The sequence below is a fragment of the Arachis ipaensis genome, chromosome B5 (assembly GCF_059453495.1).
Source record: "Arachis ipaensis isolate K30076 ecotype BB chromosome B5, ASM5945349v1, whole genome shotgun sequence".
Taxonomy (NCBI): Eukaryota; Viridiplantae; Streptophyta; class Magnoliopsida; order Fabales; family Fabaceae; genus Arachis; species Arachis ipaensis.
The window spans coordinates 16,219,843-16,364,021 of record NC_142440.1 but is presented as its reverse complement, the minus strand read 5'-3'; the positions used below and the strand labels follow the sequence as shown (position 1 = coordinate 16,364,021).

At 33.1% G+C, this 144,179-nt stretch overlaps 10 protein-coding genes, 2 non-coding genes and 1 pseudogene across 17 annotated transcripts; 7 read left to right on the top strand and 6 right to left on the bottom strand.

Moving 5' to 3' along the window:
• Nucleotides 1-21,434: 21,434 nt before the first annotated feature.
• LOC107643087 (homeobox protein BEL1 homolog) lies at nucleotides 21,435-25,392 on the bottom strand. The gene is made up of 6 exons (XM_016346646.3): nucleotides 24,842-25,392; nucleotides 24,413-24,661; nucleotides 23,419-24,314; nucleotides 22,710-23,092; nucleotides 22,325-22,385; nucleotides 21,435-22,227 (listed from the first exon to the last, which is right to left on the bottom strand). Exons 3-6 carry the CDS (start codon nucleotides 24,187-24,189, stop codon nucleotides 21,619-21,621), a joined length of 1,824 nt encoding a protein of 607 aa, XP_016202132.1. The 5' UTR covers nucleotides 24,190-24,314; nucleotides 24,413-24,661; nucleotides 24,842-25,392; the 3' UTR covers nucleotides 21,435-21,618.
• Nucleotides 25,393-49,826: 24,434 nt separating this feature from the next.
• Nucleotides 49,827-51,314, top strand: LOC107643085 (phosphoglycerate mutase-like protein AT74H). 2 transcript variants are annotated; one of them, XM_016346645.3, is made up of 3 exons: nucleotides 49,827-50,756; nucleotides 50,827-50,907; nucleotides 50,981-51,314. In XM_016346645.3, the coding sequence occupies exons 1-3, from the start codon at nucleotides 49,975-49,977 to the stop codon at nucleotides 51,093-51,095; spliced, it is 978 nt and encodes a 325-aa protein (XP_016202131.1). In that variant the 5' UTR covers nucleotides 49,827-49,974; the 3' UTR covers nucleotides 51,096-51,314. The 2 variants fall into 2 exon arrangements, with proteins under 2 accessions (XP_016202131.1, XP_088345283.1); XM_088489157.1 differs by having other exon boundaries at nucleotides 49,859-50,756; nucleotides 50,833-50,907.
• On the bottom strand, nucleotides 51,112-51,184 carry TRNAA-AGC (transfer RNA alanine (anticodon AGC)). The gene has a single exon. It is a non-coding gene; the product is annotated as a tRNA-Ala (tRNA).
• A 15,006-nt stretch (nucleotides 51,315-66,320) lies between the features above and the next one.
• LOC107643084 (brassinosteroid-responsive RING protein 1-like) lies at nucleotides 66,321-67,233 on the top strand. The gene has a single exon (XM_016346644.3). The coding sequence runs from the start codon at nucleotides 66,467-66,469 to the stop codon at nucleotides 66,929-66,931; it is 465 nt and encodes a 154-aa protein (XP_016202130.1). The 5' UTR covers nucleotides 66,321-66,466; the 3' UTR covers nucleotides 66,932-67,233.
• A 1,235-nt stretch (nucleotides 67,234-68,468) lies between these two features.
• On the bottom strand, nucleotides 68,469-71,842 carry LOC107643083 (uncharacterized). The gene is made up of 8 exons (XM_016346643.3): nucleotides 71,390-71,842; nucleotides 71,282-71,303; nucleotides 70,287-70,343; nucleotides 70,119-70,200; nucleotides 69,434-69,529; nucleotides 69,216-69,340; nucleotides 69,093-69,111; nucleotides 68,469-69,007 (listed from the first exon to the last, which is right to left on the bottom strand). The coding sequence occupies exons 1-8, from the start codon at nucleotides 71,487-71,489 to the stop codon at nucleotides 68,765-68,767; spliced, it is 744 nt and encodes a 247-aa protein (XP_016202129.1). The 5' UTR covers nucleotides 71,490-71,842; the 3' UTR covers nucleotides 68,469-68,764.
• A 4,795-nt stretch (nucleotides 71,843-76,637) lies between these two features.
• LOC148563461 (uncharacterized) lies at nucleotides 76,638-77,160 on the bottom strand. Its single transcript, XM_088487577.1, has 3 exons — nucleotides 77,112-77,160; nucleotides 76,876-77,010; nucleotides 76,638-76,792 (listed from the first exon to the last, which is right to left on the bottom strand). Exons 1-3 carry the CDS (start codon nucleotides 77,158-77,160, stop codon nucleotides 76,638-76,640), a joined length of 339 nt encoding a protein of 112 aa, XP_088343703.1.
• Nucleotides 77,161-79,113: 1,953 nt separating this feature from the next.
• LOC107640236 (glutathione transferase GST 23-like) lies at nucleotides 79,114-79,824 on the top strand (annotated as a pseudogene).
• A 17,711-nt stretch (nucleotides 79,825-97,535) lies between these two features.
• LOC107641716 (uncharacterized) lies at nucleotides 97,536-99,046 on the top strand. The gene is made up of 4 exons (XM_016345187.3): nucleotides 97,536-97,925; nucleotides 98,196-98,333; nucleotides 98,687-98,821; nucleotides 98,942-99,046. The coding sequence occupies exons 1-4, from the start codon at nucleotides 97,536-97,538 to the stop codon at nucleotides 98,969-98,971; spliced, it is 693 nt and encodes a 230-aa protein (XP_016200673.1). The 3' UTR covers nucleotides 98,972-99,046.
• Nucleotides 99,047-101,300: 2,254 nt separating this feature from the next.
• LOC148563460 (uncharacterized) lies at nucleotides 101,301-102,981 on the top strand. The gene is made up of 4 exons (XM_088486818.1): nucleotides 101,301-101,889; nucleotides 102,281-102,672; nucleotides 102,787-102,858; nucleotides 102,931-102,981. The coding sequence occupies exons 1-4, from the start codon at nucleotides 101,301-101,303 to the stop codon at nucleotides 102,979-102,981; spliced, it is 1,104 nt and encodes a 367-aa protein (XP_088342944.1).
• A 7,395-nt stretch (nucleotides 102,982-110,376) lies between these two features.
• On the top strand, nucleotides 110,377-112,584 carry LOC107643082 (putative E3 ubiquitin-protein ligase RHB1A). Of its 4 annotated transcripts, none has more exons than XM_088488490.1 (5): nucleotides 110,377-110,513; nucleotides 110,886-111,004; nucleotides 111,492-111,561; nucleotides 111,649-111,858; nucleotides 111,954-112,584. In XM_088488490.1, the coding sequence occupies exons 2-5, from the start codon at nucleotides 110,942-110,944 to the stop codon at nucleotides 112,367-112,369; spliced, it is 759 nt and encodes a 252-aa protein (XP_088344616.1). In that variant the 5' UTR covers nucleotides 110,377-110,513; nucleotides 110,886-110,941; the 3' UTR covers nucleotides 112,370-112,584. The 4 variants fall into 4 exon arrangements, with proteins under 4 accessions (XP_088344616.1, XP_016202125.1, XP_016202126.1 ...); XM_016346639.3 differs by having other exon boundaries at nucleotides 111,492-111,858; nucleotides 111,954-112,063; nucleotides 112,134-112,584; XM_016346640.3 differs by having other exon boundaries at nucleotides 111,492-111,858; nucleotides 111,954-112,051; nucleotides 112,134-112,293.
• Nucleotides 112,585-113,160: 576 nt separating this feature from the next.
• On the top strand, nucleotides 113,161-113,232 carry TRNAT-UGU (transfer RNA threonine (anticodon UGU)). Its single transcript has one exon. It is a non-coding gene; the product is annotated as a tRNA-Thr (tRNA).
• Nucleotides 113,233-113,937: 705 nt separating this feature from the next.
• Nucleotides 113,938-118,222, bottom strand: LOC107643081 (uncharacterized). 2 transcript variants are annotated; one of them, XM_016346638.3, is made up of 3 exons: nucleotides 117,658-118,222; nucleotides 117,422-117,575; nucleotides 113,938-117,064 (listed from the first exon to the last, which is right to left on the bottom strand). In XM_016346638.3, the coding sequence occupies exon 3, from the start codon at nucleotides 116,999-117,001 to the stop codon at nucleotides 114,038-114,040; it is 2,964 nt and encodes a 987-aa protein (XP_016202124.1). In that variant the 5' UTR covers nucleotides 117,002-117,064; nucleotides 117,422-117,575; nucleotides 117,658-118,222; the 3' UTR covers nucleotides 113,938-114,037. The 2 variants fall into 2 exon arrangements, with proteins under 2 accessions (XP_016202124.1, XP_016202122.1); XM_016346636.3 differs by having other exon boundaries at nucleotides 117,883-118,222.
• Nucleotides 118,223-128,546: 10,324 nt separating this feature from the next.
• On the bottom strand, nucleotides 128,547-131,594 carry LOC107640234 (uncharacterized). Its single transcript, XM_016343777.1, has 4 exons — nucleotides 131,198-131,594; nucleotides 129,872-131,074; nucleotides 129,486-129,720; nucleotides 128,547-129,333 (listed from the first exon to the last, which is right to left on the bottom strand). The coding sequence occupies exons 1-4, from the start codon at nucleotides 131,592-131,594 to the stop codon at nucleotides 128,547-128,549; spliced, it is 2,622 nt and encodes an 873-aa protein (XP_016199263.1).
• Nucleotides 131,595-144,179: the final 12,585 nt, after the last annotated feature.

Below are 144,179 nucleotides of genomic sequence, written 5' to 3'. Positions count from 1 at the left end.
TATGAACCTATATTGTAATAAGACAGCCACACAATGTTTCAGATTGATAGAAAGGTAACTAAAGCAAATTCATTCCCTTCTTTCCACATGCTTCTCATAAATAAAACAGTTAATTAATAATATCCCTTACCTTGAACTCGAGCAGATCCATGATTTGACTCTGACATTTTGAACTCATCTCTAACCTTTGCAAGTTCAATTTTCAACTTTTTTCTGAGGACATATTATCTGGATGGAAGTACTGAAATTAGCAAAAAGTGGACAATCAACACACATCAGCAACAACATCTTCAATTATAAAAGAAAAACACTCGAAATTGCTGATAAATAGAGAATTGGCAAACCTTGTTGCGAACAGCATAGAGTAGGAGGAGAGTGAGACGATGCAGAGAGAGATGAGCTTGGAGCACAAGGGAAAAAGCTTGGTATCGTCGCAGAGAGCCAAATGATTTTCAACAAGGTTATTAGCAAGTCTAAAACAATGTTAAGTGCCTAAACCAAAGTAATAATAAAGGAAGGAAAAAATCAGAAAAAGAGTCAATGACATATATAGAATTTTAGTGGTTTAATTGAATGTCTACATTGAAAAGATCAAGAGATACAAGTTATAACCCAACAGTTCAATAACTTAAAAAGTGATTGAACATTTTAATCAAAGAAGAAAAAAAAGTGAAAGAAATGTGACTTACTTTTAAGTAGAGTGTAATCACATAGGAGTTACTATCAACAACTGCTTCCCATACATATTGCTTATCAGATCAATGGTAGAAACAACAATCTAATTACCATTCACATGCATACGAAACCCATTAAAAATCAGAAAAATAACAAATCAAGAGCATGCAACTAAGAAGTCACACACGCTACCTTCTCGGAATAAGAAAAGCAAAGTAGAATTCACCATCAAATTAACCAATCAAACCATTATCTACCCCTAAATCAAAACAAGAAACAGCTAAAGAATAGAAACATTGCAAGCAAAATAAAGAGAACAGTAAGCAACCTATTTTGACTACTATGCTAAGATTTAAACCAATTTAATTAAATTTTTCATCCAATAAAGGCAAGCCTAAGACAATCGATTAGAATGAAATATTTTCAAGAGAACAAAGGAAAAAAGGGAGAAGAACCTACCTTGCGAGTCTGCCATCGGAGGAGAAACTCGCAACACGGTAGCTCAATGGACGAGATTGCCGCATAGGAAAACTTTTGAGGAGGAAATTGATGCTAGAGGAGACATCGCCGGAGGAGACCGTTACTGGAGGAGACGTCCCGTGAGGAGACTGTTGCTGGAGGAGATGTCGCAGGAGGAGAAGTCGTGTGAAGAGACGTCGCCGGAGGAGATTGTGAACAGATGAGATCGCGAGTGGCAGAGATTCAACCGTTCTCTCACAGTGGCCATCGTCTCGCGTGGAACGTGTAATGAAGGTTAAGTCAGGGTTGGGATTTTTTATACAATGTGGTAATGGCATTTTAAAACCGCCTGAATCCACAAAAATCGCCATCAGGTGTAAATTAATTATGGCACCACAAAAATTAGTGCCATTTGTAGAGCTGCCGTAATATTAGTGCCATTTTATGTCTTTTTTTTTTGTGCTGATGCAAGAACTTTTATTAATGGACCAATGAACTAACTTTTCTAGCTAATACAGCAACAACCAAGGGAGAGAATTTGAGAAAGGTGAAAAAAAATTAGCCAAAAGACATTCATATAAAACAATAATTCTAAAAATGAAGCAGATTTAGATTAAAAAATAAAAAAAAGCACCAGACACAATCAAGAAAAATCACAAACATAATATAAATTTAGTCAACATGCCATTGCCATCACATTCGTTAGAGATATAAGTCATATAACAACTCTTACCAAGATATTATAACCACCCCCGGAAAGGATCTTTGAAAATTTCTTGAGGACTGAACAAGTTAAAAAAATAAAATCAACCTTTAAGCCTTTAACGATGTAATAGTACATAGCATAAGTAACAAAAATATTAGTTTGAGAATTCTTACTATAAGAATATTTCACTATCTGTACCTATTGTCTGTCCAGTGCTAGATCCATCATAGTTCCAGTTTGGAATCTCAGAAGGATGTTCAATAGGCCTAGGTATTGTCTGAAAAGTTTAAAAGTTGGATTGCTCATGAACAACACTGCTGCATAAATCAAGTTTCAAATAATGATTGTGAATCATATACCTTTGATTAATCCTTACATCGGTTCCTGTCTCTCCAATCCTATTTTATATAACATAGAGGTTTGGAGTTTGGATTACTAAGTATACAATCCTGTTTCATACTCATACCAAATATACTCAGCAATTTTTTATAGGTGTATGGAGTGATGTCCAAATTAAGTAGATTTTCAAGCCTGTTGATGGTACTATTTTCCTTATACAACATATATAATTATTAGATCAGATTCCATAATCCATAGGTAATGCAACATATATAATAAGAAAACTATATAGCTTTATCATTTAGTGATTCAATTATTCCATACCAGAACACTAACCTAAGTTTCTCCTCAAACCTATGTTAATGTTGTAGTTAGGTGCATAAAGAAATAATTTTCATCATCCTATATTGTATGTATGCCGTTTATAGCATCTAAATAGTAACCAAGATGTGACAATTTAAAGCATTTCAAGTACTTGATTCAAGAAGTAATAGAAAATGTCTTTAAAGATTTAAAATCTGTTGAGTTAAGAATACAATTAATTTAATGATGATGACAAACATTGATTTATTGGGTTATATACCCAATTAGGTTTAATTGTTTCATTTAGTGTTGCAGGCCCAAATTTGTTTAAGATGCAGCCCAAACCAATGAGGCATAATGCACTCAAGTGTGCTGAATCGATATTGATCCACAAACCAAGCCTAATGTCAACCAAGCTTTAGTGAATCAAACCTAAGCTAAGCTTCTCTTGTGCATTGCGGGTAAACATAAGAGAGAGAGAGCTTCATCTTCGAGCTCACACTCCAGAGAAGAAAGAAAGAGAAAGTGAATTAAGAAAGCAATGTCCAATCACACTAATCAAAAGCATGTTAAGCTAAGTCAGAGGTTAAGGGTAAATAATTTTTATTTGCATGCAAGTTGATTTCTTCACATCTTCTCCTACTCTCTGTAATGCCATTTTGGGAAAGATGAAGAAAATGGTCGTTGATTATCTCTACTATTAATCAATGGCTTAAATTGTTACTTGGAGCCAAAGCACAATTTCAAGGGTTTGAATTTGGGATTATCACTGAGCAAGCCTATCTCTGATGCCCTTCCCTCCTCGGTCAAGCCAACATCCAGATTTAAAATTCCTAATTTTTGGGTTTGATTGATGAAAAAGAAGAGAAGAGCTCAACATGCCCAAGGACCAAGAAGTTGACTTTGAAGAAACCCTAATCGTGGCTCTTACTAAGGTACAAAAAGGGAAAATGAACTTCATTGGAGTGCAAGGAGAGAGAACCCAAGAGAGAGAAAGCAAAGAGTGAATCCTCACTATTGAGTTTGAAGTATTGGAAGCATTGCACTTACACTAAAGGGAGCACTCCGCCAAGATGAAGAACAAGGTTATGAGTTCAGATGCTGGGTTCAATACATAGAGTCAAGGTTGTGAATCATTATCTCCTTTTTATTATTTTGTATTTCAGTTTCAATGTATATCTTTCTTTGTATTCTGTCTAAGGTAAAAGGCAAGAAAGAGAGGCATTGAGAAAAAGTCATAGAGTAAAAAAGGCCAAGAGAAACACTTGAGAGAAAAACCAAGAGTGATTTCAGATTTCTTTTGGTTGTATTTTTTGTTTTGTGTCATGTACCTGAGAGGTATCCCTTGCAAAGTTAGGTAAGCACTTAGTGTGGTGAGTCTAGGTATTTGCATAGCCAAATCAAGTCTATGTTGAAGCTTGTGAGCCCATATAGGATTACGTTGAGTCCTAGGAAATTGGTGTATGTAATACTTGGATTGATAGTGAAAATTCTACCAACGTTGTAGTGGAGACTGGATGTAGGTTGTATTGCACAAGGCAACTGAACTAGGATATATGGATATGTCACATTCTTCCTTTCTGCTTTAGTTATATTTTTCTAGTTTTTATGAGACAAAATAAAATTGTCTCCTATATAATCTGCTGTGCAGACCAAACAGTAGCCAAGTTTAATTTATGGTTTTAAGACTCACTTTATCAAAGTTAAAGAAGGTCATAGGTTCAACCCCCCTTCTTTAAGCCTTCTGGAACCTTCAATTGGTATCAAAAACCAAGGTCTCAAGAATCAAGTTTAATAGCTTGGAGCAAAGGTCCAATGGTGAACAACTTGGGCACAACCATAGTGGCCTACACGCTAACAAAGGGTTAGTCAAATAACAGGCATCCCTTCTTCAATGGGAAGAATTACGCTTACTGGAAAAAAGGATGCAAATCTTTATTAAATTAATTGATTATAACATATGGAGGATAGTTGTGAGTGGTCCCAAAATTCTAACAAAGACTAGTGCTGATAGAGTGGTGACTCCAAAAGAGGAAGCTGAATGGAATGATGATGACAAAAAGAAGGTGGAGCTGAATGCTAAAGCTATCAAATTGCTACACTGTGCTATCAGCTTCGAGGAGTACCGAAAGGTGTCTAGATGCAAGACGGTAAAAGAAATCTGGGAGAAACTCCAGATCACACACGAAGGCACCAAATAAGTCAAAAAAATAAGGATTGATATGCTGCGAAAAGAGTATGAGATGTTTACCATGAAGGATGGAGAAAGCATTGATAACATGTTTGAGAGATTCTTAATCATCATCAACTGCCTTGATGCTATGGGTTTAACACACACTGAACAAACTCTAGTGAGAAAGGTCCTTAGAAGCCTTACAAAAGAGTAAGAAACAAAAGCCACTGTCCTAGCTGAGAGTAACAACCTGAGCCCACTAACCTATGATGAGCTAAGAGGGAAACTTCTAGCTTATAAAACCACACACACAAGCCAAGACACAAAGAAAAAAGGAATAGCCTTAAAATCAACAGTAGAACCTGATGAGAGTGAGTCTTGTGACAGTTTTTCAGATGACGAACTTGTGTTTTTTCTAGGAAACTAAGAAAGCTAATGAGGAACAAAAGCAGGCACAAAGGATCAAGCTCAAAGGAGTACAAGAAGGATTTGAGCAAGGTAATATGTCACAACTGCAAGGAGGCTGGACATTTCAAATTCATCTGCCCTAAGATAAAAAAAAAAGGAGGACAAGGCAAAGAAAGAAAAGAAGAAAGTGCTCATGGCCTCTTGGGAGGATTTAGAAAATGATTTAGATGAGGAAGAGGACACCAAATATGAAGCTCAAGTCTGTTTTCTAGCCGGTGAAGATCAATTAGATGAGGTAAACTACTATGACTTGTCTATGGATGATTTACATGTAATTGTTGATGATCTCACTCACCATTCTGAGAAATTGCTGAATAAATATAACAAATGCAAATCTGAAAATGAAGTATTGAAAGATGAGAATGATTTCTTGAAAAAAAAAGTGAAGGAGACCGAATGTGCTATTGATCTTATTGAAGAAAATAAGTTTTTAAAATCTAAAATTGAAAAACTTAAAAGAAAGCACATAGTTGATCCTTCTCAAGAACTTGTTGCTGAAAATGAAAGATTAAATAAAATTATTAAAAAGTTGAATTGTGATTTAGCAAAGTTTGCTCATAGTTCAAGCAACTTGGACAAACTACTTGCAAGTCAAAGACCATTGTTTGAAAAATCAGGTTTGGGCTATGTGACAAAAGAGGATGCAGTTTTGGAAAAACCAATTGCAAAATTCATGGCGTCTTCCACAAAAACAGAAACCAATTTTGATAAATCTGGTCTTGGACATTTTACCAACAATAATGCTACTTTTGAACAGCCATATTTTGATAAAATAGCATCATCCTCAAGAACTGAACCTCTTCCAAACAGGTCAGGTATGGGCTACTTGTCAAATAATTAGGTTACTTTCAAAAGACCACATTTTTTCAAAAGAACCTCTTATTCAAGAAGTCCGTTTGCCTCTAAAAATTCTGATTTGAAACCTTTTGAAAAAGTTGCTAATACAAAAAATGAATTTGTCAAAAGAAATGCACCCTTCTCAAGAAACAGAAAATTTCACTCTTTTAATCATTATCAATGTAACAACCCACAATTTTGAAAATATAAATATAAATATAAATAAGTTATAATTCATTTCATAAATTGGAGTTCCTTATTTTTAGAAATTATTTTATTATAAGTAATTGAATTAATTTTATAACTATTTGAATTCAATCAAATTCATATTCTTTTATATATTTTTGTTATGTACCTTTGTGGTTAAGTGGTTTAAAATAAAGAATCTTCATTTTCTTAATTAAAACTTTCGGTTTGTATTCGCAAAGGTTCAATATTAAATAAATATAGTATAAAATTAAAGGAGTAGAGGTAGGTGACGCCGGACTTTTAGTGCGATCATGAGGTGCTAAAAGTTAGGGTGTTATAATCAACATCAAAGCCTCAATTAATTTCAGCAACAAGCACACAGAAATCATTGTTTTAATGACAAGAAACCTGGTCACTCTTACTCCCAATGCTTTATTGACAAAAGAAGAGTAGGAAACCAAACATATAAGGTTATTTGTGATTTTAATGCACTTGGACAACCTAGATAGATTAACTTCAAAGGATCTAAATTAGTTTGGATACCTAAGGTTACTTAAGAGTGTTTGCAGATTTGTCTGGCATCCAAGAAGAAGAAAGACATGTGGTACTTGGATAGCAGATGCTCAAGGTATATGACGGGAAGGTCAACTTTCTTCATCAAACTCAACAAGTATGATGGAGGATTTGTGATCTTTGGAGATGGTGGCGAAGGTAAAATCATTGCATTTAGAAAAGTAGGTAAAGATCATTCTACCTTTATTGATGATGTCTTTTTGGTTGATAGTTTAAAGCATAATCTTTTGAGTATTAGCCAATTGTGTGATTTGGGTTACTTGGTGATATTCAAAAGACTAGAATGCCGTGTTGTGAGTGAAAAGACAAATGAAGTATTGTTTGTTGCTAATCATTGTGATAATGTGTATGGCCTCACTCTTGATGAACTAAAGAATCAAAATGTAACTTGTTTACATTTTAAAGAATCTGAAAAATGACTATGGCACAAGAGATTGGGTCATGCTAGCATGTTTCAAATTAACAAGCTAATTAAAAAGGGTTTGGTGAAAGGTCTTCCTTTGATCAAATTTGACAAAGACATCACTTGTGATGCATGTCAAATTGGAAAACAAATAAAGAGTTCTTTTAAATCAAAGGAAGACATTTCCACTAAAAGACCACTTTAGTTGCTACATATTGATCTCTTTGGTCCAACAAGAACTCAAAGTTTGGGTGGTAAACATTATGGCTTGGTGATTGTGAATGATTATACTAGATTCGGTTGGATTTTGTTTCTTGCTCATAAAAATGATGCTTTTTCAGCATTTGAGGTTTTTATCAAAAGAATTTAAAATAAAAAGGATTTAAAGATTGCTTCTATTAGAAGTGATCATGGTAAAGAATTTGAAAATCAATCTTTTGAATCCTTTTGTGATGAATTTGGAATATCACAAAATTTTTCTTGTCCAAGAACACCACAACAAAATGGTGTTATTGAAAGAAGAAATAGAAGCATTCAAAAAATGGCTAGGGCCATGCTATGTGAAAGTGATGTTCCAAAATTCCTTTGGGCTGAAGCTGTTAATACGGCTTGCTACATTTTAAACAGAATAATCATTAGAAAGTTTTTAAAGAAAACCCCTTATGAGCTTTGGAAAGAACACCTACCAAATTTGAATTATCTTCATGACTTTTGATGCAAATGTTTTGTCTTAAACAACAAAGAAAATTTAGGAAAATTTGATCCAAAAGCATATGAGTGTTTATTTGTAGGTTATTCCACAATTAGCAAAGCTTATAGAGTTTACCATCAAGATGCTAGAGTTACAGAGGAGTCCATACATGTTACTTTTTATGATACTAACATGGTTCAAAGTATTTTGGAAGACTGTGATCTAAGAAATCAAGTGGAGAGTAATGCCAATGAAGCCCAAAATCAAGAAAAAAAAATTCTGGGCAACCTAATTCTGAACCTGCTGCTGCAGAAGATTCTAAGGAGATACTTTTGTTTTATCTCCTAAAACTGGCAAAATCCATGGGAATACCAGTTCCATTGATCCCACCTTAACCGAATATATTCCTAAGTCCTCAAGACCCCATGAATGGAGATTTTTGAAGAACTATCCACAAGAATTTGTCATTGGGGATGTCTCTCAAGGTGTCAAAACTCGATTCTCCACTAAAAAGGCATCTGAAGATTCAAACGTGGCCTTTCTATCTCAAATTAAGCCTCAAAACATCTAAGAAGTACTTAATAACCCTTCTTGGGTAAAGGCTATGGAGGAAGAACTTCTACAGTTTGAAAAGAATCAAGTTTGGATATTTGTTCCTAAACCAAATGGAAAGAAAGTGACCAGCATCAAGTGAATTTTTAGGAACAAATTGGGTGAAAATGGAGGCATTGCTAGAAATAAAGCTAGACTGGTAGCACAAAGATACGATCAAGAAGAATGGATAGATTTTGATGAATCCTTTGCTCCAGTGGCCCGAATGGAAGCTATTAGGCTTCTTCTAGAATATGTTGTCCATTGTGGCTTTAAATTGTTTCAAATGGATGTGAAATATGTATTTTTAAATGGAGTCATTGATAGAGAAGTGTATGTGCCTCAACCACCTGGTTTTGAAAATAAAGAGCATCCAAATCATGTTTTCAAACTTTCAAAAGCTCTTTATGTATTAAGACAAGCTCCAAGAGCATGGTATGAAAGACTTAGTTCTTTTCTTTTGAAAAATAATTTTCAAAGAGGCACCACGGATACTACTCTATTTATTAAGAACTTTAATGATTCTTTTATTCTAGTCTAAATTTATGTTGATGATATAATATTTGGATCAGCAAATGAATCATTCTGTTCTAAATTTGAAAAACCCATGACAAGTGAGTTTGACATGAGTATGATGGGTGAACTTAATTTCTTCCTTGGACTTTAAATTAAACAAACTGAAAATGGAACATTTATTCACCAAAAGAAGTGTGCCAAGGAATTAGTTAAGAAGTTTGGTATGGAGAATACCAAACCCATGAAAACTCCCATGCACTATAACTCTAAGTTAGACAAGGGTGAAACTGAAAAAGATGTTAATGAGACTAGGTATAAAGGAATGATTGGTTCTCTTATGTACTTAACATCCTCTCGACCTGATATTGTGCAAAGTATTAGAATTTGTTCAAGGTTCGAATCACAATCGAAAAAATCACTTCTTTCTGCAGTTAAAATGATCATTAGATATGTTCATGGCACATCCAACTTTGGTTTGTGGTATCCTAGGACTGATGAGTTTTCTGCAGTGGGTTATTGTGATACAGATTTTGCCAGAGACAAAGTAGATAGAGAAAGTACATCTGGCATATGTTGTTTTCTGGGAAGATCTTTGAATGTCTGGTCAAGCAAGAAGCAGTCCATAATGGCTCTTTCCACTGCTAAAGCTGAATATATTGCTGCTTCCTCTTGTTGTTCTCAGTTGCTTTGGTTGAAAACTCAACTTGCTGATTATAAGTTGAATGCTGATAACATTCCCTTGTTGTGTGACAACATGAGTGCCACAAATATTTCTAAAAATCCAGTTTTGCACTCAAGAACTAAACATATTGAAGTGAGGTTTCACTCAATAAGGGAACATGTCCAAAAGGGCAATATTAGTATTCAATTTGTTAAATCAGAGGACCAATTAGCTAATATATTCACCAAACCTCTGGCTAGAGACAGATTTTGTAAATTAAAAACTAATTTAGACATTCTAAATCATGATTTCTTATTTTAGCATCGCTGACGTGCAAATTGATATTTTTGTCTCTTAGGTCGGGAGGAGACAATTCTAGGCAAATGATGAGCCATTTTCCTGGATCTTAGTTTCTGGGGTTAGTCTCGAGTTCTGAATCATGTGGGCCAACCTTCAGTTCATATTTCTTGTGGCTCATTGTGTTTCCTTAAACACTACCACCTTTGGGCCAAATGAGTGTTACATTTATTTTGTGGGCTTTTCTAGTTTGTCTTTTGTTAAAATATTTTTCTTTTAAATTTGTTATATTTTCTTTATTTATATTATCTTAAATGAAACCTTTTCAACATGATGTCAAGTATTTTCAAAGGGTTTTCATAGGTTCTGCACATGCATGTTTTCAAGAAACATTTTACTTGTAGTAGTTACCAAACTTCTCTCTTCATAACTTCTTGCATAACCTCTTCGGTTTCTCCTACTACCATCATTTTTTTTATAAGTGCAAAATCCTTGTTTCACATTAAGATGAGAAAGAAAACTGTCACTCGAAGAATTGCCCTTTCCCAACTTCCTAACTTCCCATAATCCCAGAGAAACCTAGAGCCTCCTCATGTACCAAAGATCCTACCTTTACTCCTTCCCCCACTCTATCGCTCTCTCCGCCTCGCACTGATCCAATGGCAAAAACAAAAACAACTCTAAGATACCCTTCATCTTCTAAGCCATCTGCTCCACAAAGTGCTCCCTCTCGTCCAAGCACTTCAAAGGGGAAGCGTCCTGCCGTAGAGGAACCTACTCTTGAACCTTCAAGACAAAAGCCGAGGTCAGTTCCTCAGCTTCCTCAAAGAGGTAATCCTCACATCCCTCTTCAATTAGTTAAGGAACCTCACAATATTGATCATTTGCTCACAAATCTTCCTTTATGACCTTTCACTCCAACTACAACCCTCACCGTTTTTGCTCTGCCATGAACCATGACTTTTATCAAGGTGTTGTTGTTCACCGTCCCATATGCCCCACATTCTTGGCTGACTTACCCAATCTGAAAAAGAAAGGTTTTGCATTTGTTAAAAATCTTGAATTTATGGACTGGAATCAATTTTTCAAAATCAAAAAGCCTATTTATCCAGATTTAGCTCGGGAGTTTTATGCAAATCTGACATACCATAAGGGAACCATTCATTCTTATGTGAAAGGTCGGGAACTTGTTTTGAATAGTGAATCTATAAGTGGCTCCCTTGAATATACTGATGTTGGTGTGTGTGCTTACACTTCAGAAAAATAGGATGAGGGGTTGGGTGTGTCATATAAAGATATTCTGGCTCATGTGTTTGAGAATATCTCTCTGATTGATGGTTTTACTCCTACTCATAGAGCCGTTGGCCCTTCTCATACTCAATTGCATCGTATAGTGAACCACATAATTCTACCTCAAAGTGGCTCATATCAGAGGGTGTCTTTTTGTGAAACATTGATTTTGTATGCTATCATCACTAAAACTAAAATTTCTTTTGCATATTTAATGGTGAGACATATGTTTGATTGCATAAGGAGTGACAAAAATGTGGATCTCCCTTATGGCATATTTTTAACCTGCATTTTTGAACAATTTGTGTTGACGTTTCAAATGAATCATATGAAAATAGACACTCAATCACTCATATCTAAAAGGAGGTGGTTCAGTGAAATAGCAAAAGAAAAGGGCAACAAGAACTAAAAAGGTTGTCATTGATGATGATGATGAGCTAGATGACATCCCTCCTCCTTCAACTTCAACTGGTCACAAATCACTCCTTTACTGAGTTGTCAAAGATGTTCTACAGAAATTTGTGAACCTGTCCAACCATCTAATCTCTACAAGCCAACAAGAGAGGAAGCTTGCGGTGAGAAATGAGAATGCCCTCAGAAAATTAAGAGACTGAGTGGTTGTCCTTCTGAAGTATATAGACAACATTAATGAGGATGACACTATGGCCCCTGATCAAGAGGAACCACTTGATTCTGAGGAGGATGGCTCGGATGCTTGAGGATGTCCCTAGTTGCTGGTTTTTGTTATTTGACTCTGTGTTTCTTGGAACAATTTAGTTTGTTTTTCAATACTATTTATGTTTTGGATGACTGTAATCTCTAACAACAATTCGGTTTGCAACTATTTTCTTAATTCGGTTAATATATTGCTTTTGTGCTAACATTTTTTGCAGGGTCGAATTGCTTCTGGTATCTCCCTTGATGACAAAAGAGGGAGTAGTAGAATAAGTTTTTGGGTTTGATAGTTTTTTTTTTATTTTGATGCAAGTGATATGTTTCGTTTGAAAATGATCTGAGCATACTCTGTTTTTGAATTGGTTAATTTTATCATGCCCTGTTTCAGTTTTATGCTCTATTTTGGAATGATTAATTTTCTTGTGCTATGTTTTAGAATTCTTGACGATTGATTTATTTCTTGATAACTTTTGCATGATTTTTTAACAAGTGTTGATGATACACTTGGACCATGATCAGGTGTTTGGTTTCAATGGTTAGATGAAGTTTTAACTAAGTTTGTGTTAAGAAAATACATGATGGATTTTTGATAAATCTGTTGAAAATGTTGCATCACATTTTTTTTTGTACAAGCTTGTGTATGTTGTGTATAGTTGTGTTCTCTATATGTATATACATTAACAGGAAGCAAATGAAGAGCACACTTTCAGGGGGAGCTCATCAAAACAAATTGATAACATCAAAGGAAAGTGTCTTAATTTCATCTAATTCAAATCCTTTTTATTATTTTTTAAAATTATGTTGTCATCAAGGAGGAGATTGTTGAGTTAAGAATACAATTAATTTAATGATGATGACAAACATTGATTTATTGGGTTATATAACCAATTGGGTTTGATTGTTTCATTTAGTATTGCAGGCTCAAATTTGTTTAAGATGCAGCCCAAACCAATGAGGCATAATGCACTCAAGTGTGCTGAATGGATATTGATCCACAAACCAAGCCTAATGTCAACCAAGCTTTAGTAAATCAAACCTAAGCTAAGCTTTTCTTGTGCATTGCGAGTAAACAAAAGAAAAAGAGAGAGAGCTTCATCTTCGAGCTCACACACCAGAGAAGAAAGAAAGAGAAAGTGAATCAAGAAAGCAATGTCCAATCACACTAATAAGAAGCATGTTAAGCTAAGTCAGAGGTTAAAGGTAAATAATTTCCATTTGCATGCAAGCTGATTTCTTCACATCTTCTCCTACTCTCTGTACCGCCATTTTGGGAAAGATGAAGAAAATGGTGGTTGATTATCTCTGCTGTTAATCAATGGCTCAAATTGTTACTTGGAGCCAAAGCAAAATTTCAAGGGTTTGAATTTGGGATTATCACTGAGCAAGTCTGTCTCTGCTGCCCTTCCCTCCTTGTTCAAGCCAACATCCAGATTTGAAATCCCTAATTTTTGGGTTTGATTGATGAAAAAGAAGGGAAGAGCTCAGCATGCCCAAAGACCAAGAAGTTGACTTTAAAAAAACCCTAACCATGGCTCTGACTAAGGTTCAAAAAGGGAAAATGAACTTCATTGGAAAGCAAGGAGAGAAAACCCAAGACAAAGAAAGCAAAAAGTGAATCCTCACTACTGAGTTTAAAGTCTTGGAAGCATTGCACTTACACTAAAGGGAGCACCCTGCCAAGATGAAGAACAAGGTTATGAGTTCAGATGCTGGGTTCAATACATAGAGTCAAGGCTGTGAATTATTATCTCCTTCATTATTAACTATTTTGTATTTCAGTTTCAATGTATATCTTTCTTTGTATTCTGTTTGAGGTAAAAGGCAAGAAAAAGAGGCATTGAGAAAAAGCCATAGAGTGAAAAAGGCTGAAAGAAACACTTGAGAGAAAAGCCAAGAGTGATTTTAGATTTCTTTTGGTTGTATTTTCAGTTTTGTGTCATGTACCTGAGAGGTATCCCTTGCTAAGTTGGGTAAGTACTTAGTGTGGTGAGTCTAGGTATTTGCATAGCCAAGTCAAGTTTATGTTGAAGCTTGTGAGCCCAGATAGGATTACATTGAGTCCTAGGAAATTGGTGTATATAATACTTAGATTGATAGTGAAAATTCCACCAACGTTGTGGTGGAGACTGGATGTCGGTTGCATTGCACAAGGCAACTGAACCAGGATATATGGATGTGTCACATTCTTCTTTTCTACTTTAGTTCTATTTTCTGGTTTTTATGAGACAAAACAAAATTATGTCCTGCATAATCCGCTGCGCAAACCAAATAGTAGCCAAGTTTAATTTCTGGTTTTAAGACTCACTTTATCAAAGTTAAAGAAGGTCATAGATTCAACCCCTCCTTCTCTAAGCCTTTTAGAATCTTCAAAATCAAATAACAATTGTTAGGAAAAATAAAAAGAAGGGGAATATAATGATGATAAAAAATTGAGTTATGTTTTGCAATAAGTAGAAAGATAGAATAAGGTTACATGAGAGTTGAAATTCTTGTAAATAATTATTAGAAAAAAAAAATGGTGGGTTGACATGCAATTTAGGCCCAACATAACCGACGCTTATGTTGGATTCCTCACATTGTAGTCGAAATGCATCTGAAGCCGAAAAATAAAATAGAATTAAAATCACAATTTTAAAATATGGTACATTTGAACAAAAAATTGAAAAACCTCGAACGAAAAATTTCAAAATTGGTTTCTATGAGGTCGTAGAAAAAGCAGTTAGCAGTAGAGGGAAAGAAGAACGACCTCTTCCTCGGTATCCACCACCACGCGCAATGGCGATGACCACCGCCATAGCATCCTTAACCACCATAGTCATCGTCGCCTAGTCCACCACAGTAACCCCTACCACCATTATCTCACATGCACAAAAACACACTGATTTATTTGTTTAAAAAGTGCAGGATTTTGGTCTGTAATGGTGAGGGATGAGAGAGAATGAGTGGGAGACTGGAGAAAACGGGTAGAATTTCAATGAACAAATTAATTGGGGGTCATGGTTTACCCTAATTTGGGTTTGTAAGCTAACGATGCATTCTCCGGTAGAACCATGTCGACTTCTCCTCTGAACGTATCCTCGGCAAAGCTGCGGATCCCTTTGAATTGAATAGAAGAAGTGAATCTCACGATGTTCATTGCAATACCACCGCCACCGCCACCATGATGACGGGTTAAAAGAAAAAATGGGAGAAGCAACTATACAAATCCACTGGAGAATGAATGTTGGGATTATAAATATATCCTTTATTTTGCCATTCAAATTTTAAATTTTAAATTTCAGGTTTTTGGTACTGGTTAGGTGAAGAGGAAATAAATATTGAAGTAGAGAATAAATGAAAAATAATTGGTGATGAAGGGAAATTAATCGAAGGAGGAAGTTGTTAGAAGTCATGAAATAAATGAATGGATTGAATGAGAGAATGAGATGAATGAATGGATTGAATGAAGGAACATGTATGAGGTATGCAAAAGGGAAAACACCTTAAAGAACCCAACTCTCATGTCCTCTCCTTCAAAACAGGTCAGTATTTTGTAATGGAGAGGGATGAGAGAGCAAGAGTGGAAGACTGAAGAAAACGGGTGGAATTTTAATGAATGAATTAAGGTGTTCCTTCATTCAATCCATTCATTGTCGGCTAACACAGTATAATTCAAAGTTTTATAATTTTTTATAATAATTTGTCTATATTTTTTAGTTGAAAATTCTCAAACAAATTTAAATATCAAAGCTTATTATTAAAAAAAGAATTTAATTAAGCAGAGAAATCAAATTTAAAATGCACTAAACCCTCAATTATAAAAATTAAACAAAATGGTATAAAACTATATTCAACAACTTGTCATGAATCTACAAAAAGAAAGAAGGATATCAATTATTATGAAAAACAATACTAATTGATCAGACTCTACTATCAAATTGGGCAAATAGACAACGGCAAAAAGGTTGCTTACAATTATTCAACATGAGAAATATTACCTTGTCACCATAGGATGGAGTGTGGTCCAGACTTAAAATGGACCACATTCAATCCGAAGTGATGACGCGGTAAGACTAAATGAGTATACAAAAAATTAATCATCAAATCTCTTCCTTTTAACCATTTCTACTGTTCAATACTCATATAGAAAATTTTGAAGCAAGAGAAAGATCTAAGTAATTGTTTGAATCATGTTGCAAGGATGAGTAGGAAAATTAAGGATTCCAAAATTATTAGCATATTAAAGAAATAACTGTGTATTATCAATGGTGTATGACTTACCCAGAGCACACATATGAGTACTATAACCACATATCCAATGTATATGGTTGTTGTGAAAACACGAGTAGTATCAAACATCATTCTAAGTTGTTGTGCAGGTCTAAGAAAAAAGGCTGTGCTGCCAGATATACAAAACAAAAGTTGGAAAGTGCATTGAATTGAATCCAATCTAAGGGAAAAAAAATTAACTCTAAAACAACCAGAAGTGTGAGGAGAAATCGAATCTACCTTCCCACTGCTAATACGTTTTCAAAGGTGAATAATAATACAAATTTGATGGGTCTGGCAAAAACAATCATTCATTGCAAAATAGAAAGAAAAATGAAAGATAAATAAAAAATGAAATATCATGTGTTCAGTTCTGAACATTTGACTTGAGGTTTATATTGTACAGAAATTGAAGAAAAGAAAGCTAAAAATAATTGACCACAGAAATAGAAAAATTTATCATTTAAAAGATATCACTATTTTTATATATTAAATCATGCACAAGCTTTAATGAAAAGTAAATATACTATTGATGCTTGGCTCTGGTTCGTGATGTTTCTAAGATCAATTAATGGGTCTTCATTGCTATAAAGTCCTAGGTTAGAGTAACACAAAAACAAGAAGAAAAATATTTCTTGAGGGTGGTTAAGAGTTCCTTATTCTTAGATACAGGTGCTTTTTGATAAACGAAAAATACCACAAAAATAACTAGAATAACAACAAAATAAAAAAATATAATATCAAAAGCTGTTGTGCTTCTAATAGTTTGAAAAAGCTTTGCACGTTAACTATTTTGTTTCTAATATCCTAAATTGGACAAACGTTATTTATATACTTTCTTTCACAGTAAATTTATACTTGGTAAAATAGAAATATGCAAACAAGGCAAGTTAAAAACAGATAAAAACTGCAGAACAAATATAAAAGTAGCACACAATTTCTCTGGTGGTCTTACCAATAACATGCAAGCAATATCAGCAATCAAACAAGCTACAAATTCGTAAATTCTCTGCTTCATCAAGACATAAAAATAAAAAAAATGTTAGAGCCAAAAGATCAAAATAAGTTTAGCCAACAATTGAAGTAGCCGCGGGCAGAAAAATCAGAGGGAGAAGGAGGACTGAATGTTGGTTCAAAAAAGGGGATTAAGGCAAAAAAAGGTTAGAAGTTTTTTATTAAAAAAAATGAAAACAAGATGGAATAGGGAGAGGGATCAGGGCAGCCTACCTGGACGACAGAGGAGAGACACAACTCCGATAACAGAGGGAGAGGCAGCGGCATCTCTTCCAACGGTGGCAAAGACAGAAAGAGCAACCCTATATGACGCAACGAAACATGATACAGGCGACTTGACGCAAACTTTGGAAGAGAATGGAGGTGGATAGCGCTAGTGAAGGGTGGTCAGAGGGGCTGTCAGAGGTAGTTGCAGGGGAGAGAGAAGAAAGAGGAGAATGGAGGAGAGAAGAGTGTTCTTGAAAGTGAGGGGAGAGAGCCGCGCATTTTGAATTTAGATCAAGTTTACCGGCGGATAAATCCGACGGTAATGGATTACATATGACCAAAACACAGCGTTTTATTAATTGAGATTTACCGGCGGATTTGTAATTCCGACGGTAATGCTTGCGCCAATTTTTCTTTTTTTCCTCTAAATATTTACCGGCGAGTTTACCGTCAGAAAATCTAATCCGATGGTAATTTTTTTATCCGACGAATTTATTGCCATATCTGCCGATAAATCTGCCGGTAAATCCGCCGCTAATGTTCAACGATAATTCTGACGGTATTCAGTACTTGTTTTTTGTAGTGATGATGCGTTCGCTGGTGGAACCACTACAACAACTCCTCTAAATATACCCTCAATAAAACTGCGAATCTCTTCGAATTGAATAGAAGAAGTAAATCTCACCATATTCATTGTAATATCACTGCCATCATTGCCACAACGACGAATTGAAAAAAAAAATAAGAGAAGAAGTAATTATACAAATCCACTTAAGAATGAATGTTGGAATTATAAATATATCTTTTATTTTATCATTTAAATTTAAAATTTAATTTTTTTTTTTGTTTTTGGTACTTATTACGTGAATAAAAAATAAATATTGAAACAGAGAATAAATAAAAAATAATTGGTAGAACATGAAATAAAATACAATAGTGAAGCACTGAAGCGGATGATTTTTTGTTGGATACAATGCATGTAAATTTACTAATATAATGTCAATCAATAGAATTTCTATAGTGATGACAAATGAGATGAACAGTTATCTACTATAAAAGCTGTACAGCTAGTTATATTCTGTCAATTAAAATTGAGTTAAATAAAATGGCCATTAGTAATTTTTTTTATTTTAAAAAATTACAAAACACCACCCACAATTTCACTTCTCCCGTAAGACTCCCATATTAATGAAATTTAATTAAAAAAATGGTATTCGCCCATATTTTCTTTTTCTCTTCTCTTTTTTTTTTTTTTTTTGTCTGGTATGACCCATATATTTTTGCAAAAGCACTTGTTTTTGGTCATATACAAAATACATGTTTTGTCAAGTTTTCATTGCTTGGGTCTGAGTTGCTTGAAAAAAGAAAACCACGCAGAAGGCCCAAGGAAAAGAAAATTACCACACATTAGCACATTATTGGAAACACATACATTCCTGAGAAATTTAAATGATAAAAATGCTGGGCTAACCTAACACAAAACAGAAGACTATATGCGTTGTATGTGCACGCTGGCCCAATATTTTTGTATCATATACGATATACAGAAGTACAAACTTGATGACAAAAAAAAAAAAAAAAGAAGTACAAACTTTACTATATGGAATTGAAAAACTGAAAAAGTAATAGGTGAGTAACACTGAATTTGGGTATAATATATTTTAATAAAAATGAATGAAAACTCGATTATATTGCCTTATATTTTATTAGTTAGTACTTAGCAGCAACCACATTGAATTCCTTCGTAAACCCTGCCTGGAGTACTGTTCGAAGGTATTGTACATGTATTCCGAAGCATATATATCTTCCATTCCAGGGTCAAGTTAAAAATGAAGTTGAAGTAATGCGTAAAAAAGAATCTTCCCTCCTATTTATTAAGGTGTTAAGGTTTGTAGCAAATGAATACATAGCAGAGGTAGGTACAGAGTACAGACAGCGAAACACATTCAAAAAGGAAACATGATACACTCGCAATTTTTGCGCAAGTTTTATTGAGTTACCAAATTGGAAAGTTGGTTGTGACTGCTGAGAGGACTCATGAGTCATGAGAGAAGCAAGCCTTCCATCTTTTTGCTAAAGAATATTGAGTATAAATTAAATAAATAAATAAATTATATCGGCACATACATACATATAGAAGCTAACGAAAGATTCTTGTTTTCTTTACGAATATATATAATAACTGTGTCTATCTATCTCACCCTACTCATCCGCACTCTCTTGTTCATATGATTCAGCATATAAATGTGTCTATAAATTAAAGAAGCTTCACTACTCTGATCCCCATACTTGACATAGCACAAGCTCAGAATACGTAACAAAAAAAACTTCTTTAGGGTTTCATATGATGACAACAAATTATGCAACTGTTCGATGATGATCAGATCAGAAGAAAATTGTTCCACTAGGAAATAAGTTAAACATTTTGATTCATGCATGAAATCTCTATTATATAATTGAGGAGTGCTACAGATACAAGTCATTTGGTTTACAAGTCATATAAGTTATATGAGTTTCTTGCCAAATTTGATCTCTTTAGTACGTTTTCTCTTTGCCTTTTCATTCGTTGTTTATCTGCGTTTATCATTGGTATTCTTGTTTCGTTTTTTCGATTTTCATGGTTTTTGAAATCAAGCTTTAAAATCGTTTTGAAGATAATGGAACTTCAGAAATACACCCAACCGATTACAGAAATACACCCAAACGGTTATAGAAATACACCTAAACGGTTACAGAAATTCACCCAAACGATTATAGAAATACACCCAAAGGATTACAGAAATACACCTAAAGGATTTAAAAAATACACCCAAAATTCGTTGAAGTACACCTTATGCATAATTCAAAATTTTTCCTTTTTCTCCTCCTCATCTTCTGCTGCTGCTTCTTCTTCATTTTCTTATTTCATATTCTCATAATTCTTTTTAGGAGAAAAAAATAAAAAAATATATATATATATAATGTTGCAAAATAAAAAAAAGAACGAGGAGAAACATGACGATGAAGATGAAACACTTCAAAAATAAAGAAGAAGTAGAGGCACGGAAAAAGAAGAAGAAGGAGAAGAAAAAGAGGAGGCATGGATAAAGAAAAAAAAAAAAATAACTTATATGACTTATATGAAAAAATGCTTGTATGTGGAGAATTTCTCTATATAATTCTACCAAAAAAAATTAGTTTTATTCTTTTTGTCTTTATTCCACAATAATTAATTTAAATATATCCAAGCTAAGAAAGCTGAAAATAGCCATTAATTTCCCACATTTCATATGGTCGCCATTATTAATATTCCCATTATCCATTTCGAATATATATATTTAGATTTTGAATCATTAATTGTTAATTTAATTCTCTTTTCCGTGTTGAAAAGTGAAATCCATGGATAATGTTATTAGAAGGGACATATAGTAGTAGAGATTCAAATGAAGAGCAATGGCGTGTATATATAGTAGCGTTAAACGAACATAGATAAACGAAGGGATGAAAATACGTATCAAGTAATCACTAGTGGACTGATGCGATTCTATTCGTCACCCTATGGAAGCACAATGCAAGTTGAGCATAAATATAAATAAAATATGTATGTATGGGTGTGGATGTGGGATGTGAACAACATACATTGTGCCGCTAACACTGAACTTGTTGAAAAGGTATCTTTCTCATTGGCCAAAAAGAAGGGTTAACACATAAACCAATCATCAAAGTTGACATATCACAAAGCAACCAATTCTTATCGCCACGATAGATGTTGTCTTCATGAGCGTCGATTAGGGACCACAACCACAAAAAATTATCTTTGATATTTTTTTAAAATCAATCTCTTTTGTTCTTCTTAGCATCCCACCAAATTTGTACAGCCAAATGTTATTGTCCTTTTCCAATATTCTTCTCCTTTTTTTTTCATTTCATTTTTATTTTGGCACAACACTATATTCTTCTCTTTCCATGACAAACCAACAAATATCTTTAACCCTAACGAAAGAATTTTATTTCCCACTTGCATTCTCTGCCCGCCGGCCCCTATCAAAGGTTGCGCCACACCACAGCATCCAAGCCATAATTGAAAAAATATAAAGAGAGAAGAGAAGTAGATTTCTAGATACATTACATACTTAAAAATAGAGGAACTAACTATAGGAATTATATATATTTCTAACCTCAAGAGTTGCTTTATGTATGGATTGAAGGCATATTAACTTAATAACTATATGTAGTAGTATATATATATTTAAGAAAGGAATTTGAAAGAGCATGTTAGGCACGTGCATGGAAATCTGAAAATAAATATTAATAAATAAATAAATTAGCCAGCGAGGTCATGAAGCAACTGTGCACCCATGAGATTCCTGTAAGGAAGATTTTGTGGTTCGCCATCAACAAGAGAGTAGTGATGAACTATAGATGACGATGAGGGTGGACAGCTGTCCATTATCTGATCCCTGGTTGTTGCGTAGAAGAGCGAGCTATGATGACTGCTCACCGGAGGAGGAGGGAACGCCAGGCTCACCCCGCTTCCACCGTGCTGTTGTAACCCTAGAGTCAAAGAAACCCCATTGAAACCCTGCTGTTGCTGCTGCTGCTGTGTGTATGAAGAGAAATCAAGCTCTACCGATCCAAATGTGTCCATCACTCTCCCCAAGCATTCTTCTTCCGGATTATTATGGCTGCTCTTTGGGTCGTTTTTTATGTTGTTGTTGAGCATGGATGATGACGCACACTGATCGGACTCCATTCCAACCACTACGCTTGGCTTCTGATCCTCCGACCGTGATGATGGCAGGTGGAGGTCCGGGTCATCAGCACCCTCCGAAGAAGCCATCATGTTTTCTTGTTCCTTCAATTCCTCCATGTACATTTCCTCCACCATTGGCTTCCACAGACGAACCCTTGCGTTGATAAACCAGTTTGAAACCTGCTTCATTCATTTCCAGACATACATTTACATTTTTATTGACAAGGCCCTCTACCTAGCATAATAATGGAATGCGAAAAGAAAGAGATGGACGTGCCTGGCTTCTTGATAGGCCAGTTTGGCGGGCTAGAATATGTTTATCAACGTCGCTTGGGTAACTGCAAGGAATGAAGGTCCAAATATACGACCTTAGCTTCCATTGAATTAACGTGACATACATGCATAGTAATTATATTAATGGTCCTACACAGATCGCATCATATATGACAAAATAGGGATGAAAGGAATCCGGATGGTGATGCACAGAAACTACCAATGTTGTACCGTATAGTTATTAGCAAGGCATAAATGATTGAGAAACCACTTGCAGTTACGTTGTTGACCACTTTATTGGTTTTAGAGTGAACATTGATTCTTTCGCAAAATCAATATTCTACCTTACTACTTATTGTATTAATCTACCAAGAAAGAGAGGTACTTACGGATGGAGGAAATGCTCAAAGAGCCAAGCACGAAGAACAGAAACGGAGCGCTCGGGAAGGCCACGCTGAGGTCTCCATGGATGAGTTTCCATCATGCTCATTTGCTGGAATGCCCTTTGCTGCCTCAAAGCTTGGTCAATGATCTTCAGCCTCGGGGTTTCACCCTTGGTGGTGCCTGGTGCAACTGGATCTTTCTCTCCCATGGCCTTTCTTGTCGCCTGAATCTGCCCCATTATGGCATCCTTCAAGTTCCTGAAATATTTAGACATGGCTTTCTGTGCCAAAGCCGTGTAAACCGTGGCAGCACCGTTCCCAGCCACCGCCTCAAAGGAAGACACCACCGCCTTCATCTGAATCCGGTAGTTCTTGTATCTCCTGTCAACCTGAGTTAAAAGATCTTTTTACTTTGATTTACCAATACAATACTAGATTAAAAAGGGGGAATAGGAAATGACATGTTTGGCAAGAAAAGAAAAAAGGGTAAGTTATTGTCACGAGGTGGTGGCATTAATGAAAAGGCCCGCACTGGCTGCTTAGTTAGTTCAAAGAATCCCCAATACAATCCCATCAACCGAACCATCAAAAAGTTAGCTAGCTAGGGACCTCACTGGGGTTGATTTGCATTGATAGATACTAATAATTCACATAACGGAATAAAGACCGTTTGACTTGCACCTTTTTTTTCCATAGCAAACACATACACACATACCTCTTCGAGCATGGAAAGCAGTTTGGTCTTTCGCTTTTGCAGCTCGACGAATTCAATAGAGGTAGGAGAAGGCTTCTTTGAGGAATCGTGATCTTCCCAGTGTTGGTGGTTGTTGTTGTTGGACTTGTGCTTTATGGCCAGGCTACAAAACTCGTTGAGAAGGTCCTGTGCTGGAACCAAGTACTTGGAGTTCTTGAGCATCAAGTGTCCTTGATAAGCACTAGTAGATGAGGAGGAAGCTGCAGCTTTATTATTATTATTAGCAAAATTTTGATATGCATAATAAGGCTGAGACTGAGGGTGAGGGTGAGGGTGAGTGGTTTGTCTGAGCTCAAAAGATTGCAAGCCAATGGATGAGGGATTAGTTGAACTTAGAGAGAGCGAGAGACCTTGACTTGGCCTCTCGTTTCCTTCACATGGGAACACACACCTCAGAGATGAATCGTCCACCACCAACCTGTTCTCCTGCCACGATGAATCATCATCAACCTGTTGCTGTTGGTAGAAGGAGGCTGAAGAAGAATCGTTGTTGATGCTCCTATTGGAAGGCCCTTGTTTCCCAAACAAAGCCTTCCACATGTGAGGGTTGTTGCTATCACTCTGCTGCTCAACATTCTTCGAAAACCCTACCATGTCCATGCCACTGGTGAGGTTGTTGAACATGTCTGCAGGGTCCCCCACCAACCCTTCCATCGTCGTCCCCGAGTAACAGAAACCACCTGATGATGACACCATCTCCCTCGATTTCTCTTCGCACACTGCTCGAGCCATCCTAACATACACATACAAATCCAACCCCTCTCCGATCGATCAATCGATGCTTCTTCTTCTAAAACTATCTTTATATATTCTGCTTCTTCCACTTCCAGCTGGATATAGTTTGATGGATCCACTATCTGAAACAGAGTTGAAGATAAAGCATCATCAAATCAAAGGAGTGTATATATAGAAAACAAGAAAGTAATTAAGAAGTTGGATGAGTGGAAGATCTTACCCTAAGGGAGGAGTAGAAATTGGTTGGTATGAGGTGGTAGTGGGTGGGGAGGAGCTTTATTTGTAGAGTGGTGGTGTTCTGTTAATAAGCAAACATAGATGGTGGTACGACCATGAAAACCAACCTAGCTAGGACCAACAAAGATCACATATATACTTGCTCATCACAGAATAGGGTTCATCATCATCATCATCATCATTTCATATGTGTGTGCCTCCCTCCCCCTTTTCTTTCTCTCTCTCTCTCTCTCTAGCAGAAGAAGTGGGTCAATGCACCAATATAAATACAAAAGCAAATTATAGAGTAAATTTCCTCAATTATTTCTTACCCCTACTAATATTTTATTTATTTAATTAATTAAATAGAATAGGTAAATAATATTATATTAATTTGGATTGGAGTATTAAAGAATAAAATAAAAAGACTGACCTTGAAATGTCTACAAAGGAAGTACAGTTAAGAAGGAAGGACCAGAAGCAGCAACAGAAAGTAATGATCGTCCTTTGCCTGGTACATATACTACAAGCCGCCACATGAGTTGCTCTCTCATTACTAAAATCCTGATTTTATAACAAATTCTGCTTTTAGCGCCCCAAATCCAAATCCACAATAATAATGGAAATTGGATATTATTTGTATTTGTGTAGGGGATCCTTCCTTCCTTCCTTCTTACTTCCCCATCATCCAACTCCAAATTCTTTATTATTAATTTATTTTATTACAAAAAACGGGGTGATGGTAGAGTATAGTATTGTAATTGGGGTGTTAAGAGGATCTTTGTAGGGGAACGAATCCCAAGATGCAAGTCATCCTAAGTAGAGTCTTTTCCAGGCTTTTTCAGATGGGTTTCAGCAGAGACAGAGTGAACTCTGTTTAGGATGAGTTCAAGTGGGCCTCACACTCAATAAAAATTCAACAGAACTTTGTGCTTCTGATCTTTTTATTTTTATTATTATTATTATTATATCTCCACAGCTATATGCCTGGGTTTGTGTAAAATGTTCCTAAAATAAGGGACTGGGCGTGAGATGAGATATTGAGATGAGGTGGTCCACTCTTTTCCGATCCCCCCTCTAATTCTCATTAATTCGCGTATTAAAGTACTCCACCCATCCTCCTCTCTCTATTTTGCATGGGACCGCATCTTTTCTTTTTTTTTTTTTCCACTTTAATTCTTTTATTTATTCATATGCCCCTTCCACGCGCCATTTAATTCCACGTTTCCCATACCCCCATCACAACTTAACTCGTACTGCATCTCATAGCTCATCCCATTGGAATTCAATTCACTATGATGTGAAACAATTAATGAACAGTAACATTGTGGTACGTATATGTATGCACATTAATGGGTTTCATTTGTCAATGATTATTGACGATTTCCCATTTTGTGACTGAAAGTGATAATCTTATTCCTAGGTAATTTTCAATCAGAATCAGCTCCAACCATGTTTTAATTTACATCATGTGTTCTCCTTTTCACTGATGAAGTAAGTAATATAACCAATGTTTTATTCTTTTCGTTTCCATTTCACCAGCACGATAAATATAGTTGATGCGTGTTATCAGTGTCGGTTAAGGAATAATATTGCATGGTTATGTATGTAAAAGTGATGGGATGATTAAAAATGAGTGGCTTATGAAAGAAGTTGTTTGATGTCATGGATGGCCATGCAATGCAAGAAAAAGAGGTCCCTACGCGCGAGAGTTGAGAGTGGGGAAGTTGAGGGTGGCACGCACAGCTTTAAATATTTGTCTGTTAAAAAGCAAGTGGTCCATGGAGGGGGAGCTTTCTCCGCCGCTTGCCAAAATTTTCCCCTCCCCCTTTGCCCTACACCACGATATGACGTCACTCTCTCTCTGTTGGGTGTGCACTACGCACTCAGCGCATGCCTTCCTACTTCCTATTGCCTATTACCAATACCCAATAGCACCACCACCATCAACATATCCTACATCATCCTTGATTCTTTTTCTCTTTTTCTTTTTAATTTATATATCTTGAGATAACACTGGAAGTTTGCTATACCAGTTTCATTCTATAAAGTATTTTATAATGATAAATCAAATTAATTATTTTGTCATCAATTTCGATAATAGATCAAAATATTTAAAAAAATATTATTTATACACTAAAATGAATCATTAACATATTGTTTAATTTATTTTCAATATATATTTATATTTTAATATGTATTTATACTAATAGTTAATTTTAATGACTAATTTTAATATACAACTAACATAATTGAAATATTTATGTGTATAGTTAATTACTCACATCATGTAAATAGTTTAATTTAGTTAATTGAAGGATGAAATTAAGGCCAATATATTTAAGGCAATGTCAAGTAGTTGTTAAGTTGTCATATCTACACATAAGTATTAGATTAGTGACAAAAGACAAATAAATTAAGAATATTTAAAACTTAAAAGTAAAAATTGATTATGATATGAAAACTTAGAAATTAAATCAAATTGAGTCATAAATATAACAAAATATTAGTTGCTGGTAACTAGTCAAATAATATAAACTAGCTAGTATTACATAAGGATGTATGTTTAGTTTTTTATTATTGACAAAAAATCTCTCTGATGATAAGTATTGTTAATGGTTTAAAGAGTTTAGATGTATAACTTAACTATATGAGATACTTAATTTAGGATAATGAAACTAATATTTTAAGTGTAAAACGAAGAATTAGCTAATATTAATTTAAATATAAAAAATAAAAAAATATTAGTCATCAAACATTTAATTTTTCATTAATTTCTATATATATAAAGAGCTAATACACATAAAAAGAGCTAATACGCCCCAGTTTCTCTTTTAAGTATGTTTAGATGTAAAGTGGAATTAAAATTGTGCCTATAAAGAAATAAATAAATAAATAAGGTTGTAAGTGGTGTGTATTGGGTCGACGTAACTTTGAGCGAAGATTTTATTTATGTGAATGGTTGGTTTGTATGGTTTTGGTGGGGAATTAAAAATGTATGTAGGAGACAACAACACACTAGTGTACTAGATGCTACAGGGAAGAGACAATGAGAAGCCTTTACCTTAACGTACCTCTGTCTATCCACCTAACGAATAAGAAAATCTACAAGTCAATACGGAAACAAATGAATGAAAAAGGTTACGTTGTAGAGTGTACGAAATACTAGTTTAATTTTGAAGTTAGAAGTAACGGGGGAGAGGGTTTGAAATCAAAATTGGAAGACGACCTATAACTATAGAAGCAGCAGGGCAGGGGTGACTCATGGGCGTGGGAAAGGGGTCAATTAGGGAGTCCACAAATGGCGGGGGATTGTGTGCGTGTAAGGCCCTGTACAACTCTCAGACTTCATTAACACCAGCCACATTTTTGAACAGGTTTGAAACTTGTAACTACATGCCACTTCTACCACCCCTACCTAGTACCTACCACTACCTAGGGTGGTCCATGCATCTTCTTCATTTATATTTCTTTTTTCTTTTTCTTTATTACAAAAATGCTCCTTTTTGTATTAATATATGAATGTGTGATTATGTATATTATTAGTGTGGTTAGGAGTGAGGACCATCCTAATGATAGGGTTACTGTGTTATGTTATGTTATGTAATATAATAATAATAAGCTAAGTGGGGCACAGCGCCAAAGAGCAAATCAAGCACCTTTAACGATTGGAGGGATCAAACTTGTTGTCTCAGTTTGAGATCGACACACAAATAAAGTGGAGAAATCGGAGTATACTTTTGCAAATCCACCGACTAACTACTATGCAACCTCCTTTCATCATTCACATAAACAATTATAATATTCTCTGTCTCTATCATATATTCAAATATAACACAGTTTTGCCCTCATGAACCGCGTGTGCTGCCCCTGCCTACTCACCATTATTTGCATATCAATCCATCTTTTTTAGTCTAAAAAATACAAACTAAAAAAGGGGCGAAGGGGAGGAATATAATTGAGGCTAAGGGGGAAAAAAAAAAGAAAAATAAATATTCTGAATATTTTATATATTGTATCATGAACGAACATGTAAAATGCATATCTTTGTTTTGGACTGATCAGTAGGCACTACTAATTTCTTTCATCAGCATGTGAACGAAAATTAAACATGGTATTGTTAGAATAGGATGTGTTTAATTGGTTGACGCCATGTCGCCATGGAACAAATTAAAGAGCGCTTCAATATAATATCATCCCTTGACCCTTGTTACTATCAACGGTTAAATTGTGCAGACAAAATATTTTATTATATATAATTCAATATTAAGGGATTTAATGCTATCATAGCGACTAGGTGTCCCGTTTCCAACAATTCGTGGTTATTTAGTTTTTCCAAAGATGTAATGGCTGTCAACTCAGTTGCACCCAAACAATACTCTGCATCTCTATCTCTCCCCTTCCTTATGAACATTATTGTTAGTTGTTGTTGTTATTGTTATTGTATATGTACAATTACTCTGATCTCTTAATAATTGTCATTATTAATTCGTTGCCTTCTCTCATCTGATCTTACCATATGAAGCACAACATATATACATCCATTATTTTCAGCACTACTTCTTGTGCGTGGTACCGTTACAACTTTGATATATACCTATCTATATAAGATTAATTTAATTCTATTATTTAAGTTTAATTAAATAGTTTCTTCATACTTAATTCTCCAAGTGAAAGGATGCAGGATGATAGCAATGGTTTGATCAACACCCCGTTTTTGTTGATGAATAGACCGTGGTTACATATGCAATATATATGCATGCTATTTTAATAAACTAAACAAATTAAATCCTATGATTCCTATCTATCCTGTATGCTCCATCAGAATAACAGGTTTTCGAATCCGTTTTCACCACGTATCAACCAATAATCTATAAGAAAGCTTGATGAAGAAACTTAAGGCGCAAAATAAATAAAATAAGCTAAGCCATGTATCCCTCCTCGAAATGACAAAAACTGATGAATGCGAAAGTGAAAGAAATTAAAGTAGTAATGGAGTTACAATTAATATTATTGAATTGAATTTCCATTTTCATAATTATTGTCTGTTGGTGACATGGCCAATTTCTCATATAATTAATTGCGTCTAATTGTCTGAATGGCGAGGCCATTTTGATTTTTATCACCAAATGTATATAAATGGCCAATGTCCATATGAAATTGAGGTATATATATATGCTGTCAAAGTCTAAGGATTACTATATATGTATGGTTATATATATGGTTGGAAGTTAATAAAAATAAGTTATGAAGAGCATATATTAATGTTTCACTAAAATATATAATTAGATTAAATGACCTCACAATTCTTTAATAAAAACTAGGGTAATATCTTAAATTGATCCGAATAATTTTTATATCGAACATTATCCTTGACCTCACAATTCTTTGGGATTTTTTATTCTTAAATTTTGTGAGAGTAAATTTGGATGTAATATATAGTTAAGTGGTTGGGTTAAGTTTTTTCCCTAAAGTACCCCTTCTATTTTCTTAGTTGACTATATAAATTCATACTATATACACTACTTGAGATTGCACATATCCACTACGACGTAAAATTAATAAACTTCCATGACCTTAGCATATAAATAATATTTAGATGGTAAAAATTAATCCTGGGTTGCCTTCCCCTTGTAATAAACAAGTTTATCCAAGTTAGTTGAATCCCTATTGTTGGGCCTCGTCAATGGATGATTGTGTGAAAGGTTTTCCGTAGGAGACAAGTCTATACGAAAGCAACCGTTTATTTTATATACACCTCATAAATTACTTCCTCTTTTCTTTTTTTAAATTCCAACATGAAACCATAATTTTCTACTAAGTGACGGCTGCTTGAGAAAACGTCTGCTTTTTATAGTATTATCATGTTAGATATTATAATATTAAATTAAAATAATTGAGACTACTTGAGAGATAGATAGTGTGTGCAAATCACAAATGTTACGGAATTAATATTTTTTCTTATATTTGCTCACACTAATTAATTTTTTTAATTAAAAAAATTAAGTTCTTAAACATTCTCCATTCAATTATTTTTGTTTCATTAAAAACTTAAAATTATGTGCGCTAATTATATATTAAAGAAATTTAAACTGCAGTTGATAAGGTTGCAGCCTGCAGGCTGCAGCAGTTGCCAGTAGTTGGTAGAAGAAAAAAATGAATTAGGAAAAGTATATTCTGGGTAGTATATCACTCTTTCTTTTGCTCAGCAGTCAACAGTCAATGGTCAACACCAGCTTTGACTTGGTCTTTTCTTCCTCTACTTTACTAGTTTCGTTTCTATATATTCTGATCTTTTATAGCCCGAGAAGATGATTTTCAAGCAAGTGGAATCTCCATATAATAATTAATATATGACGTAATAATGAACTTCAATTTAATTTTTTTTAGCAAGCAAAATGGTAACGATGGCAATAGAAAAGAATAGGATAGAATTTAAACTTTGACTTAATTTTATTGGTGAATTTAAACTTTTTAATCTAAATTTTAAACTGACTTGTAAAAATAAATTTATTTTCACTTAAATATAATATTTAATAATTTAATATTTTATAATATCAAATATTATTTGAGGTTAAGTATGATTTTAGTTTTTAAGGTATAGGTTGAAAATTCTTTTTATTTTTAATTGTTTTTGGCATATAAAATTGTTCTTAAGCTTTAATTTGATTTTAAAATCGTCCTCGTAAATCGTACGGAAGTGGTGACAAAAATAAAAGCAGAGCAGAAATAGATAGTAGACAAATAGATAGTAGACAGCTTCTTCTTTTTCTTTCTTTCTCTCTTCTTCTTCCCTTCTTTATTTATAAGAGAAATACTCTTTTTTTCTTATTTTTTTCTTTTTTATTTTATTTTATAATTTTTTTATTATAAATAATTTAGTCCAAAATTTTAAAATTTAAATAAATAAGACAATTTTAAAATTTGATTTTAAACCTTATAAACAATTTTGTATCAAAAAAAGGTTAAAAACAAAAAAAAAATTAGTCTATATATTAAAGACTAAAATAATACTAAATTCTATTATTTATGTATTATTAGTAAATTAATTTATTGATTTACTGATACTAAATATTTGTTATAAGACAAAAATTTAAATTTAAATCTTCACTTACTAATCATATCATGCGTAAAGAATGTTCCTGTCTGTCGAATAATGCTACAAGCATGCGTTTTGCTAGGATTGCATAAATTTATTTCATAATTTGTTAGGTACCTAATTTTAGGGGTGTTTAAAATCGATCCATATCAAATAAAACTGATCAATCAAATCAAAAAAATAAAAGATAAAATAAATTAAAAATCGAAAAAACCAAAAAAATCATATTTTATTATTACTATCAGAATGTCACGCTTTCGCCTGTTTCACTTTGATAGTGAGGAGTATTACAACAACTTCTATATATTTAATAATAAAATATGAGTCTTTATAGAACTCGAGACCGTATAAACTATTCTTTTTTAAAAACCGAAAATACTTTTAGTTTGAAAACGCACATACATACTTACAAACTAATCACAACCATTCAAATAAATATATATATATATATATATATATATATATATACACAAAAACTAATTTTTTTTTATATAATAACTTAAAAACATAATTACCACGTCTCCTAACCCTCTTTACAAGATACATAAATATGGCGAGGGATAAATAAATAATAACTAAGCTATTATAACAAATATAGTATAAGTTAAACGCAATCAAAATCTTCATAAGTTTTTTCATTCGATTCCTGAAAAGATAAAGCTGTAAGGGGTGAGAACCTAACCACATGGTCTCACCACGGATTTTTCAAAATTGTCATAAGTAGATATTTAAAAAAGAAATCTATTTTTCGATTGCAGTGATCATCGCTCGTCTTATGAATCTTTTGAAAATCAACGGTTTAACATCCAAAAATTCAAAACATTTCTTTTCTTATAAGAAAAACTTAAAAAGTTTCCTAGACTGTATGAATGACCAACCTGTCCCAAGCATAGGTTCATTAAGTCTATACTGAACTAACTTGATTTTTCATACTTAACTAAACCTCAATAAAAAACCAAACACGACCTCCGGCCCAAGCAACTCAATCAACTCATCACATCAGGAAAACAACTCTCAGCTTCACCACCACCAGTGTGAGGGATCTCTCAATTGCATACACATACAATACAAATAAGAAAAACACAAATAGAATACAAATACAGCAAGTAGGACAAATAGCAGATAAGTATAGCTAAATAAATAGACACACTAAAATAATGCACACTCAAGCAAAATATACAAATGCATATGATGTATGCTTATTTTATGGCTGATGATATCATCTATCGGTTATATAGCCAACCCGACATGTCCTGGTAGCTAACCTTGGACAGAAACACCCCATCGCAGAGCAAGTTGGTCTAAGCCACAACCCTTTGCTACTACCCGCTTAACGCAGAGCAAGTGGAATAAACCACTATTGCTGCTACTACCCAAGCGAGTGTTTAAAAAATCAATCTGGAGCAAGTGGAATAATCAACTACTACTGCTACTACCTAAACATCACAATCACTGACTTGGAGCAAGCGGGACAAACCACAATCCTTGCTACTACTACCCAAGTATCTCAATCACTGACTCGGAGCAAGCGAGACGAACCACAATCCTTGCTACTGTCCAAGTATCTCAACCAAAAATTCATTATCAACATCATTCAATTTATTCAAAATCATACTTTGAAATCAATTCTCATCATCATTCCATTCCGTTCATCAATAATTCAAACTCAAAACATAGTTCGTCATTTTTTAAATAAATCAAACTCAAAACGTAATCCTTTCTTTAATAACTCAAAATCAAATTATAAAATCCTTAAAATTAAAATCTTTTTAAATAACCACTTCAAATGAAACTTTCAATTTTTATAAAACTTTCGCCAGCATTACCCCTAAAATTCAGGCTTTGCCACCGTTCAAGGCTCCAAACCAAACCATTTCTCAAACACTTTTCAAATTGTTTCCAAAAGCAGACAAATTCCAATATCTCAAACCATTTTCAATATCAAACAATTTTCAATATCAATTTCAATATTAAACCTTTTTCCAACACCAACTAACTCCAATAGCAAATAATTTACAAAATCGAATCAATCCTAATATTAAATCTTTTTCAAAATCAAACCGCTTCCAAAATCAAATCATTTTCATATCTCAAATTATTTCTAATTCTCAAAGTCATTTCTGATAAATCAATAAAACCAAATTCTAATATCTCAGATCATTTTCAATGCCGATTTATTTTCGTTATCAAATTAACTCCAAAATCAAGAAAACCACTTTTCATAATATTCAACCAAATCAATTTTCAATAGTCATTTTTATCATTAACCCACACCATTCAAACAATCAATAATTCAATCCAGTAAACAACCACATCCATAAGACTCACATAATCACAAAAATAGGTTATTCGAAATATCTATTTATAACAATTCTGTATCATAAAATAAATTTTAAGAAAAATCTCTACCTCAAATAGTCGAAACCATAAACCCAAACGCGTTCAAAATTCCTTTTTCTCGTGGCCCGCAATAGCGGCATCGCGACCATAACTCCATACCGTTTTCGTAACCACTGCAACAACTCTAATCGCTACCTGCAACCTCGAAAACTCAATCCTATCGCAATAATTCCACAAAATCCTTAGTAACATATAACAGAAAAGCGACTAAACTAGTTCTCAGAGCAAAACGACTTACTGTATTAAGAGAGAACCAAGAGTAGAGCAACCGTAGCTCTAACGACCGACTCTGGCAGTGTTCCCTAGCAACCACAATGCCATTTTCCGGCGACAGAGGCACGGCGGCCTTGACAGCAGCAGCAGCAGAGCTCCAATGGCGACAGAACCACCTCGCGACCCCTTTCCTCTCCACCCGCGTTCTGTTTCTCTCCCGGTGACGGCATGCATGGCGACGGCAACAGATCTGGCGGCGACGAGAGTCACACTGGCGCGAAACGGAAGCACGAACGACGGCTCGGTAGTGGTGAGGAACGGCGACAAAGTGCAATGCTGCTTCCTCTTCTCCCTTGTGAACTCGTTTCTCTCCCTCTCCTCTATTCGCGATTCACGGCAGCCACGCGGGTGATGGGTTCGGCGGCGGAGCTTCGGCGAATAGGCGTGGTGGCAGCAGCTCCCACCTCTGATGCTCTTAATGACGATGGTGACAGCGGCGAGGTTCCAGTCGGCACCGTCCCCTCCTCTCTTCCCCTCTCCTCTCCGAGCGCAACTCTCTTTCTCTCCTTTTTTCTGTTTTCTCGTGTCTGTGCGTGTGTAAGGAAGGGGTGGGGTGCGGCTAGGGTTTAGGGAAAAAGTGTGTGTGGTGTTAGTGTTATGTTAGGTAAAATTCAGGTTTTGATTTGGGAATTAGGGTTTGGATAGATTATTAATTAAAAACCAAATTTAATCCAATATAATTAACTTTAAGAATACCGTTTATTTTTTAAAAAACTTACAAACTATTTTTATTTAGGTATTTTGATTTAAAATTAGAGATAATTAAATAAATTTTTTTAGTTCATAAAGTTAATCAAAACTTTCAATTATTCAATTTAAATTGTATAAAACTTTCATTATTTTCAACTATTGAAACTTTAAATCCCTAATATGAAAATACTCAATTATTTAAAAAATTTTATAAATCTTAATTAGTATCATAAAATTTAATTTAATTACTTTTAGAAAAAATAATTTTCTTTAAATAAAATTATCAACAAATATTATAAATTATAATTAAATTACTATTTAATTTTCGAAAATCCGGGGTCTTACAACCTAAATGGCTAAACCTAGCGCAGTTTCAAGCCCCAGCTCCGAACCCCTTCCTCTTAGCATCGTCGTCCTCCACAGTCCACAGCACCGTCACTGACTCGCCGAACATCACCCTGGAGGATAGCACCCAGCCACCCCACAGCAATGTTTTCGTCGTTGCGGACAACACCCATAGCCATCGTCTTCGTCGTCGCGGACAACACCCATAGCCATCGTCTTTGGGCACAGTTGACGCCGAATCAAATATGGAGCTTCTGAGTCAGGTATTCAATTTCTGTTCAATGTATTTGTTGTTGATTGTTGTTGATTGTTCAATATTGTTAAGTCTAAGTTGATTTTGGGTATTATAAATGATGACAAACATTTCTTTGGATTGAAAGTCTAATATTGTTTAATGTGTGTTTTATTGTGGCAGGCCCACTCTTAGTTCTCTCCAGCACAAGCCTCAGCAAATCAACATGCCAAAACTCCAACACTTAGTGCTCATTTGCTCCTTAGTGCTCCAAGAGTAATAAACAAGCCCAAGCTCCTCCTTGTGGCACCATTCAGCAATTATATGGTTATATATTTGCTAAAAGGAATAATAGGACAGTTGGAAAAAGAAAAGAACAAGTGTTGCTCTAATAAAGCAAGAAGGATAGCTGGTACACTCCCACCACTCCAAGGACAAACAGTAAATCAAATTTCAGTAATGGAAGAGCAAAACACAAACTTGCTAAGCAGCAGAGGTATTGGTGCAGCTCCTCGTAAAGCAGAGATAATGGAGTAGAAGGAAAAAGGAATTCATGCCAAGGATGAAAACAAATCCAAGGACCATAGAGGTAGTGGACGGGCTCCTCATCCAGCAGGGGTAGTGGAACATGAGGAAGAAGGACTACTTGCTAGCTGTGATAGCTCCAATGGACAGCAAGGATAAGCAAAAGGAAGAAGCAAAAATGAAGGCAAGCTGAAGACATATAAGGAGCAACATTCCATCATTTCAAAGCAAGAAAAAGAGAGCACACAATCAGAGCATCATCTCTAACATGGAGCTGAAATCTTTTTCTTATACTCAAACTTAATTTCTGATTTTCTTTGTTATGGCTGTCTTATGTCATTTTCAGTTTTGAGAAAATGCTGATCTTGTGAAGTTGAAAAGCCAATAGAGAAAGGCAAGAGTGATGCATAAGAGCCACTAATTTTTGATGTAATTGAGTTGATTAAACTATGATTAGTTCTCCTTACCAAGTTGGGTTAGCACTTGGTGAGTTTGAATCTGTCTAGATTCTCCTTCCAAGTTGGGACAGCACTTTGGGTTGCTAAGTTTTGGTTAAGAAAGCTTAGGGGTAGATACTAGTTGAATTAGGATACATGCTGTCCTATTTCTCTTCTTCCCTACTCTTTACTTGTTTTGTACATGAAATAAAATGAAATAATCTCCTGCAACTCGAGCTTCTTCTAAAACAAAGTTTGAGACTATAAGTTTTAAGCCAACTTGATTCAACCCACCCTTCTCAAGTTCAACTAGAACCATCAATTGGTATCAGGAGTAAGGTCTCAAGGAGTCAGGCTTCACAGCTTAGAGTAAAGATCCATGGCCAACAACATGAATCCCAACATCATGGCTTTTACTCCCACTGAAGGGCAGTCTAATAATAGACCTCCCTACTTCAATGGCAGCAACTATTTTTACTGGAAAGAAAGAATGAGAATCTTCATGCAGTCAATCGACTACAACATCTGGAAGATCATCCTTAACGGACCAGACGTTCCCACTAAACAAAATGCTGATGGAGAAGTTGTGGTAAAAGAAGACAGCGAGTGGACAGATGAAGAAAAAAAGAAGGTTGAACTCAACGCCAAGGCAATCAACCTGATGCATTATGCAATCAGTTTTGAAGAATTCAGAAAAGTGTCAAGGTACAAAATGGCTAAAAAAATATGGGACAAGCTTAGACTCACCCATGAAGGCACTAAGCAAGTGAGGGAGACCAGAATTGACATGCTAATGAAGGAGTATGAAATGTTCAGCATGAAGGAGGATGAGAGCATCGATCAAATGTTCGAAAGGTTTTCAATAATCATCAACAATCTGGATGCCATGGGAAGGAACTATTCTGAAGAAACGTTAGTGAGGAAGATCCTGAGAAGTCTCACTAAGGAATGGGAAGTAAAAAGTACAGCCATCTCTAAAAGGAATGATTTGATCAAAATCACCTATCATGAGCTAAGAGGCAAACTGATGGCCTATGAAACCACTCACATGTCTCAAGACAAAGATGACAAAAAGAAGAGTATAGCACTAAAATCAAGAATGACAGCCAAAGAAGAAGAATCTAATGACAGTTTCTCAGATGAAGAAATGGTGCTCTTTGCAAGAAAAATGAGAAGATTACTGAGATTTAAAAGCAAAGGCAAAGGAAGCTCTTCATCCAAAGACTTCAAGAAAGATCAAGTCAAGTTCACATGCCACCACTGCAAGGAACCAAGTCATTTCAAGTCAGATTGCTCTCAACTAAAGAAAGGCGAAAAATCCAGAAAAGACAAGATGAAGGTAATGATGGCAACTTGGGAAGACTTGGAGAACGACACCAGCTCTGAGAATTCAGACCAAGAAGCTCAGCTATGTCTGATGGCTGATCATGATGAAGATGAGGTAGATCTCTCTGACTTATCTATTGATAAACTGCATTACATTATCAAAGACATTACTGTGGACTCTAAAAAACTCTTGGATAAGTATGCAAAATGTAAGAAATAAAATGATGCATTGAGGACAGAAAATGATCTTCTTTTAAAAAAGGTTAAGGCAACCAAAATCTGTAATGAAAATTTTTTAAAAGAAGAAAATAGTGCTTTGCATGCTGAATTAGAGAAATTCAAACTCAAGCATAAAGTTACTGTTTCCACTAATTTGATTTCTAAAAACAAAAAGTTGAATGAACAAATAAAAATTTTGAATGAAGACTTAGCAAAGTTTGTTCAAGGTTCTCAAAATCTGAACAAACTGCTTGCTTGTCAAAGGTTTGGGTCTGAAAAATCTGGACTTGGATTCAAAGAGGTAAATAAGGCTGTTTTCAAACCAAATGTTAAAAAATCTGAAGCCTTCTCTTCCAAGCTTTTCAAACCAAAAGGATTCAGTAGACCTCAAAAATCAGTGGGCAAAAATCATTGTTACAAGTGCAATAGAAATGGTCATGATCCTCCTCAATGTTTCATCTTTCTTAAGTCTTTTGGTAATGAAAGTAAATTATATAAAGTTGTTCATGATTTTAATGCTCTTGGGCAACCAAGAAGATTTCACATCAAAGGATCCAAATGGATTTGGATACCTAAGGTTAGTTGAAGAACATGCAAGTTTGCCTTACATCCAAGAAGAAATTGGACATGTGGTATCTTGATAGTGGATGTTCAAGGCATATGACTGGAAATGATACTTTCTTCATTAAACTCAACAAGTATGATGGAGGATTTGTCACTTTCGGAGATAATGGTAAAGGTAAAATAATTGCCATTGGTAAGGTTGGCAAAGTTTTTTTTACTTGCATTGATAGTGTTTTTTTATTTGATGAGTTAAAGCATAATCTATTGAGCATAAGTCAATTATTTGACCTTGGATATGCTGTAACTTTTAGAAAATCTGATTGTAGAGTCATTAATGAGAAAACAAGGGCTATTTTGTTTGTTGCCAAAAGAAGTGACAATGTTTATGGTCTCACACTAGATGATCTTAAAGTTCAAAATGTAACTTATTTCTCTTCAATGAAATCTGAAAAATGGATGTGGCATAAAAGATTAGGACATGCTAGCATGATTCAAATCTCTAAGCTTGTAAAGAAAGTCTTAGTAAGAGGTCTTCCTAATATAAAATTTGATAAGGACATCATTTGTGATGCTTGTCAAATGGGTAAACAAATAAAAACATCTTTCAAACCCAAGGAAGACGTCTCAACTAAGAAACTATTGGAGTTGTTACATCTTGATCTGTTTAGACCAACTAGGACTCAAAGTCTTGGAGGAAAAAGCTATGGCATGGTAATTGTGGATGATTATACTAGGTTTGGTTGGGTGTTCTTTCTAGCTCATAAACATGAAGCATTTTCTGTTTTTGAAAAATTTAGCAGAAAGATTCAAAATGAAAAAGGCTTAAAAATTGTTTCAATTAGAAGTGACCATGGCAAAGAATTTGAAAATCAATATTTTGAATCTTTTCGTGATGAACTAGGCATATCACATAACTTTTCTTGTCCTAGAACACCTCAACAAAATGGTATTGTAGAAAGAAGAAATAGAAGTTTACAAGAAATGGCTAGAGCTATGTTATGTGAATATGAAATTCCCAAGTTCTTATGGGCTGAAGCTGTGAATACAACTTGCTATATTTTAAATAGAACCATCATTAGGAAGTTTTTGAAAAAAATTCCATATGAACTTTGGAAAGGACATCCTCCCAATCTTAGTTACTTTTATGTGTTTGGCTGCAAGTGTTTCATACTGAATATCACAGAAAATTTAGAAAAATTTAATCCTAAAACACATGAAGGCATTTTTTTGGGTTATTCCACTCATAGCAAGGCATATAGAGTTTATAATAAGAACTCCAAAACTGTTGAGGAGACCATGCATGTCACATTCTGTGAGTCTAACAATGTTTTCAGTATTTGTATTGATGATAGTCTAGGTTTTGAAGCTGAATTACCTAAGAATACTGAACTAGTTCCTCAAAATCCAAGTTCTCATGAAGTTGCACCTGTTAGCAGCGAAAATTCCAATTCTGCAGGAGAAAATTTGAAATTATCTCCTGACAGCTGAAAATACTGATGCAGAAGTCATAGTTGATCAAGAGGAACCTGAATCCTTAACTCAAACCAGAAGGCCCAGAGAATGGAAGTTTCTGAAAAACTATCTAGAGAAATTCATAATTGGTGATCCCTCCAAAGGAATATCAACCAGATCATCTTTGAAAAGAGCTGAATCCAATAATTTAGCTCTTATATCAAATATTAAACCTCAAAACATCCAAGAAGCACTTGCTGATCCATCTTGGGTGTTAGCTATGGAGGAGAAATTGCAGCAGTTTGAGAAAAATCAAGTCTGGACATTAGTGCCTAACTCAAATGGAAAGAAAGTCACTGGCACTAAATGGATTTTCAGAAACAACTTGGGTGAAGATGGAACCATCGTCCGAAACAAAGCTAGACTGGTTGCTCAAGGATATGATCAAGAAAAAGGGATTGACTTCGATGAATCCTTTGCACCTGTAGCTCGAATGGAAGCCATCAGATTGCTCCTTGCTTATGCAGCTCATTGTGGCTTCAAGCTATTCCAAATGGACGTAAAGTGTACTTTTCTCAATGGCATAATAGATAGAGAGGTTTATGTGGCTCAACCACCTGGGTTTGAAAACAAATCTTTTCCTAACCATGTTTTCAAACTAGCTAAAGCCTTATATGGTTTGAGACAAGCTCCTAGAGCTTGGTATAAAAGGCTTAGCTCATTTTTATTGAAAAACAAATTTTAAAGAGGAGCCACTGTCACCACTTTATTTATTAAGAATTATAATGATTATTTTATTCTTGTGCAAGTCTATGTTGATGATATTATCTTTGGTTCGGCTAATGAGGATTTGGGTGCAGATTTTGCTAAGCTTATGACCAATAAATTTGATATGAGCATGATGGGAGAGCTCAACTTCTTTCTAGGCTTGTAAATAAAGCAAACTGCAGAAGAAATTTTCATTCATCAAGAAAAATATGCAAAGAATGAAAGAAACTTGTCAAAAAATTTGGGCTGGACTATGCCAAGCCAATGGGAACCCCCATGCATCCAAATATCAAGCTTGCCAAAGATGAACATGCTAGAGATATTGATGAAACACGCTATAGAATGATGATTGGCTCTTTGATGTATCTAACCTCCTCAAGGCCTGATATCATCCAAAGTGTAGGAGTTTGTTGAAGGTTTCAATCAAAGCCTAATGAATCACATCTCTCAGCTGTCAAAAGGATCATTCGATATGTGCTTGGTACCACTGATTATGGTTTATGGTTTCCAAAGACTGATTCCTTTCAATTAGTGAGTTTTTGTGATGCAGATTTTGTTGGGGACAGAATTGATAGAAGAAGCACAAGTGGCATGTGTTGCTTTCTTGGGAAATCACTCATTATTTGGTCTAGCAAGAAACAAGCTACAGTGGCACTTTCCACAACCGAAGCTGAGTATATTGCAGCCTCCTCTTGTTGTTCTCAATTATTATGGCTGAAAACTCAACTAACTGACTATAAACTGAATGTTTCTAATATTCCATTGTTTTGTGACAACATGAGTGCAATAAATATTTCCAAAAACCCTTTTTTTCACTCGAGAACAAAGCACATTGAAGTTCGATTTCATTCTATAAGAGAACATGTGAAAAATGAAAATTTAGATATTCAATTTGTCAATTTTGAAAGTCAGCTGGCTGATATTTTCACCAAACCATTGATAGAAGAGAGGTTCTGCAAACTGCGGACCGAACTGGGCATTCTCGCTTCATCTTTATTTTATTAATGATTCTGATGATGAGATTTTCTATGTTTTATCTCATGGATCGAAATGAGATTTTTTTTGGCAGATGATGAGTAAGCTTCAATCTATCTTAGTAAAGCTTACTGGATTCATGACTGAACCTTGCGTAATGGACCTAATGTGCTAAAGCAGTCTCTGGAACTATGGGCTCTCTTTACTAAAAACGTTGGGCCCTTTCCATTTTTTTTTTCTATCTCAATTTTTTGAAAAGTGGGCTTTCAATTTTTTAAATCTTTAATTTATTTGAGCCCCCATTTCAATTTTTTTATTTCTCTTTATCACTCTGTTAACGTACGAAGGTTACAGCTGTAACTTTCCATGATTTTAAAAACATTTTAAAGTTTTTATTTTTTCTATTTCTAAGTTGAAACCTTTACACTCCTCCAAGCATATAATAACTTCCCACTACATGCATCCTTTCACACTACTCCCTCAACTTCTTCATCTTCTGCAAACTAGTGTTCTATAAATGGCTCGCAAGAAAAGAGCTGTCCGCAGAGACTCTTACAGTGGCACCCATACCAACCGTGCTGATCACACACACTTCTCACCTTCCTAATCTCCCACTCACTCTTCTCCTCTATCTCCACCAAACCCTTCTTCTGACATGGCTCGCACTAAGACCACTTCTCGCCGCCCTGGCGATGCTCCTCGCCCTACCCCTACTGCTCCAAATGTCTCTCAGCCAAGCTCATCTAAACCTAGCTCTTCCAAAGGAAAACGACTTCTTCATGATGAAGACGAAGAGATTCCCTCCTCTTAGACTCGCCATACCCGCGGTACAGTCATTGATTTTCCTCTTCGTTCTGTTTCTGAACCTAAAATGTCCAATCTCATAGGTTACAAGTCCTTCTATGCTGAGTTTCCCCACAAGTCTTTTGATCGTCGTTGTTTTCAATTCCTCATGAACTATCTATTTTTCTGCAAAGACATCCATAACCGCACTCTCTGTCCTCCTAAACTTGTCAATCTAGATAAACGCTGTAGGAAATATCTGAACTTTACACCTTTGTTTGCATGTCAAGGATGGATTCTCATTTTATCCATTAAGGAGAAAATTTATCCTGATCTGGTGAAGTATTTCTATAGAAATCTGTCCTACAAAGAAGGGAGAATCGCTTCTTTTGTCAAAGGTAAGGTCATCATCCTCAACAAATACCACATAAGCAAAGCCCTATATTATCAGGACAGGGGGGTTGATGTCTATACGTTAGGTAAGAGGGACGATACTATGAATGTGTCTTATTTTGAAGCTTTGAGTACAATGTGTGTCAATATCCCTCTTTTAGAAGGTACTACCCCTACTCACAAGTCTTTTGGTCCAATCCGTGCCCAGTTGCACAGGATTGTTAATCACATCATTTTGCCTCAGCGCGGCTCTCTTCAACAAGTCTCATTTTGCGACACACTGGTTCTGTTTGCTCTTCTTTCTAAAACTCTTATTTCTTTTGCTTACTTGCTTGTGAGACATATGCATGCTTGTATCAGTACCAAAAATGCTTTACCTTATGCCATACTTCTTACAAAAAAATTTTAATATTACAATGTTGATTTTGGGGCTAAAATTTCAAGAGATTGTAACTCATATATAAAAGGGGATGGTGTAGTAAAGAAAATAGCACCCAGACATCGCCAGACTGATGATAGCATTGATGTTCCCTCTGTTGATGAAGATCCTCTGATTCTCCCTTCAACCTCCACCACAATCAAGGTCATGACCCGCATTCTGAAGAATGTGCTTGAGGAGTTCATCAATCTGACAGACCTTCTCCTCACTCATGGTGCCGAGTACAAAAGGAACCAAGTTATGGAGGAAAACGCTCTCAAGAAGACCAAAGGGAGAATCAGGATTCTGCGGGACTTGGTGGAGGATGTAGAGTTTGGACTCACAACTACTGACAATGAGGGGGATGACGATGGAACCTCTGATTAATCCAACTCTGATGCCTAGGCTCTTTTTATCTCATCTGTGATTATGATTCAGTTTCTTTTTGAACTTGTTTAATTTTTGGATGATTGTAAAGACTTTAACTACTCTGCTACTAACACTCTATGAACTAGTCACTAACAAAATTTTGTGCAGGTTTTTCCTTTCCCTCCTTGATGACAAAGGGGGAGAAAAGAAAAGGGAAATTGTTAGCATTGGCTTAGGAATTAAGGACTATGATACTGATACAGGATGATGCTATGCTTATTACTATGCTACACTTATTTTAACTTGCCCTGTGATGTGTTAATTATTCTGTGAGTCACCATTATTGTGATATATTGCTTGCAAAAATTAGAATTGTATGTTTTTAAGCTTTGTCCAGGTAAACCATGATTAAGGGGGAGAGAACTGCTAACATTAAGGGGGAGTACTGCACTTCAGATGGACATCAAAGGGAAGTACCCTTAACCCATTTCAATTAACTTTAAATTCTACTATCCCCTTTTATCATGTTTGTCATCAAGGGAGAGATTGTTAAGTCTAAGTTGATTTTGGGTATTATAAATGATGACAAACATTTCTTTGGATTGAAAGCCCAATATTGTTTAATGTGTGTTTTATTGTGGCAAGCCCATTACTTAGTTCTCACCAGCCCAAACCAGCACAAGCCTCAGCAAATCAACATGCCAAAACTCCAACACTTAGTGCTCATTTGCTCCTTAGTGCTCCAAGAGTAATAAACAAGCCCAAGCTCCTCCTTGTGGCACCGTTCAGCAATTATATGGTTATATATTTGCTAAAAGGAATAAGAGGACAGCTGGAAAAAGAAAAGGACAAGTGTTGCTCTAATAAAGCAAGAAGGACAGCTGGTACACTCCCACCACTCCAAGGACAAACAGTAAAGCAAATTTCAGCAATGGAAGAGCAAAACACAAACTTGCTAAGCAGCAGAGGTAGTAGTGCAGCTCCTCGTAAAGCAGAGATAATGGAGTAGAAGGAAAAAGGAATTCATGCCAAGGATGAAAACAAATCCAAGGACCACAGAGGTAGTGGATAGGCTCCTCATCCAGCAGGGGTAGTGGAGCATGAGGAAGAAGGACTACTTGCTAGCTGTGACAGTTTCAACGGGCAGCAAGGACAAGCAAAAGAAAGAAGCAAAAATGAAGGCAAGCTGAAGACATATAAGGAGCACCATTCCATCATTTCAAAGCAAGAAAAAGAGAGCACACAATCAGAGCATCATCTCTAACATGGAGCTGAAATCTTTTTCTTCTACTCAAACTTAATTTCTGATTTTCTTTGTTAGGATGTCTTGTGTCATTTTCGGTTTTAAGAAAAGGCTGATCTTGTGAGGTTGAAAAGCCAAGAGAAAAAAAGGTAAGAGTGATGCATAAGAGCCACTGATTTCTGATGTAATTGAGTTGATTGAACTAGGATTAGTTCCCCTTGCCAAGTTGGGTTAGCACTTGGTGAGTTTGAATCTGTCTAGATTCCCTTTCCAAGTTGGGACAGCACTTTGGGTTGCTAAGCTTTGGTTAAGAAAACTTAGGGGTAGATACTAGTTGAATTAAGGAGTAATTCAATAGTATTGGTGAATGTAATCTGTGAATTATAGTGGAAATTCTACCATGGTTTGTGGTGGAGACTAGACGTAGGATTTATTGCACAAAGAATCCGAACCAGGATACATGCTGGCCTATTTCTCTTCTTCCCTACTCTTTACTTGTTCAGTACATGAGATAAAATGAAATAATTTCCTGCAACTCGAGCTTCTGCTGAAACAGAGTTTGAAACTATAAGTTTTAAGCCAACTTGATTCAACCCCCCTTCTCAAGTTCAACTAGAACTATCAAATATATTTGTTATTGATTTTTTGAAATTGCTAGTAATTTTATTTTATTGTGTTTCTGCTTTTATTTTTCTAATTATTTGTTCAATGTATTTGTTGTTGATTTTTGAAATTGTTAGTAATCTTATTTTATTATGTTTCTGTTTTTGAATTTTTAATTATTTGTTCGGTGTATTTGTTCAATGTATTTGTTATTGATTTTTTCAAATTGCTAATAATTTTATTTTATGATTCAATGTATTTATTTATGCAATTTGATATCAGTTTAAGTGACAATATAAGCAACACTGAAGGAGCAATAGGAGTTGCTGTTGTTCTTCCGAATGAATATGCAAGCATCAGATCTCCGATTACATTGCCCGCTATGCCAACTCCTCATAGAAACACAAGGAAGCTTGCTAATAGAGGCTGATGGAAGAGGCAGGCTATTGAAGAAGCTCCTGTTGATGACACCATTGAAACTAAGACCGACGAAGGTAAGAGAAAGTCTTGTAGACCTATGTCTTGGACATGGGATCACTTTACTAAAGATGAAACTAGTAATCCACGGTATCCTAGAGCTAAATACAATTGATGTAGGGCTAGTTACGTTTTGTGATACACATAAAAATGGCACCAATAACATGAAAAGGTACTTGTTGTAGTGCAAAAAATTTTCTAAGAAGGCATTAGATCCTACTCAAAAGATTCTTTGTTTTCAAGATGTGATAAAAGATGATGGGAAAGGGATAGGTAGTTCACTTTCTGTTGTGTTTTTTGATATTGATCTTTGTAGATAAACCATTGCTAGAATAATTATTGTGGATGAATTGCCTTTTTTGCATGTTGAGGAGGAAAATTTTCGTTATTATATGAGTTGTTTGCATCCCAAGTTTTCAATTTCTTGAAGGATCACAATTGCTAGGGATTGTTAGAAGCTTTATTTGAATGAAAAAATTAAGTTGAAGTCTGTTTATAATCAACCAAATCAAAATATTTGTTTGGCAATTGATTGATGGTCATCTGTGCAAAATTTGAATTATCTTTGTCTTACTGTTCATTACATTTATGCTAATTGAAAATTATAAAAAAGAATCCTAAATTTTTGTACTATCAAGAATCACAAAGAAAAAACAATTAGTAGAAAGATTGAGAGATGTTTGTTGGGATGAAAAATATCAGAATTTTTCTATAACTGTTGATAATACTAGTTTAAATGATGTTGCTATTTCTTATTTGAAAAGTAGAATGGATGATTGTGAATGATGGGTTGAGAAAAATGCATGATTTAATTTAAAAAATTAGAAATGTAGTTAGGCATGTGCGTTCATCACCAGGTCGTACGAAGAGGTTTAAGGCTATGACAAAGGAAGCTAGAATTTAAAACAAAGGCACTGTGCATTTAGATGTTTCTACGAAATGAGATTCTATCTTTTTAATGCTTAAAAGTGCTTTGAAGTTTCAAAAGGCATTTAAACGATTGGAAGAGAGAGAGAGAGATTCAGAACACATTATGATGGCTGGTGGAATCCCTAAGTTTGAGGATTGTGAGAATGCAAGATATTTTGTCAAATTTTTAAAAATATTTTATGATGTAACCAACAAAATTTCTGGTTCAAAATTTGTTACATCTTTTCAACATTTTAATGATTTTTATAAAATATTGTCTACACTTAAGCATTGCATGGAAAGCTTAGATCTGGTACTTTTCGTCATGGCTGAGAAAATGAAGATCAAATATGATAAGTATTGGAGAAATATAAAAAATACAAGTATGATGATTTTTATTGCAGTGGTTCTTGTTCCTACGTATAAGTTTCAGTTGATCTAGTGGAGTTTTGAGAAGTTGTATGAAAAAGAAGATGTTGATTTCTTGACTTCAAAGATGAAGGAGACCATTTTCAAGGTGTTTGATAGTTATAGACTTTTTGGTGAAATTGATAACTATCAAAGATCTACTCGTCAAGATGCTCCTGAAATTGGTACATAAGAGCTTAATGCAAATGAAACTTCTTTTGCTATGGAATTTGAGAAGAAAATACTATTCAATAAGAGTGTTAACAAAATGAGGTGAATTTATATTTTATGGAGGCCTTAGAGAAGAGTGTCGTGCAATTTGACATCTTAAACTGATGGAAAGTAAATTCCACTAAATATCCAATTCTTAAACAGATTGCAAAAGATGTCTTAGTCATGTCGATTTTTAGAGTAGCTTTAGAATCGATATTTAGTACTGGAGGAAGAGTGTTGAATAATTATAGGAGGTCTCTAATTCCGATTACAGTTGAGACATTAATTTGTACATAAAATTGGCTCCGAAATTCTCCAAAACTTATTTTTTAGGAGCTCATTGAGGATTTGGAGAAGTTGGAATTAGGTATGGTCAAACGTCAATTGATAATTTTTAATCTAGTTTTTATTTATAAATATTATTTTTTATGATTTTTCTTTGTTTTATATGTTTTGTAAAAGTTGCACCCACTCCTAATCCTAATAAAAAAATTCTGATGTTGAGTCTAATTAAGTACATCTTATCATGGTATGAATTATTTTTTTTATATTAGAATGTATAACTAAATTAGAATATTTTTCTATTGGTGCTATATTATTATTATTATTATTATAATTATTATTATTATGTAACTGTCTTTCGATTTCAGATTGATTTGTTTAAAGAAGTTTCGTTGTTTTATTGGAGAGAACACCAAAATGTGGCTATTTGTTGCTGAAATTTTATTTTTATTTTTTCTTGTGTTGAATGTTGACTATTGAATATTTTAACTTCTATATGATCATATTTTAATTTTTTTTGTCGTTAAATTTCATCGGATCAAGACTTTTGTTAATTGTGTATTTGTGTTCTATAAATTTTATTGTTATGACTTTGTGAAATAGTATGGCATAATTTTGTTTGAATTGATTGAAAAAATTGAACAAACTAAACCAAACAAAACTAATTTTAATTAGTTTGGTTTGATTCGAATGATTTCGATAAAAAATTGAACCAAATCAAATCACAATTTAATTAAACGATTCGATTGGATAACTTTTTTTAAAAAAACCGAACCAAACTGCACTGCAAATACCTCTACCTAACTCATTAGGGGAAGGCTTAGTTTGGTAAAACTTTTACTTTTTAAAAGTAGCTTATAAAAGCTAGTTTTTAAAAAATAGCTTTTTAAAAGGTATAGCATTCATGTTTGGTAAATTAAATTAAAAATGACTTTCAATAAACACAAGTAGCAACAATTATGTTTAGTAAAATAGTTTTAAAATTTAAAATTACTATAAAACACATAAATTTAAGTGTTAAATTTAAAATTAGTTAATATAGGAGGTTATATTAGATTTTTAAAATTTGAAAAGTACAAGCTAACTTTGAAAAGCTCCACCCTAAGAAGCAGAGACACTTTGTTGAGTTAATGTGTCCGCGTGTCACATTTCGAACATGACACTTATCGACATTCGTCCAACATGCATGTCTGCTGTGTCCAACCATGTCTTAATAAAAATAAAAAATTCTTCTCCGGACACGCTTGGACACACCTAAATACCATCATGTGTCAGCGTGTCCAATCTTATTCTTAACATGTATTTTTAAAATAAATTTAAAAATAGTATATATTTTATTTATTAAAACAAAAAATACTTTAAATACTTTATATAATTAAAATAAAATATTAAAAATAATTAAAAAATTAATTTATGTTTTAATATCAATAAAATATCAAATATCATTACGATTTATTTAAAAAATACTTTATATTTTATATGTATGTGTTCCCGTGTCTTATAAAATTATAAAATTCGCGTGTCGATGTGTTCCGTGTCATGTCGTGTCTGGTGTCCATGTCAGTGTCCATGCATCATATATAAGCTCCACCTTAGTTGTTTTTAAAAGTATCCCGATCTTTTAAAAACTGCAAGTACAAACACTTAGTCTTTTTTATTTACTAAACACAAAATGAAGAGTTTGTGCTTTTAAAAAGCATAAACACCTATCTAAAAAATTTTACTAAACCAAGCCCAAATCTCTAGTTATCATTATCAAATATGAAGAGCCAAGAGATGAAGAGATTAATATCTGTTTTTTTTTTTTTAACGGATTTGGCCCAGAGAAGCGGCCTGCCCGGACGGAGAACCCAATCCGTATGAGAAATCGACCCACTCGTTACAGCAATCCAGAATCCCAAAACCAATTACAAGCATTCGAACAAACTCCCTCAATTTCTCTTATTCGGGGAGTATGGGCTCAATGAAGGCCCAAAAAAAAAAGTAAAAAGAAAATGACTGAAAGCTACTTTCGTGATTGGACGATTGAAGATGGACAGATGGTAGAGTGCGGGCCCCACCCCCACTGAGTCCGTCTCCGTGCCTCCAAGTGAAATCAAGCACTTGAGGCTGCTATTGCTTCCGACGAACAAAGCAGAGAGAGCTATTTTGATAGTTAAGGTGATGGGTGCGTTGCCTTTGCAACTTGCAACAAGAATCGAGTGCTGCCATGGCCATCACCATATAAAAGGAACAAACGGCAATAATAATGACTCCCAAAGATTCCCAGAGAAGAATCCTGTGAGGAGCGTGGAGTGTATTCCTCCGCGGCCAAAGAGAATAATATTAGTTCGGCACGGTGAGAGCCAAGGGAACGTGGACGAGAGCGTGTACGCGAGGGTAGCTGATCCCAAGATTGGACTCACGAGCAAAGGCAAGGCTCAATCGGAGGAATGCGGCCGCCGCATCAACGACATCATCCAGAAAGACGGTGACCACAACTGGCAACTCTACTTCTACGTCTCACCTTATCGGAGGACCCTTGAAACCCTCCAGAGCCTCGCTCGCCCCTTCCCACGCCACAGAATCGCTGGCTTCAGAGAAGAGCCACGCCTCCGAGAACAAGATTTTGGCAATTTCCAGAACAGAGAGAAGATGAGAGTGGAGAAAGCAATGCGCCAGCTCTATGGTCGTTTCTTTTACCGCTTCCCTAATGGAGAATCTGCTGCAGATGTGTATGATAGAATCACGGGATTCAGAGAAACCCTTAGAGCAGATATTAACATAGGGCGCTTTCAGCCACCTGCGGAACGCCACGTGGACATGAGCTTGGTCATCGTTTCCCACGGTCTAACCATTCGAGTATTTCTTATGAGGTGGTTCAAGTGGACCGTTGCCCAGTTCGAAGGCCTCCATAATTTGAACAATGGTAATATGCTTGTCATGGAAAGAGGTTATGGTGGAAGGTAATTCAAACCCTTATAATTCTCATGTATATTGTCATAAAGTATGTATACAAATTAAATACACATGCAGGTATAGCTTACTGATGCATCACGATGAGGAAGAGCTAAGACGATTTGGATTGACAGATGAGATGCTCATTGATCAGGAGTGGTAATTAACCATCATTTTATTGTCCTTAATTTGCTATTTGTGTATGTTAATTATATTCATGTGTGTGATGAAGGCATAAATATGCAAGGCCTGCTGATCTCAATTACGATTGTCCAATGGTGAATTCCTTCTTTCCCCATCTCAACGCAGAAGAAACATGCAACACTGGTGAGCAACTAAGTAGATAAAAAGTCATTGATAAGTTGGAGATGCGGGGTATCGATCCCCGTACCTCTCGCATGCTAAGCGAGCGCTCTACCATCTGAGCTACATCCCCTTTCGATGATGTCAATGTTCACTTAATTGTAAAGTATGAGGCACAGTAAATACAACTTAAACAAGGTCTATTAAATCATGTTATTCTTGTAAACTTACTTTATTATAATAATATTTCAGGTTTGCACGCACTAATATTAGTTGAATCTCACTTAATCACTTATTTAGCTTATGATATACACTATGCATGGCATAATTTCATAGATTTAGTATCTCTTTCTTCTCAAAAATAAAATAAAAAAAGCTGCAACATTACCGAAAGAAACGTCATTACATCAGGCATTTTCAAATTTCAAACATGTATTGCTGATGGCAACTTCCTCAATCTTGTATAAGATAGGTGTTCAGCATCTCTCTCTGTTTTTTTTTTCGGATGTGGTGTTCAGTGTCTCTCCTTTCTCCCCTCTTTTCCGTCTTAGGTCTAAAGTGTTCATTCCCTCTGTTTCCTATTTTGCATATCCATTGGGCTAAGCACAAAGCCTGTTTAATATACCTACTCTTCGTTGCTTTCTTGATGAAATAAACACTTAGATTAAGCCCAAGGAAACGGACCCATACATAGTACTACCATTTGCTATTTTGGAATGTTCTCTATTTGGGTAATGTTAATCGTGTAAACATAGATCTTCGTTTAGAGCTAGTGATATTATGCCTTTTCAGGCCCAGTGATTCAGTTTGTTACCTCGGACCAAGTACAGCAACATAATAATGAAAAATTCTATACTACTTAATACCAAAAAAACAAAAAAAAATTCACTACTACTTTCGTACTATAAGTAATAGAGACTAGAGAGATCAAAGTAAAAGTGACGTTTAGACGAATGTATGAGGAAAAATTCATGAACTTATGTAGTAGAAAGAACATGGTTATTTACTTGCACTGATTCCACGATTATATTGTATGCACTACCGAATGGGTATCTGAACGCTTAAATGTTAATCTATTACAGAAATGTATAAGGAAAACAATATAATACGAAATTGCATATTATGGATGCATTTTCACTCAAACATGCAAGAGAATAAAAATGTAAAATTATTCAGTATTATTTGTCTTGGAGCATGTGAGATGTGACTAAAAGATTTGAAATCCTAAGGAATACAAAAGTAAATGATATAAAGGACAAAAGCATAACTATATAATGATTACATAGACAAATAGGTTTTTTTAAAAAAATTATCTTCAAAAACTGTTATTACATTGATATTTAAAATTTGTAAAAAATATATATGTAATTAATCTATATATTTTATTTTAATAAAATTTAAAATTTTAATATAACAAAATTTGTTGTTTTTATTTAGATAAATAAATTTTCAAAAATATGACAAAATAAGTAAATAATCTATATATTTTATTTTTATAAAATTTAAAATTTTAATATAATAAAATCTTTTTAAAGACAAAAACATCTTCTTCAAAATTCTTTAAGGATTTATTCCTGTATATGCTCCTGTGTAATTAAATTTAAGTGTATTATTGTATGCAAGGAATAGAATAGGTGGATGTGTATTGATCAGAGTGGTGCAAGGAAAGAGCAGACATGGCACATGGCAGCATGACCCACACTATTCTGACATGTGTCTCTGTTCGTTAATAGTACCCTTGTCTTCATCTCTCTCTTCTGCTTAGCCCTACAAATCCAATTCTTAGTTTCTTAAACCATACATGCTAACTACTCCGCTTCACCAAGACACAAACCATAATACATACTGCTCTTTACATTACAACTACTTGCGCTGTTATAAAAATACACATGAATTGATATGTGTATGATTAGAGCGCATAAATAAATAAATGAAGAAGATTAATAAATTAAACAAGCAAAGGGCTAAGGGACAAGCGGATATATATTATGGTACCATATTCGTTACATACAAGAGGCTGCTCTATTCTCTAGCTCTTTATACAAATAAAGATTCCACTTAACTTTCACGGGCTTTATTGCATAAATTAAACGTGCGGACACAAAAACTGTTCTGCATATTCAGCTTTGTAGCTATAACCAACCCTCCTTTTCTTTTCACACTCACTCTACTTTGTAGTTTGTACACACTTTATATTCTATTCCCGTACATAAAACCATTTATTATTTGTGAAGAAAACAGAAAAAATATAGGGAAATTTTCAATAATTAAAATTATCAAAATACTAGTATTTCTGGCATGTTTGAAAATTTTTCAAAAATACAAATACTTACTTTCATAACTAATTATTAAAAGGAAACTAATTTTCACAGGAGAGATATGTTAAAGGACGAGTTAGGTTAGGTAGGTATTGAATGCAAGATAGCAAAAATAAAGAATAGGCATTATTACCCACTTGTATTTATTTAGCCATAGCCATATCAAATGTCAGGAGTGCACGTCTTGGTCGATTTATTTGACATAGTGTTCTGTGCTAGTGAGAGTGCCTATGCCCTATATATGCCTAAGTAATGTGTTACTGAAAGGGATAGAAATGGTCATAGCCTTATAGGAACTACTAGCTTCTAGCTAGTACTTTATATTATATTTTGTGTTACTTATATATAGGAAAGTAGTACTACTCTTTGGGTTGGTACTTGCTAGCTATTTTTTACTTCATGACATTTCGTGCACCTGTCCCTCCTTTTCCTGAAAACGTTTTACTCAATAGTATCTTAAACCCTCATGTCATATTCTTAATTAGTGCGGTTGCTCCATAATAAACAACCGCTCTCTTACACACAATTTTGCAACACTATGGAATAGGTCCTCTACAATGATTACTGTTTATTAATATAGCCCAGCTGAATATCTATCTAAAAATAATAATTTAGATTTAGTCAAATGATGCAATAATTTTTAACTATTATTTTTATACAAAAATATCTTTATATGAGTTAATTATCTTAATACATATACTAGCTAAGTTTGGATTTTAAAATTCGATCATGTATATTTTCAAGTTAATTTTTTTTACTCAAAATGTAATATATACCACTTTATGCATATAGTAGTAGTTGAAGGGGGTCCAAATTAGAAATGCATGCATATTCAATGTGGTTCACTAGCAGTCAGAAAACGTGCTCTCACATGTAAATTCTAAGAGGATTAATGGAAAGCGAATAATAATGATGTAAGGCAAAGAACCAATTGGCATATGCAGTGTAAAATAAGTGCAAGTTGCGTTGAATGTGCCTAATTGATATGTCATATATAGCCATTTTGCTTGGCCTTGCATTGTCTATTGTGAATGTCATGAGGCTCAAAAAATCTGACAAGCTTGGTTGTATTATATATATATATAATCATATTAGTTATATACTAAAATCAATCACAAAAATTAGTTATTAGAATAAAATATATATAAAAAATAAGTTAAAGTATATATATATTTGTGATGATTTTAGTTATTGATTTTGATGTGCAGATAATATTTTATATATACACGGAATTTTACCATCTCCAGCTTAATTATCGCCAACACAATAACACATAATACAGCTTGTGATTTCCCTAACTCTTCAACCTAATGGCAGACAGCTTCTGAACCTTAGACTCAAGGTTTTGTCACTAATACCCAACAAATCCTGCTTTTTACCTTAAAAATAACGGCCTAATTGACTTGGCATTTAACACAAGCAAGTGGAGAATAATTAAAATGACTATAATATGATACTTTGGTCCTTATTTGAGCAAAGTCATCATGTAGTTGGATTTAGCTGGCCTAGTGACCTGTTATTAGTGTTAACTATATATTAACAACGTCCCAATATGCTACTTATTATTAATTTGATTGAAAATTATCATACTTAATTTGACAAATATTTCATCGAATTGTTAGAATCAAATCAAAAGACTTCACACAATTAATATAAGACACATAATTATGGTTTTTCTTCTCATGCCATACATATATATATAGACATCATATATGGCCTTACATACAACTCGTTGAACATGTATGAAACAAGTACTTGCTTTTCTCGACCAATACAACTAAAAGGTTGAGTAATGTGTATATCATTGAGGTCCACCCGATTGTGCCGCCCCCAATTTATCAGCTATCAAATCAAACTAAAGCCCCATATTCTTTTCTATTTTCTAATGATAAAATGGAAGAAAAAAGCCCCAAGTTCATTTATTTAGACTATAGTATTAGTATATCTCTCTTTAACAAATTAAGGTGACGTGCCTTAATTTCAGCAATGCTGGTAGTTTTCCTCCCTAATAATGGTCTTTAACTTACAGGTTATGATAGGTAATTAATGACTTTTTTAAATAATATGAATAATCACTAATTAAATAAAAATACACTATACTTTTAAATTATTTATTTAAATTTTAATATTAAAATAATCATTTATACACATCTAATAAAATGAATATTCAATATATCTATTATTCACATTATTTAATATTTTTATTATTTACTTATTCTTTTCTTTAACTTTATTATTATGGGATGTGGGCGAGGGCGACAGAGTGAGACCCATGACCCCAAAGGTATAACAATTTTGTTTTATTTTATAAGCCCGTTTATAATATCTTTAGACACTTAAGGGGAAAATTAAAAAGATTAAAAAAGAAAATGTAGAGAAATCATGGGATCCACCCATAATCCCAAGGAATTAAATTCACTTATTTCACAAGCTAGCATATTATAAATATATAATTAGGAAAGCAAGTCCTTGGGTTTAGGAAGTGGAAGGTGATGTAGCAATTAACAAAGAATGAGACAAAAGGAAAGATGGTGGCGAATGGGTGGGGGGGCTACACATAAATAATATCGGGGAATTAGTGATGGAAGGATATGAATAATTTGAATGGGATGTGGACCATTAGTGTCTTGGCGGCATCAGACACCATTGTCAGAGCAGATTGGCAGCGGTGGTGGGTGGTGCCATGCATCCACTGCCATTTGCCACCCCCCACCCTTGTGTTTCTCTATGGATGCACCATGTGTCACATTTCATACTACTCACTCTTAGTGGGACTCGTATTATCTAAACACATTATTTTTTTATATGATGTACAATCAGGTATAGTATAATGATTAAGTATTTTATATGCGTAAATCATTTTTATAGTATGATTTTTTCATTTTTTAAATATTTCTTTATTTATTTTTTAAGAGAGTGATAGTTTAGGAAAAAAACATTCTATAGCCAAATCGTTTTTCTAATCATACTATTTATTAAATGATCCGGTCATTATAATTTTTCTTACGGTATCTTTTTTAGTTGGAAAAAATTTGGAACCAAACTTGCAGAGAACTAAAATTAGTCAAAATGTTCTATTTCTAATTTTATTTAATGAGATGAATAATAATATTTAATTATAGAAAAATATAGGTAACCAACAAAATTTTTGAACAATATATGAACAATGTGAATTAATAGGATTAAAAGAGTAAATTAATCTTAAATTTAATTAATAACATTAAATTAGGATGTAGTGTATTTTTAGTTGATTAGTGGTTATTTATGTTGTTTAAAATAGTCATTATTTACCTAACACTCCCCTTTAATTATCATTTTTTCACGGGTCTTATTTTCTTTTTACTGTAATATTTATTGTATATAAAAAACATTGATTACCTATATTAAATAGCATATTATAATAATTCTGTTGCAGTCGCTATTCCCACGTACCAGATACAGGTTTTTATTTTTTTTTTCAAATGAATCATTAGTAAATTGGAGTTTATGATGAGGAATTTTTTTTTGAAAAGGACAAGTTGATGGAAGAGGATTGAATCTTGTTAGTTGGAAGGTACTGGTTACTCCAAAAAAAAAATGGAAATTTGGGGATTAGAGATCCTTATTGTGTAAATATTGTTCTTCTTGGGAAGTTAGTTTGGACTTTTTTCCAACAGCCAAACAAGCTATGGGTCCAATTGTTGGATGCCAAATACCGATCATCTCTATATGACTGTTTTAGTTATCCTAAGAACAATGACTCTCCTATTTGGAGGTGTCTTTGCAAGGCTTGGGAAGTGTTGAAGGATGAGTTTGCTTGGTGTATTGGAGATTTGAACCAAATTTTTTTGTTTTCTAGCTAGAGGAGAGAAGGACAGTTATCTAATGAGATGGATTATATTCACATTTCTGATTCGAATTTTCGGATACAGGATATTTGGTTGGTTGGTAGGTGGTATTTGGATACTCTTTATTCTCCTTTATCCCAAAATCTGAAAGGTAATATTCTCTCTTACAATCCAGATGAACAAGCAGGTCCGAAAGTGGGTTGGTATTGGCGTGGGTCTGCTGCCAAAGTCTATGACTCACGCAATGGTTACTTGTGGTTGTATAAGCAGCTATTTAGTTGGGAGGAGCGGGAGAATTGGCTTTGGTTTTGGCGTCAACTTGTTCCGGAAAAGCATAAGTTTTTGGCTTGGTTGTGTCTTAAGGAGGCTCTTCCTACTGCAAATTTTCGCTTTAGAAGAGGGATGTCGTCATCGGATAGGTGTTCAAAATGTCTTTCTAGCCAGGAATCGGTTTTACATTGTATTTGGGATTGTCCAAAAGCTCAGCTTGTCTGGCATAGGTTGGATATTTCTTGTCATCCTTTGGATTTGAAGAACTGGTTCTTGTATCATAGCAGAGAGCATCCGTTCAAGTTCTTTTCGGGACTTTGGTGGATATGGCGAGTAAGGAATAATGACATCTTTAATCCTCATGAAACTTGGCCTCCGAAAAAAGTGATTTGTCTGGCATTAACTTTAGAAAAGGAGCTTAGGAATATTTTTGAATTACAACGTATGTTCCTTCCCTCTACTCTAAATGGTTTTTGGAATCCTCATCCATTGGTACTTTTAAGATTAATTGTGATGCTAGTTATTTTGGTTCGGGTGATAGTGTTAGTTTTGCTTGTGTTATTAGAGATTGTAATGGGAGTTGGCAAATGGGGTGTTTGGGAATGATTGAGAGTAATAATATTCTTCAAGGAGAATTGTTTGCCATTTGGAGAGGATATCTCTTAGTTTGGGATGTGGGTCAACGAAATGTTATTTGTGAGACGGATTGTGTGGAAGCATTTAATCTTGTTACTCAAGATGGTTTTGGGTTTATTGATCAATTGGTGCTCAAAATAAGAGATATCATGCATTGGAATTGGCATGTTGACTTTCGTTTGATTATGAGAGATGCAAACACAGTCGCAGATACTATGGCAAAGATGACGATGAAGTTACAACTTTCACATGTGAAGCTTCTTTCACCTTGGGAGGAGTTTAAGAATAGTCTTAAATGAGACTGTCCCTCTATTTAAACAATTCCTTGTTTTGTTTGTTTTTTTATTTATTTAATTTATTTCAACCACAAAAAAATAGCATATTATAAGTAATTTATATTATTATTAAATAAATAAACATAATTTATATTTATGATATTTAATTTACATTATAATAACAAAAATATATTCTTTAGTTATTATGTAATATCCATATATTTTTACACATAATTTCTATAATTAACGTATTTTTATAATTAACATTATTTAATTTTAAATTATATTTTATTACATATTTTAAATTATTTCACATGTGAATTAATAAATTATTATTTTAAATTATTTTAATCTTTCGTTTTTAAAGACATCATATATCTAAATTTTTGTATAATATTTTAAATCATCGTCTTCGATAATTTAAAAATTTGTTTTATATTTTTTAAGGTGAAATGATTTATTCTGATTTTTTTAATCAAACATGTTTTCAATTTTACTATAATTGAATTTAAAAAAAGAATATCAAATATTTAAATTAATTTATTCAATTAATAAATTTATTTATAATATTTATAATTTTGTATTAATAACATCTATAATAATTTTGTGTTCATAATATTTATAATTTTATACATATAATGTCTATAATTAATAAATTTTTATAATTAATATTATTAAAATTTTTTAATTTAACATTCATACTTTTATACGTATAATATCTATAATTTTAAACGCATAATATTTATAATCAATGTATTGGGACTAATTTATTATTATTTATTATTTTATTTTATAAGTCACAAATCAGTAATTTTAGATATTTTTAATTTTTAATAAATAGAGATCGATCAAATTTAAGATGTTTTTATTTTTCATAAAATATTTTGAGGTGATTTGAGTTTTTTTTAGAATTAAAAATATAAGAATTTAAAATTTTTATTTGCAAAAAATTAAAAATTATAAAATTATAAATGTAATAATAAAGGAGAATTTTATGGATTTGATTCACATTACATTTAGAATTGGCTTTTGGTATAATTAAATGAAAAAAGATGTTATAAAAAAATTAATTGTATCAATTAATTTAGAAGAGTCATTCACACTCTTTTATAAATGTAAATGTTATTAATCATATATCTTTATTTATTATCTATAATGTTTTGACTACGACATAGTATTAGATAGATAAATAAAAAATTTATTTAAGAATTAGTAATTGATTAATGAATAGTTACATATATGAGATATGATTCGAATCTTCCACAATCCAAATTGGTTATTGATTCAATCGGTATAATTCGATTATAATTCGATTATAATGAAACATAATTTCACTATTTAGAACATTGTCATTCATTCTACAAATCATTTATAAAAGAACTCCTCAAATTTCACATGAGACATATTTTTTGAATTCTGAAATATAAATTACTCATATTAACTTGCATAAGAATATCCTTTGCACATACTAACATTATGTGTTCTTAATTGTTTAGGTATTGTTTTTGTGTGAACAACCTGTACGTAACCTCGGTTACTATAGGAGTTGATGCTGAGCTTTGTCCTTCAGCGCCGAGCTATAAATTAGGATGGTCCGAGCTTCTCGTCCAGAAGGATGTCACATCACCAAGAGTACGAGTAAAGGAGGAGTGTACCTGCAAAAGGTACTCCGATGCTTAAACTAGTACTGAGAATTCAGTGTGTTCCTATTGAGGATAAAACATCATACCTTTATAGGTGAAGTAAGATAGGTCAGTTAATTCTTTATCTGAATTGATGAGCAGTTATTAGGTTTAATAAGTAATAAATACCTGGACAGACAGTTTTATTCCAGGATGTAGTCTGTTAAGTCCGATTATAACATATAACCACCGAGTTATGACACAAATTACCGAGTTATGGTGTATAATGCCGAATTAAGGCATTGAATTTGTAACGGCCGGATCATATACCTCATCCTTCGAAGTATGTTTCATCCACCAGAAAAAAAAACTGAGTAACTATCGCTGGACGAACATGATTACACAGGAAAGAATAGATACTACTCTAATCTATTTTGGTACAAATGATAAGGGAGTCTCCATTTCAATCGTAGAAGAAAATTATGGTTAAATTAATTGTAATTTGTTGTTTAAAAGCTTCTCATGGATGGATGAAATCATTAATTTATAAGAGAGTGAAATCTCACTCCAATCCCTAACAATTTTTGTAAATGACGATTCGCACTCTAAAAAAAATCAAAATACCATCTCTACCCCCATTCACTCATTTTGTTAGATATTCTAACTTATTTGTTAAATTTTCTGTCAAATGGTAATGACAAAATTTTAACTGTATTGTTAGTTGTATACGTGTCGATGTACAATTTTGTTAGGGCACATAGTCCCCTGTTGAGTAAGCAAAACGATTGCATTTTGCCCACTCTCAAAACGTGTTTCACTTCTCTACCCTCATATGAAGAGGATTTTCCAATCATCTCCTTCGTTCACAGCAACAATTACACAAAATCCTAAGGACACACTAGGCGCTAACAAAAATCACCATGAAGGAGCACTTGACGGAGGACCAACAGCGACTTGATGGTGCAGTGATTAACAATTGACAGTGGGGTGACATCATCTTGACTGAAGTAAGTAATCTCTCTTTGCTCTGTTTTTAAAATCATCCAAATTGGTAGTGTGATCCTCTATTGTGGTCTCACAAAAAACTTTCCTAATACATGTTTCGATCAATTAAGAACTTGCATTTTGGTTTAGCATTGGCATATCTTCATAGCAGACACTACTTTGACATTGGCATATCTCCATTGTAAAAGAATTTCTACTTCTGAATTCTTAACATGCTTGTGATTCTCATCAAAGGAATTCGAGAAATCAACTTTCGGTTGGTGGTGTTGTCGCTGCCTCGGTGCCGTTGAAGAAACTGACAGAGACATGAACCTAGGGCTCACCTCCCAAACCTTAAGCCGGCGGTGGTAAGAAGGGGTCGGCAGCGATGGAAGAGGAGGAGGGGCAAATGCATCTAGAACGATAGTAGAACCTTTGATTATTGCAGAATTTGGAGTTCTACAAAATTATGTAGTTCTTGTGCTTGGATCTAGAAAAAATCCTAGAATGGGTAGTGTTCAGATTAGAGTAAATGAAAACGATAAAAATGGAGACTTTGAGGAAGAAAGAAGCTTGCGTGGATCGAAAGCATAAATTTTGAGTGAAAGAGAAAGCGAAAGACGATGATTATTGAAGTAGCTAGCTATTGGAGTAGGCAAAACTGAGATTGATTTAGGAATGGATAAAACACATCCGTATTAATGACTCAACAAGGGTTATGTGTCCTAACAAAGTTGTATAGTAAGCTACAATAATAAGCTATGTTTATGCCTGCATGCTGTAATGTCCCGTCCAGTAAAATACCTTGTTTAAGTCAGGGTATTTCTACTAGAAAGAACATTACGTAATTTTTTTTGGTATTTTCTTAAAAATTGAAACGCGATATCGAACTAAAGGCTCAATATTAAATAGTTATTAAGAAAAACAAGTTAATAATGCCTTACTTTTGGTACGATCATGACGTACTGAAAGTTGGGTCGTTACACATGTTCTCCTTGCTACTAAGCTATGTTGTTCCTTATTATTTTAAATGCTAATTATTAATTAATATAGTAAAAACATACAATAATTTTTTTAGATATTATTTTAATTTTATACTCACTTATATTTAAATTAATTATATTTTTTATTATTCATAATTATTAATATAAATATAATTAAATATGTATAAATTAAAATATCAAATATTTTTATTAATTACAATATAGTTATTTTTTAATGATTATATGATATTTATTAATATTATTTTTCAATAAATACATATAGTATATAACAATATAATAAATATAAACTAATTAATTAGTTATTAAAATAAAAAATATTTACTTTAAAAATAAAATTAAAAAATTTTTATTAAAAAAATACTAAAATTTTATATACTTATTTTTAATAATAACTAGATTATAATTTATTGATTATAATTTATTAAAATTTAATTACTTTTAAAATATTAATAAAAATATATATTTTAAATTTAAATTTTAAATTTTAAATTATTTATATTTTTTATTTACATATGACTGATACTATTGTTTCAACCAATAATTTATTAATTAAATTAATAAACTAATAAATAAGTATTTGATCGGTTCGATTATCGATTTAGTGTGAGATCTATCATCTATGGGTTTTACTCTTTATAAGATTCTCAAGGGGTATTGTATTTTAGCCGAAGATATTAATGCGGTCACGGGTTTTATTGGTTGTGACACTCAATCCCACAATCAATATCGGCAATGTTTTTGTGCCTCAACAATTTTGAAACATGCTTTAACGCATATGGAAGACATGAGTCATGGACCCCATGCAACCTTAGCATTTATTGTTGTTATTAGTCTTCATTACTACTATATACGCAGTTTTATTTAGCTGCTAATAGGTATTATCAATCACCATTTGCACATGCTGATCTCCCTAGATCTTCCACATTGATCTGTTCTTTTCCGAAAAAAGCACAAATCCTAAATCAGTCTTTGTTATGTATTTATTAAAATAAAAAGATTAAAATTTTTTATTAATAATAATGTTAAATAAAAAATGGTACGGCGATCCTAAATGCTAATTCATTGAAAGGACTGCAGCTCTCATGAGATGCATACGATGAATGTCAGAAGGAAATATAGAAAATAGAGAAAGAGAAAGAGAAAAGCATAAAAGTGAAGGCAGAAGATCAGAGCATCTGATACGTTAATGGATGATGCCCCAATAGAGACGGAACAGCAAACACTCACTCATCATCGTATGTATGTATGTATGTCATGATTCTGGAGGCTAATTTTTTTTATATTGGTTAAATATATGTGTAATATATTGTTATTGGAAAATTAGGTGTTTTTTTTATATGGTGTTTTATTTAAATCGGACGGTCCGATTTGTTTGACGAAAAAAATAAAATATAAATCGAAGGGTCCGATTTGTTCGAAGAAAAAATAAAACTCCAAATCGAAGGTCCGATTTGTATTTTTTATTTTTTTTATTTGTTAAAATAAAAATCGGACGGTCCGATTTTAACATTAAAAATTTTTTTATTTTTGAAATCACAAATCGGACCGTCCGATTTATGATTATTTGTTTAAAAAACAAAACAATGCAAACAAATCGGTGCTTTCAATTTGTGTCATCCTATACCCAAATAAAACACCTCTCTCCTCACACCATATTGTCATACACGTTTCTCTCTCCAACGCGAAAAATCAAAAGCTCGATTCTGGAGTAGTCTACCCTATTATCTATATACTAAGCTTCTTTATAATGATTAGTGAATGCACGTTTCGTTAATTTGTATGTCCACGCTTAATTAGCCTTAGGCGTTGGTTGATGTGTTTTGCACTTTTCATATGCATGCGTACGGTAGTGGCCGGTGTGGTAAAGACAGAGTGAATCCAAGGTTGTTTCCAATGTTTGTTTTCCAATGAATTAAATCTTTGCTCATGTCATCATGAACAAAGGTCTAGGTTTTAGGCCCTTTTTCTTGGCCTCATTGAAAGCTGCAATGCTCGGACTGCTTCTGTCCACCGTACCACCACTTCTTTTGAGGTCTACTACTCACTGCTTACTCACTTTATCATCATTTCATTATGAAAAAGTATTAATATATTATCTACTAATTTATTGTTAATAATAATTAATTATTATATTTTAAATACATATATAAAGAAGTCACCAAAAAAATACATATATAAAGAGATATATATAAAAAATATATATAAAAATATTTTTATTAGATACAATTATAAAAAAGACATTTTTATTAGACACATTTACAAAAATACTTCTATTAAACACAATTATAAATAAAAGTTGGTAGAAATTAGTAGAAATACTATTGATAATGTAGTGAGATTATTTTATTATATATTACGATTAACAGTATTCTTTCTCTTTTTATAATTATGTGTACTTTTTAAAATGTTAATATTTTTTATAATGTTAATTTGTCAACTATATTATGCGTAAAAATATTAATTATTAAATTAGTCATCCAAATATAATATATATTAAAATATAAAATATATTAAAAATAAATTAAATAATATATATATTTATATACAATTGATCTTTTATATGTATGTAATATTTTGTTAATTTATTTTGTTTTTTATTTGTGATATTGACACCACAAAAAAAGCCATTTAAGAGACTGAATAAATTTTATTATACTATCATTAAATAAGTTGTATATGTTAAATAAAATTAAACGTTATTCGCTAACGAATAAATATGAACATCAATGTGGCTGAAACGAGATAATTCAATGAATAATCTTCGAATATAAAAAGTGATCTTATTATTATAATTTAACGGTTACAATCTATAATTTAGAGATTAGGTCAAAAGAATATTAGAATTTTTATGATTCATAAAACAATTATTACTAATATTGTTGCACATAACTCAGCCATTATAAAAAAATATAGAATCTCCTCTTTGATAGTTTGAGTACGTAGGAAATAAGAATAACTAAACATCCAAAGAGAAAACTAAACCAAATAAAAAATAGATTAGTAGTTAAAAATAAAAATTTTAAAAAATTACATAAAAAGATTAAGCAAGATCTTTTTATGAACAACTTTAATTTTATTATTGTTGTTTATAATACTGATAATCCACCAAATGTAAGGCACAATCTGTGAGCTTAAAGAACCAATTAACCTCATTTACCAAACATAGACAAGTACTATTGAAGCGGTAAGACATAGGTCTCAATACCAGACGGCGGATTTGGCAATTAAAATATGTATTTATTATTGAAAGCCAAAACCCATGAATAAGACGGCAGTTATAGGCGACATAAATCACATTCTCAATGCTTTTCAAAGTCAATGCTAGCAAATATATAGTATAGTATAGCATAAAGGAATCATTAATAGTTATCTATCTATCTATATTAGATAATTTTGGAACTAATAAGTGATATTATGTGGTGCTCTAAAAAAAGCAAATTTAAGAAAGAAAAGAAAATGTGTCCGATATATTCCATGAGGATTTTGAATTATTAATTGCCTTCATAAAATCAAAGGAAAGCCCATTATTGGGAATTCCGCATGAAATCACACTGCCTTTGAATATATCTATATATCATTATTGTTAGACTAAATTGGCTGGTGGAATGGGGGATAACTGTAAATTAAATATATTTAGTCTATCGGAAAAAAATTAAACTAAATGTATTTAGTCTATAGAAAAAAAATTGATAAATCAATTAAAGACTTGTTTGAGTGAATTTGAAAAAAAAAATTGAGTGATTTTTTAAGAGATTTTTTAGAAAAGTAAAAAAAATTTAATATTTGGATATTTTTGTATAAAAATACCTTTTGTCTATTAATTATATTTAGATATAATAATATAAAAATATTATTTATTATGTTAACATATTTTTTTAAAATAAAAAAATTTAAAAAAATATATAAATTATAGTTTATCAAAAAATATTTTTAAATATTTCTAATTCTTTTATTTTTATTATTAAAATTTTTTTAAACACATTAAAAAAATATGAATTTTTTTAACCATTTAATGATATCCAAACAAATTCTAAATTAGTCTTTCTTTTTGTAATAAATCGATTAAGAATAAAAAAATAATTTTATTGAAAATGTTATATATATGATATCAATCATACTAGGTATACATAAAAAATTAACTACTAAATTAATCACTCGTATAAAATATGAAATATATATTTAAAAATAAATTAAATAATATATTTATATATTTATACATGATGGATTGATTTTTGTGTGTACATAATAATTTGTTATTTTATATATAAATATAATTATTTTACTATGGAGGGTTCAATTTCTATTAAACCTCCAAATATTTAAGTTGTTGAGATGTTGGGTTGAAGAATAAAAGTTGTCCGAAGCTTGATCTATATTTAAACTGACCTCCCTCCCATAAGCATAACCGCTTAATCACTTGCTATCTCTCAGCATTATTGTGTGAAGGGCTCATTCAGTAGATCCGGTGGTATAGCAAGCATGGGATTTCCGGTGGGATACACAGAGCTTCTCTTACCGAAGCTGTTCCTCCAAATACTCTCCCTCCTCTCTTTCCTCAGAAAACTCATCTCCGCTCTCTTCCACTACCTCGGCCTCCAACACTTCTTGGAACCCGACACCATCAACCACCACCCTCTCCACCCCCAATTCCAGTCCGTCTCCGCACTCCTCATCAGGGAAATCCTGCCGGTCGTCAGGTTCCAGGAGGTGGCGGAGCCGGCGGAGGAGAGCTGCGCGGTGTGCTTGTACGAGTTCCAAGGGGACGACGAGATCCGACGCCTCAGAAACTGCCGGCACATATTCCACCGGAGATGCCTTGACCGTTGGATGGGATACGAACAGAGGACGTGCCCGTTGTGCCGGACGCCGCTCATACCGTACGATATGCAACCTTGCTTCAATCAGAGGCTCTGGGATGCTTCTGCCATCCCTGAATTCTCCTAGCTCTTCTTCTTCTTATTCTTCTTTTTTTTCCTTATTTTTCCTAACACTAATTACACTGAGCATCGCAAACACCTTTTCCTTCTTTTTTTTTTTCTTTCTTTTTTTTGTTTTTGTTTTTGTGCGTCAATCAAAAAGCTAAGGATCTAGATTCAGGGAAAGGATAGCTAGGAAGATGTTTTTGTTTACATGCTTGTTGTGTATGCTTGTATATATACAGCATTTCAAACAAAAATGAAAAAGAGAAAAAAAAAAAAAAGCATCAGACTGTGCTTATATATCTATGTTTTTTCGTCTTATTATTATCTTTTAACAACCGGGATTTGGTTATTACTTATTAGTCTTCGAGTTTTTGAGTTTGGATATCAGGTTTGTAGTTTTTATTTGTTACTTTCAAGAAGTTTTAAGAACGTACATAATGCAACTAATTATGAACGGGGGATTGTGGGAGTGTCAGATTTGTAGATTGGTGCGTTTGAATGAGGTAACTGTGTTTGCAATATGGGACTTACTATGATTTGGATTGATTGGTGATTCCAAATGGATGTTTATTGATGGCACATTCGACAAATTTGGAGTCACGGGAAAATTGAAGAAAGCAATGGCAACCTCTGTATATCATTTGTATGGAGTGGAATAGTAGTCGTAAAGATGGCGTAGAATATTTGGAATGCTTATGGTATTCATATTGGTGCTTCACTTGGTGGGAATAACAAAAGCATAGAACCTAGAGCTGACTGCAACTGCAACCGAAAAAACTTCTCCACCATCTTGCCAGGGAACAAGAAGCTAGCTATTGCCTCCTTATTCCTTTTTCTTAATACTTATTACAACAGATTATACTTAATTCATAGCGTCAAATGACAGGATAAATTATTATTTTTACAATAAGTTATGTTTAGGAGAATTGAGTGTAAAACCATCCTCTTGAGGGTTATTACTTATTAGACTGAGACATTCCTACTAAGGACATGCGGAGTTTCTCTCTTATTATGCATTTGACACTCGAGACGTTAAATCGTGAACGACAAAAGCCTGGGGGTGTTGGTATTTAGCATATTACAATTTTACTAGATTCCCCCGCCCTGCCAATAAGACTGGACTAGGGCCAACTGGGAACTCAATTTCAGCCTGTGGGTAATGCTCTGACCTTAACTATATAGTTTCTAAATTGAGAGTAAAAGTGATAAATCTATGAAGATTTACACTTTAGACAGTGAGACAAATTAGTCTCTGAAAAAACAAAAAAATTACCAATAAATTTTTTCATAATAATAAATATATAAATACATTATCTTCAAATTAACTTATAATTAGGATAAAAGATCTTAATTTAAACTAATTTGTCTATATTTACTATCATAAAAAATTTTATTGATACTTTTTTTTCTTTAAAAATTAATTTGTCTGAAGTATAAATCTTTAAAGATTTATTTGTCACTTTACTATTAAAATAATTAGATTAGAGGTGTAGATTTATAATTAATACCGTAGACCCAGTAAAAAAAAACTTTTATACTCTATTGTAAGTTAAAACTTGTATCTGACAATCTGACTGGACATGCACTTTTATTTAATGAAATTTCCTTGAACAAAAAAAAAAGAAAAGATTGAGAGCACACAACATCGTAAACGAGCTCAGAGTTTACAATAATAAAAAACAAAACAAAGTATACACAAATGGACGGGAAATCCAGAATAAAAAAATGACGCCAAATTATCGAAAATTCACAGTACCGTTGTCTCATATCAGAAGTTTAATGAACAATTTGTAGGGTAGAATCAACATAATAATAACAGTAGCTTCTATATAATGTCCATAACTGTGTACGCGTATCACCTAGGATAACCAGGAGGAGGATATGCTTGTGGAGCAGGAGGATATGCTTGTGGAGGTGGAGGATAGGTCGTTGCAGGGTAGCCAGGTTGTGGATAACCATAGGGTTGTTGTGGTGCATAACCAACAGAAGGAGGGACTTGCTGCTCAATGCGTGACATCTGCTGAGCCGGGGGAACAGCCATCGCGGGTTGGGGTCCAAACTTGCCATCGCGCTTATCCATTTCAATCTTGTGCTGAGTCTGCAATTAAAATTCATTATTATCTGTGATGAACTGTAAACACTTGTGCAACATAATGATAGACTATCTGAATTTACAAACTCACCTGCATGCAAGCACACACCCTACAAAATAAAATGAAATGAAACAAATTTAGTACAATGCCTTATTAATTTCATATTCAGCTAAAGTGCACAGTTAAATTATGACAGAAATGAAGAAGCCTTACGTGCAGTACACATATTCAGCTAAACAAGATAGCAACTGAGAAGCCTCATTAATTTCATCACTTCCCACGATTAAGGCAACAATAGAAAATATGCATGCAATTTGCTGAAGGCAAAACATAAAGCCCTGAACAGAAGAAATAAATGATCTTATATAAGAATATCATAGAAAATAAATAAAATTTTGAGCACACGTGTTTGAGACAGGGAGAGGGCATACAATAATGCAATTATCACATTGTGTAGTTTGAATATTAAATTCATCTTGCAGCAAAAATCGAGTAGAGGCCACCGAGTTGCCAAAGCAGAGGAAAACCTGAGAAAGCAGACGAGTAGTAAGAGTAAGGGAAAAATAATATATAAAATAAACAAATACAAACATACGCAGACATCCATTAAAGTGACTTCCCTTAATGATCTCTGGTATGGAGGGGACTTCCCTTAATTTGTAAAGTTTTAAAAAAGAAATGCAAATACAGCATGGCAAAACTGATTCACTAATCAATGTCAAGATCATAAAAATCTATAGTACCAATTACCTAGGCTGTCATTTTATCTTTACCTACTTTAGGTGGGAAACAGGTGAATTCAGCACCTAAATTAAGCTACAGTTCTTGTCCACAAAAAAAAATCAAATAACTTAAGGGATTATCAAACTATAAAAGGGGGCATGATTTCGAAACATTTTAACTATGAAAACATTTTACAAATCAGATTATGGGAAAGCCAACAATTCGGAGATAGATTTAAAGAAGCATGGAAAGTGGAAACATCAGAATTTCTAATACCATCCTAAATCGGCCTAGTAAAGACATCACAGCGAAACCCCAAACCCACTCAAGGGGAGGCATATTTGGAAATAATTTTGAAAAAAAGGAAGCAAAACATGTAAAAGAAAGTTTTACCTCTGTACAAAGGCAGAATTCAGGGCATCTGCTTTCTCCACACCGACCACTGCAGGGCATGTAACCAGCACAACATGTGTATCTGGAACAAACAAGATAAAACCACGTTACAGCAACAGACTACAGAGCTACATTTTAAGACTCACAAGAACTTACACTATGAATTACCTTGACATGTCATTGTAAAGAGCTCTTTTGCGGAGCAGATATGATACGCATGGAGCACTATAATGAGACAGCAGAAAATTCGCTCAATTAAATAATTACATTTATGCCTCCAAATGTAGGTGTTAAAATTACAATCCAGCTGAAACAACTGAGATAAGTTTTAAGACAAAAAAGGGTGAAATTGAAAGGTCACTGCTAAATGAGAGTAAATATTAAGCAGCAATTACTGAGATGGGTGATGCACTCAAAGCAGGAGTTAGGCTGAACACCTACATGATAAACTACTCTCATATGAATCCTGAGGATGCCTCTACAACAATCATATTAACACTAGCCAGTAGGGTGCCCAATTTTTGTTCTAGTCTTAACCTTTGCATCACATACATTGGTTCTATGCTCAATTGTTCTGGTCCCCATTTAAGGTTGTGAATTATGTTTCAAATTCCAATCAAATACAGGACAAATAATTCAAAAAGAAGAGGACACTTGATTTAAGAAAAGTCATAGATTCCCTTCCTTATGATGAAGGAGACACCTATCTTCTTCATGATAGTCTTTTCTTCTGGTTATATGTGAATACATCGTTATCAACCACTTTCTACCGGACAGAGACAAAGCACCATGAAAAGAGCAGGAGATCACAGTATCCAACTTTCCATGGCATTACAGATAACTTTTCCAATATTAAATCCGGTCCTTAAGACCTACTTTTCCACTTTGGGGGACAGATTCCCGTTGGTGATACAAGGGATAACATACGGGGATAGGATACTTATGCTATAATATTAAAAATAAGGTATAGCCTAGGAAAAGATACGTTGGTTGCCATTCTCTAATATACTAAGAAGTTGAGGCAGCGATTAATTTGTTTAAAGTACTTGGAATTGAACCCTAATTCCATTAATAGTGGTGAAAATATAATAAGCAGAGACAGAAAAGGACAGGTAATAAAGTAATATAGTCAATAGAAGTCAAGGGGTGATTGAAGGACTTACCACCAGAGAGCGAAGCAGCAATCTGGAAATTATTGGAAAGAATGAATGAATTGGTGAATGATGATGCAAATGTTAAGTGAGAGAGAGAGAGTGAGTTAGAGAAGTTACAAGGGGCGTCGGCCTGAATGGTGGACATGAGATCGGTGTGCCAGAAATTACGGTAATTCTGGCGGAGCTGCATCTTCTCAAGTTTCTGTTGAGAACCCATTCTTCCAATGCTTCTGCCTTCTTGTTCAACTCAGCTCAAATCGGAGGATCAAAATTCAAAACCCTAACAAGAAGAAGAATAACGGTAGATCGGGAAAATCTTGGAAGCAGTGTCCAATGCGGGTGCGGAAAATATGGGTAGCGATTACTAAATAGTAATGGACAAAACGGCCAATTGAACAATTGCAGTGAGAAAGGGAGTGGGGGTCCAATCGAAGGAAGGGGGAGATGAGAGACGACTTTGAAGTTTCAACGTTGAACAAATCGAGACTAGATGACGCCTCCCTATTTTTAATTTTTTATGCTTTTGCACAATTCTTGAATTATAACCTAAGTTTTTAGTTACGTGTTTATGGTTTGGATAATATTTTCGAGGAGTTATTCGAATTAGATCTAAAAATTATAGATATAATTGCAGATCGGATCTAAATATTAAAAATATAGATATTAAATTCAATTTGATAATTTTAGTAAGAATCGGATAGAAATTTTAGTCATTTAATTTAATTTAATTTGTGTATAATTTTATATTTAAGTATGGTAGAAAAATAACGAGTGAACACTCTTTCGATTAAATAAGTATTAAGACAAAATATTTTTAGCATGTCCAACTAAAACATACCATAAGTAACAATAAAATATAATGAAAAAACAATTATCAAAAGAGAGCAAATTAAACCAATTTTGATTAGTGTAGTAATTAATTTATTAGTTCACTTAAATAAATATTAAGAGTTATTCTTGACTTGTTAAATCGAAAAATACTGTAAATAATAAAAAATATTAAATTACAAAGAATAAAAAAATTAATTATTATTAAATTTCTAATTTTTATTATTTTTATTATAAAAATATTGCTTAATATGTTTTTTATTTAATACTTTTATTTGAGCGAAATATGTGTATATATATTTTATATAAAAATATTCTAACATTCTTCTTGACCTGGTAAAGAAACTTACAACCCAACACCAGTAAACTAATAGAAAATGTCAATGAATCGGGAGCCGGCGAGGAAAAGAGATGTTTTAACTTTTAAGGGTTAATTATTAATTTATTATTCAAAAGATTCACTGATTTACAAGTAGGTTTTTGAAAAATATTATTAATAAAATAGTGTTTGATTTAAAATTGTAACAAAAATAATTAATAATTATTATATTTTTTATAAGTAATAAAAAAAATTTTAAAATAAAATTAAATGTTTAGTCTTTTTTTAAATGTGGTAATTCATAATAATTTTTTTTTAAATTTACTTGATATAAAATTATTAAAAATTTTAAAGATAAAAAAATTTGTTTTTTTAATAATAATTGTAAAGTTTGCATTAAAATTTGATTTTTAAATTTTTTTAAAATATGTTTAATATCTATTTTTTTATCGTGTTTTTAAATTTTTTGAGAACCTATTTATTATTAGTATTTTTTGAGATTTTTTGTGAGTGATATAAATTTTCAAATATCATTTTAATAGTTTACTTTAATTTTTAATGTCAAAGAGGACTTGTTATACTCTAACTTGATAATATCATTGTATGTTATTTTTAAATTATTTTTAATAAAAATTATTATAAAAAAGTAAAATAATAAAATATAAGATAATTTGAAAAATTAATTAAAAAACGACCTCAATGTTATAACTAAGCGACAAAATTGGTTTCCTTTAACTTTTAATGAACCGTGTGAGCATGTGGTCAGTCTTATTTAGGATCGCAAACGGGATTAAATTTGCGGGATAGATTTGCATAACTTGTTAAAATAATAAGTAGCGTTAGAAAATTGGGACTATCATACATTAAGGGTTTGTTTGGATGTTGAAAAGAAAATGGAAGAAAAGAAAATAAGAGAAAAGAAAATAGGAGGAAAGAAAATGGAAAGAAAAGTTAAGTTATTTGTGTGTTGTTTGGATGAATAGAAAATAGATGGAAAGAAAATAGAGAGAAAATTTTCTTTTGTTTGGATGGAAAGAAAAGTGAGAAAAAAGAAAATCATAATAGTATAAAATTACATTAATACCCTTATCATAAAATAAAGTATAAATATTTTTATTTATTCATATTTATTATATTTTATAAATATTATAAAATATTATAATTTTATATATTTGATTTAAATTATTTATCTAATACATATAATATTTAAATATAAATTTTTATTATAATAATATATTAAAACTAAATTTATATTAATATTTGCTAATAATAATATAACTAAGGGTAGTATTGGAAATACAAAAATATAGCACTTTTTTTCTTGTTTTCTTGCTTGTGATGGAAAGAAAATTTTTTTAGTGGGACCCATACAAAAATTTTCTTTCCTTTCTATTTTCTTTCATAACCAAACAAAAGAAAATATCATTTTCCATCCATTTTCTTTCCATCTATTTTCTTTCCACCGATTTTCTATCCAACCAAACAATGTGTAAAAGTTCGCCTAATTCGCACCGCTTAAATTGTGGATTTTGACGGGTTTTTGTGGGTGGGATAGGATTTTCCGTCGGGTTCAATTTTTTTTAAGATGTTCTAATTTAGTGTTTTAGATTATATTTTACGTTTGATTAATTATGTTCTAAACTTGTAAATGTTTAATTATATGTTTTGGATAATATTTATTTTACTTTAGACAATGTTGGTTTTATTATTTTGATTTAAAAAATTTGGTTTATGATTATGTTTATTACATATTTATAATTATAAAGACTTTAATGTTTGTGAATTTAAAAATTATAGTAAAGTATCGCTTTTGTCCCCAACGTTTGGGGTAAATCCTATTTGTGTCCCTAACATTTAAATTGTCCTACTTGTATCCCTAACGTTTGTAAAAGTGATTCAATGTTACCCTGCCGTCAATTACACATCATGAGCGCTTTAGTGTGAGTTTTAAAAATATCTTCTTGAAGTTAGAATACAAAATGTTTGGGATAGAATCGATGATCTACTCCAAAAAATAGCTCATCAAATGTTGAAACTAATTCCTACAACATTTACATAATTCACTTTTCTAGGGACATAATTGAATTTAAACATAAATAGTGGATATAATATTAAAATCGAACACATCAAAGTGAGACCTAATTGAGAATGAATACATCCAAGTGAGAATAATTGAAAAATATAATCTGATTTGTTAGTATAATTGATAGTAGGATAACATTGAATCACTTTTATAAACGTTAAGGATACAAATAGGACGATTTAAACGTTAGGGACACAAATAAGACTTACCCCAAACGTTGGGGACAAAAACAATACTTTACTCTAAAAATTATAATTTTTTTATGTCTTTAGAAATTATAAATTTATTAAAATGGTTGTAAAATTAGATATTATTTAATATTTAATAGTTAAAAAAAAGAGATTTGGTAGGTTTGGCCCACCAGCCCGCTGTTAGAGAGGGCGGGGTGAAGTTTTAGGACGCCTCATTAGGCAGGCGGGGCGAGCTTCCCCACTTGCCACCCCTAGTCCTATCCTCCCTACAACATTTTTTTTGTGATGAACCAACGTAATTTATTTTAGAGTTTAATTTTGTTATACTGATAGTATAAAATATTTTATACAGTTATTCAGTTATATTTATTTTTTGAATAATTATTTATGTGATAAATATAAAAAGTAATTATTTTTACTGATGTGACGTTACTTAATTAGATGCACGTGTAAAACTATTATACACTGACCGTACATCAAAATTAATTTTTTTTAATGATTCAATTTTCCCCCACACATTGTGATACATAGTATATTGAGTAAGAAAAATGTTAAACGTCAATTATTTTTAATATTTTTTTAATATTTTTTTTAATTTATAATTTTTTTTAATTTATAATGTTAACATTTATTTTTAAAATATAAGATAAAGGGTGTTTAAGATTTGATCCAACCTTAAGTTTCATTTGGACATATTTTATTAGATTTGAATTTATTTTTTTTATCTGATGTTACTTTCGAGTCGAATTTAGATTACGTTTTAGATTATTTGGTTAAGTCCGGAGTTATTTTTTATAATAAAAATATATACTTTATAATAAAATTAATAAAGTTATATTATATTTTATATTTTAATTAATATTTTATATTATACGATATTCTGTTTGTTTTAAAATAATTTATTTTAGTATAAACATGATATAATATTTATTAAATTTAATTTTTAAAATAAATTTTTATTATTTTAAAATATAAATTTATAAATTTATATATAATAAATTTATATTAAATTAATCCAGTTTAATTCGATTATTTTTAGAATATTTTTAGATTAGATTAAAATAAACCCAATAATTTTTAAACATAGAATCGAATCGATTCATGATAACTCTTATATAAGTTAGCTAAATACTTTTTTAAATAAAGTAGTCTCATGTAAAGTATTGCATGCTACTTAAGGTTCCAAGATCCAAAAATGTACTACAAGCAACTTAACTAAATGTAACTATTAGTAAGTGATTGTATGGTTTAAATGGACCAAGTTTTTTTTAGGTAAAAAAGTTGATATAATAATAAAATAAGAAATTAATTATTATTAAAATAATAAAATTTATATATGTTAAAAATTATAAATTAATAATGATTATTAAGTCATTACTATATTAATTTTTTTATTCTAAAAAATTTAAATTCGATTTAAATTCTACATTTTGAGTTCACAAGAAAATAACTATATGTGATGTTAAAACTATCATTTAATTTAGAGTAATTACCTAAATCAGTCTCCGAAAATTTTAAAAGCGAATATTTTAGTTTTCAAAAAAATTAATGCATAGATCAATTTCTAATATTTTTTTTTGCCAGACATAACAATCTTCCATCCATTTTCTGGTGTGAATCACTAATGGAAAATGCTGAGTTGGCACCAAGGTTCTGAAAACCGGACCAGTCATCAAACCGCTCTAGTCATTGGTTCATTGGTCCAATCGGTCCAACCGGTAGTTTAACAAAAAAAAACTGTTTTAGAATAGAATAATAAATAAATTATAAATAAACATCCTAAAATATAATTATAGTCTGATATAAATCTTAAAATATTTTCGAAATTTAAAACACTACAGAAAATATCATCAACCAAATACATATGATTTTATCAAAATCCAAACTCAAAAGTTAAATAGTAAAAAAGTATATCTAAATATTAAATCCCAACATCATGATTTATCAATCATCAAAATCTGCAAGAACTTGTTGAAAATCTGCTTCGGTGGGATGATCTTCACCTTCATTCCCACCCTCTTGAGCAGAAGAATCAAGAGATGCAGCATAAAGACCACTACTACCACCGCCACTTTGATATAAATCAGCATCAATTTCACCTAATAAAATACACATGTTATCATTATATTATAAACTAACAACATTCTAATAAATCATTAGAAAATAAATATACTATACTCACGCAATAAGTCATCCACATTACTAGGAAGATCATGCTCTTTCTCTACAACCTCTTCAGTCATCCAAAAGTCAACTAGACTGATGCTTTTATAATCAATTGGATCATATTGTGTCTTTTGCTTTTTTTTTTCTTTTTCCTTCCTATAAAGTTAAATACAATATATGAAGATTTAATAATTTACAAATTTGTTATGATAAAGATTACATATGAAACAATATGATATTTCATAAAACATATATTACCTGGATTTAAGACGCAAATTATAGGTAACATAAACAATGTCATTCAGTCTATCATGCTCCAATCTATTTCTTCTTTTTGTATGAATTTGGTAAAAAAGATTCCAATTTCTCTCACACCCAGAAGAAGCAGATGCTTGGCTAAGAATGCGAACAGCTATCTTTTGTAAACATGGAGCAGAGCCTCCGAATAACCTCCACTATTCATCTACCAATTATAAAATCATAACATATTAGAAGTTATCAATTAAGAACATAGGAGCATAAAACAAGGTACTATTAATTAAACTAATATTCAGCCATATTCTTACCAGGCTTAAGTTCAGATGCAGCTCGAATAGCTTCTGGTCTATCAAAACTTTTCTTCCGATCTCTATATAAATGTATTTCTTTCATTGCCTGAACAGAATCCAAAGCAGGAGCCACAATGAAAAATAACAAGTTAGGAGCCATCAGCAATCAAAAACAGGAGACACAACACAATGATTAACCATGTTCTTAACCTAAAGCAGGAGCCACAAGTCCACAACATAAATTAAAAACAGATATGAAATTAACAAAACCATATCTAAATTCTGCCTACAGCATTCAACAACATTGCAAAACAGAGTAAGTTTCCAGCATTAACAAAATAACAAAACACTAAAACAGAGTAATAGTTATATAACAGAGTAAGTTTCCAGCATATTAGGTATTCTGGACTAAAACAGAGTAACAATTACAAAAACAGCAAAACACTAAAACAAATTTCCAGCATTAGCAATCCATACATACATACAAAAATAGCAAAACACTAAAACAGAGTAACAGTTTCCACTTTTCAGCATTAGCAACCAATCCATACATACAAATTTCCACAGCAATCACAACCATACATACAAAGAAGACCGAAGAAGAAGAATTGAAGAACCAAACTTCAAGCCAAGACCCTAGAAGAATTGAAGAAATATGGAACAAAAATTGAAGAAGAAGTTCAGAGAAGATGAAGACGAGGAGCACTCACCTGGGTTCAAGGAAGAAGCGGGGAAGAGGAAGAAGCGGCGGTGCTGAGGATGGCGGCGGCGCTGACGACCTCAAAACGGCGACGACGATGAGGGCTAGGGTTCGGGGGTTCCTTAGCTTCAGAGGGCTAGGGTTCCTTTGCTTCAGACAAATGAATGGGGGAAAGGGGGGGTGGGTTCTAGTCTCTAGATCAGGTTTTCTTTCTTTTTTTTTTAAACAAGTTAAAAAACGGCGTCGTTTTGGGAGAATAGGCCGGTTCTTGGCCGGTTCGATGATTTTTTACTGGTTTTCTCCCGAGCAGTTATAGGAGGAGGACCGGAACGCTTGCATTGTCAGTTTCTGATTGAACCGGTTCGACCGGCCGGTCCGGTCTGATTTTCAGAACCATGGTTGGCACACAAACTCGCACACGTGGCAGTTAAGTATCTTTGTGTGCGAGAAAGACAAATCAGTCACTGGCTTTTTCTTCATCTTCTTAGTTATGTTCTTCATCCACCACACTACCATCTTCTTCTTCCTTTGTCCTCTTTGCCTTCTCCATATTCTCCCTTTCTCACTCCTTTTTCTCTCTCGACAACTACCTCCTTGATTGCAGTTCTGTTGCCCCACTCACCATCTCTGCCACTTCCTCCCTCTCCACCAACCACCGCCTCTTCTCTGACGACCTCGCATGAACACCCAACTCTCCTTTGTACTTCCCTTCTCCCTTTTCTGTTGTTTCGCTTCGAAACGACAACCACATCCTCGGCTTTCCCCAATCTACCACACCGTTAGGGTTTTCACTAATTCAACTAGCTACAATTTTTGCCTCAAAGACAAAGAAACTCACGTTGTTAGGTTCCACTTTCACGCATTCAAATCACCCGAACTTGATCTGGGTCGAGCTCAATTTTGAGTCTTAGTTGATGGCTACGTCGTATTGACAAACTTCACCAGTTTAAATTGCACAGAAAAAACCTGTGAGGGAAGCGCGATTTATGTCCTTTTGAGACCTGCCATGTCGGAGATGCCACTAATAAAGCCTTTGATGAAGAAAGTGGAAGCGCAGGAGAAGAGGAAGTGCAAAATGGTAGGTGTTGAACAAGACAATGGAAAAACGCAGGAGAAGGCTTCAGTGCTTATTCATTCTGGAAAACCCATATATGAATCCATGATCATTATTGAATATATTAAGGAGATATGGCCACATAATTAATTGGTTTCTCATTATCCGTATGAGAGAGCTCAAGCAAGGTTTTAGGTTAACTATGCTAATCAAATGGTAAGTTTTTAGAAACATATAATCTATAATATTGAATTTATATTGGTTCAAAATGTCAATAATGATGGGATAAATGTTTACAGGTTTCTACATTATTTGCAACACTCTACTTCAAATAGTGATGGTGAAGAAAAAGAGAACCCAATAAAAAAGATATGAGAACATCTCAAAGTTATTGAAGATCAATGCTTAGGTGATAAGAGGAAATTCTTTGGTGGGGACACAATTAATATTATGGACATAGCTTTTGGGTCAATTTTCAAAGTTTTAATCACTATAGAAGATGTGAATGAAGTGAAGGTCATAGAAGCTGAAAAGTTCCCTCTCTTGCATTCATGGTTCAATAATTTCAAAAATGTCACATTGATCAAAGAAAACTTTTCTGATAAGAAGAAAATGTAAGCTACTATAAAATTTATCATAGAGAAGGCATTGACATCTTCTTGAGAAGTCATCAGTATGTGATTGTTGCATCTTAGGCGGGGAGGGGCATTGCAGGTGTCACAGGAGGTGGAGTGGTGCACGAATTGTGAATCACACTTTTCACAACGCGTACCACTAACCAGCAAGTGCACTGGGTCGTCCAAGTAATACCTTACGTGAGTAAGGGTCGAATCCCACGGAGATTGTTGGTTTGAAGCAATCTATGGTTATCTTGTAAATCTTAGTCAGGAAGTCAATTATGTTTATCAGTTGAATTGCAAATAAACAATAGAGCATGGATTACAGGTTACTTGTTATGCAGTGATGGAGAATATGTTGGAGTTTTGGAGATGCTTTGCCTTCTGAATCTCTGCTTTCCTCTGTCTTCTTGTTCACGCACGCATGTCCTCCTATGGCAAGCTGTGTGTTGGTGGATCACCGTTGTCAATGGCTACCTTCCATCCTCCCAGTGAAAACTACGCTCACGCGCTCTGTCACAGCACGGCTAATCACCGGTTGGTTCTCGATCCGGTTGGAATAGGATTTACTATCCTTTTGCGTCTGTCACTAACGCCCAGCCTTCAGGAGTTTGAAGCTCGTCACAGTCATTCGATCCTTGAATCCTACTCGGAATACCACAGACAAGGTTTAGACTTTCCGGATTCTCATGAATGCCGCCATCAGTTCTGGCTTATACCACGGAGATTCTGATTAAGGAATCTAAGAGATACTCATTCAATCGGATATAGAACGGAGGTGGTTGTCAGGCACACGTTCGTGGTTTGAGGAAGGTGATGAATGTCACAGATCATCACCTTCATCACAGTTAAGCGCGAATGAACATCTTAGATAGGAACAAGCGTGTTTGAATGGAAAACAGAAATACTTGCATTAATTCATCAAGACACAGCAGAGCTCCTCACCCCCAACAATGGGGTTTAGAGACTCATGCCGTTAGAGAATACAAAGTTTAGATCTGAAATGTCATGAGATACAAAATAAGTCTCTAAAAGTTGTTTAAATACTAAACTAGTAGCCTAGGGTTACAAAATATGAGTGGACTATGATGGATGATGCAGAGATCCACTGCTGGGGCCCACTTGGTGTGCTGGGGCCCACTTGGTGTGTGCTGGGGCTGAGACTTTAAGCAATTCACATGCGGAGGCCATTTGTGGAGTTGAACGCCAGTTTTTATGCCAGTTTGGGCGTTCAACTCCAGTTTTTGATCCTTTTCTAGCGCTGGACGCCAGAATTAGGCAGAGAACTGGCGTTGAATGCCAGTTTACGTCGTCTATCCTTGTGCAAAGTATGGACTATTATATATTGCTGGAAAGCCCTGGATGTCTACTTTCCAACGCAATTGGAAGCATGCCATTTCGAGTTCTGTAGCTCCAGAAAATCCACTTTGAGTGCAGGGAGGTCAGAATCCAACAGCATCAGCAGTCCTTTTTCAGCCTGAATAAGATTTTTGCTCAGCTCCTTCAATTTCAGCCAGAAAAATACCTGAAATTACAGAAAAATACACAACTCATAGTAAAGTCCAGAAATATGAATTTTTCCTAAAAACTACTAGGAATAGACTAAAAACTAACTAAAACATACTCTAAACTATATGAAATTATCCCCAAAAAGCGTATAAAATATCCGCTCATCATGGAGCCACATTGGGCGGTAGGTGGAGGAGACGTAGTTTTCGTCGCAGTCGACCCAGAGGAATTGGTCGTCGATCCGAGGTCGAGGACGAGGGAGACAGGGAAGAGAGGGGTTCACCATCTCTTTCAGTGGCTTTCATGTTTGAGGTTTTGGAAATGGAGTGGAGGTTGTGGTTGTTGCGGCAAGAGAGTTCAACGCAGAGGATGTGTGGGTGGATATCGGTGGGAAGTGCGATTTTAGGGAGGTGATAGAGGGTTTAGGGATTTTATTAGAAGGTCAGGGACTAATTTGTCCTCCTCGCACACGTGGATACTTAACTGTGTAAATCCAAATTAAATAATAAATAATTAACTAATAGATTAATTAGGAGTCTAAAAGGTTAAGAAATTAAAATTTCATAGTTGGAAAAAATAAAAATATTTAGAATACAAATTAAAACACTAATCTTAAAGGTTTTGACAAAAAATTGAATCAACAGGCTAAAATGAGTGAACCGGGCTCATGTTGGCCCCAAGCCCACATATGTAAGCCTTACACTTATGCAGTTTCAGCACTAAAACTCCCCTTTCATTGTGTTCCACGGTGGAGAAGAGAAGAAGAGAGGAAGAACACTTAGCCCTAACCAAACACTATTCACCATTGATTTCAAATCCTCATAACTTTCAATCCGTAGTTTCGATTGACGAGCCGTTTATGGCCAGGCATTTGTATTAGAATTTTTCTTCGATTTTATCTTAACAAAGTAGTAAGGAACTTTGAATTTCTTGCCCAACTCTTTCTTTCCTTAAATTTTGCATTTTTGGTATGGGTATTTAGAAAAACTCAATTTTTCAATATTTAGGAGAGGCTTAATCATTATTCTAGTGAGGTTTTGACCCAAGACTACGAGAGATAAGGTAAGAAACTTTTTTCCTTTAATTTTGCACAAATTTAAGTCATGAATTTAGTGTGAATGTTGTGATAATTGAATGTGGTTAGATGGGATTGGATTGGGTTAGCTTGCATTAATGCGGAATGGATTAGTTTGGTGTAAATTCGGTGTGAAATTGAGGATTCCTTTGGTGTGGCATTGGTGCAGTTTAAGTTTCGACGGAAAAGATTTGATTTGAGGAGTTGGAACCGGCGTCTAAGAGGTACAGATTTTAGTTTGGAGTAGGCATTATGTAAGATTATGTGAATGCCTAGGTTAATTACCCTTAGGATATGATTTAATAGAATTGCTTGTGTTTGTGATTAGTTGGTTGAATATCGATTGTTGGTTGTTGTTGTGAATTATGAAATAAATTGTTATTGAGCTTGGATATGAGATATGGTGAGTATGTTGTATGTTGAATAAAATTTGATGTATAATGATACCTTGATGATTGGTAGCAAATTTGGGCCGGAGGCTGTGATGGGGTGAGGAATCCCCACGTGGTAAGTGAAGGTAAGTGTGTGGATTATGATTGAAGCAATGGGTGTTATAATTGATTACGGAATTGAGTGAATTGTTGGATTATTGATATTGAATATTGATGGAAATTGTTGGAAATGAATGATTGATTGGATACTTGGGTTAATTAGGCTTGGATTGATTGAAAATTGATGATTGGTAGTCGAGGAGGTTGGGTTTGTAAGTGGTTTTGGAATGAAATGGAATTGAATTGAAAAATGGCAAAAGTCAACATTTGGGTAAAAGCCAGTTTTTAACCAACTTCGATGGGTTATAACTTGCCGCTTGGAGTTCGGAATTGAATGAAAGTTGTCATAAATTAAAGCTAGTCAAAAAAATGTTAAAACCATCTAAAGATGAGAACAACATAATTTTGTAAATAAAGTTATGAAAGATTGAAGTTAGGGTTTAAAAACTGAAATTTCTAAGTGTTGCAGAAAAACCAGAAATTCTGGTATGCGTGTCCACGCACACAATGGTGCGCACGCTGATAAACCACTATTTTATAGTTTAACTTGTGCTCAATTGAGTGGATTTTATCAACTCTTTACCCACTTATTCATACTATTTGCATGGTTTTACATTTGCCTTCCTAATTATGTGCTTTAATTGAAAACATGCTTCTTTGGCCTTAAGTTCCCTATGTTTAATCCTCTCTTATTACCATTAGATGCCTTGATATGTGTGTTAAGTGATTTCAGAGATTACAGGGCAGGAATGACTCAGAGGATGGAAAGGAAGCATGCAAAAGTGGAAGGAATACAAGAAGTTGGAGAAATTGCTAAGCTGTCCAGCCTGACCTCTTCGCACTCAAACGGCTATAACTTTAGCTACAGAGGTCCAAATGACGCGGTTTCAGTTGCGTTGGAAAGCTAACGTCTGGGGTTTCGATTTGATATATAATATGCCATAGTTGCTCTGACGCTAGGTGACGCGGTTGCGTGATCCACACGGACGCATCGCAGTGGCAAAAAACCAGCGTAGCAGGTTTCTTCTCCAGCGATTTCTGGGCTGCTTTTGACCCAGTTTTCAGCTCAGAACACACAAATTAGAGGCTATAAAGTGGGGGAATGCATCCATTCATAAACAAGCTCACAATTCATAATTTTAGGAGTAGATGTAGTTTTTAGAGAGAGAGGTTCTCTCCTCTCTCTCTTAGGATTTAGTATTTAGGATTTCTTTACTTTCAGGATTGTTTCTTTTTATCAGGTTCAATGTTCCTTTTATTTATTTTTCTAATTTAATTTATGAACTCTTCCATGTTATATTTGATATCTTTATTAGTTCTAATTGAGGTATTTCAGTTTATTATTGCTTTCTTTTATTTACATTATTGTTATTCCCATCTGAAGACATTTTTATTCCAGTAGATTTACTTTTCTCCTTTTTGGTCTTGGTTAAGAAATCAGTAACTCAGGAGTTATCAAACTCAAACATGATTGATAATTGTTATCTTTGTTAATTAAATTGAACTTCAATAATTCCAATCTTTTCTTAGGAAATAAATTGGATCCGAAGATCAAACCAATTAATCCCTTGACCTTCCTTTGCCTTAGTAAAGGTTAACAAAGTGGAATTAAGATTCAATTTTCATCATCATTGATAAGGATAGCTAGGATAGGACCTCTAATTTCTCATACCTTGCCAAAAGTGTATTTTTACAGTTATTTATTTGTTTTACAGTCTTTTACTTATTTTAATTGCAATTTAAATTACTTGTCCATCATCTTCACAACCCCAATTTACAATCTTCATAACCAATAATAAGAACATACTTCCCTGCAGTTCCTTGAGAAGACGACCCGAGGTTTAAATACTCGGTTATCAAATTTAAAAGGGGTTTGTTACTTGTGACAACTAAACATTTATACGAAGGGATTTCTGTTGGTTTAGAGACTATATCTACAACGCGACTGTTTTTATAAAATTTTTTACTAGCAAAAATCCTAACGTCAAAATGGTGTCGTTGCCGGGGAATTGCAAACGTGTGCCTTATTATTGGTTATTGTAAATATTTTCTTTTACCTGTTTATTTATTTTTATTTTTATTTTTTCATAAATTAAGAGGTTATTGGTTTTTTATTTAGTTATTAAAAATTTTTTCAAAAATTTGTTCTTCGTGTTCATCTTGACCTTCAAGTTGTTCTTAGTTGTTTTCTTCGTTTTGATCTAAAAAAAAATTTTAAGTTTGGTGTCATTTTATTGTTTTTCTCTTTCCTCAAAAAATATATTTTTTCTTTATTTTAATTGAATTTTCAAAATTTGCATTAAAAAAAATTTCAGATTTTTATTTTAAAATTTTTATCTTATCTTATCTTATCTTATCTTATTTCAAAAATCAAATTTCAAAAATTTAAAATTCAAATTTCAAAATTCAAAATTTAAATAACCTTTTAATTTAAATTTATTTTTATTTTCGTTTTTAATTTTTATTTGCTACTATGAACTCTCACCCCTTTGGCTATGAGTCTGGTTACAATTATGTTGCAGGAAGAGGAAATCACAATGAGAACAGGTATTAAGGTTGGAACAATCAAAGATGGGAGGAGCCACAAGGATTTGATCAACCCTCATGGCAACAACCACCTCCAATGGACTACCAACAAGCCCTGCCATATGCTTATAAACCCTCTCCTCAACATAACTTTGGACCACCAAACTCACAAGCCCCTTTACACCATTTACCTCCATATGACCCTAACCCACATCTACCATACCAACCACCCTATGAACCGAATGAGCCATACATAGATCCACTCCAACCTCCATTGGATAACAATACATTCATCTCTAACATCATTGGTCTCACCTCTACACTCCAAAATCTTATATCCCGCATGAACCAACCCCCTACCTCCAATATTCAATCCTCAATCTCTAGTGCACTTCCTTTTCAACCACATAATGATCTTTTCATCCCATTACCACCCTCCATGGAAGAGCACCCACATCCATCAATCCAAGAGCAAGATGATCCCAATTATGCTATTGATATGGAACAGGAAAGAAGGAATCATCTTCGCGAATCCATACTTCATAAGGTGCTAGAGGAGGCCCTACAGGTAAAGGTAGGAGAGACCCTTGAAGATGAAGGAGTAGTTGAAAGGAGTTGTCATGGAAAGAAAATCATCGAGGATGAGTATGATTTTATACTTAAACAACTGGACAAAGCAACAATTATTAAAAAGGAAGAAGTGGTTGCAAACTTAAGAGATGCTGTACTTCCATTAGAAAGTCCAGTCACAGAGCCTCCTTCCAAGACGGTTGCATTTGATGTTGAGGAGGGTGTACAACCTCCAAGGCATGTCATGATTAAGGACTTGGAAGAGGTCGATCAAGAGATGGAGATTCAAGAAGAAGAAGCACAGCCTCCCATACCCTTGGTGAACAATGAAGAAGAGATTGAATTGGAAGAAAGCTACCAAGAGGAAGAGGTTGATATTAAAGAAGCTTGCAAAGAGGTGGAAGTTGTCAAAGAGCACAAGGGAGTGGAGCTTGAAATCACCTTGCCAAATTTATTGGAAACCCCTCCCCCTAAGTTGCCATCATCATTCACAACATTCAAGTGGGTAAAATTCATATCCCTTAACTTTCTAATTCCACTTGAATATGGGCTACTGGAGACGGATGGTCAACTTAGAGCTCTTTGTGGCATTAAGAGTAAGAGGAAGATGGTCAGTGGTAAGAATTGTCCTGCAAAGTTCATTATGGTTGGAAGCTTTAAGTTTAAACGCCAAGGTTGGTGTAGAGCACAACTGAATGGGTCTAGGAAGCTGTTTGGTAGCTGCAGTGAGAATTCAAATTACTTATCACCCGGCTGGAAAAATACAGATCCCGACAAAAATGGGTGTAAAAGCAAGATTTGGGATCCTGGAATCTGCTCTGACATTTGTCACTCCGGGAGCCTAAGAATCTGTTTGAAGCTTTTTAAGGGTTTTACATGCCTAGTTTGGGACCCCGGAGGTTGCTGGAAGTACAAACATAGGTGAAGATTCCTGGATGAGTTCAAGCACAAGCCACCATAACAAAGGACTCCCCAAATGTCCAACTTAAGGACTTTAACTAAAAGTGCTAGGTGGGAGACAACCCACCATGGTATGATCGTTCTTTTTCAATTTTATTTCGCGTTGTTTTTTATTTTATTTTCATTGAACTTGGAAGTTTTCATAGCATCTACATTAGCACTGCACATTGCATAATGCATAATTGCATAAAAAAAATACGCACGCGATGCGGCAGCGTCGCTGACGCGTCCGCGTCGCCAGTGCATTGGAAAGAAAAAGATTGAACAGAGAGTCACGCGAAAGCATGGCTGGAGGCGTGCCTTTAGCACAAATATGCCCATGCGACCGCATCACTCACGCGACCGCGTCATTTGAAAAATAGTTTCCCCACGCATCCGCGTCACCCACGCGACCGCGTGGCCCTGTAGATCGATGTAAAAGGGGCGCATGGCCGAAAGTTGTGCTGGAGTAGGGTTGGACTCGTGCTAGAAGCCCAAGTCCTCCCACGCGAACGCGTCACCCACGCGTCCGCGTCACCTGACCTTATCGCGCACCACGCGACCGCGTCACTCACGCGTCCGCGTCACATGCGGCGCACAGCTTATCCCCATTAGCCAAAATATCTTATCTTTTCTTCCCCAAAACCTTATTTTTGTTTTCTCTTATTATTATTTCTTTCTTTTCTCTTCTTTCCCTTCTCATTCTTCTTATCTTTTATTTTATTTTATTTTATTTATTTGCATATTTCATTCACTGCATCTTAACTTTATGCATATTTTTATTTTTCTTTTCTAAATTTCTTATTTCACCATTGGTGTTAAATGCTCTTATTCAACTGTTGCATCTTGAATTATTTTGGTGCTTAATGACTTGTTTTACACTATGGGATGATATTAATTATCTGCCAATGCGAATCTTTTATGATACTTGCACTTCACTTGCATTGACATGAACTTATATTGATATTTTCATTTACCTACACACCTCCCCTTTGCTGCATATTTTGCACCACTGGTATGCCATGACTTCTATAGTTTTCTCACGTACATGTTGAAGCTTCCATGTAAATGAGACCCTTATCATTTGGCATTAACCCACCCATACTTCATTTATTTTCTTATCTTTATTTCTGGGTTGCTGTTCTTCTTTTTCTCTTCTTTCAGGCTGGCCATCGAAGACGGAAAAAGGGAGAAACTTCTAAAAGGGGAGACAAACAAGTCCATCTGCACAATCCTTGAAGGAAAGCATCAGTTGGAACAACCCGTCCACCTGTACATCTCAGCATGCACCGAGGACGGTACAAATCTTTAAGTGTGGGGAGGTCGATACCGATCTCCATGGGTTAGTTACCTTCTTCTCAACACCAGTGTTTTATTTTCTCTGTCAATTCATTGTTGCATTTGCATATTTGATTGCATGTTTATTTGATTTTGTGCATTTAATTACTACTTGGTTAAAGTAATAAATTTCTTGTTAAGACCCTATTTTTGAAAAATTTCACTAATTTACATAAAAAAAATTTAAAATTTTCTATGTGTTAAATTTGTTTGAAGTTGTATTTGGAACATGGTTTTTGAGTCAAAGAGCACACAACCTGTGAGACTTTGAGCTTATTTATATGGTTACATTATTTAACCATAAATATTCTATTCTTGTGTGTTTTCTTTTCTATGATTGCAATCTTAGCTTTGTTCCATTCTATATGTCCAATATTTAGTGTATTTACATGCTTGCATATGATTGAGCCCATTGTTTGATTTTAGCTCACTTATCCCAAATAAGCCTACCCTTTAAATCACCCTTGTCAGCCACTTTGAGCCTTTTTATCCCTATTTATTCTGTATTTTATCACATCACTAGACTTAAGCAGAAAAACAATTGAATATCCCAATTGAATCTTTGGTTAGCTTAAGATAGGATTGTGTAACAATTAAGTGTGGGAAAACTGTGGGAACATGGGTTAATAAGGGAATGTGTTATGTTTTTACTTTGATAAAATATTGAGAATTTAGGTACCTACTCATATGAGACTAGAAAAATCAAAAATCCATATGCATTGATAAGTTATGCTTATTTTTCTATTTATTTATATATATATATATATATATATATATATATATATATATATATATATATATATAAATTCAATAAATAAGTAAATAAATAAGGGGAAAAAATTACCCCAATGTTAAGTTAATGAAAGATCAATGCACATGTGATAAATTAAAAAAGAAAGATTGATACATGAGTATGTAATGCAAAAGTGAAGACTATGGGTAGCTAGGCATGATTCTAGAGTTATATAGAGTATATGCACGTTAGGTGAAAGTTTAGGTTAATTAAAGATTCAATTTATAAAGCTCACTTAGCCATATATATATACCCTCACCCTTACCTTAGCCCCATTACAACCTTGAAAAGACCTCATGATGTTTGCATTGGTACATTAAATTTTTGTTGATTGGTAAGATGAAGAACAAAGTTTAGAAAGCATGACTAGAGAAGAGTAGAGTGAATTACCCTATACACTTGAGTGATTAGAGTGATATACACTACTAGTAAGGGTTCAATACTTGATTCTATGTTCCCTGCTTTCATGAGCTATCTTCTTACAAGTTTACTTGCTTTTTATTGTATGATTTGAATTAGTGAAATCTGACTTGTATTTGTCTTGAAGAGCTTATTTACTTTTAACCAAGTAGGTAGAATCATTTTGCATGTAGTTGCATTCATATAGATAGGTTGCATTTCATACATTCTACCATTCCTCTTCACCTCTTTATAGTTTCTCTTGAGCTTAGCATGAGGACATGCTAATGTTTTAAGTGTGGGGAGGTTGATAAACCACTATTTTATGGTTTATCTTGTGCTCAATTGAGTGGATTTTATCAACTCTTTACCCACTTATTCATACTATTTGCATGGTTTTACATTTGCCTTCCTAATTATGTGCTTTAATTGAAAATATGCTTCTTTGGCCTTAAGTTTCCTATGTTTAATCCTCTCTTATTACCATTAGATGCCTTGATATGTGTGTTAAGTGATTTCAGAGATTACAGGGCAGGAATTACTCAGAGGATGGAAAGGAAGCATGCAAAAGTGGAAGGAATACAAGAAGTTGGAGAAATTGCTAAGCTGTCCAGCCTGACCTCTTCGCACTCAAATGGCTATAACTTTAGCTACAGAGATCCAAATAACGCGGTTTTAGTTGCGTTGAAAAGCTAACGTCTGGAGTTTTGATTTGATATATAGTATGCCATAGTTTCTCTGACGCTAGGCGACGTGGTCACGTGATCCACGCGGACGCGTCGCAGTGGCAAAAAACTAGCGTGGCAGGTTTCTTCGCCAGCAATTTCTGGGCTGCTTTTGACCCAGTGTTCAGCTCAGAACACACATATTAGAGGCTATAAAGTGGGAGAATGCATCCATTCATAAACAAGCTCACAATTCATAATTTTAGGAGTAGATGTAGTTTTTAGAGAGAGAGGTTCTCTCCTCTCTCTTAGGATTTAGGATTTAGGATTTCTTTGCTTTCAGGATTATTTCTTTTTACCAGGTTCAATGTTCCTTTTATTTATTTTTCTAATTTAATTTATGAACTCTTCTATGTTACATTTGATATCTTTATTAGTGCTAATTGAGGTATTTCAGTTTATTATTGCTTTCTTTTATTTACATTATTATTATTCCCATCTGAAGACATTTTTATTCCAGTAGATTTACTTTTCTCCTTTTTGGTCTTGGTTAAGAAATCAGTAACTCAGGAGTTATCAAACTCAAACATGATTGATAATTGTTATCTTTGTTAATTAAATTGAACTTCAATAATCCCAATCTTTTCTTAGGAAATAAATAGGATCCGAAGATCAAACCAATTAATCCCTTGACCTTCCTTTGCCTTAGTAAAGGTTAATAAAGTGGAATTAAGATTCAATTTTCATCATCATTGATAAGGATAGCTAGGATAAGACCTCTAATTTCTCATACCTTGCCAAAAGTGTGTTTTTACAGTTATTTATTTATTTTACAGTCTTTTACTTATTTTAATTACAATTTAAATTACTTGTCTCTCATCTTCACAACCCCAATTTACAATCTTCATAACCAATAATAAGAACATACTTCCCTGCAGTTCCTTGAGAAGACGACCCGAGGTTTAAATACTCGGTTATCAAATTTAAAAGGAGTTTGTTACTTGTGACAACCAAACGTTTGTACGAAGGGATTTCTGTTGGTTTAGAGACCATATCTACAACGCGACTGTTTTTATAAAATTTTTTACTGGCAAAAATCCTGACGTCACACGCACAGGTCAGAGCGGGTGTCAAAGGTCGTGCGTACGCACAAGGGTGATGCGTACGCACAAGCTAGGAAGTGCCTCTGACTCGTGCATACGCATAAGATGATACGTATGCACAAGTCCTGTTTTCACACTAAAACTCTATCTTTTTACTTGTTTGGTCTTTTCATCAAGCCTGTAAACTTTTGTAACCCCTAATTGAGGTCCGACAACTTGTTTTAGGCTTGAGAATGAGCGTAAGCATAATTTGGGGAATCAATTTGATGAATTTGAATAATATGGTGGATTGGAGTGTCAAAGATAATGATGGGTTGATGAGAGTTTATGATTAATAAACTTATTGAATAATAAATTGATACAAGACACGAATGATGAGCTTGACGATGACTGAGTATGGCAGATTGGCTGATTTGGCAAGGTTTGGGTGATATATCACTTGTGTATTAAATGAATATCTGTTTATGGTAAGGTCTGGGTGTCATCCTGCTTGCGTAATGAATTGAATAATAATTGATATGATACCTTCCTGAGTAGATGCAAAGGTGTGGTTCACCCCAGGTTGAGGATTGAAACTCCCTGGGTAGATGCAGTAGTTCGCCCCACTTGCTCTGGGTTGAGACTTGAGACTTTGTTGACCCTCCATAGCAAGATGTGGCTGCACACTTATACCTTTCTGGATTATTCCTCCAAAAGATGTGAATTCCTCTTGGAAATCGCGCACCAAGAGATTGTCCAGGGTTAGCTACCAGACATGTCGGGTTTGACTGTATAACCGACAGATGAGTTCATTGGCCATAGGACAGACATGCATCATTTGCATTTGTGTGGATTTTTTTGGTGTGCATCTTGTATTTGGTTTGTCTTCTTGATTAAATATATCTATATGCTACTTGATCTAAATATTTTATCTATTCTCTCTATCTGTGTATTCCTTGTATTATTTTGTCTGTGCTTGCATAACTTAGAGATCTCTCATGCTGGTGGTGGTGACACTGAGGATTGTTCCTAATATGACATGATGGGTAGAGGCTTGTGGTTAAATGAGTTTTGACACTGAAATTTCTGAGTTGGAACCATTATGATAATGAGAAGACTTATGACTTGTATTGAGAGGAATTGGGAATCTGAGATCATTTATTAGCTAAGATTTGGTTTTTGATTATCCAGTTTGGTTTAGAAATAACTCTAGACTTGAACTTTAGGTTGATTGGAGTATAGGATCGCCTAGCGAGTTCGTGTCATTTTACATCGTCTCTATTTGGGACTGTTACCCTACTGAGAATCCGAAAGGATGATGTTCTCATCCGTATTAGAAATTATTTATTTTACAAATATAGAGTGTGAATCACCTCGTTGAGCGTGCTAGATTCTCTCTGGAAAGCGAAGATTTTATCTTAGGACTTGTATATTTTGCACTTAGCTATATATGTTCTCCATTTTATGGAGAAATAGGATTTATATTTATGCTTTGTTGTACTTTTGGGATATATATATATATATATAGCGTGGTGAGGAACCATCCATGCCTGCAAAATGAGTATTGGGTTCCTCTAGGGATTTGAGCTTGGAAAAGTCGGTACCCGTTATGAAGGTCGGAAACCAGTAACCCTAGGTGGGTTAGAACCCCACCTGACGAAGGCTCGCAGCCTAGATTATGGGAGAGAATGAATGGCTCTATGACTCCATATTTCGCCTTGAAGGGAAAGGAGGGTTTCAACTCCGGAAGAAGCAGAAATCCCTCCAATCAAAGAATGGGCCGTAGATACGAAGTTAGGGAGAGGGTTAGTTCCTGAGTTTATATTTAGTTGCGAGTCTCGAACTTATAAGTCTAAAGCTAGGCCCGGGAAGTTTGGTACTACGTAGTCACGTCTCTTCTCTTTTATATATATATATATATATATATATATATATATATATATATCCCTTCTGTTTGTTGACGCTTCTTTTCTGAACACATTCGTGTGCGATGCGATATTTCTGTTTTGTATATCTTTTCCTTCAAGACTCCTAGTTAAATTATCCTTCATATATATATATATATATATATATATATATATATATATATTGATTTTAGTCGTCGTAGCACCTCAACACCTCTGATTTACAACTTAAGCATAAAGTTCTGTGTGGTATGGTGTTACAATTGCCACATGTGCGAGTTTGCGTGCAGGCCAACTTAGCATTCTCCGTTAGTGAGTCACGTAAAAAAATGTACGGGAGACTGTTATCTCTGGCAGAGAAAAACATTAGGAATTAATCTGTGACGAACTAATTTCTGCTAGTAAAGAATTTCGCAAATAAATTTCCGTTGTAAGTATAGTTTCTAAACCAACAGAGAATCCTTTCGTACAAAAATTTTGGATGTCACAAGTAACAAACCCCTAGTAAAATTTATAACCGAAGTATTTAAACCTCGGGTCGTCTCTCAAGGAATTGCAGGGAGGTGTATTTATTATTGGTTATGAGTTTTCTGGGAAATTTGGAGTTTGGGCAATGGGCACAAAAATAATTATCAATTAAAGTAATGAAAATTAACAAGAGGTTTTATGTAATTAAATTAAAAAGCCTTGACCGGGGGTATGATTAATTGGAAGTTCTATCCTTATTGGAATTCTCTCAAGTGTAGTATAAAGAGGTTGTTGTTTTCACTTAGTTAACTCTTACTAAATAAAGGAAAGTCAAGTGATTAAGCTAACTCTTATTCGCAAATCCTAGTCCTCTCCCTTGGGAAGGTCTAGCGTTAGTAAATACAGAATTAGCCAACAACTTTCAATTTAACTAATCACTTGAGCATTCCAACTCAAGTGTCTCCTCTTAATCAACCCCCAAGTCAAGTTGGGAGTCTACTCTGTCATCATGCATACCATCTTTTTTGTTGAGAGTTTGGAGTAGAAAAGAGACATGATAATGGGAATAGAATTAAAAGCAATTAAATAAATAATAAAATTAAATGAAAAAGTATCCTTTGCATTAATAATTCATAAAAGCAATCCAATTGTAACTCTGAATAAGGATTAAGGATATGGAAGAGTAAGGGACAAGGATGACAAACTAAATAAGATAAATAGAAATTAAAGGAGTAAGAAAATAGGAAACAAACTAGAATAATAAAGACTTCACGGAGGTAGTAATATCCAACTCAACAGCATAAAAGTAGGAATCCTAATTTCTAGAGAGAGGAGAGAGCCTCTCTCTCTAAAAGCTACATCTAAAACCTAAAATTATGTATATGAAAGTTGTGTTAATGAATGGATGCATTCCCTCACTTTATAGCCTCTAATCTGTGTTTTTTGGACCGAGAATTGGGCCAAAAATAGCCCAGAAATCGCTGGGGACGATTTCTGGTCCGTATAGGTCGCTGGTTTTTCTGTAAAACCATGCATGTGCGTAGATTCACGCGTGCGCGTCACTTTTCTTCAAGAAAACTATAAAAAATTATATATTATTTCGAAGCCCCGAATGTTAGCTTTTCAACGCAACTGAAACTGCCTCATTTGGATCTCTGTAGCTCAAGTTATGGTCAGTTAAGTACGAAGAGGTCAGGCTGAACAGCTTAGCAGTTTCTTCAACTTCTTGTATTCCTTCCACTTTTGCATGCTTCCTTTCCATCCTCTAAGCCATTCCTGCCTTATAAATCCTGAAATCACTTAACACACATATCAAGGCATCGAATGGTAATAAGAGAGGATTAAAATTAGCAATTTAAAGGCCCAGAAAACATGTTTTCAATCATAGCACAAGATTAGGAAGGAAAATATAAAACATGTGAATTGTATGAATAAGTGTGAGAATAATGGATAAAATATACTAGATTAAGCACAGGATAAACTCTAAAAATGGGGTTTATCAATCTGTGTATTAATTTTTTTGAAGATTAAAATGTTCGCTTTTAAAATCTTTGAGAACTAATTTAGGTATTTACTCTTCAATTTTATTAGCCAAATGATATTCAATTTGGAGAAATGGAATCCTTATGTAGAGGTTATTACTACTACACACGAGTAAATTCTATAGTAGTCTATGAGATTTATGAAATTACCCAATTTAATCATTGAGGTTCTAATTTCATCATAGTAGTCCCCTAAATTTAGCTCTGAGCACCACAATGTTTTCTGAGTCATTTTCAATGCTGACTTAGTTGACGGAATGCTGACGTAGCTATCTTTTGCCACGGTGGAGGTTCCCAATAATTAGATGATGTGGCAAGATTGCAATTGGACCCAATTTGGCCCCTTCCCCTTAAAAACCCTAATTCATGTGTGGGTTATATTCCGTAGAACATGTGGAATCGCAGTAACATGTTCATTCTTGTTCCTACATTCCAAGATCTCAACGAGCTCTCTCAACAAACAACTTTGAGTTTCTAATGGTGTCAACAAGTTCGTCCTCGATGGCACGTCCTGTCTCCATGCCGTCATCGTCTCTAAGGTAACGTTTGTTTTTGTGGACATGATAGAACATGATACTGAGACAGAGATATTAAAAATTATTCTTTGTGTATTGTGTTTGGATACAATGCACAAGATACTAATGTAATATCTACTATTATATTTGGATAGACATGGACAAGACTAAAATATTATACGAAATGACTAAAATAGACATGTCTCTCGTACCCTCATCTCCCTCCCTCTGTCTCTCACTCTTTTCTTGCCGCCTAACCCTTCCCCAGTTGCTGAAGGACGGTGGAAGAATGATACCGGCTATATCATCTTGATGTCGCTTGTTTTTCGCACCGCTGCCAACTCATCGAACTCTATTCTCTTCCTTCTCCTCTTCTAAAATCTAAAATATGAAATCCCTAGTTATTCTCTTCGTTGCTGTTGCAAGCCCACCACTATTACCGCTGTCGCCAACCCACCACCAGTGACCTCATAGGTTCACTCTCTTCTCCATCAACCACTACTCTCAAAGAAGGAATTAGAGGAATACGTTGCCACAAGTGTCTTCTCCATCGTCATCAAGTCCACTGAAGACAAGCCAACATTCAAAATTTTTTTGGTACAATTCATTTTTGTACTTGGAAAAAAAGAATAGAGTACCAGAAAAAAAAAAGAGGAAGAAGAACACAAAGATAGAGAAAGAGTAAGGAGAAGAGAGTACCTATCTGAAAACAACGATGCAGAGAAAAAGGTCAAATTAAGATTTTCTCGTAAGAGGATAAAAAGGGGTAATAATGGAATAATAAAAAATATTTAGGAACAAAAAAGAGAAATTTTTTTACTAAAAATCAATGCCCACCTTCTCAAATTCCATGTCCATCGTTGTTTTTCGTTTAAAAGCAGACACAAAATAAAATAATGATTCTGGAGATACTGTGTTTAGTGTACATGTCTCTCTGTTCAAACACATTTTGGATATTTACTATTCATGTCTCTGTGTCCTATCCACAAAAACAAACAAAGCCTGAATATTTTGATTTAGTTTTTATGGAGAGCAGTACGAAGATGACTGAGAAATCTTTTACGAGGCAGGTGCTTGAGAAGGACAATCTGAAAATGACATGTCTCTTAGATGGTAATGAACAAAGTAAATTTGGTATAAGGGAGGAAAGATTCAGCACTTAATAACAAAGTAAATTCAGATATAAATACTTTATTCTCATCTGACAAACTGACATATGTTGTATTATGTATATATATAATTAAAAACTACACATATTTAGATTAAGAAGAAGAAGACAATCTAAACATTGGGAATAGATTAGGGTTTTATAATGGAAAATAGACTAAATTAGGTTCAATTATAATTTTGTCACATCATTTAGTTATTAAAAATTTTCAATGTGATAAAGAATAGCCATATCAGCATTTTATCAGTTGAGTCAACACTAGAAATGACCAAAGAACCATTATGATACTTAAAGTTAAATTTAGAAGACTACTATGATAAAATTAAAATTTCAATAATCAAATTGAATAATTCCATAAATCTCATGGACCATTCTAAAAATTTGTTGTACTATACACGCCAGATATTCTTGTTCAGCCCAAAAAAAGAAAAAAAGAAAAAGAAAAAGAGGCGAAGCAAGGTAGGTTGAGAGTTTTATGTGAAAACTCAGGTGTAGTCGATTTCACGTAAAGTTAGATAGTTGAGAGCCGTTAGATATCTAACGGCTCTCAACTATCAACTTCACGTGAAGTCGACTGCACCTGAATTTCCACCTTTATTTATATAATATAAAAATAGAACAAGAAGGAAGCTGATGAGAATATATACATATGACTTGTTTGTTTATATATCGAAATATATATAGACGCAGGGTGTTCTTCCTGTGACTCGAAAACAAAGAACATAATAACTTGAATATCAATCATATAATTATTTTTAATTGGATTCAGTTTCAATGTATTCTGATATGCATGGTTTTGATATTTTGTCACACATGTTCAATGAAGAAATCCCAGACCTTATTCTTTTCTCTGATGATCCTCTCCCTCTCTTCACAGCTCAAGAAAACATAATTGATTCTCTTGATCCTTTATCCCTTTCATGCATCAATTTCTCAGAGTCCCAAATGGTGAAGGATCATTGTTCCAACAATCATCAGCACCATCTAAGTCTTCCTCACAGTTACCTGCAGAGGAGCTCCAGTTGCAAATCGTTTGATAGAAAACCAGTTTTTCCACCATGTGAAGCTCACAACGACACTTTGATGGATTCCCCAACTTGTGAGTGGGAAAACGATTTCTTCAAAGGACAAATAAGGAGGGTCTTCAGTGCAGGAGACTTGCAGGTAGGTCGGTTAAATTACGAAAATAAATCTTCTCCATTTTTTTAATAATTGAAAAAATAAAATGTGATTTTTTACTATTAATGTTATAAGTGAAACAAAAAAAATATAAAAAAAAACATTAAAAAATTACAGATTACACCTTATTTTTCAATTATTTTTAACAATTGAAAAGATTAATTTCCGTTATACTACTGTATATGCTGCGATCAATATAACTCCCTGTTAATGTTATTGTTAGTTTCATTCAAGTTTGTTTCATTTGGTGAACAGAACATGCATGCAACTGAAACACTTCAGACGGATGAACGGTACTTGAAGGTGGGGCGTTACAGTCCCCAAGAAAGGAAAGAGAAAATCTCAAAGTACAGGGCCAAGAGAAGCCAGAGGAAGTTCAACAAGACTATCAAGGTAATTCTCTTCGTAATTTTCCTTCATTAATTCTTAACTCCATTTTTCACGTATAGTATTCAAATATATTTCGTATTGATTTTATATCTCTTAAATTTGATATTAGATTAGTTTTATTAGATCGTGTTCTTTGTCTATAGATAAATACCCTTTTTTTTATTATACATTCTGATAATAACTAATAGAAAAAAATTGAATTACTCTAGTGGTCAACTCATTCCTATGCAACAATTTATTGACCAATAATATATCCTTAAATAAAAAAAAACTAACGGAAGATAGCAACATAATTTGATAGAAAGAGGGTCTGAATTGTGTATGTGGCTGCTTTGTTGTTTCGGGTATGGTAGCAGTATGCATGCCGAAAGACACTAGCCGACAATCGAGTCCGCATACGTGGCAGATTCGCACGCAACGACGATACCAGCGTGATTCCAAAAGCCCCATGTTCAACTTCAACTACACAGCAAGACCAAGATGAATTCTGGGTAAATACAATTCTACATTTGAAGCGCACTTATTTATTAATATTAATATTAATTAGTTGAATGTATATAGTGCTGATGATATATATTATTTATTTATTATTATTATTATTGTTAGTGTAGATTGAAATGATTGAAGCGTTGAATGAGTAGTAGATCCTCTGTTAGTATGAAGATCCACAGTTTCAGTTTTTGAGTTTTGAGGTGTGAAAGAAGCACAATTTCTGGAAGACTCAACTTTACAATTTAGTTTCATCAATAAAAGTCACCGTATTTGCAATGTTTATGTTTATGTGGGTGGACTGTTCTAGGTTGACTTCTGTTGGGTTAGAGTATGTACTTGTATCCAATTTCACTTTCTCTTTGCCTTTCTTCATTGTATATAATCTTCATGTAATGCATTTTCAGAAGAAAATAAAGTATCTAGTTGTTTCCATCACTTTTTATCACACACTACCTTTTTTGTAATTTAGTTTTGTTACTCTTCTCTCTTACTCTAACTTCTAATACAACTCTGGAATCCAACTGGTTAACATACTAATTTAGTGTTTCAACTTTCAACCAGCGAGTTATTAATAGAACCATTTAAATTTAAATTAATTAATTAATTAAATATATAAAAATAAAATTTATTTTAAATTATGTAATATGTATATTTTTTTAAAAGAAGCTATATATCTCAACAAGAAACTATTCTAATCGTTATCAACTATGAAACACCAGCATTTGGACACCGTATGCATACTGCATAAGTCCCTAGTATCTTAAAAGAAACAATTAGTGAACTTAATTCATGTAAATATATTTGGAAGAGAAATATTGATAAAACTGAAGACTTACGTGTAGTTGTCTTTATGTAAAGTTAATAGTTGTGACTTGAGAGTCGTTAAATAACAATTTAGTTAAATATGTTAAATTATCTAATGATTTTTAATTAACAACTTTACATAAAGATAACTCCACGTGAGTTTTCACTATTGTTACAATAAAGAATAGTTTAGTTGTGTTTACTGAATAATATACAGTAGAAGAAGAAAACAGAACATGAATACAAGAGCATTTAGAATTCTTAATTAAACAAGAAATGTCTCGACTCTGTATATAATTGGTGAGGTCACAAAACACAACTTAATACTTGTCAATTTTTCTAGTGGAATATACCAGTAGATAGCTTCTCTATTGAGCTATCGTGACACTTAAAGTGTAAATTTACAACTTGGATTTACATATTTACAGAAGACTGTTTGTCTTGTTTCATCAGTTAAACTTTGATTATAAAATATTTTAAAGTAAATTAATTTGAACCGTGCACTAACAAAATTTGATAAGGAAGCAATTGACTGGGAAGAAAATGAATGCAAGTATGCAACAAGCTTGGCCACAAGCTGCACAATTTGACTGTCAAACGCATATGATGATGCAGTATTATCACTGCTCTAGGAATCAAAAGAGGCTTCATGCCTAAACTTTAGAGGCACTAAAAGAAATAAAAAGAAGCATCAACGTACCAATAAAAGTAATCATTCTTTGCTTATTGAAGTGGCAGATATAGTAATGTTCATTAATTCATAAATAACAATTTTGTGAAAGTGGAACTTGTGTTTACCAATCAAACACTGGTCAAATAAATTCTAAGGATAAATAAAGGGTGGTTAATTAGCTAGTAATTTATTTTTTACACTTTATTTTGTGTTGTCAACTTTGTGGCTATAATGATTATTTAGAGTGGGCTATACTTAATTAGTAAATTATAATTAGCTTCAATTTCAAAATTTTCTATCTTGTCGGAGTATAACGCACTTAATTAATAATCTAATCTATCCTATTAAAGTGGAAAGTGTTTGAATTTTTAAATGCAAACCAGCAGTTAAAGGTAAATGCAATAGAGTAGAGCAGAGGCTCAATTTTATCGTTATGGAGGGCATGTGTGTGCTATGCGTGGATATGGAGTTAGGGGGGACTACACATATATATGGGACAGAATTTTTGTCAGTTTGAGATGAAGGAACTCGGACCGTGCGAGTTCTTTGGATTTGAAAATTTTATAAACAAATCGCACGGTCCGATTTGTTTGGCAACCGGATAGAACTCCAAGTACAAGGAATCGGACCCAACGAGTTGACATCGTAGGAATTGGTATGAAATCTCACGGTCCGAGTTCTTAGGTGAGAGTATGAATTGTTGATCAATGAACTCGGACCCTCCGTGTGGCAAGGAAACATAGAAATCTGATGGTCCGAGTTCGGTCTGAGAAAATTTTTTTTTTGGTTCAAGTTAACCTAGTCGTAGGGTTCGAGTTCCTCAAAGGTTGTGATATAAAAGGGTGAAGTGAACTGGTAGGTGGGACAGAAGCTGGGTCTTCCTTCTTCTTCAACGGCTGCGTCTTCCTTCTTCTTCAAAACTCTCTTTTTTTTTCAGTTTTGATTTTGATAATGTAGTATCTAAGAGTAAGCTTATGTTTCTTTTATGGTGAGTGAAAAAAATGAGTGACCGAGTTCAGCTAAAACTATTTTATTTTGGTCAGATTTTGTTAGAAACGGCTGAAGGAGTAAAATTTATTTGTGAGAGCCCAGTAGATATTGTTATTCCTTTTGTTATCTCATTTGAGGAGCTCAAAGGAGTAATCTGTGAAAAAATTGGTTCTGAGAGGGCAAGAAATATATCATGTATTCTATACAGATATCCCATACAGGTGTTTGGTGGATTCGTACAGTATCAATCCAAATATGTGACGGACGATGCAAGCATGCAGGAGATGTTTTCAATGTATATTGAAAACCGGTCTCAGATCTCGTTCATCGAGTTGTATGTTGAGTTTGAACAATCTGAGGCTGACCGGAATATTCTACAGGAAGATTATAATAGTGACAGTGAAGAAGAGTTCGAAAGCAACTATGAATTTGCTGTTCCAGATGGTGATGAAGATCAAGGTGAGAGAACCATGTGCCCAGATGTGACAGAAGTGGCAAATGCACTTGCAAACGAAGTGCCATTTGAGGAGCCATCATTCATGAGAGTTTTAGACTTGGAAGCCATGCATATTCCTAAATTTCCGGAATATATGACTGCAGGTACGTAATCGTGGTATAAGTGTTTTTGTAGTTACACATTGATTGAGGAATTTATTTTTTTCTTTTATATGCTTCATGTGCTTATTAGGAAATAATGTTTATGCTGTATAAGATATGGTTGTAGCAAGTTGCATGAGTTTGTAACAATTATCGGCACAGCTTCAATCTATTGTACGGTTCAAATGGCATGAACCGGCATGGACCGGCACGGTTCGTTTGGTTTTTCGGTCGAACCGGTCGGTCCGGTCCGGTTTTTTACATTTGCTGCTGATATGCTTATGTTGTTTAGTGTGATATCATAAAATGTTAAACGTTTTTGAAGTAAAGCATACTGGTTTTTTACATTTGCTGCGTATTAATGAAATTTATCTTATGGCATTTGTCCCAACAGAAATTCCTATGGTCGCAGATGGTGAATTCGTCGTTGGGATGGAGTTCAGTTCCAGGGAAGCTGTTATTAAGGCGGTTAAGGAGTATACCATACGACGAAGCGTAGACTACCGGGTATATGAGTCTGAGCCGTTGACATTTTATGCCAAATGTACACAGTATGGGTCAGGGTGTGATTGGCTTATCAAGGTTAGCTTGATCAGCAGGAAGTACTGTTGGGTTATAAGGAGGTATAATGGTAGCCACACCTGTACCACAGCCACCATTTCACAGGATCATTCGAAACTGGACTCTATCACAATTGCAGAAGCAATAAAGCCACTGGTTGAAGTTGATCCCTCCTTAAAGGTAAAATCAGTAATAGCAGAAGTGCAATCGAAATTCAACCACACCGTCAGTTACCGGAAAGCATGGTTGGCTAAGCAGAGGGCAATAGAAAAAATATTTGGAGGTTGGGAAGCATCGTATGAAGCCTTGCCTATATGGTTTGAGGCCATGTGTCACAAGGAGCCATCAGCTGTTGTCCATTTTGAGACTATGCCTGTATATCAAGGCGATGACTTGGTGGGTGATATTCAGGTACTGCATCGTGTATTCTGGAGTTATTACCCTTGTATTAGGGCATTCAGACATTGTAAGCCAATTGTTCAGGTAGATGGTACTCATGATTACAACCCACAATACATAACTCTAACACAATGACTGCTGGTTTTGTCGAAGCCCAATATTCCCAAAAGTAATGCTTCTTTAATTAAAACACACCTGGCCATCCTGAAGTTCATCAAAGGCCTTCCTAAAGTGAGCTAGCTTCAGATATCTATATCGTCGGTCCCCACGCTCCCAGTTACGCCACCTAATACAATGTCCTCAATTAGCTCAACTGAATGTTAAATATCAAGAAATGGATAAATTGTAACATAATATTACTTGTTTGCAAGTGGAAAACTGCGGGGTTCTCTAGGAAGCGGCGATAGATATGGCAATCGGATCCAAGCCCAACCCAGCAGCAGTGTTAGTGGACCATCTATTTCCTTACAGTTATAACGAGATGCCCTGCATAACGCCCTGTAAAGGTGTGCTAGGCATGCCGAACCCCAACTATACTGTCCAATATTGACAAAATCACGAAGCAATGGTAGAAATTTCCAGTGCACACCTGCCCCTGACTTATCCCCAAACAGTATCGTCCCAATCAGCAGCATAATGTGACACCTCACATACCTAGTAATTAATAACAATCTAATATTATAACATTTCTGTAGCATTATATAAAACGATGGTTAATACATTAATAGAAAAATATCTAATGTAGCATATTAGGCTATTATGAGACAATATTACATAGTCCACATGGCTAATACATAAATAACTTCAGCAACATAATATGATACCTCACATACCTCTGTATACTGATCTCATCATTCAATTCTAAATTCTCTTTTAGATTCCGGAGCCATGTCAGTTTTATGCAGCTTGATCTATAGTCCTCTCTACGAGGTGCAACCCCAAATTGAAGCAGACACTCCGCCTCCATGGCTTCAAAACTACTCATTGTCATCCCTGTGACTGGAAGACCATCTGTGGGAAGACCAAGTATTAGAGCCACATCTTCAAGAGTCACGGAACATTCACCAATGGGAAGGTGAAACGTATGGGTGTCAGGGTGCCAACGTTCGATTAGAGCATTTACCAATGCTTTCTGACACTGAACTATTCCAATCTGAGACATATGATAGAACCCAGTAATTCGTAAATGCTCCTCCACCCTATCGTTGTACCGATCCGGAGGAAGTGGGTGGTTACATGTCAACATTCTTAATTTCTACAAAAAAACATAACAAATAACTAGTCATATAATTAACAGTTACTAACTTACCATCATCAATCATTTCAGTAAATCCTTATATAACTAATTCTTTTAACTTCTAAAATTATTTAATTAATCCTTAAAATTATTAATAATTAAAAAATAAAAGTCATGACCTATACATTTATTTATTCTTAACGAATATTCTCAACAATATTACAATAATTTAAATATTATCTAATACTAATTACTCATTCGTGAAACACATTTTTTCCTCAATAATAAAAAATATTAACAATCAGTATATGCCATCATCAACAATTCTACAAAATATTAACATTCATATTCTAAAAACTATAAACATTGTCATAATTAAAAAAATAGCATGGCTTAATTAAACTAATCCTATTAATCATTAAACATTAACATTTTTTTCAGTCACAATACCAATAACAATAACATTAACATTTAAATTCTTCTCTAACAGATATACTAACTTTTTTAAAGAAATATTTAAATATGATTAATTAACTAAAACATATAATTATACTAAAAATTAATAAAATTTTAAAAAAAATCTCAACATTCTCTACTGAATAAGAGATCTATTTACTTCTTCTTTTATATACCTACCGAAATCTTTTCATCATTAATAATAATAATGTTTTCTTATTAATAATAATATTTTTTTATTAAAAATCTGCAAAAAAATTTTTTAAAAATTTAAGAAATATTAAAATATTAGTCATAATCCATCTATTTTTTTATTTATCAACTGCATTTTTTACCAACAATCACCATCATAATAATTAAATTCTTAATATTCATAATTATAAATATAACTAAATTTCTAAAACTTAAAAATAATTAAAAAATACTTACATAATCAGGATCACTGAGATAATGAATAATATGAAACTCACATCGATCAACATCTTTAATTTTATATTTTTTGGGCATAATTCCTTCTCCTCCACCATGTAAGGATGAGCTTCAGAAATGAAGAAGAATGTTTGAGAGTGAACTGTGTGTGCTTTCGTTTTCGGATGGTGAGAGAAGAGCAAATGGGTTTCTTTATTGAAACAGGGGCACCGTTCGGGGGAAAACCAGGGAGCGACGCGTGTTAAGTGCAAGTAGGAACTCCCACCGTGCGATTGGCTTCTTCGAAATCGGACGGTCCGTGAGATTATTCAACTCGGAGGGTCCGAGTTCGAAACTTACTACAGGGGATTGCATGGAACTCGGACGGTGCGAGTTTGGTTTAGAACTCGGAGGGTCCGAGTTGTTCCCCCTGACACCACCAATTTGTGCAGCACTCCCCTCCCCCATATCAGCGCACTTCACCAGCTGAGGCTCCATATCTAAATTAAAATCTGTAGAGCAGAGCTTGAGAATTTTTTTTTTTTTTGTTGACTTAGAAAGAAAAGTAGAGCTTGAGATTTTTTTTTTTTTACTTAGAAAGAAAATAAACTTAAAGTTAGGTGCAAGTCAGATGAAAAATGTTTTAGCTAATCGGCATGCGTTTACCAAATAAAAGCTATCTTTTTGTTTCTCAAAGGTGAAAATTATTTGTTTGCAGCTGAAATTTATTTTTTAAGGTAAAAATAACATTACTTTTTTATTTCATGGCTGTCCCATTTTCCTTTCTCCGTCCATTTGAAATGCAAAATGATGAAAATTATATAGTTTTTTTGGTATTTTAATTTAGTTATTAAAAAACAAAATGGCTGCTAATTAACTAAAAGATGCTTAAATTACCATGCATGTGTCGAGCTGCCATATTGGCAGCAATGCTCACAATTACAATGCTCACAATTACAAAGGCACTAGCTCCATCAATATAAATTGAATAATTAATCGTGTCATTTGCATAATTCACAGACAAATTGATTGAATTTAATAATGATTCATAACCAAAAATAAAAAAATGCAATGGACTCATGTAGTGATCACTACTCTACACTTTAGATAAGGGTTTATTGAGAGACATAAATTAATACTTTTAGTACAAAAAAGATGAATTTTGAATTGAGAGAATCTAGCTGTTTGAAGATATCACAACTGCCTAAGCAGATACCAAGACTACTGCTTTCATAGATTCTCTTGTTTAATTATAAATTATATATAAATAAAAATAGAGTAAAATATGTTTTTTATTCTAAATGTTTGTGAGTTTTTTTTTAAATATTTCTAACATTTAGTTGTATTTAATTTTATCTCTAATATTTTTTATTTGTATTAAAATTATCTTTAGATATTAATTCTTTCTAAAATGTTGGAGACAAAATTAAAACCGTTTAGGGATATTTTTAAAACGAATCGAAAATATTAGAGATAAAATTGAACGAATCGAAAATATTAAAAAAAAATTGAATAAAATAAAATATTAAAAATATTTTTAAAAAATATTATAAATTTTAGAAACAAAAAATACACCTTCGACCTAAAAATAATAGGGGTGGCAGTACAGAGAGATGCTTCTGGCTGCAAAGCTTTTGTATTTGCATGTTTCTTCTTTGATAATATCCATTTTCATTAGCCCTTACCAAACCTTTGCATCTGTCCTCTATAAATTATTTATAATTATCATCATCAACTTTAGAGGAAAAGAGAGAGATATTTTGAAATCAATTAATCAAAGCTGACAGCTGGATAAAAGAGAATAAAACCAATAATGAGTTTAGTTTACTTAATTGATGTTATATATATATATATATATATATATATATATATATATATATATATATATATATATATTGTTTTAATTCGATTTAGTTTCCTTTTTAGCAGATAATTTATACTTTATCTATTATTTGTTACACAAAAAGCATTAGTTCTTGTGTTTTCCCAAAATTTGTCGCAGGTAAATAATCACAATCTAATAATTGGCTTCGTGCTGTGATAAGAATGTGACCCAACATCATATGAAAATAACAATAATATTAAGAAGAAGAAATGTGATCGAACAAAATAAACAATGCACTTAATGGGGAAAGAGTAGCGAACAAAGCTTATATTATAAAATTCATCATATATAACCACCCAAAATGATTCCAGACACCGACTTTTGACCAGCACAACACAATGGGTATTGATGATTACTATAGTTCAACGCCCTATCATTGCATCCCCATTGATTATTTTACTATTATTATTTGTTATTAGATTATTAGATGATTGTTATGAATTCTTGTTCCCTAGGCTAGCCTTATTCCAAAGACACCCTGAGAAAGAATTTTTGCAGAGTCGAGATCGTAAAAGGAGAAGATAAGTGCGTGGTTGGAAAAGTTGTATGTCCACTGAATTTGTTTGGTTTTGTCCAAGAAAAGGCTTTTTGTGTTGGACATATTCCTTAAGAATATTTTCAAGCGATTTGATTAAATATAATATAGACACGTTAAAAATGTATTTTTCTTTTTATGTTTTGAAAAAAATCTTTTAGAAAAAGATATTATTAAATTTATAATTGCTTTCATTTGCAAATCTCAATACTTCGATTAAAAAATGATTAAATTTTTACTTTTTTATTTTATAAACTTTTTTACTTAGAAGAACTTGATCCGTATTTGCAATTGTAATTTAATGGAATGACATGGTAGTGGACCTTTATGCGTAATGCTAAAAAGTATATGTCACCGGCAAAGATTAAAAAAGGTTAAAGTAAAACTTTTAGTAATGAGTGGGGTAAAAGTGAAAGAAAGTGAGAATTTTATTAAGTTAACAGTTAATTAACATGCTAAACTAATGGAGAATCCTGATCATGAAGTAGTTAGCTTTATGCTATATAGTCAGGACAAGACATCACAAATTCACAATTGAGTTTTTGTGCTATGATCTAAAACAAAACTTTAATTTTGGAAATGACAAATGCTTCAAAGATAGCAAATTATTACTGCACTAAACTGTTATGTGCAAAAATAATGCCCCAAGTAAATTGAAAATGTTTTACTTCCTCAATTGTTTTTTTTTAAGTAAGGTAGATTGGACAACTTCTAATGCTAGATACTTCAAATGGATTGGACAACTCCTAATCTTAAGTACCTCAAATGGATTAAACAATCCCTAATCCTAAGTACAATACACACCCATATACTCTTTATATATTTACCAATTTTTTTTCTTTGGTTAGAGTTAATAAGAGTTGAATATGAGACTTTTGAAATGGGAAAAAGACAGAATGCCGTGTGAGTTAAGGGTCGTTAGCCTTCCTCAATTGTTAAAAAAATTTAAAAGAATCTATTCCCGTAAAACTTGGACAGGCATCAAAAGTTTCATTTTTTTTTTGTCACTTTATTTGGATACATCTTACGTGGTATTTCTGATAACGTGTACTATTTTTTGTTTTGGTCTTCATTATAAGCTACAGTTTATTTAATTTTGAGCCCATGAAAGTTGAGTAGCCCAATCCCAATTTGATTTGTAGGGTGTTAGTACTCAGTAGAGACGGGAGTCTAAAAGGTAGGGCTGATGACGTGTAAGATATGGTAATATTTAGATTTTATTTTAATTTTATCTGTATATTTGCTACGGTACAATGATAAATTCATACGTACCGATACATTTAAAATATGGACAAATAATAATAAACCATATGAAATTTATTTTCCACATCAACATTTAATTTTTGTTTTTTTAAATATATATTATATCATCACTTTTACTAATACACCCTTTTAATTAAATAAAAATAAAAAATATTTTTTATTTAATTTTATAAAAAGTCTTAAACATATTTTTTTATTTGATTAGACAAAAATATTCTTTTAAATTAACGAAATTTTAGAATTCAATTAATCCTAATTTTATAGTTTCAAATAATTTAAACAACAAAACAAAAACATATTAAAAAACAAAAAATCAAAATTTCTTCGTTTTCTCCAATTTCTCTAATCATTGGTGCCCCTCTAAGCAAAACATATCAAAGAAACAAAAAATTCGATCGTTCTTCATCTTTTCCAATTACCCCTCTGAAACAAAGCAGTGAAAATCCCAAACCAAATATGTTTTGAACTCTTTTCCTCGTTTAAAAATTTTCGACTTTTGTTTGTAGTCTCAGCTCTTGAATCAAAACAGTCAATGGAAATTCTAATTTCTCTTGCTGGAAAAGTGGCAGATTATACTGTGGGTGCCATTGGAAGGCAATTCAGTTATGTAATATTCTACAAAGTCAATTTTAAAGAGTTGAGTGACCGTGTTATTGATCTTGAAGGTAAAAGAGATGAAAACCAAGTATCGTGTTCAGAACGAAAGAAGGAATTTGAAAAAAATTGAAGGTCGTGTGCTGAAATGGTTGGACGACGCGGATGAAGCCATTGGGACGACAGCGGCGAAGAACCTAGGGTTTTGGTTTGGGATTTTTACTGCTTTGCTTCAGAGGAATAATTGGAGAAGATGAAGAACGATTGATTTTTTGTTTCTTTGATATGTTTTGCTTAGAGAAATTGGAGAAGACGAAGAAATTTTGATTTTTTATTTTTTTAATATGTTTGTTTTGTTGTTTAAATTATTTGAAACTATAAAATTAGGATTAATTGAATTTTAAAATTTTATTAATTTAAAATAATATTTTTGTCTAATCAAATAAAAGAATAATATTTAAGACTTTTTATAAAATTAAATAAAAAATATTTTTTTTATTTTTATTTAATTAAAGGGGTGTATTAGTAAAAGTGGTGATATAATATATATTTAAAAAAATAAAAATTAAATGTTGATGTGGAAAATAAATTCCACGTGTATTGTTATTATTTGTCCATATTTTAAACATATCGATACGCATGAATTTATCATCATAAATTAACAAACACCTTATTTTTTAAGAATTTAATTATATTCTATGTACAGGTCGAGAATCTTTTAATTTTAATTCTATTGGTATTCTAAAGTTTTATATCTATTTTTTTTGGTGACTAAAGTTTTATATCTATTGAGTTGAAACAAATTAATTTTTAATTTTTTAATTAAATAAAAGATTTAATTATTTTATAATTTATAAATATATTATTAAAATAAAAAATATAAAATTAAATCTATATTAATTCGATTTTGTTAAAGAACTAACTAAGAAAGTAATCAATTAGAACCAATTAATTAAAAAAAAATCAATTATAAGAAAAAAAATAATCTTCTACTATTTTAATTTTTTGAATTTCAAAATTTAAAATACAAAGAACTAATTTGAATTGGATTAGGTTATACTTGGCTTCCTAAACTTTTTTAAATTTAAAATAATCAAATTATAATAAAATCTATGTTAAAAATTACAAAATAGAGATGCTATAAATAAAAGTATAAAACACAAAAAATAATGAATTAGAAAGGTGGTGGTGGTGTTCTCTGCCGAAATTGGCTTTGAATCTGAAAGCTCCAAGCATAGCTCATCATTCCTCACTCTCTCGCTCGTAGCTCCTTACCACCTCTACTCTCTGTAAACCCCTCTCACTCTCTTTCTCTTTCTCTTTCTCTTTTATATTCCTTTCCATTTTGTATATAGAGATACGAAATTCGCCGCCTTTGTTCGATTATTGTTTCCGACTTAGCTGAATTATTATGTGTTTTCCTTTTCTGATTAGGTTTTGTGAATTCTCATGAATTCCAATTAACTAGCGTACTGAATCCATATATAACATGCAATAACCCCCACCGATTCGTTAATAGGTCCTTGATCATCATCGGACGCATGCATGATCGTAGTTACGTGAATGTATTCATTCACATATAGTATATACCGTATTAATCAAGTGTAATCTTAGCTTCTAAAATGCTGTATCTTTCTTGTAAAATCGTGTTGTGATGAAAGGTGAAACGATGAAACCGATGGTACTATCTACTTTTGGGAGCTGGATATAAGAAGACATGGGTGGTTGCTGTTGCTGTTCTTCCAAGGACACTGATTCTGCTCAAAATACCTACTATTACGTCAGTATATCCCTGCACTACTTGTGCTTCCATTACATTATATTTTATGTTCTTCTTTTGAATTCAGCTCAGGGCCGTATAAATCAACAGTAATATACACGTATATAACTAAAAGAGGAATGCTAGAAGGCCATCAAATTTATTGTTTTTGGCTATTAGTTAGTCATTAATATTTAAAAGTATGTGATAAAGTATGTTGTTAAATTTACTAGATTAAAAGAACTAGACTAAAAGAATTGAGTTGATGACTAAGTGATGGTAAAAAATAATAAATTTTGATGGTCTCCTAGTATTTTTCTAACTAAAATTGTAAGTATGGTATACATAATCCACAGATATGATTTTATTCTATTAAGTATATTTTGGTGTCTATTGTCGTCGCCAAACATCTCCTAATTTATACTGAGAATAAACTTCTAGTCCAACATCTTAATTGTTCATGATCTGCAGTCAATGTGTTAAGCCATTGTTTCAATTGTATATGCAGTACCCCAGAGTATCAGAGGAGCATGTTCCGTTATCATCCAATCATGGTGCTGCGTCTGTTTTTGCTGGAGGTCTGTTAGTTGATACTAACCTAGATACTTCAATTCCTGATACTTATACACCACCTCCTGCTCCTGCACCTTTCAATGTTACATTAGGTCCCAATCCAACTCTACCTGTAGCCAGAGAAATTTGTGCTGACAAAACTAATGCATCAGCTGCTGGGGCAAATCATGAGGCCTCGGCTAAGTTGGAAGAGCTGAAGGAATCAGCAGGGCTCAAAGTTCAGACAGACCTAGAACTACGAAAACTGGTAGAACCTATCATTTTAGAGGAAGAGGAGGATGTGTGCCCAATTTGTTTAGAAGGTGATATATTGTCACAGCTAATTTTGCTTTCACCGTGAAATAAGCTTTATTATGTAGCTGTTGAAGATGATAGTTTTCATGTTTTAAACTTGCAGAGTATGATGCAGAGAATCCAAAACTCACTACAAAATGTGATCATTATTTCCACCTTGCATGCATTCTGGAATGGATGGAAAGAAGTGAAACTTGTCCTGTATGTGATCAGGTTTGTCTCGATCATTCCCACTTTTCAACATATGCCCTTGTGGAATACACATGTTTATCTTTTCATACAGGATATGGTTTTGGACCCTCTCATTCACTGAAGACATCGCCAACTTTGTTCAAGCATGCTGTAGATTGTAGAGAGCTCTGGTTAAAAGCGCTAAACTTTTCTGTTCTGGCAACCCAAGTATATGGTTTTATTTGTTCAGGTTTCAAGGTTTCGTGGGGATTCTTTTTCCATTTCCTATGCTCAATCCGGCTTGTTGATAACGGGAAATTTCATTCATCTATGTGGTTATTTAGTTAGAAAGTTGAAGTGATATCCGCAGACCAAATGGAACAGTGAACTGTTGTAAATAGAATTTATATGATTCACAGAGCTTATTCTTGGAGACAACTTGATTACAGAACAGAGAAGTGAATATATTTTTAGTTTACTCGTAATGTCTATCACTGTTGTAGGATTCTCGTTATGTTGCTTTTATCTCTCATTTGAATATAGCTATATATCCTTCTCAGCGATATTGAATTGGAATTTCTTGCAGTAGAGAAACTAAATATCTTTCTTAAAAGGAATATAAATGTTATCGGGTAAGCAAAATTAAGATAAGACACTTTCATGTATTCGTTTGCAAATTGATATAATACGCTATTATGTAGAACGTCAAGAACATCTTACTTTTGTGAGTGAAGAGTGAAAACGATACATCTATCACTCCCTGCACCCAACTCAGTCTATCATCTCCAACACTTAGATGGAGCACTCGAGGGAAGTCGAAGTTCTTTGCATGATGGTGCATATCATGTTCATGCTTTAGCGATGACAAAAATCTCGTAATGGTGTGTAATTCATGAACTCATGATGTTACATCTTCTAGGCAGATATAGATTGCTGCATCCATAAATGATTAAACCCATAAGATTTTACATGTCATTTGATTGACATGATGAAGCAGTATGTTTAAAACCCGAGGCACATTAGTTAATTCTTATAAGCTGGCAACATACACGGACACGGGTTTAAACATATCATATTATTCAGGTATTAACTGATAATATGGTCATTATTTAATGTTTAGTTAATAATTTTATCAATCAGCCCCTATAGCTCAGTGGTAGAGCGTCAGTCTTGTAAACTGAAGGTCCGTAGTTCGATCCTGCGTGGGGGCAATTATTTTAATTTTCCACCGTCAGTCTAAACATATTAAAATTCTATTTTTTCAATACTGAAAAGAACAGAGACAAAATCAATTGCGAATTTGCGATGCATTTTTACTGTAGTCCACAGTAGCTCATTAATTATATGATTGAACCGCTCCAACGTACTTTCCGAGGTTTCCATATTTTAATAGTAACAGCCTCCCCTGTTCATATTCACTGTTCCTAGTTGGTAAAGAAACATGCATAGTGCCATTTAGTTTAGCTTTTCATTGAAAAAAAAAACAAAAAAACAAAAAGGAACACGCATGGAACTCTTTGGGTATACATAATTATTTTTATTTTATCGACACAAGTACAATCAGCCAGTTCACTACATGTTATATAGCTTGTCATTTCTTTGAATTTATCTAAACCAAAAAGAGCTTCTTGTACATGTACCTAGATAGAATTGAAATCTTCCATGATTCTAAAGCCTTGAGCGGTGTCCTCATCAGATTGATAATGTGAAGATAATAATTCAAACATGATAGCTGCCTTAATGTGATTGTGATTGTTCATTCAACCACTTGCCAGATTGTGCATGTCAATGACTCAGACATCCACATCAAAACAAAAAAGCAATAATTTGACCTATGTTACCATTAGTTTAGCAGTGGAAAATAAATAACAAACTAACAAAGGGATTACAAAAGGGTTACTGAGTATGGAGTAATGTTGAATGGAACAGTATGCTAAGTTTTGATTTATTAGAAATGGTTTGTGTATAAAATATAGAGGTAGATTTTTCCTATTCCTTTGTTACAAGGTACAAAATCTAAGTAGTTGAAGCATGAACTTGGACATTAGAAATAAGCCTGGGGAGTTTTCTTAATGTTTCACGAGCAGATATAGTATCTGGATGATGCTCACCACAAATTGAAGTTCTGATGAAAACAGCCTTCTTGATTAGATCCTCTCCAATATCAAACTGGGCACCTCTTAGCATTAGCTTAGCTCTAGTTTCAAGAACAGTGGCTCTACACAAAGCCAGTTCTTCCCAAAGAGAAGGATTCAACTGAGCATTAGTCTGGACAGACCTCCAACAAAGCGATTTCTGGAGGCACTTGTCCACCGGCGTAACGAATGCTTGGTCGGCAGCTTCCAAGGCATTGGTGCAGAGCCGGAGAAGCTCAAGAGCCGCCGTGCAGCGAGAATAAGTGATGAATGTGTGAATGGCAAGAGGCAGAACCATTCTTTTGACAAGATATAAAAGCTCAGACACCTTGAGCTCAACAACTACCGGATCGCGGCCGAATCCAAATAACAGAAAACAAGCAGCCCATAAATGATCAAGAGTTTGTGCTATTGATCCTTGAATGATGACAGCTTGAATCATTGCTTGTGCAGCTCCAGGAACATCTCTTTTCCTGGCATATACTTTGATGAGCTCATTGAATTGGATGTAACCTTCCTTAGTGCTACTTCTTGCAATGCTAAATCTTAACAGCAAAGAAGATGCTTCTAATTCTGATTTTTTGATGTATGAGGATGTGAATCCACAAGTTAAGGCTTGGAGTAACTTTCTAAACAAGCATCTGCCCTGGCACTTTTCTGGTATCTTGTTAGCTGCTACTGCCAATAAGGAAACTGGAATTGCACCAGGAGCAAACCATCCGCTTGCCAGCACCATTCTGGTTGCCAAGCTTCTTGGGCCATCTGCATGATCAAAAATGGAGAAACAAACTTCGAAAAGCTGCACAAGAAATGTGTTCTTCCTCCACCACCGGTCTTCTTTTCCGCTCCACGACATTTCCTTCAGAGGCATTCTGTTTATGGTTTCTAGAAGCCTGGTTGGGGTTATTGGTAGTTCAGACAAAATTGCACTCACAATGGCAAGGCCTAATGTTAATCTTCCAAGTTTCTCCTCAATAGTCCTCAGAGCATCAACCTCTGTAACTGGATAGTCCTTGCCAATACCTAGCATTAGAGACAATGCTTCAACTCCTGATAAGTATGAGAGCTTCAAAGGTTCCAAGTTCATGATGCAAGGAAGGCGTGTCGATATGATCACATGTGTTTCGCCACCAAAGCGAGGGAGAAGATCCATGACAGCAAGTTTGTGATCCCACCAATCTTTTTCGCTCTCCAAGTTATCAATTATCACAAGATATGGAATGTTCCTCATCAGCTCTTTTCGAACTCTAGAAATCGCTGTGATCTCCTGCTCTTCAAAGCCTTTGATCCTATTTTTATCCAAACTGTTCTCAATTCCCACATCAACTTCCAAAAAAGATCTGAGGTTAAGGTAGTTTTGCCTTATATATCTGCCTTCCCCTCCTATCCATAAAATCATCTTGTATCTCTGATGAAATCTGTAAGCAAATTCAAGAATGAGTTCTGTTTTACCAATTCCTGCATCCCCTGAAACACACGCAATACCTTTCCCACACAACATATTCCTTCCCCTTTTCCTTCTAGCATACTTTCCACGCTTGAGCCTTGAATGGTAGTGCTGCATTTCAATCTCTTTCTCTGACTCCTTCCATACAACTGGCTCTTTCTGTTTCTTGCAGCCATTTCCTGCATGCTTTTCCCTCCATCTTTCATCTAGCATATTACTCTTGCCCCAACCAATTGTCACATTCTTTCTTCCTGGTTTAGCCTTAAGTTCAATGTAGTCCTTCTCTGCATCTCCAGTGACATCTCCAAAAAGCATAAACTCCAGTTCTGAAAGCTCTTTCTTTCTCCCAATAAAACTCTCATTTCTGGTGAAAGGGAACTCCTCTTTTTCAATTTTTTCTCTCCACTTAGTCAAATTCTCACCAACACTTCTCCTACCCAACCTCATTGCTATTAATGTGACAGCTCTCAGTATGCAATCTCTCCAGTTTCCATCCTGCGCTTCCAGTTTTGGTTCATCAACCCGAGAGAGGCCGTGCACGGCATCTCGCCACTCCTGTTCCAATCCTTCATACATAAGCCAAAGTTCACCTCCATGTTTTTCCCACAGCTCACCCCTCTTTTCAATTATGTCCCGGACAAGACAATCGGCTGGACTCAAATCAAAGTATATTGGAACCAAATTCTTCTTGCTAGAAAAGAAATGCAGCTCCTCAATAGTGTAAGGATTCTTGAAAGACTTGTTTGTTATAATCACTATCCCAAAAGAAGCAGCATTCATGGCTCTCTCCACAATGCCAAGTTTGCGAGAGCTCCTACATCGAGCCCTGTCTGATACAAAGCAACTGATTCCTTGAAGTTCTAATTCAGCACGAAGCCAATTAACAAATCTTACAAAAGGAGGTTTTGAGCCATGTAATCCAATGAAAACATCACAATTCCTTAATCTATAAGAAGAACATGATGTAGAATCTGGAATGGATGAAGTTCTATGACATCTATCTTTCTTATCTCTTCTCTCTTTCTTCGCAAAATATCGATCATCCCGGTGATAGCATGAACTAGATATGCTACTGCTAGATATGCCAACTGAGGAAGATATCCGATCAAGTTTTTGCAAATCACCTGAGTTACCAGATGCATCTGGGAAGGTGCATCCAACATTTACATCAAACTTTGGTTCTTGAATGATGGAACTGGTGCTAGGGGAAGCAGCATCCAAATGAACCACCCTATTACTTGGACCTGGAGCAGCATCAGGTATGAGTGATGGTGATCTTGGAGAGAAGAAGGGTGACTGGTTTGCTGAAAAGAATGCTGAAGATGAAGATGACATATTCCTTAGAGTCATGGCTTTTAAGGACCCAGACATGGGGCTCTCTTCTTCAATATCCATCATTCCCCAAGTTATCAAAGATATCAAATCCAACCATGCAAGCAAACAAATTTTACAAACACCCCTCTGAAATTCAGGATTATATTTGTTAGCCACAACCTCTATTCCAAGTTATAGATCTCGAATTTTACATACACAAAAGAAAAACTAATATGAAGAAACAAAAACTTTATTCCTCAAATCACACATAGCTCAAACCATTTTAAGTAGCAATTGCCAACATGGAAAACTTCACAGAAAGATTTTGAACATAAAAGAAAAGAACGTGTCTGTTTTATGCAGCAGACTCAAAAATAACACAGAATTTGCTAAGTAATTCTTTAACCAAATTTTAAAATCAAAGAAGGAGATGGCATAATGTCCAAACTTATCTTAGAGATTGAGTTGATAAAATTGCATAGTGATTCAGATCTGAATACTTACGTGGATGCCACGCTGAAACACAGTGTCGCAGATTCACTGTTCTGGCTCTTTGAACAAATAAGGAAGGATTATAAACTTATAACCATTAAGACTTATCCAATTCATATGCACTGTGAAGTGTGGACAGTGTCAATAACGAACTCCAACAACTCACCTAAGAAAATTTAGAAAAAAACATCATCATAAGAGGTAAAAAGGAAAATCACGCATAAATAAATACAAATATATATTATTACATATCATTGATCATTGAAGCTTCAAATAGATCACCATCTATGAATGGAAGGCTTTAAAAACGCAGACACGCCTTGAAAAACTAGTGAGACATATGAATGTGTTATGAGTGACCCGTGATGTGAAGTGCAGAAATTATTGCGTCAAAGTGTTTGCGGGGAAGAGCCCATTTTTAGAAAAAGAAGAAAAGATAGAACTTGTTGAAAATGAAGGCAAAAAGCTCGTACCTTTTTGCTCAGAAGGAGTGTGGGAGATGGAGAACAAGTCTTGAGGGTTCAGAAACACTAGCTGTTTTTTGATAACCACGCCATTTTATGATTTTAATTTGTTTTGTTTTGTATTTGTTTATATATATAATAACTAAAATGTTGTCTCAGTAGTACTCTATCTGCCTTGTTAAATCTTAAAAAGAACCCTTTTCACACCCTAGATTTGAATATTGTATGAATCTTCTTGTTATGTTATTTATGTAATTATTTGTATGTGTGTGAGTGTGAGTGTGACAGTGTTGGTGTTATGTCTTCTGGGGCCATAGATATTTGTATTATAATGGGTAGGAGATGAGTATTTTCAAGGTCTGCAAAACTGAGAAAACTGGTGTGAAGAGGGAAGGAGCACCGTTAGAAGAAGGCAATGGGACCCTGAGCAGTGACCAATGAGTAGGGTATGGTTGGAATTGGAATTGTAGGCTCCACAACCATATTCATATTTATACCACCGTTAATTTTGCAGACCTATATATCATAATCATATCGATACTGATTGTGATTTCGATTTGGAGCATTCCTATTTTGTTTCCACATTCTCATTTCTTTCTTTATTAGAAGGACTTACCCTTTACGCTTTATTCACATATACTCCAACACTTTTTTTTAATGGTATAAATATCATATGATTTTACATATACTATGATATTTTTCATTAATTATTAGTAAGATACATATAGATAGTCCAAAGCTGACAACGTGGCGTTTTGTTTTGTTTTGTTTTGATTCTGTTTTGTACTTTGGATATGAGCGTGACACAGTGACTGACGTTATGAGTGAGAGGTTCTAAATTCCAAGGAGTACCAAAGGTATCACTTCTCACTTCTCACCCGTTTTTCATATTTGTACTTCCCATTATGCTTTTTCTTTCTTTTTTTTACCCCTTATTATTTCTGGAAGGAAATACTTATTATTACTAAACCTTTTTTTAGTGTTTATTTCAAAGGCAATATATATGCTGAGTAACAATCGTTATGGATAATGAAAAGACTAGTGATAGTTATATTTGTCTGAAATTGTATAATTAGTAAACGAAATAAAGTGATGATAATGGATGGGCCGAAAAGATAAAATCATGAAACTTGACCTTTCAATATGTACAATGATTTGAAAGGGTCAAGTTCGTGTATCAAGTGAAGGGGACAGGCAAAACAGTTCTCGCAAATAAAAGAGGAAAGAGAGGAGCCCAAAACTAAAGCAGCATTTTTTTTATTTAATTATTTTTATGGAACCAAAAGGTAACATTTGAACAAACTATATTGCTAGCATAAATAAATATATGCATTCAAGATTGAATATGTATTGTTTTTGTGAAAATGTGTCGTCTCATCTGATGAGTGATTCCAATTTCCAACGGCTGGGGTTATTTTGAGGCAGCATTGTTAATTTGTCTGTTTTATAAATAAAAGAATTGAATAATGAACAAGAGGGTAGACCATGGAATGGAAGAGACCGTTTGGTTGACTCTTGAGTCTTGATTCTTGAAGCAAGGTAGCACGTGCCCCCATGTGAATGTGAGACTACTATTTCTTCCATTCACACACATTAACTAACCATTATATACCTTAGTTACCAAATTCCTCATTAACTATGCATAAAATTTTACTTAGCCAACGTGTTCAATACTTCAATTAGCTTCTTTCAATTATTGAGTAGGCAATATTTTGGTCCCATCACTGTGCCGGACGAGTAATTATGCACATGAAAACACTTACCTTATTAGCTTGTTCTTTTCCATGTGTTGTATATATACTTGTATGTGATGCAATTATCAAATAAATAATATCAGATGTTTCAATCAATCAATAATAACTACAAACAGCAAAACAACACTCAAGATTTCGAGTATTCCCAACTTCGTTGTTGGTGTTGTAAAGTGTTGGCTTTTGTGTATTAAAATAATAATAAGTAAAATGTGGCATTCGATGGGTGCACGCTCTCTCTTTAGTTTCATTGCATGCTGTGTCTCACCACTCATCAATAACACAATAATGACACCCATAAGCACCTACCTAATACAGTACCTAGGCACGTAACTATATATTGCTAACTACTAATTGAAGATCACAGTTGTCATGAATAATTTTTTGGTAAGTAATTACTGTTTTTCACGATGAACAATCATAAAGTTATTATTGTAATGCGGAAAAGAAACAGAGGTATAATTTTGATTCATCACGTTATTAGCTTACCTTTATTGCTATGACGGTGTATCTATCACATTCTTTTTAGCTTCTCTGTAATGCTATCACATTCACTACATCCCACTATCTCTTTGTAAATGTTATTGTCTTCCCTTCCCTTTCTTTTTTTCTTTTTTTTTTTAAATAATAATAATTGATCCGGATATCATAATTCAACCATGGTCCAAATATTTAAAATACTAGTATACTACTATGCCATCAGCAAGGTTATGAGAATTTTTTTTATTGAAAAGTGATGTTTAATAAAAAAAATTGTAGTTATATCTTTTTTTTTATATAAAAAAAGTATGTATTGTAAGTGATGTTTTTAATTTTTTTTTCTATTATAAAAAATATAATCTTGACTCTTCACTTAAAACACCTCTTCACCGTAATATTATTTCAAGAGTAAATACTTAAATTAGTAAAGCTTATTCGATCTCTAAATTTGTCACCGAAAGATAAAATTAATCCGAATTGTCCCCAAAAGTTTAAAAATGGTCACGTTAGTCCTTCCGTCTTCCCTTCGTTTGTTCCGTGAGTAACGACGTTAAATCTTTGCTTATGTGGCCGTTAGCGTGTCATATCAGTATGACAGGTTGGTGCAGAATAGCTGATGACAAAATATATTTAAAATTTTTTGTCAAATTAATCCTAAAGAGAATAAACCCTAATCCCTTCTTCTCGTTAAATGCCATTGTTGTTGCAGCAACAAATTGATTATGCAGAGGCCAAAATTATTGTTAAACTGCATCATGGGCAGCGTCTAGTTGGCCAGAGTCTAGACAAGGATACAATCTGGTTGAAAACTATGCATAATATAATATATAGTCCTACTAATAACTTATAATCCACCTGTTGCTACCTTCATCTTAAAAACCAGAGATTTTGACTAAATTTCAAAGCTACTTAGTACTGTATCAAAAGAAAGTTGATGCCTTTGGCCTTGGGTTATTTAAACTTTATATTTCTTTTTTTGTGTGTGTTTTTGAAAGATTCTTGAAGATGAAAGTTGAAATTGAAATGATCTGAAAAATATAAAGTAGCCTTATAAAAAATGATACAAAGAATGTACTCATAATAAATAAATGCAATTCATATTACTACTACATACCTTTTGAAGTTCTCATTTCATTCGTGGAGAAGCCAAAATGGGATGAAGTAGACAGAGAATTTTGGGCAAATTGCAATACTGCCAAAAATTTCCTTTGCATTTCTACTAGTTTTAGAGCCTGCTCCTGCTCTTTTATTAGTTGTCTCCTAAGAAATATAGCATTTTCACAACTTCTTGAAATTACAAAAAAATTGAAAATGGTTATTTTAGTGACTAATGAGAAAATGATCACAAAACAAATTATATAAACAGGACAAATAATATAGATTCCAAATAAGATAATATGATATTCACTTGAGTTCATTTCAGAATCCATGTTTATGTGGTGAGGTGAGTAACACAAAATGTTGAATTCTATCAACATACTTCTTGCAACTAAATTAAAGTTGATATGAAAAATTTCTTAAAAAAAAGGTATCTGTCAACATAACTAGCATGATCAAAGGATAAAATTAAGGGCAAAACAACTCAATAAATCAAATGCACGTCAATATTACATGAATGTCTCAAAACAGAAAATACAAACGTTAATGGAAGGAAAATCGAATCAAGTGGATTTGAATTAAGTGCATGGTTAAAATGCTAATAAATCGAATAGATTGGTTTCGATTTACATGTTTGCTTCGTCTTCCATAGTTCGAATCTAATGTATTCGATTTGCGTGAACTTTGAGTATAAAATTTTTGTTTTGAAAAATAATTTATTAAATTAGTTTTTAAATGATAATTTTTAAATAAACTTTTAGCATCTAAAAAGTTATTATTATTATTATTATTATTATTATTATTATTATATGATCAATTTTTTTTTATTTTGTCCAGAAAAGATCAACAACTCATGCATAATAATCTTATTATTGAGAGTAGCTAAAAAGAGTACTAAAAAAAAAGTCTCATAAATATAAATATTTATTAATAATATTAGTACTCTTTTTAGGTACTCTCAATAATAAGATTATCATGTATTGTTGATCCTTTTTGGATAAAATAAATAAAAAACTGATCATATAATAATAATAATAATAATAATAATAATAATAATAATAATAATAATAATAATAAGATTATTGAGATTGAAAATACTTAGAATGAGTACTAAAAGAGTATGTTGAGTGAATAAGTCTATAATAAAATAAGTATAATATATTTTTATTTCTCTTTTTTATAGAAATATTTCTGCAAGTTATTAATTTGTTCTTATTAAAATTAAAAAATTTAATATAACTTTATATATTAATAAATATATAAATTTATTTAATTCTTATATATTTATATTTATTATAATATTTTTAAAATTAAAAAATATTATTAAATATAAATATTATTAGTTGTGCTTATTAAAAATTATTTTTAGTTTAATTTATCAAAAATAAATACTAAAAATTTATTTAAAAATTATCTTCTAAAAACTAATTTAATAAATTATTTTTCAAAACAAAAACTCTATAGTCAAAGTCCACGCAAATGGAATATATTAGATTCGAATTGTGGGAGACGAAACAAACATGTAAATCGAAGCCAATCCATTCGATTTATGAGCATTTTAACGATGCACTTAATTCAAATCCACTGATTCGATTTTTATTCAATTAACGTGTTTTACCTAATTCGAATATGTTAGATTCGATTTACTAAGTGTTTCATTAAATCGAATTTAATCAATTCGATTTATATAGAAATGTGCTTTGAGACTTTAACGTTGCATTTTATAATTTAGGACATTCAGATAATATTGATGTGTATTTGATTTATTGAGGTATTTTGCCCTAAAATTAAATTACTAAATTTCATTCATATATAAAGGATGAAAGTAAATTAATTAATATATACTGTTATCATATGTAATTTTCTCTAAATTAACCTTAAGATAATCAGAGATATTGATAAGAGAGAAATGTTAGGGGCAGTAATTTTTGTGATTTGTAGCCATCAAATAGCCATCAATGATGGTTTTAATGGTGTGAGATTGGTGTGAGATTTTATCCAATAACTCACTTTTCTTTATTGGTTATATGCTGGTCAGAATTTAACAGAATTGTTGGACCCTAGACTTTTCCTTAATACAATTATATCAAGAAACAATCAAATTATAACAAAAACCCTTTCTAATGTCAAGTGCAATTTGTACCCACATTTCAAGCTTAAATCCAGAGTTTAAACATTCAATTTCAAGCTAAAAATGTAAATTAACCAGAGGAACATTAGATAAGGAAGTACCTTTCAATAACCTTTGACTTCTCCCGGTAAGGTTTAACAAGCACTCGACACCCACGAACATAATGGGATTCCATTTGTCTAAAATAGTTTTAACAATTTGCGGATCAATAAAAGTCACAAAGCCAAACATCCTTTTTTGCTGGAGATGAGAACCAAAGACGAAAGATTGGATTAGAGAGATGTTCTGTTTTGAGAAGAAGGATGGAATAGACCGTAATAAAAAATGGTTGAAAAGGGTGAAAAAAAAAAACGTCGTTGAAGCTTTTGTTGACATGTGACACTAATGGTCAGGTAAGTAAATGTTAACGTCGTTTGTTAAATAATAGACAGAAGAACTAACGTGACTATTTTTAAATTTTTTGGAGACAATTCTAATTAATTTTATCTTTCGAAAACTAATTTAAAAATCGAATAAATTTTTAGAGATTAATTTAAATATTTACTCATTATTTTAAGGTTATACCTCAGACAACTTTATCAGCTCAATAACAATAATAATAAAAAATAAATGCTGTTCTTAATTACTTAAGCACAAGCACGTATTCATACAATAATAAATCGTAGAGGTTGCAACTTAAGTAGGTATCTTAGTCTTAGTCTTAAAGCTATTTGTATGGCATATACAATACAGTATTACAGTGGATAGTTGGATACAGTATTTAATTAAAATGAAACCGTACATTATTTTTTGCCTCAAACTCAACTAACGGGTCTGAAGGTTCTTTAATTATGATTTATATATTTAATAATAAATGTAGCTTGGATTTGGTCTGAAACAGTGTGCTGTATTTACCCGTAGGAGTTGACTACTGATGCTAACATAGTTTGAGGCATGTCGGCTGAAACTGTGCTACCCACTAGCTACTCACTACTGAGCCCATCTATGTGGAAGCAAGTGTTGTGATTTTCAATCTCACTTTGTGTATGTATTGTTCAACAACATTTTAAATGAAACTTAAATTTATGACAGATTAATTTTTGACAAAAATATTATGGGTAACAAAAAAAAAAAGACAAACAATATTTAGAGATATAGAAAATTCTGATTAATTTGGAACTCACTTTAATATGTTTTTCACATCAATCCTAACTTTCAGAGAAAAGGATAAATAGGTCATTGACTTTTTAGTCTACGGATATTTAAATTCCAACGATTTGAAAATACATTAAGTCTCTAACATTATCAAAATTTAGACACATCGATCTCTTTATTTACTTGAGTCTGGTAGACCTAACGAAAAAATTAAATATGACTTTTATTGTACTGGCCTGGTCGATATACAGATGCATACGTGGGAGAGTTTTTAGAATGGGATAAATTAGATCAGAGGTCAATATGTCTAGATTTTAAGAAAGTTAAGATTTAAATGTATTTTTAAATTTTTAAAGATATAAATGCCCACAGACCAAAAAATTAATGACGTATTTATTCTTTTCTTTAACTTTTATTTATATTTTTGAAAAAAAAAATTTCAAACGTATCAAACACAATTTCTCAAAAACAAAAAGGTTCACACACAAATGAGCCCATTAAGGGTCACCCACTTCCCAAAAATACGGAACCCACAAGGGATAAGCCTGTTACACCGCTCCAACATCCCATATGCAGCTCCACAATTAGCCATCAACATCAAGCATGTTGTGACAAGCCTTGGCAAGCTCAGCCAAACTCTGCAAAGTTGCTCCCTCCACTCCACAACGCACACATTGGCACGTGTTGCATGCCCATTACACTCATGGAGTCATGGGAGTATTTAACTATTTATTTATAACTCTTTACCAAACTGTATCTGTACACTATAATTGGCCTTAAACTAATTAAGTTCAACACATTTAGACTATAAATCTATCACACAACTACTACTCCATAATTTTATCAATTATTTAAGCGTGTGGCCTATATAAAAATTCTCCAATACCCCAACTACTGCTTAGTAAAGTTAGAAAATCAGAACCATTGTTATAAAACCGACTACCGGGTTCTTATAAAAAAAATTGGCACAAGAGACCCAACGTCGTTAAAAGGTCAAGGGTTATTCTTACATAGACCAATAATAAATTAGTAAATAACTAAAGAAACTCATCAAACTAAAAAATTCTGTCCAACTCGCCGACTTTTATTTTTGTATATTTAATTATGAACGGTCAAATCTTTAAAGATATCTAACCTATGTATTATACATTGTTGTAAATATTTACAAAATGTTAATGACGTTTTTTTTATATAATTAAAATAATATTTTTTTACAATTTTTTTATAATTAAAAAAATATTTTTTTTTTATAAAATATCAATGACGTTTTGTATTATTATTATAATAATATAAAATATCAAAATAATTAAATATTATTGTATTTTACACTAAAATTATTTATATCTAAATATTTTAGCTTCTAACTCACACCACAAAATTTGTGGATTTTAATGGGAGCGGGCGGACAGGTCTATAAATTTTTTTTAAAAGGTGTATTTTGATAAAGTGGAGTATGAATTTTAAAAGAGTAAATTATTATTTTTATTTATAAATATTTAGAATGCTAATAAATTTATCAATGATAAAATGTGTGTTTAAATTAAAGTTTATAAACAAAAATTTGTATTAAATTAATTTTTTAAATTTAATTTTGATGAAAAATAAATTTATGTTAATGTAATTTATGTTTGATAATTTTTATATCAAAATAAATTATAATAAAATAAATATTATTTGCAATACTCTAAATTTTTTTACATAAAAAATTGCTATAAAAGACATTAATTTAAATAATATTTTTATATTATTTTATTATTTTAATTTAAATATTTGAATAAATTATTAAATCTTATTAATTAATTTTATAGTAAAATTGATATTTATGATTAAATAAAAAATAACATATAAAATTGATACTTTATATCAAAAATAGAAATAATATATGAATAAACTTATAGTTTAACATATTAGTGTAAATAAATATTAAATTAAAGGATAAAATACCGATAAAGTACATAAAAGATAATATAATATGTTATTCAAAATTAATATATAAAAACACCATTATTTCTATTGCATATAATTAATAATTTGATTTCTAATCAAATTTTGAACACGATCTATTTCTGTAGAAGTGTTAACAGTTAAAGTTTGACCAGAATTTTCACCAACATGAAATATCATATTCTACATTAAGAATGTTTACATATTCACATTAATTGATTTCAGTATCTATTTTAAAATATCTTCTAATAAAATTATGAATAGTCATTGTTATTTATACTATCTGAATTTGAGTTTCAATTTTAAATTTGGCCATGTGTTGTAAAATAGCAAATTTATTTTTTCCACTTCAAAAGTCTTATATATTGTGCATCTTAAACTTGAGTGATAATAATGTTAGAAAATTATAATTTTCTAATCTGATCTATTTATGGACAATACATATACAATTGATCATAATTACATTGGTTATTTCATATTGTGATTTCATTTATTATTATAAATGCTAATAGAATAAGTTATTATTACTTTTGATTTGTAATTAAATGAGAATAAAATCAGAGATACTATTTTAATTTGTTTGAAAATTCTTAGAATTCCTTAATCCCAGTATCATCCATGTTAATACTTGAGAGCGCAGAATCGTACCTGAATTTGTGAACCTGATTGAAAGAATTCGGTTATTTGATCTTTCTCAACCAAAACCTTCTATATCCCTGATGGGGTTGAATTACAACTCCTCTGATGAGAAAAGAACTACGGAAGCGGCTTTGATGTGTTGGAAACCAAAACCCTGAAGTTACTATTTATATTTGAGTGTGGCACCCATTAAACCCTAAAGTCCAAATAAAATAATATCTCTAATTTATTCTCGTTTAATTTCAAATCAAAAGTAATAATAACTTATTTCATTAGCATTTATAACAATAAATGAGATCATATATATAAGTCATATAATATGAAATAGCTAATGCGATATATATATAGCCCATAAATAGATCAGATTATGATCTCCCACTTTGGCTATATGTAACACCCTATTACATAGAACTTTATGCCTAGAACATAAATTAAAGGTGGTGAGGCGTTAAGACCTCTAAAAGTAAAACTAGCTAGCAAGATACTCGCGCGATGCACGGGCAACACATATGCAGATTAAAATGACGTAAATGTAAAAAATTGTTGGTTATTTTATCTGATGTTAGAAAAAAAATGATGATCTTTATAATTGTAAAAGTATTTGTAAAATGTAAAATAAATTGTAAGCATTTTAATAAAGAAAAAAGAGGACATGAAAAAGATTAGACTATTCTCGTGTTGTTTGTAGATGCAGAAATTATATAAATAGTAACTCAAAGTATTTGAAATATAATTCCGTAAAATTGATTGAGTAAGGTTTGAATTGTATTAAATATGAATGTTGAAGAAGTACTGTAATGGAAGAAATAATGGTTTGAGCATAAGATAAATACTTGTGAGTTAATAAGTTATAGTTGCTAACAATTGCAATGAAAAACGAAAAATGGTAAAAATATGAAAAGGATGTAAGATTGTAGCGATAAAGTTATAAATAAATAGTTAGGGTTGGATAAGCGAAAATGAGTGTATAGAGGAATTATGTAATAATAAAAATATACGTAATACTGAACGTATTGTCATATATTTCTGAAGACTTCAGGGTAAACAACATTCTCTGTCTTGTTTGTGTTTTCGTCATGAGAAATTACAATTTTCAACCCTTTTTTTGTTTGTGACTCTTGAGATGGCAACATAAAGTTGGCCATGAGTGAAGACAGATTTTTTCAATAGCAATCCCACGTGATTCAAGGATTGTCCTTGACTTTTGTTGATTGTCATTGCGTAAGATACCATAAGAGAAAATTGTATCCGTTGGAATCTAAAGGGTAGTCTGGCATCTGACGGTGTGAGTGTCATTCTAGGAATAAAGACTTTATTGACAGAGTCGTTGGAATTTAACAATTTTGCCTCAATAACTTTATCTCCTAGTCTTGTAATTATCAACCCGGTACCATTGCAAAGGCCAGATGAGTGATCAATATTTCTAATAAGCATCACAGGGCAACCAACCTTGAGCTTCAATTCGTGATTTGGAACCCCCGAGCACTTAATTGTTGCTAAAACGCTGGTGTGTGCATAGCTTGAATTTGATTGCTACCTCCCTCAGATAGACATTTTTTGGAACTAACATATGTCTTGCATTCATTGCTGTTCATTGCAGTCATATAATCATTTACCTCATCTACAGCATTAACTGTAGGAGCTAAGATAGCGCGACCTTTCAAGTTGCTTTCATTACACATGTCACCAATGTGATCAGAATAGATTGCCTCCATAATTGCCTTAATAGAATCACTATAATTAGTGATAAGGAATTCAGGAAGTATGTTAATGCTATTGCAGCCATCACTTGATCTGTCAGATAATCTATTGCCAACTTGAAGTATCCAGTCAACAAATTGCTTTAAACCTTCTACCTGATCATCTGTAGTTATAGATTGCAATCGCATGTTTACAGTCAGCTTTAATACTTCACAATGTTGCCAGAGGTATGAAGAGTTTAAAGACGCATTAACAATGTCTTGTCTTGTTCCTTTTGGGATGACACGCAAAATTTGTCGAAAATCCCCACCAAAAACAATTGTTTTACCTCCAAACGGCAAGTGCTGGTTATGATCATCTTTGAATCTCATCAAATCCTTCAATGTCTTGTCCAATGCCTCAAAACAGAATTTGCTCATCATGGGAGCTTCGTCCCAAATAATTAGCTTAGCTATTACAATTAATTCTGCTAATGAACTTCCTTGCTTAATGTTGCAAGTAGAGAACTCATCTGGAGTTAATGTTATGGCAAACTTATAATGTGCAGTTCGACCTCCAGATAACAGTAGAGAGGCAATGCCGCTAGATGCAATAGTTAGCACTATTTGTTCACATGATCTTAGTGCTGAAGCTAAAGTTATCCAAAAGAAAGTTTTTCCTGTACCTCCATGGCCATACAAAAAGAACACACGTCCATTTTGACTATCTGTAGAGCTCATGATTTTATCATATACCCCCTTTTGCTCGCAGTCAATTTTGAGAGGCAGTCATTATGTTGCTTTTCTAACAGAACACGATCATAATTTAATTCGTCAAAGATTATTTTGTTTCGCGTCCTAAGATGGTCGATATCTCTTGATGGAAATGGCATGGTTGGATAATCACGCAAAGTCTTTCCGTTACTGTTCAATATTTGTTCAATGTCAATCAAGGTTAGATCCTTTAATTCTTCGTCACTGAAAAGCATATCTGAAATGTTTAGAAAGTATTATATATATATAAGTGACTGTTGGAGACGGAAACATGTGTTATGTAAAACAAATATGATAAAAACATGTAGTTAACAATTTAAGGATGGAAAAATAAATTGAGATGTCATGGATTGCAATTCGTTCGTTACCATGTAGGCCAAACATGACTCTGTGATCATGCAAAATTCCATCACTTAATAGGATGGCGATTTTTTCCCAGACAACTTCTGATTGCACCATTGAATTAGACCATAGTAGTGTCGCAAATAACCTCCGCAAATAATGACCTGAGCCCCAATGACTTGCTTCTTCAATGTCATCAATATATTCTTTGTCGTCGTCTAGCAAACCACGTGCATAGCATGCATCTTGAAATGATGAGTAGATTGCACCATTGTAAGTCCTGATATCTGCATAGGTTGTTGGTCCTTTTATAATGTTTAACAACAACCTTAAATAATATAGCTCACCGGATGATAGGGGTATAAAGATCATCCTTCCAATGACCTGATGACTTTTCCTGGGTTCCCAAGCTCTCAGAGATGATTTCCAAACAAACTTTCTTGGAAACTCATTATAGGTTAGTTTTCTAGCTTCAGCATTTGTTTTGTTTGCTGCAAACCAGCCTAGAAACATGGACTCTTTAACAGTTGCCTTTGTAACAGCTTCAACCAATGAGTCATTATCTGTAAATACAACCGGTTGTTGATCCGGAAAATGAAAGCTTAGCCTCTCAACCGATGAATTTCTGTAGTGAATGTCATAGCAAAAGATCCTCCAAGCAGCTTCACAAGGAGATATATATCGACAATCGTAAAGCATTTTCACTTCATCAACTTCTAAAGTTGCCTTACCATCGGTGGACTTCGTAGAAAAATAGGCTGTGATGCGATCACTTCCTTTATTTACAAATTTGAACAAATACTTGATAGATCTTGACTGGTTACACCATTCGACGTTAATGTGAGCACGGTATTTTAGCAACAACATTTTATTATGTGGCACGACATATCGGTTGTCTAGATGAATTCCTGAAACTTCCACCGTGCGTCCATTGTCTCGACGCTTATATACTGGATAACCATCTTCATCAACTATAGTCATTTTGTTGAACTTCTTAGGGAAATGACGGATGCAGCGACCTTCCTCCATGCAAGGCGAAGTTGGTTTGCTAAGACCACATGGATGAAGCATAAAACTCTTTACAGCCTCGTAATATGCATTGTCAACATCAGCATCAGGAACTTCAGCACATATGATTTTGTCTATGTCTGCAGAGGTTGGGTATTTATCTTGTTCATGCAAGAATAATAACAATATATGTGCATGTGGGAGTCCCCTCTTTTGGAATTCTATTGTGTAGATAATTGGAAAAAACAGCATAATGCATATGGTATTAACATTCATTTAATTATGAAGAAATATGGAACATGGTAGGGATAAATACGTGAAATATATATATGTAAGTTTCGTACCTGCTTTTGTAGCACCAAATAATTTGTTGTATCTAAGATCTTTAATCATCATGTCCTCTTTAACCTTGAATAGTCTGCAAATCATGTTTGGCCTGTCCTCTAGTTTGACTTTATGCATTCTACAATATTGTTGTATTTCGTCCCATTGCGGATTGCATGTAAAAGTGATGAATAAATCTGGATAACCAACGCACCTACATATTGTCATGGTGTCTTGATAATTTTGAATCATGTATCTTGGCCTACCAGTAAATGTTGCTGACAGTATAATTCTCTTACCCTTTGAGGCAGCATTGGTCTCGCCATTGAAAATGGCATCCCGAAGCCCATTGTAGATCTCAGCTCTAAATTCGGTTTGGTGGGTGTAAATAAATTTCAATCTAGCACCTTCAACCATTAGAATGCATCAACTATGAATTGTTGGAATAACCGGTGGGAATGTAACAGGACACCGTTGTGCGAAGGTCGGTCTTGGATTCGAAATGCGAAAAAGTCGCGTATTGTGACATGCTTGTCTTCATCTGTTGGTTTTTTCTTAACTTTGTTCAAGATAATATCTTCTCTCCATCCATCTTCACCATAAGGGAATAAAAGAGGATATTGCAAGCCTAGATAAGCTGGGTGGAGCTCTGTTATTCTTTGAAGCGACCTTGATTTGGTCTCAACAATAATATCTCGTTCTTTTGTGGATCCATCAAAATCACCGACAATTAAGGCAGCAACCTTAGACACTGAAGGAAAATTATACCTCCTCCCATCTTTTCCTCTTTTGCCTATGAGTCGAAGGCAAACAAAATTATTGCCGTTTGCTATGAGTGCATTGCAAGCAAGTCGGAAAGACTTTGCAAGGATGTTATAATTATCCAACGTAGTTTTCATGGTAGAGACAATATCCGCATGAAGCTTGTTCAAGTGATCATTAGAGCTGCAAAAAATGGCATAAAACATGTAAATATGATGTCTGCAATCATTATGAATTAAGTGAGATAACTATCTTTCAGCCTTTAATAAAATTGTTTGGAAATGACCTGACAGCGGTGATTCTATTTCGAATCTCATTTTCAGTGTCGTATATATATAATTGTGAAAATTTTGCTACTCCGCCTTCTGGTGGAAGCAAGCTCCTCATTAAATGGTAATTTTGCCCGTGCAGAATAAAGGTTGGGGGCCCACGGCTTTGGTTAATTGTTCTTTGTATCTTACCCCCCGAATGATGTGAAAGCGAACATACTATTGTAGTTCCTAATGTTCGATCGAAAGTGTTCCGCTTTTTTAGTGCTGTCAAAGTAAAGCTTCCTCAACGAATCAGGAGATTCTTGAATCATAGGAAGTTGGACTTGACCTTGTCGGTAGCATAGGCTAAACTTTGGACATTTAGGCTTGTAGTGCTTTTCTATGCGCTCTTCGTACCAGAATATAGCTTTGCAGTGTTGGCATGTAAATGTCGGATCTCTAATATCCCAATAATCTATGGAAAGAAAATAGGATTGGCAAATGTGTGTTTAGCTCGAAAAAGAGACCACAATCAAATTAAATATAGTAAGGTTCAATATACCAACTTTATAGGTAATTTGATAGATATTCAAATCATGCAATATATACATGTTAAGAGTCTCGATAAAAAATGTTTTTGTCATATGGATTCAGGTTGCATAAGACTATAATTACTATTAAAATTTTACGATGTCCCATGAAGTATCATGTTGTGGATCAAAATGTTTGCAAGTAATTTTAAACCTCACTTAGGTTTAAAATTAGGAAATATGGAGATGCGAAAGAAAAATAAAGTTGGAGATTGGGTAACTGTTACTTAAACAACCTCTCTCTCTCTCTTTCTCTCTCTCTATATATATATAATGTATGTTATGAGAATAGAATTTTAATATGAGAATATGAGAATGTATTGAATAAATGACCATTTGTACCCATGAAAGATGAAAACGCTGACATATGTACCCACACTAAATCAAAACTAAACTTGTACCCACGCAAGATGCCCTCCGTGTGACAAAAGTACCCTGTTTTTGGAGGGTTGGAGTGCCACATAGGGTACTTTCGTCACACGGAGGACATCTTGCGTGGGTACAAGTTTAGTTTCGATCTAGTGTGGATACATATGTCGGTGTTTTCATCTTTTATGAATACAAATAGTCATTTGTTCGAATTTATTTATAGTCATTAGATTAATTTAAATGACTAAAATTAAATCTACCTAATTAATGGTATGCAAGCAATGCATCTATTATAGTCATTAAATTCAAGTGTGAATTTATTCATAACCATTACCTCTATAACCATTGTTTTTAATTTCTATTAAAATTTACCTAATAAATAAATTAAAATCATTAGATTTTGTTATCTGAATAAAACTAAAAGTATTTTTCATAAATCAATTTATATTTTAAAAATCTGTGAAAATATCGAATAGACCTCTTAAAAAATATACTCTTCAAAAAAATGAAAAAATAATTCGACCGCACCTACGACGCCATATTTTTTTATCTCCTTTTGTTTTGTTTCCATTTTAAATAACATATTAATAATTATTTAAAAGAAATTTTTTTTAATGAATTGTAAGTAAAAAGAATTGTAACTGAATAATGTATCTTTAGATTTACGTTTAAAAAATTATTTTAGATATATAAATCCAATTGAATTATTATGTAAAATTATTTATGTTATTAATATATCAAAGTTAATTTAAAAATACATAAAAAAATATTTTTACTTGTTTAAACTTTTGATAAACGTAATGTTTGAATTTGTTAATGATACAAAATTTCTTAATATATTTTAAAATATAATAAAAATAACAAACATAAATATATTATTTACAAATAATAAATGATTTGTCAATGAGTTATAACTCAAATGACATAGTCTTCCCATACTTAATTAAAAAGTTGCAGGTTCGAGTCTCCTATCTTTGATAAAAATAAATAAATAAATAAATAAATGATTCATGTAACAAACAAATTATTTGTGCATTTAGTCGTTGTTAGTTACATAAGTCATTTGCTATTTGTAAAAAATATATTTATTGTTGTTATTTTTATTATATTGTAAAATATTTTTAATTTTTTTTGTCGTTAATAAATTCAAAACGTACTTTTATCAAAACATTGAATGCTTTGTCGTGGTTGAATTATATTTTTTAATTATTTTTAAAAGTATATTTTTTGAGAAAAAAAAATATTTTTTTGAGAAGTTCTATTTCATATTTGCATAAAATTTTGAAAATAAGTCACCAAAAAAATTTTTTTTTTTGAAAATATAGATTCAGTTATTAAAAATGCGTTTAATTATATTTGAATAAAAAATATTAATAATTTATTGGCTATAAATGCATTCCGACATTCTTATATAATGATAAAGTGAATTGAAAGGAATATTACAAATTCAAATAATAAGCATATTTAATGAAACCAAACAAATTGAAAGCAACGAATTCTAAACCTTATTTTGTACCAAAGAGTTCAGTTTAAAATGAGTTAAGATATTAGTTAATAAATCTTCAAACGATATAACGGTTATTAAAATACAGTATACAACGTAGATCAGTGACAGACGAAAAAAATTTTAAGAGTCGGGTAAAAATATATATTTTAAAATAAATTTTATTAAACATTGCTAATTATATTAAAAATATAATAGAAATATAAAAATTAAAAAGAGTGAGTGTCTTAAAATATTATTCATTATATATAATTTATAGAAAAATATATTTTTTTATTTCTAAAATTTGAACTTAAAATATTTTAATTAAATTATATATAATTTATCATCCTAACTAATTTTATTTTTATTTATTTTTGTATATATTTAATAATAAAAAATTGAATTAATTGGCATGTTAGCATCTGTTAATATTATCATTTATAATTTGAAATTATAATTGCATTTAAATACCATAAAAAAATAAACCCATATATGAAAAATATGTTTATATCAAATAATAAAAATTTAATTCATAATTATTTTTCTCTTTTTTTTTTTAAATTATTAATATTTTTATATATTTGTAATGTATTTTTGATATACTGTTAGATTAAAGAATTTATGCATCTATTTAATTATGTATTGTAATTAAAAAATATATTTTACATTCATCACACAAATAATTATCTAAAAGAATAAATATAATCAAATAAGTATATAAAAAATATACATATTTTATATATCAAAATTAACTTCTATGCCTTTAAACAATTGTTCTATTATTCATTATAATTTTCAAATATTAATTATCTCATATTCAATTAAGAAATTTATTTTTGTTATAATATTTATGACATAAAATAATTTTTAGTCCGAAATGGTTATTATAAGCAAGATTATTTAAGAGATAAAATTAAAAGGGCAATTTACGTTATTAAATTGTTTCATCCTCAATATTACGCAAATGCATTGTTTCCAAATCTAATACGCAAATACATTGATTCACAATTCTATATAAACCGCTACTGGCAGTAGCGGTTTACAGGTGTGCATAAACCACTACAACCAGCCGCGGTTTACGTGTATGCGTGTGTGAGGGTAAACCGCTGCTGCCAGCAACGGTTTACGTGTGTGTGAGTATAAACCGCTGTAGGCAGCAGCGGTTTACGTGTGTGCGTGTATAAGTGTAAACCGCTATAAGCTATAGTGGTTTACGTGTAGTGTGCTGCCTATATAGTCAAATTATATAAAATTAAATAAAAATTAACTAAGTTCCATATAAAAGAACATGTATTAATAGAAATAATTAAAAATTTTATATGAATAATGAGTACTAAAAATTCCGTTACAAAAATATAAGAATATGCATTAGAGAATATAAAAAAAAATTCTAAAAAAACATATTACTATGAACAAACAAAATAAATGAAAAATTGATTAAAAAAATCAAAACTTATAAAAATTGATCATTATTCTTGATTTTTTAATTACAAATAAAATCGAATGGCAAAATTAGCAAAAAAATAATATTTTTTAAATTATTTTTCAATTTAATAATTGAACAGAACGTAAAAACTACACTTAGTTATTTCCAGTGAACAAGAGTTAAAACATAGAAGTCATGTTTGTCTTTAAAGAAAAAAAAATAGAGAAACAAAAATTCTAATATTTAACCAGAAAAGTCTGATTTTGTTTTATTTTAATTATTTGGAAGCAGAATCTCAGACTGAGAAAGGGGACAATAATCCCTTTAAATTTTAATTGTTTTCATATAAATTATATATAAATTTTAATTTTATTTTTTTTTAATTTTTATTTTTATTTTATTTTATTATAAAATTAATTTTTGGTTATTCTTTAATATTTTGCCTAGTTCCGTCATTGTATCTATATATTATTTTATCATCTAATTGTTGACTGAAAAACTTTGGATTTTATCATCTAATTGTCCATTTTTTGTTTGAAATAGACACACTACATGTAAACCGCTATAGCCTATAGCGATTTACACTCACACGTAAACCGCTGCTGCCAGCAGCGGTTTACACTCACACACACACGTAAACCGCTGCTGCCTGCAGCGGTTTACACTCACACACGCACACACGTAAACCGCGGCTGGTTGTAGCGGTTTATGCACACCTGTAAACCGTAGCGGTTTATATAGAATTGTGAATCAATGTATTTGCGTATTGGATTTGGAAACAATGCATTTGCGTAATATTGAGGATATAACAATTTAATAACGTAAATTGCCCAAATTAAAAAGTATCATATAATTTTAAAATAAAAAACATTAATTAATAGATAAATATTATTTTTTCTAATTTCAATTAATGTTTGAAGACAAAAAAATACTGATAAATTTATTTATATTTAGAAAATTGGGATTTATTTTGTTAATTAATTAGTTGATTAGATTTAAAAAATTATATTATCACTGTTTATTAATTTTTTATTGAGTTAATTTATTTAATTATTTTTAATTTTGATATTAAATCAAATTTAACAAAATAAATATTGTTACACGTTAACTTGAATAAAAGAGTTATTTTTAACATGAATTTTAAAATAAAATTTTGTAAATTTTTGTGAGTAAAAAATATAATCACATTGGGACAAATATATTGATTTATATAGAATTATTACTTTTTATATATTGAATTATATTGGCAAGCGCCACCCTCCTCCTAAGCCTGGGTCCGTCCGTGGCGCACATAACTGTTCATGAACCGCATTGCGGATATCTGAATCATTAATTTGCGAATTCACCAGGGTAGTAACTATGGTTAGGATCAATTATTGTTACTTATACTATAACCATAAGGAGTATATACAGTACATCCATTCAAATATATATCGATAAAAAGATATATTCATAAGCATCTCACATTAAAAATTAGATTGTTAAAGATCTCAGGGTAGAGCCCGTAAGAATCAAAAGGATGCCGCTAACAAAATTGATAAGTAAAGGACAAACCTGGATCGACATCATTGGTGGCAATCTTGTTCGATGGTTAACTCCGTGTTATGGTTGGCTCTGTATGCTCTGTTGTCAGTTGTAAATCTGCTAAATTAAGAACATTCCATGAATCATGTGCCCATCAACCTATATGTTGCTGCGCCAGATAATGATATATCAAAATGCTGTGCAACTTTGTTACCTGGAAGAGCTTCTCATGGATTTTGATTTTGGCTGAAAATGAAACCGGCACTGGAGTTGGTCTCATAATCATGTGCATCATCTCTATTGACTTCGTCAATATGGAAAGAATGGTCTGCACAAACAATTTTGGCTTTTATCTTAATGTTTTACATGCATTTGATTTTGTCTTTAGGAACGCTTCAAGAAGTTTGTGTTAATGAATTTGTTTATGATATAAAACATGAAGAAAAATTTTGTACAAAGTTGGTCTTTAATGTTACCTTGGTTGGCTTCGAATGGAGGGCAGATTTGAAGATTGCTTGGTTTAAAGTTGGGTGTGTTGTTTGCGAATGCGTTAAGCACATCAGAGATGAATGGTACATGCCTCGAAGACGTTGTGAAAATGATACCAGTTCCGATTTTGTTTGAAAGAAGCTCTTGTGACATTGTTCGACCTAAAGAAGGGAAAATTGTGGCATCATCCTTTTGTTATTTTAGATCCTTATAGTTATACACTGATATATGTATGCATAATTGAGCTGCATGAATTGTGAATAAGAAAGGAAAGAGATTTGTACCTTCACCTGAGAATAGATCCGAGTTGGTTGCAAGCCTGGATGATTTCACATTGCTATGGTCATGTATTGATGGAATCAGAATGTGGCGTCCTGCGCTCACACTTCTTGAAGGCTTTTGAGCATAGGAGGAAGGATGAGTTAGACATGAGGTTAGTTGCATCGTGTTCTCTCCTCCTAATTACAGCAACAAATGTATACGATATGGTTAGAATAGGTCTGTGTGTCAAACAATCACAACTTGCATGATATTCGAAAGAGTCCAAACCTTGAAGTGTCATTGTTTTGATAGATGAAGTTGTATGCGAGAAGTTGCTAATGGCAATAAAGAAATCTTTACCGAGTGATTGATCAGTGGTGTGAAAAATCCCTGAGGTCCCCAACTTTGTTGAAAAGTTATTTGTGACGCTGGTGCGGCTAGATGCATTTGGAGGACTTGTCTTGTCATGGTTATAGCTAGAGCCTGAAACATGAAGGTTCCTATTGTTAGCAATGCTTAGCTAAGAAATAGCAAGAACCAAAATCTGCACTGAAGTGGTCCTATAGAACTTCAACCGCAGGCCAATTTGCTGTAACTAAAGGTGATAGGCTCCTCTAATTAGTTTCGTGATGTTATCGCTACCACAAGAAAGAGAAATTTACAATGTAAGTTGTTGAATTTGTGAGCAATATTGTATGGTTTAGATAGAGGTGTAGGGTGTAACTTAACACAAAATAAGTTCTTTTTATTTTTCATTCAAATATCTTTACCTATATGTGTCAGCCATCTACATAACATACCTTGTAAGAAAGCAGTTGACAACTCCTTCAATGGGGTTTTATCTTCACACGGTGGTGTACTATTGCAACATATGCCTACAGGTTGCTTGTGTGGAAGTAGTTGTGCTATCCCAAGGTTTTCTGCAAAGGATTAGAAAGGATAAAATAATGTTGGTTAATGCAGGAATGCAGCACAAAGGTAACATGAAATTTGTTTCGTATGACCTAAACATATAGTTTGAAATCACCTTTGTGGTATGAATCAGTTAGCTTTCTTTTTTTCGCAGATAGCTTTGCCAATCTATAGTGCCTCGCTTCTTTCGCATTTTGACCCGATTGTTTTATGCTAGTGTGGCAATTTCAGGTTAGGCTGATGAGGGAAATCTGGGTCAAAAAAATGAAATTATTGGTTGATGGGTATTGAGGTTCAGTGAGATACTATGTATTTGCAATTTTAGGATCCATATATGAATTAAATCTTCAAGTTGTGATTCACACATACCTGAATCGTAACCATGGTGTGGAAGCCTCGAAGAGGATGTCACATGCGTGGGTTGAAAGTACGTCTAAAAAAAACTCAGGATTTTATGATGCCTGCCATATTGAATTGGTTCGAAGCCGCATTTTTTCACCATGTAGGAGAAGTGGAGGCATATGACGAAGGTTTATTCTTTTAATGCAGGGTAGGGAATCTGACAATTAACAGATACTTGGTTGGATCTCTCAAGGTCCATAATAGACTACAATATTTTTCTAACATTTATCCCTGTGGTATTCTTCACTTGTGCCACATAGTGAATTTATTTTAAGAATTATCAACTAAATTTCAGAATGTAACATTCCTTTTAATGTGTGGTGTTGGGAATATGATTAAGTGTATAACTAACTATTAAATAAAAGCATTAAAAATATAACTGAATTTAAACAAGGTAATATATGATTAACAAAGATTATGGATTTGGATTATAAATCCAACATAATTTATCATGATAAATGCAAAAGGGACTTTTTATGCGAGATCTTTTATCTAAAGGCTAGAAACTATTCTTTTCAAATTAAGTTGGGAATAGGCCTATAATGTAAAGCATGAGTCCCTTTAGTCCAACTTTCGTTGGCCAGCTTTGACAAAGCAGATGTTGTCATTGATATGGATCCCATGAGCATCTTGAGAGCACAATTTCATTGGGATTCACTCCTGCTTGCCTCCCCTCTTGTGTTATAGTTATAATGTCTTCATCCAAAAACAGCCTGGGTTGCTCATATAGTCTAAAGCTTTCCAATTGATAAAGAGGGCACCATCGAAAGCAATTCTCTCATTTCATTTCAAGAAACCATAACGAAATGCTGTAGTGATCATTCTTAGGTGTGTATGACATGAAGCAAGTCAAATCTTTCAATAGAATTAGTGAATTGCAATCTGACCTTGCATTGTTAGGAATTCGAACCTGACGCCACTTGTAGCTACTTATACAAAATATTATTACAGAAATAGGGACCTGTAAATTGTGGCCTCCAAAGTTAATCCAGAGGACCAACCCCTTCTGCGAAACATAGTCAGCACCCACCTTGTTGATGTCACCAGTCGAAACTCTCTTTGGTTCCCAGTGTTCGTGTTGGCTGCTCTATAGGGTAAAGCAAATATTTTTGTCTTCAAAGTTCTGCTTGAATACGTGCACAATGCAGTAGTATGTGCTAGAAAGATAGTAAGTAAAAGCAAAAACTGAGACGCATGTAGGCACCTTAAACGGCTGTGGCTGAGGCAATTGTCGCACACTGCGTGTAAGGATGTTCCATATGAGTAACTTGTTGTAGTGGCAACCGTTACTGAATGTGAGGCAGAGGTTGCCGAAACAGGAACCCACAATTTCAAAATCATCACACTTTGCCAGCTCCGTTAGGAGGGACAACCTGGTAGCTGCACCTGTTGAAGGATTAACACTTAGAATTGCATTATTATTGGTTCTCCATTCGGGGAACGAAATATGCAGTAGAAGTGTTTGTTTAAATGGGGGCATAACTTAGGTGGTTCTGCGATAAGAATTTATACTCCTTTAAAGCAGAACACTAAAATGTGTTCAGTACCATACATCTGCAAATACAGGAAGGATTAGCCTTTCCAAAGATGTAGCGGAGTACGTCTTCTGGAAGACAATTAGAAGAAGAATCAGCAATTCTAGTTTCATACTCCATTTTTAAACATGAGTTGAGCACATGTGTTGTGTTGGAAAGGAAAGTAACATAAAAGCATAAAGAGACGTTAAAAAAAGATCCTGCTCTTTGATGCACGATCTTATAAAAGCATAAATAGATCTTAGAGGGTCAAGTTGACTTTGTTAGATATTTTTTGTACACCTATTTACATGTGGAATTATTTACAAAGTATCTTATCACAGAGAAAAATTTAGGAAGCTGTTGACATGAAATCACAGCAAAAGTGATAATGTGCTGGCATAGCTTTTCGGGCTTCTATGCACAGCGTCTCCATTATACTGCTCTGATTTGGCATTTAAAGTGATGTGAAATAAATACAAAAATAATACAAATTTTTTAGTTTAAACCCAACTTTCTTTCTTTAGTCACAACATCAACTTGTAAGTATATATTTCTTTTCCATGCAGTTGGCAAGTAACAGTAGTTGAGAATAAACTTCATATTTAGTCATGGTACAGGGAAACAAAAAATCTATTCATGGCTATCCTTTGATTTCAAATTGACTCTAGCTTCAGTTGTCACAATTGTGCTATTTTAATTATGTATCAAATTAATAAATTGAAAACTATATTTTAATTTTTATTCTTATAATAAGTGACAATATTTTTGTTGACAGGTTTAAAAATTTAAAATGACATTGTCACAAAAATATTGAATTATAAATTGAAAAAGTTAGTCATGGCTAATCTGTATACAAAAGACTCAACTGAGACTGGTGTCATGGCTAATGTAATGACTACCTCCTTAGAAGCGAACATTTGAAGGCAATGTTTACACAAAACCCTCTAGGCCTTGGTTCCTTATCACTCGTTAATGTGTATGGTTACACCTTCAAGTCATGAAAAAATTATTTTTTTTCGTTGTAAAAGTAAAAGAATAGTGTTATGAAAATTCCAGGGACATAGGTCCAAGTACACAGTGCAGCCATAAAGGCAAGGTCTTGAGGGCCATGAGAAACTAATCATAAAAAGGGATGTAATAAAATTATATCTTGTTTGTCAGTAAACTATAAGAACCACAATATGTGCAACTAAAGTGATGTAAACCAAATACAAAAGAAATGTAAATTTTCTGATTTAAACCCAACTTTGCTTCTTTAGGCATAACATCAACTATATATATATATATATATATATATATATATATATATATATATATATATATATATTATATGCAGTTGGTAAGTAACAGTAGTTGAGAATAAAGTTAAAATGTACTCATGCTCTATATGCACAAAAAATCTATTCATTGGCATCCTTTGGTTTTAAATTGAGCCTAAATTCAAATGTGACAATTGTGCTATTCTAATTATGTATCCATTTAATGAACTGAATATTATATTTTAATTTTTATTCCTACAACTTCACGCTAAATTTTTATTCATAGGATTAAAAGTTGAAAAATATATTTTCGCAGCAAAATTGAATTATAAATTCGAAACATTTGGTCATGGCTAATCTCTATAAGCCGAAGAATCAAGTATATTATGTAGGCATAAAGGCAACGTGTACAGAACAATAATCCATGGCATGAGAAACTAATCATAAAAAGGGATGCAATAAAATTATATCCTATTTGCCAGTAAGCTATAAGAACCACAATATGTGCAACTAAGCTAACAACTTATGCAGAGTTAATTTTCCCTGAACTTCATCTATACCTTATGCATATGGAGCATTATATGATCACGGGCTAAAAGCATGGATTCAGTTTATATGAGGATTTTAAAAATTGTTGTATTGCTTCCTTGATTATGATGGAGTATAACGAAATTTACCTCAACCAATAATCATTCATAGAGAAAAAAAAAAAAAGAAAATCATGATACACAAGTTGATGTTGTAAACACGATGTCCATTAAATAAGTTATAACAACCAAAGCATAAAAGTACATTATATTCTAGTAGATGTTAGGGGTGCATAAGACCTGGTCGGCCCGAAGATCCAGATCGGGCCCGATAACTTCGGGGCTAATTTGGCCCGGTTTCGTTATGGTCCGGTCAGACCCGAGGTTTCAATAGATGGCCCCGGTTATTTATTAAATCGGATTCGGGCCAAGCCTCGGGTCACCTGGCCCCGGTCTCGGCCCGTTGGACCCGTGTAGTTGTTTACTACTTAATATTTTGTTGTTATTGGTTGGTATGACACTATAAATTATTATTATTATGTTAATCTTGTGTTGGTTGTTAATTTTGTTTTAATTGTCTTTTGAACTTTGAATGTTTAATGTGTAATTGATATAATTATTATTATGAAACTTTAAATTATTATTATTAGATTCTAAATTATTATTATGTGAATGTTGCAATGTTATGGAATAATTATTTTCCAAAACTTAGAGGTTCAAAAGATGTAGAATCTAATTTTTGGTGATGTCGTGATAAAGTTGATCAAGACCCGGGCTTCACCCGGTCTAGACCCGGCTTAAGTGTGGTCCGAAAATAACACGATTTTATCGGGTTTAGGGTCGGGTAAGGGTCTCATAAATAGACCCGGTCATTATTTAGGGTCGGGTTCAAGTCACGGCGAACCCGGCTTCACCCGGCCCATGTGCACCCCTAGTAGATGTGGCCTACCAAAGATGTATTACATAAATACAGCATAATCAGGTTTAACATATATTTTTTTCCACTAAAGATAACGACATAGAAACTGGAATTAATCACTAAAAGCACGCTCCAAAGATAGGATACAAAATATGCACCATACTTAACCTTAAAACTAAGTTGATTACATATACCAGAGGTAATCCAGAGTAATCATACCATGTGGCTCCTTATAACCTTCATCAAACTGAATGCACTTTCAGATCTCGACTTCAAACCGGGTATAATGTCTCATGATACACATGCAG

What these genes read in the sequence shown, in the direction of transcription:
- LOC107643087 (XM_016346646.3), bottom strand. Translation starts at nt 24,189, where the DNA reads ATGGCTCGAGCAGTGTGCGAAGAGAAATCGAGGGAGATGGTGTCATCA. An exon ending in TTTGAGCATTTCCTCCATCC is followed by an intron (nt 22,386 to 22,709) that starts GTAAGTACCTCT and finishes CATTCCTTGCAG; the next exon opens with TTACCCAAGCGACGTTGATA. An exon ending in CTGGCCTATCAAGAAGCCAG is followed by an intron (nt 22,228 to 22,324) that starts GCACGTCCATCT and finishes TGAATGAAGCAG; the next exon opens with GTTTCAAACTGGTTTATCAA.
- LOC107643085 (XM_016346645.3), top strand. Translation starts at nt 49,975, where the DNA reads ATGGGTGCGTTGCCTTTGCAACTTGCAACAAGAATCGAGTGCTGCCAT. An exon ending in GAAAGAGGTTATGGTGGAAG is followed by an intron (nt 50,757 to 50,826) that starts GTAATTCAAACC and finishes ATACACATGCAG; the next exon opens with GTATAGCTTACTGATGCATC. An exon ending in ATGCTCATTGATCAGGAGTG is followed by an intron (nt 50,908 to 50,980) that starts GTAATTAACCAT and finishes TGTGTGATGAAG; the next exon opens with GCATAAATATGCAAGGCCTG.
- LOC107643084 (XM_016346644.3), top strand. Translation starts at nt 66,467, where the DNA reads ATGGGATTTCCGGTGGGATACACAGAGCTTCTCTTACCGAAGCTGTTC.
- LOC107643083 (XM_016346643.3), bottom strand. Translation starts at nt 71,489, where the DNA reads ATGGGTTCTCAACAGAAACTTGAGAAGATGCAGCTCCGCCAGAATTAC. An exon ending in CATTCAGGCCGACGCCCCTT is followed by an intron (nt 71,304 to 71,389) that starts GTAACTTCTCTA and finishes AATAATTTCCAG; the next exon opens with ATTGCTGCTTCGCTCTCTGG. An exon ending in TGCTGCTTCGCTCTCTGGTG is followed by an intron (nt 70,344 to 71,281) that starts GTAAGTCCTTCA and finishes GTCTCATTATAG; the next exon opens with TGCTCCATGCGTATCATATC.
- LOC148563461 (XM_088487577.1), bottom strand. Translation starts at nt 77,160, where the DNA reads ATGACATTGTTTATGTTACCTATAATTTGCGTCTTAAATCCAGGTAAT. An exon ending in CGTCTTAAATCCAGGTAATA is followed by an intron (nt 77,011 to 77,111) that starts TATGTTTTATGA and finishes TTTATAGGAAGG; the next exon opens with AAAAAGAAAAAAAAAAGCAA. An exon ending in TAATGTGGATGACTTATTGC is followed by an intron (nt 76,793 to 76,875) that starts GTGAGTATAGTA and finishes GTATTTTATTAG; the next exon opens with GTGAAATTGATGCTGATTTA.
- LOC107641716 (XM_016345187.3), top strand. Translation starts at nt 97,536, where the DNA reads ATGTATTCTGATATGCATGGTTTTGATATTTTGTCACACATGTTCAAT. An exon ending in TCAGTGCAGGAGACTTGCAG is followed by an intron (nt 97,926 to 98,195) that starts GTAGGTCGGTTA and finishes TTTGGTGAACAG; the next exon opens with AACATGCATGCAACTGAAAC. An exon ending in AGTTCAACAAGACTATCAAG is followed by an intron (nt 98,334 to 98,686) that starts GTAATTCTCTTC and finishes GTATGGTAGCAG; the next exon opens with TATGCATGCCGAAAGACACT.
- LOC148563460 (XM_088486818.1), top strand. Translation starts at nt 101,301, where the DNA reads ATGAGTGACCGAGTTCAGCTAAAACTATTTTATTTTGGTCAGATTTTG. An exon ending in AATCGAAATTCAACCACACC is followed by an intron (nt 102,673 to 102,786) that starts GTCAGTTACCGG and finishes ATGTGTCACAAG; the next exon opens with GAGCCATCAGCTGTTGTCCA. An exon ending in ACTTGGTGGGTGATATTCAG is followed by an intron (nt 102,859 to 102,930) that starts GTACTGCATCGT and finishes CCAATTGTTCAG; the next exon opens with GTAGATGGTACTCATGATTA.
- LOC107643082 (XM_088488489.1), top strand. Translation starts at nt 110,942, where the DNA reads ATGGGTGGTTGCTGTTGCTGTTCTTCCAAGGACACTGATTCTGCTCAA. An exon ending in CTCAAAATACCTACTATTAC is followed by an intron (nt 111,005 to 111,491) that starts GTCAGTATATCC and finishes TTGTATATGCAG; the next exon opens with TACCCCAGAGTATCAGAGGA. An exon ending in GTGCCCAATTTGTTTAGAAG is followed by an intron (nt 111,859 to 111,953) that starts GTGATATATTGT and finishes TTAAACTTGCAG; the next exon opens with AGTATGATGCAGAGAATCCA.
- LOC107643081 (XM_016346638.3), bottom strand. Translation starts at nt 117,001, where the DNA reads ATGATGGATATTGAAGAAGAGAGCCCCATGTCTGGGTCCTTAAAAGCC.
- LOC107640234 (XM_016343777.1), bottom strand. Translation starts at nt 131,594, where the DNA reads ATGGTTGAAGGTGCTAGATTGAAATTTATTTACACCCACCAAACCGAA. An exon ending in ATTTGGTGCTACAAAAGCAG is followed by an intron (nt 131,075 to 131,197) that starts GTACGAAACTTA and finishes TCTACACAATAG; the next exon opens with AATTCCAAAAGAGGGGACTC. An exon ending in AGTCATGTTTGGCCTACATG is followed by an intron (nt 129,721 to 129,871) that starts GTAACGAACGAA and finishes TAAACATTTCAG; the next exon opens with ATATGCTTTTCAGTGACGAA.